The sequence below is a fragment of the Salvelinus fontinalis genome, chromosome 21 (assembly GCF_029448725.1).
Source record: "Salvelinus fontinalis isolate EN_2023a chromosome 21, ASM2944872v1, whole genome shotgun sequence".
NCBI lineage: Eukaryota > Metazoa > Chordata > Actinopteri > Salmoniformes > Salmonidae > Salvelinus > Salvelinus fontinalis.
Genome location: NC_074685.1, coordinates 50,166,540 through 50,310,718, shown reverse-complemented (window position 1 = coordinate 50,310,718; position 144,179 = coordinate 50,166,540). Strand labels below are relative to the sequence as shown.

The following is a 144,179-nucleotide window of genomic DNA, read 5'->3' as shown; positions in this document are numbered from 1 at the left end:
TTATGGATTACAGTTATTTTTTGTTGTTGTAATCCATTACTCCCCAACCCTGCAGTGTCATATGCCGAGGCAGTGAAAAGAGTAGTATAGTTTTTTTATTTTTTAAATGGACCTTTATTTAACTAGGCAAGTCAGTTAAGACGGCCTACCCCCGCCAAACCCTTACCCGGACAACGCTGGGCCAATTGTGCACCACCCTATGGGACTCCCAATCACGTCCGGTTGTGATACAGCTTGGATTTGAACCAGGGTGTCTGTAGTGATGCCTCTAGCACTGAGATGCAGTGCCTTAGACCGCTGCGCCAATTGTGAGCCCAAGAGATGAGTCCAGGGCAATGGATCCTAAGAGGCTCCCTGTAAGTAGGCCGAGGCCAATAGAGAGTGATAGAAATAATGTGTTTCAGTAAGGTTGGTTTCTTTGCGTTCATTGCCATGGTTATCAACTGTACTGCAGAAATGGAACATAAATCACAGGAAATAGATATTGTGGTGGCAGCTGGTTTTAATGGGTGTAGGGGTAGCTGGTAGAACAATTTGTCTTCCCTTTTCCCCTTACCTTTTGTGTCACAAAGTGTAATGAATTCACACCCCAGAGCAGTAGCCGGAAAAGGGGCTTGATAGGAGAATTACAGGCCTTTACACTCCATTACAGTAGGTGGCGGTCTATGCACCCTGATGTTGGTTGCGAATCGGCAACACAAATTTGAAGAAGAAGAAAACGGATCATGTTTTTTTTGTCAACGCTGCGCTAGGGAAGTAGGATTTGAAACAGTTGTTGGGGTAGTTGTTGATACAATCGAGGTAAGGTAGCTATAATATTATTTGTCAATCTAGCTTCATATAAAAGTAACTATTTGACTGCAATTAAATGTCGAAGTAGAAGAATCACTGAGCGTTCGCAGGCTAGCTTGTAGCTAGCTAACAATCAATTCCATTGACCTAGCTAGCTACAAAGGTGGAGACGTCAAGACGGCCTAGTACTAAGCTAGTTGGTGGAAATCCAGCTTTAATTGGATTGCCCATTTCCACTAGCCTACCGTATCTGCTTGATTAGCAATACAGCTCGTTTCGTTTAGTAGTTAAGCTCAAAGGAATGCCAGCAAGGAATGACGACAAGAGAGCTATCTAAGTTAGCTAAGTAACGTTAGCACTGAACGAGTTATTCAGCGTTAACTTAGTTCTCTAGCTATCTTTTTGTCATTCCTAGCTGGCAATCTCTGCTTGGTTTTGAATTACAGCAGAACATTCATGCAAAAATTCATGCAGATATCACAGACCCAGGGTGAAAGTACATGTACATCATATGGGGAACACCAGCTAACGTTAGTTGGTTATCGTCATTCCCCAGGGTATCTTTATTTTTCACAGTTCGCGCAAGTAGTCAGCAGTAGCTAGGTAGCTACCATTTACCTTAGCTGGGCCATCCTATAATGCGGTGCTTTTTCTGTCCCCAGGAAATATCAGTTCTTATTTTTGAGTGCTTTCGTAAATTCACTCTGGCTATTTACTCCGATTTCAGAGCACTCTCGTGTGAGTGTGCCAGAGCGCAGAATAATTGACGTATTTACGAACGCGCAACACCGGTTGAATATGACCATTGTCAGTAAACGTCTGCAAAAAAACGAAAGTAAATTGTTGCAGCAGCACAGTTAACAACATCAACGCTCTAGATAACATGAAAACAGCCTAGCCAGTTCTGCTAGGGCGAGTAAAATAGTCGGAGTGAGGCGTGATCTCATTTGTGTCTGGAAATATCTAGCAAACTAGTCAGTTAGCTTGAGTGCGGTTGATGTCAGAACTCTCGGATCAACAATATTGCTTCATGTGTGGGCTCTGAAAACGAATCCACAGAGATTACATTTGTGTTAATCTAGCAGATTACTGCCTTCTGAATACAGGTGGTAGACCTAATGGTCTCATTGCCCCATGTTCTACTGCCAAAAGGCTTAAGTGATGCCCTAATGTGTTTAGTGCAGTCTTCTCTTAGTGTACTAGGCTACATTTTAAAATCTCAAATTCTGACGCCCTCTGGTGGGCAGGGCTTAAAATGCGGCCGGGAATTGTGCTGATGTTTAGCTAGGCTAGGGCAAGGAGCACCCATTTCCGACTCGTCCACTGTCCCGACTGACGTTTTAAGATGGGTTTTGACTAGATGGTATACAGTTGGTCAGAACTGACTTTTTGTAGTAGGTTAGGGTAAGCTAAAATGCAACTTCAAGTCAATTTGAGATAAACGGTATCCCATCTAGGCATGACCATTAAACTGGAGCATTGGTACGTTGCCGGAAGCAACTCGTCTTTCTAGTTATTATTCTACTTGCAAATGATGTAGCCTTCTAGGTTAGCTTGTCAGAACATAATTGACAATTTGTGTATGCATTGTTATGACGTCATACTTACATTATTCTCCAAAATATAGGCTATTTGTTTAGTCTAGTTAGTTAAGCTAGGCTATTTGTTATTTGAGAAGTTATCCCGTTTCTGTTCAGTCCCCACACTCACAAAAACATTCCCCAAGGTGCACTATCATGACAATGCCCAGGTAACCTGTGATTATGTACACAATGGACATTTTTAAGTGGCATTCTATTCAACTCTTCAGAATGACTGTGTGTAATGACTAGTGAGCATGCACAATGTCAACAATGACCTGACAAAGTTGCCCCCGGTTCACTCACACTGAAACGTTACACCATCATGCTTACCCCATTAGTTTGCCTATTCAAAGTATTTAATTTCTGCAGGGATCGTCTGCCCCCTGTCCTCTTCTCTCACAACTGAACTCTTCCCCAGTTAGGTGTGAAGTCATGACAACGTTGGATGACAAGATCCTGGGGGAGAAGCTGCAGTACTACTACAGCAGCAGTGAGGATGAGGAAAGTGACAAGGAGGATGACGAGGGGGAGCACAAGACCATCCGCAACCCAGATGTACTGGAGCCTGAGCTAGAATACAGCGCCGACGGTAGTGCCGTCAACACAGGTAACACACGCCTGGGGTTTACAGTGTTGCGGTGCATACATTTATGAACACTTCTCTATTTTGCATGACCAAGATTGAGAAACATCTCTGTTCTACACAATATGTTTTCAATTTGTACATTTTGTTGAAGATGCCCCAGTCGTCTAGCAACCATGACTATGAAGAAGTGTTGTTGTAGGCGGCTGCATCTGTACATTGGCACAGTTGTACCAAAGTGATGATGATGGTACTTATGCAGGGCCCAAGGGGGTGATTAATGACTGGAGGAAGTACAAACAGCTGAAGGTGGAGCAGAAGCAGGAGCAGAAGGAGGAGATGGAGAGACTCATCAAGAAGCTGTCCATGACCTGCCGCTCCGACCTGGACGACGAAGCCGACGCCATTAAACAGAAAGAGATGCAGGACAAGATCCAGCACAAGGTGAGTGAAGAAGGGGAGAGGGATACTGAACGCTTTGCAGCATAATAGATCCGTATACCAATATGACGTGCGTTTGAGTTGAGGACGCCAACACACAAATAAAAGTTCTGAAATGGAATTGAGTTTTTCAGAAAAGTTGTTATTGAGTGTGTCCTCCGCATCCCTCAGATGACCATGCAGGAGTACAACATGCTCCAGGAAGACGAGGATGACGAGGACTTCCTCCAGCAGTACAGGATGCAGCGCATCGAGGAGATGCGCCGGAAGGTGTTACGCGGTAAGCGCTTCGAGCAGGTCTACGAGCTCAACAGTGGTGAGGAGTTCCTGGAGGCTGTGGACAAGGAGGACAAGGCCTGCCTGGTTATGATCCACATCTACGAGGGCGAGGTGCCTGCCTGCGAGGCCATGATGGGCAGCCTGTTGTGCCTGGCACAGGAATACCCCCTGGTCAAGTTCTGTAGCGTGCGTGGGTCGGTTATCGGCACCAGTGCCCAGTTCAGGGGCAGCGCCTTGCCAGCCCTGCTGGTGTACAAAGGAGGAGACCTGATTGGGAACTTTGTGCGCATCACAGACCAGCTAGGAGAGGACTTCTATGCTGTGGATGTGGAGGCGCTGCTGCAGGAGTATGGGCTGCTGCCGGACAAACCTGTCCTTGTCGCTAAGACCATCCGCAACGCCGCCATCACACAGAGCGATGACTCTGACCTTGACATAGACTAGAGAACAGACCTGCACATGTATAGAAACATAGACTAGAACCCCTATGTGTACACACACACACACACACACACACTCAACATAGACTAGAACCCCTATGTGTACGATCACACACACACAGACTAGAACCCCTGTGTGTACACAGTCGACAGACTAGAAACCCTATGCGCGTACACAGTCGACAGACTAGAACCCCTATGTACATACACACACACACGGTCGACAGACTAGAACCCCTACGTACACACACACACACACACACACGGTCGACAGACTAGAACCCCTACGTACACACACACACACGGTCGACAGACTAGAACCCCTATGCACGCACGCACACACACAGTCGACAGACTAGAACCCCTATGTACACACACACACACACGGTCGACAGACTAGAACCCCTACGTGCACACACACGGTCGACAGACTAGAACCCCTATGTACACACACACACAGTCGACAGACTAGAACCCCTACGTGCACACAGTCGACAGACTAGAACCTCTATGTACACACACACACACACACACACACACACACACACACACACACACACACACACACACACACACACACACACACACACACACACACACACACACACACACACGGTCGACAGACTAGAACCCTTACGTGCACACACACACACACACAGTCGACAGACTAGAACCCCTATGTACACACACACACAGTCGACAGACTAGAACCCCTATGTACACACACACACAGTCGACAGACTAGAACCCCTATGTACACACACACACACAGTCGACAGACTAGAACCCCTATGTACACACACACACACACAGTCGACAGACTAGAACCTCTACGTACACACACTCGACAGACTAGAACCCCTATGTACACACACACAGTTGACAGACTAGAACCCCTACGTACTCAAATACACACACGGTCGACAGACTAGAACCCCTACGTGCACACACGCACGGTCAACAGACTAGAACCCCTACGTGCACACACACACACGGTCGACAGACTAGAACCCATACGTACTCACATATTTATATAGGTGTGATTTGACCTACAACTAAGACAGACTGTTGAATGCGCTCAAATTCAATAGCGTGGTTTCCACTACCACATTATCTCTGGGCTAGTCAGTGCTTGATACCGCCAGAGTTGTTCGTAATTGAGGAACTCAACATGCGATTACTTTCCGCAAATACCTTGTTGACAAATTTGCGACTCCCTTTGACGATGGTGTGAAATTTTGCCATGGGCGTTACAGGAAGTCAATTCATGTTGTAGAGTCGCTAAGTTTTAAACGGCGATAGAGTTGTACTGGACACCATATTGGCAATATTAGAAAAATGCTAATTCAAAAAACAGTACCCTAATGCAGGGGTATTCAAATCTGAGCCTAGAGGTCCAGAGTAGTGCTGCTCTATCGGTTGACTAGATGGGATGCAGCGAATGTCAGAAGGGACTTTTTCTTGCAGGTTAGGAGAACTTACGCAGCAGGTTATAAAAATGTACGTAGCAGGTTAGGAGAAATAGGTTAAGGTTAGCTAAAAAGCAAAAATTCGCCCAGCGCCACATCGAACACGCAACTTTTGATCTCACTTTGACATTAGCTGCATCCGTTCTAGCCATGGGGAAACGCTTATCACGGCACATTGATACCGAAGTGACTTTTTCGTAGCAGGTTAGGAGACTGAGGTTAAGGTTAGCGAAAATGCTTTCCTAACCTGCTACAAAAATCACTTTGTATCAAAGTGTTGTGAAAAGACTGTGTCCCCGTAGCCATGACCTGTTCTACCTGGGAAATGAATTGCACCCACATGGTGTCCCACGTCTAAATCAGTGCCTGATTAGAGGAAAACAACGGAAAACAGCAGTGGAACTGGCTTCAAGGTCCAGATTTGAATTTGCCTGCAGCTAGTGAAGTGGGTTGATGTGATCGACAGGACCTAAAGGACCTATACATTCCCTATTTATTCACATAAGTTATATGCTTCATTTACACGTCATGTTAGTTTACCTAGTTACATGAATAAACCAAGACTGAGACCTATTACTTGTTTTACAATGATACGCAGACATTATTCTTTTTTGATGTTTAAGCTTTAACTTATTTGTTTTTAATTGTGACAATGCATTGTTTTTTTTGTTTTTTTCTGGTCCAATGTCTCTTATTTGTGCATGTTTATCAAACTAGCTCACCCTGTAGAAAATGTTCTGTCCAAAGGGACATTTTGTTAGTTTTATACCTGTTAATATTATGGAATAAAATAAACTAGCTTGATTTGACTTAGGCTGCACATGGTGTATTTTTGTTTAAGGGGTAGTATGCATTCACAAAGCATGCAGCTTCTTCTTCTGGGGTATAATAATGGCAATGATACACACTTTTTTTTCTCTTTTTTTTTAAATCTCAGAAGTTGTTCACCATTTACAATTACTCTTGATTTACTGACAGTGAAGTAGTGAACATTTGAACAACCTGGTGCAAAGGCTACCAGTACAACAATTATAGCTGTTGCTTGGTTTGTAAGTTTTATTCAGACACTTTTTTTCAGAAACATTTTTGTAAATCACTGCAGGGAGACCATGGCTACATGCTGATTCCACACCATTTCCCCAGTGTGCACATTCACTGAAGTTGTCAGGAATTCAGCAATGGTGGAAACTCTCCAGACAATGATTACACCAATCCATTGCTTTTAAAGACATGATCGGAAGTGTGCACACTTTGGGAGAAGTGTGGAGAATTGGGAAGCAGACCATATTGTGCCCAACACAACAGTGATTGCACATTATAGAAAGCTCAAAGCTATGCTAAGCTAACAATATCACATCGTTGGTCTGTTTTTAAGACAGCTGAAAAATCAAGAGGCATTCATGCATAAAACTTAACATTGCCCCACTGGTGATTTCCAAATACACTAAAAGTGCATATACATTTCACTACATATAGTTCATAGCAGACCAAACAATATATCACATTGATTAATTATAATACGATTGAAGGTCTTATTTCAAGACCAGCATTGTAAATGGTCAGTCAAATCAGCCAGCAACCCAAATACTGACGTTTCAAGAGCACCATATTATTCTTAAAGAGCGTCCTCTAATCACCAATATGTTCCTTTGCAGATTGCAAAAAGCCCTGTAGAGATTGTCCAACCAATGATGACAGCCAATTTAAACCAGTCAATGTAGCCTAAAATGCTCCCAGCAGGAGGACAGTGATACAGGGGAGCGTTATCAAAAAGAGGGGGGGGTGCACATGGAGAGGACTGGCTGAACCATGGGCGTCATGTCCACACAGAGCATGCTCCAACAGGAGATGGGTCTCTGCACTGATGCCTGCAAGAGAGAGAGAGCAACCTTGATTATTTGTACAGTGACTATGGGCTCAAATCGATCAAACCTGCGTCGTGGTATTTACACAGCTCTTTTTCCTCATGGTCAAATAAAAGCACAGACTGATCTTGGGTAATGTAAAAACCTACAACTACTACCAGGTAGACCTCCCTCACCAGTAGTTACAGTGCTCAAAAGTAACTTATTATGAATATCATGTCTTGTCATTTTGGAGTCACAAATGGGGGGGGGGGGGGAAATACATTTGCGAATACCCTCAACCGAAAGGTGACATTTGGTACTGTCGCCTCGTATTCATCATTCAATCTCAAATCCAAAATCTTGGAGTATAGAGCCAAAACTATTTTAGCTTCACTTTCCCAATACATACAGTACCAGTCAAAAGTGTGGACACACCTACCGGTACTCATTCAAGGGTTTTTCTTTATTTGTACTATTTTCTACATTATAATAATAATAATAGTGAAGACATCAAAACTATGAAATAACACATATGGAATCATGTAGTAACCAAAAAAGTGTTAAACAAATCAAAATATATTTGAGATTCTTCAAAGTAGCCACCCTTTGCCTTGATGACAGCTTTGCTCACTCTTGGCATTCTCTCAACCAGCTTCACCTGGAATGCTTTTCCAACAGTCTTGAATGAGTTCCCACATATGCTGAGCACTTGTTGGCTGCTTTTCCTTCACTCTGTGGTCCAACTCATCCCAAACCATCTCAATTCGGTTGAGTTTGGGTGATTGTGGAGACCAGGTCATCTGATGCAGCACTCCATCACTCTTTGGTCAAATAGCCCTTACACAGCCTGGAAGTGTGTTGGATCATTGTCCTGTTGAAAAACAAATGATAGTCCCACTAAGCGCAAACCATGCTGTGGTAGCCATGCTGGTTAAGTGTGCCTTGAAATCTAAATAAATCACAGACAGTGTCACCATCGCATCTCCTCCATGCTTCAAGGTGGGATCCACACATGCGGAGATCATCCGTTCACCTTCTCTGCGTCTCACAAAGACACAGCGGTTGGAACCAAAAATCTCATATTTGGACTCATCAGACCAAAGGACAGATTTCCACCGGTCTAATGTCTATTGCCTGTGTTTCTTGGCCCAAGCAAGTCTCTTCTTATTGGTGTCCTTTAGTAGTGGTTTCTTTGCAGCAATTTGACCATGAAGGCCTGATTCACATAGTCTCCTCTGAACAGTTGTAGTTGAGATGTTACTGTTACTTGAACTCTGTGAAGCATTTATTTGGGCTGCGATTTCTGAGGCTGGTAATTCTAATGAACTTATCCTCTACAGCAGGTAACTCTGGGTCTTCCTTTCCTGTGTCGGTCCTCATGAGAGCCAGTTTCATCATCGCTCTTGATGGTTTTTGCGACTGCACTCGAAGAAACTTTCAAAGTTCTTCAAATTTTCCGAATTGACTGACCTTCTTGTCATAAAGTAATGATGGACTGTCATTTCTCTTTGCTTATTTGAGCTGTTCTTGCCATAATATGGACCTGGTCTTTTACCAAATAGGGCTATCTTCTGTATTCCACTCCTACCTTGTCACAACACAAATGATTGCCTCAAATGCATTAAGGAAAGAAATTCCACAAATTAACTTTTAACAAGGCACACCTGTTAATTGAAATGCATTCCAGGTAACTACCTTGTGGAGCTGGTTGAGAAAATGCCAAGTGTGTGCAAAACTGTCATCAAGGCAAAGGGTGGGTACTTTGAAGAATCTCACATATAAAATATTTTGATTTGTTTAACACTTTTTGGATGATTCCATATGTGTTATTTCATAGTTTTCATGTCTTCTCTATTATTCTACAATGTAGAAAACAGTAAAGGTAAAGAAAAACCCTGGAATGAGTAGGTGTCCAAACTTTTGCCTAGTACTGTATATCTCTGCAAATTTAGGACTGCATTACATCAAACAAACCACTGAAATCATGGGCTTACATTTATTTTTATGGCTATCTTGTCACAAGACAATTACATTTTACAGGACTGTTGTTGTTAGGTAAAAGAGTTGATGTACAAAAAACATTTGCCTGTGGTATTGGCCCAATGGTGGTAACACCACCACTGTGACCCAGCTGCTTCATTTAGGCATATGATTCATGTGGACTAACGGTCTATGCCATCTCTTTCCCCTGTTCTTTGAATGCAGTGCCCTTGCTCTAGATCTGTTCATGTATTCACATCAGATATATGATATGGCTGGATAGCCAGTGTGCAACGGTTAGATTTGCAGAGGAGAGGGGAAAGGAGAAATCAGATTGGTTACTGACCATGTTCTGACCATTCATCCCAGAGATGCTGAATATCCACATCATGCTCATGGTTAGGGTCTGTATCCAAAACACAAAGTAATTATGCGTATTATACCAAGTTAAAATAAACCCTGGAAACAGATGTAACGTCAACCAATAACTCTAGTAACTGTGCAGTATATAGTGTGTTCAATTCCCTAATCTCTAAAATCCTACTTTGATCATCTACATGAAATTAAATTTCCCATATTTAATCATGTTCTAATGTAATGACCAGCACAAATACTTCAGAAACTCGACTTCAGTGTCGGAGAGGGTGCAAAGGAGAGAAAATACATTCTGTAACTGTCAAGAGGAGAATAGAAAAGGAGATGAACACCTGAACCAAACATGTAACATGAGGTACATAAGTACAGAGTAAGAGGAAAATAGGGATGGAACACAAAATATGAGAAAACTGAGGCAACAGGGAAGAGGTAGAGCTAGAAACGGCATCGTGTAAAGGAGAGAGCTGACCGTTGGAATGGTGCCACAGCAGCTGTTTGAGCTCTCTGAGGGCCTGAGTGAGGTTCTCCAGCTGGTCGTGGAGATGGATGTTCTCCTCGATGAGAGCATGGATGGTGTCCTGCAGCTCAAAGCCCCGGCCCTGCAGGATCAGTAGTGCCAGGGGCAGAAACAGCACTAGCCTGGGTCCCCTCATCCTCATACCGACCACAGAGTTGTTTCCCCAATACACACAAACCATTGGAGCTTCATCCTCGGCAAAAATGTAACATTCTGTAACATCCAAATCCCATAGAAGCTATGTGTCTCACTTCACCACTGAAACATCCTTTAACTTTGGATACTTTTATCTTATAGCGAGGGGAGGTGACAAAACTTTTTTTCACAAAGCCGGAGGTGGAAACTCAGCTGAACTACTTTCAAATAAATCAATCCAATGTTTCCACGCTGTTGATTAGAGCTACTGACAACAGTGCCTGAGTTTCCAACAACTGGGCTCTGCTGCTCTCCATTAGTAAATGAAACACCAAACTGCAAACAATGTTACATTTTAACCTCCTTCACATGCTACAAATCAAGTCAGAGGTCCTGTTCATGAAAAGCAAGATTTACATCATAGGAGTGTCAAAACATATTTATTTGCATGGGACTATAGGTAATCAATAGCAATACACATGGGATGGCCACAATTTGATTTTTAATTAGGTGCAACCCATTTGGTTACATGCTCTGGTGAACAGCAGCCGTTCGAGTCAAGGGACAGGACCTGGGCTGTGGGTTTGAACCAGATGGAATGAATCAGAAACACAAGCTTCTCCAGAACAGGGGATGTTGCACAGCTCCATTTAAATTAGGTCAGCCTAAACAAACCAATTACACCCACCAGATGCCAGTCTAATCAGCACCATTAGGATAAAATAAAAGTGTTTCTAGGAACCCCATCAAACACATGCTGTACAGTGTTGTTATAGCCCCAGGGGTTAAAGCAAAAAATATATGACTGAAATGTCACCCTTTACATTCATGGGTTGAAAATGGCAGATTTGGGCACTGATAAACACCTTAATTGCAACACAGTGGCTGTACAGTAATATGCTTTACATGACGTGTATCCAGAGGCATATTCCTGTAAAGCTTAGAGTGGATCTCATGTTAAATACTGTTGAAGTAAAATGGCTACAGGTTCACCTGCCTCACGCAAAGCCTATTCTTGTGGGAAGCTGCTATAGACCACCAAGTCAGTATCTGGATAATATGTATGAAATTCTTGATAATGTATGTGATATCAACAGAGGTGTATTTTCTGGGTGACCTTAATATTGACTGGCTTTCATCAAGCTGCCCACTCAAGAAAAAGCTTTTAACTATAACCAGTGCCTGGAACCTGATTTGGGTTATCAGTCAACCTACCAGGGTATTTACAAACAGCACAGGAATGAAATCATCAACATGTATTGATCACATATTTACTAATGCTGCAGAAATCTGCTTTAAAGCAGTATCCAAATCTATCAGATGTAGTGATCACAATATCGTAGCCATATCTAGGAAAACCAAAGTTCCAAAGTTTGGTTTACCTTTGTTGAGGATGCAAAGAATATTTGCTGGTCTGTGGTGTGTAATGAGGAGCAGCCAGACACTGCACTTGACACATTTATGAAATTGCTTATTCCAATTACTAATAAGCATGCACCCATTAAGAAAATAAATGTAAAAACTGTTAAATCCCTGTGGATTGATGAGGAATTGAAAAATTGTATGGTTGGGAGGGATGAGGCAAAAGGAATGGCAAATCATTCTGGCTGAACAACCGATTGGCAAACTTACTGCAAATTGAGAAATCATGTGACTAAACTGAATAAAAAGCAGAATAAACTATTCTATGAATCAAAGGTTAATTATATAAAGAATGATAGTAAAAAGCTTTGGAGCACATTAAATGAAATTTTGGGCAAAAAGGCAAACTCAGCTCCATAATTCATTGAATCAGATAGCTCATTCATCACAAAAACCACTAATATTGCCAACTACTTTAATACTTTTTTAATTGGCAAGATTAGCAAACATAGGCAATGACATGCCAGCAACAAACGCTGACACTACACATTCAAGTATAACTGATAAAATTTTGAAGGACAAGCATTGCAATTTTGAATTCCGAAAAGTGAGTGTGGAAGAGGTAAAATAAAGTATTGTTGTCTATCAATAATGACAAGCCACCTGTGTCTAACAAGTTGGATTTGAAAATGACTGAGGATTACTGTACCTCTGAACTGGTTTTGACCTTTTGCCTGTCCACGACCATTCTCTTGCCTATCCATTTTGGATTGTTAATCATCTTGGACTCTAACCATCTGCCTCCTGTGTCTGCATCTGGGTCTCACCTCAGTGTCATTAAGGGTGAAATTATCGGTGGTCATGAAGCCAATTTTAGTCTATTGTATTGAGGCCATTAATACACAGCCTACATTCCAATGTAAATGTAATTGCATGACCTGTTTATTACTTCAAACTATGTTCAAATCGAAGCCACAGCTACTGTTGCAAGTAGCAATGTCAATTTCAATGAATAGCATGCACTGCTAAACTTCATGACCCATAGTCATTTAATTGGGGCGGATGTCAGCCTTTTGAACTACCACCTTTTCGGCAAGTAATATTATTGGTGTTAGATGAAATAAACTGCTACAGTCTATTATTCATACGCTCCTACAACCTCCCAAAAGAGAAATTCCCACTACCTACAGTAGGTGGCGGCACCTCTTAAACCCTCACAGAAGAAGCCAGAAAATCAAACGTCATCAAAAGGAAGTTAGTAATCATTCCTCCCTCGAACACTGTAGAAGCTACAGAAAAATGGAGAACAGTTTCATTGTTTGTATTTATCACCACCCAACGTTTTGAAATACCAAAGTGGCACACTTTTAGTCAAAAGATAGATGGAGCAGCAATTAGCTGGTCAGGATATTGAATCATTGTTGGAGACAGACCTCGTTCTTTTTATTTATATATACATACACACACACACTGCACCAGTCAACAGTTTGGACACACCTACTCATTCAATGATTTTCCTTTATTTTCTACATTGTAGAATAATAGTAAAGACATGAAAACCATGAAATAACACATATGGAATCATGTAGTAACCAAAGAAGTGTTAACCAAATCAAGATGTATTATATATTTGAGATTCCTCAAAGTAGCTACCCTTTGCCTTGACAGCTTTGCACACTCTTTGCATATTGTCTTCACTATTATTCTATAATGTAGGAAATAGAAAAACCCTTGAATGAGTAGGTGTCCAAACGTTTGACTGGTACTGTATATATATTTCAGGTGGCAGATCAACTTTAATATTGCAGATGGATTGTAGCTTCCATCAATGTAATTGTCTGCATCATTTACAATATATATACACACAGTGGCAAGAAAAAGTATGTGAACCCTTTGGAAATACCTGTATTTCTGCATAAATCTGATCTTCATCTAGGTCACAACAAGACAAACACAGTCTGCAACTTCTTGTGGATAGGGGGCAGCATTTTCACATTTGGATGAAAAGCGTGCCCAGAGTAAACTGCCTCCTACTCAGTCCCAGATGCTAATATATGCATATTATTATTAGTATTGGATAGAAAACACTCTGAAGTTTCCAAAACTGTTTGAATCATGTCTGTGACTATAACAGAACTTATTTAGCAGGCAAAACCCCGAGGACAAACCATTCAGAATTTTTTTTTTTAGGTCACTCTCTTTTCAATGAGGTTTCATTGGGAATCCAGATTTCTAAGGGACATTCCTGCAGTTCCTATCGCTTCCATTGGATGCCAACAGTCTTTAGAAATTGGTTGAGGTTTTTCCTTTGAGAAATGAAGAAGTAGCCATGTTCAGAATGAGGCTCCAGTGAAGTGTACTGTTTGTTAGAGGCGCATGACCAGAAAGCATGAAAACAGAAAATATTGTTTTCCTCCGGTATTGAACACAAATCATCCCGTCTTCAATTTTATCGATTATTTACGTTAAAAATACCTAAAGTTGTATTACAAAAGTAGTTTGAAATGTTTGGACAAAGCTTACAGGTAACTTTTGAGATATTTTGTAGTCACGTTGTGCAAGTTGGAACCGGTGTTTTTCTGGATCAAATGCGCCAAATAAATGGACATTTTGGATATATATCGACGGAATTAATCGAACAAAAGGACCATTTGTGATGTTTATGGGACATATTGGAGTGCCAACAGAAGAAGCTCGTCAAAGGTAAGGCATGAATTATATCTTTATTTCTGCGTTTTGTGTCGCGCCGTGAGGGTTGAAATATGCTTGTCAGTGTTTGTTTACTATGGTGCTATCCTCAGATAATAGCATTGTTTGCTTTTGCCGTAAAGCATTTTTGAAATCTGACACATTGGCTGGATTCACAACAAGTGTAGCTTTAATTTGGTATATTGAATGTGTGATTTCATGAAAGTTTAATTTTTATAGTAATTTATTTGAATTTGGCGCTCTGCATTTTCACTGGATGTTGGCCAGGTGGGACGCTACCGTCCCACATATCCCAGAGAGGTTAAACTAATAACACACAAACAATTATACGTTTGTATGTCTTTATTGAACACACTGTGTAAACATTCACAGTGCGCGGTGGGAAAATTATGTGAATCCTTGGATTTAATAGCTCCTTTGGCAGCAATAACCTCAACCAAACGTTTTCGGTAGTTGTGGATCAGACCTGCACAACGGTCAGGAGGAATTTTGGACCGTTCCTCTTTACAAAACTGTTTCAGTTCAGCAATATTCTTGGGATGTCTGGTGTGAACTGCAATCTTGAGGTCATGCCACAACATCTCAATCGGGTTGAGGTCAGGACTCTGATTGGGCCACTCCAGAAGGATTACTTTCTTCTGTTGAAGCCATTCTGTTGTTGATTTACTTCTGTGTTTTGGGTTGTTGTCCAGTTGCATCACCCAACTTTTGTTGAGCTTCAATTGGCGGACGGAGAGCCGTGTATTCTATTGCAAAATGTCTTGATAAACTTGGGATTTCATTTTTACGTCGATGATAGCAAGCGGTCCAGGCCCCGAGGCAGCAAAGCAGCCCCAAACCATGATGCTCCCTTCACCATACTTTACAGTTGGGATTTTTGATGTTGGTGTGCTGTGCCCTTTTTTCCTTCACACACAGTGTTGTATGTTCCTTACAAACAACTCAACTGTAGTTTCATCTGTCCACAGAATATTTGGCCAGTAGCACTGTGGAACATCCAGGTGCACTTTTGCAAACTTCAGACGTGCAGCAATGCTTTTTTTTGGACAGCAGTGTCTTCTTCCGTGGTGTCCTCCCATGAACATCATTCTTGTTTAGTGTTTAACGTATCGTAGACTCGTCACCAGAGATGTTAGCATGTTACAGAAATTTCTGTAAGTCTTTAGCTGACACTCTAGGATTCTTCTTAACCTCATTGAGCATTCTGCACTGTGCTCTTGTAGTCATCTTTGCAGGACGGCCACTCCTAGGGAGAGTAGCAACAGTGCTGAACTTTCTCCATTTATAGACAATTTGTCTTACTGTGGACTGATGAACATCAAGGCTTTTAGAGATACTTTTGTAACACTTTCCAGCTTTATGCAAGTCAACAATTCTTAATCTTCGGTCTTCTGAGATCTCTTTTGTTCGAGGCATTGTTCACATCAGGCAATGCGTCTTGTGTATAGCGAACTCAAATTTTGTGACTGTTTTTTATAGGGCAAGGCGGCTCTAAATAACATCTCCAATCTCGTCTCATTGATTGGGCTCCAGGTTTGCTGACTCCTGACTCCAATTAGCTTTTGGAGAAGTCATTAGTCTAGGGGTTCACATACTTTTCCAACCTACACTGTGAAAGTTTAAATGATGTATTCAATATAGTGTGTGTTATTAGTTTAAGCACACTATGTTTGTCTATTGTTGTTTCTCAGATGAAGATCAGATCAAATTTGTTGACCAATTTATGCAGAAATCCAGGTAATTCCAAAGGGTTCACATACTTTTTCTTGCCACTGTATATATTATGAAGGCTACATCCTGTCTGTTGTAACGGATATTGCAGTTGCACAAGTAGGACGCTGTCCCTACACATTGCTTTGAATCAAAAACGATCCATGTTTTGTCTGATGATGTAGGCTAATCTTTAAGTTGCTGCCATATCGAAGCCACTAGCCAAAGTTGCTGAAAATGAACACTACTACTTTGACTGCCTGTCTATAGCCAATGTTTGCAATGATGATGAAAGAGAAACATTACATCGCTAACTAGACTGTGTGTCTGTGTCTGATATGTGTTTGATATGCTGCCTAGATAGCTGCAAACCTACTATGGACCTCATAACTTTTGGAGAATAAGTATTCCATTAGAAAAAGGACATGTTTGACTTTCAGAAAAACATATTGGTCAAGCTCAGGCACTAACATCCTAATAATTGTAGGCAGATTGTTCACACATGGACCATGACATATTTCCACCCTTTTAGGTGTATAATAGCTCTGTGGGTGATTGAGATTGCACTAGCATAATGGTAAACACTTGAAAAGGATTTTAACTTCTATATCAAACGTATTTACATATTTTTTATTTTATTTGATACATTTTCTCTATAATTTAGCCTAACAGGGTTGAAATGTATGAGTGAGACAGACATCATGAAACATGAAAAAATAGATAAACCAAGTTTTATATTTATTTTGCTTTGCATCATTGGAAGAGTATACGGATAAGGCGTGGAGGTCCCCGATACGTTTAGCCGAGGCCAAAGCCATGAGCAGGGAGGTTTTGTAAGAGATGATCTTCAGATCCACTGACTCCAGAGGCTCAAAGGCATGTGTGCAGCCACACACAGTGCCTCCAAAACCAGTGCCAGTACTGTGTGGGTGCAATAGGTTTAGAAACTGGTCTGAAATGGTGTACACCTTTTAAGAACCGCACAAAGAGAGCACTGAAAAGGAACCAGCCTTTTATAAAGCCCTCTCATGGAGATTCAGAGGTATACCTCTAGCCATCAGATTGGCCCTCTCAGGGGCCAGGCCCATAGGAACCAAATCTCCGGCCTCGTGTGCCAAACCTGCCCGTGCGCCTGAGACAACAGGTCCCTGCACAAATAGGCATGTGTGCAGCCACACACAGTGCCTCCAAAACCAGTGCCAGTACTGTGTGGGTGCAATAGGTTTAGAAACTGGTCTAAAATGGTGTACACCTTTTAAGAACCGCACAAAGAGAGCACTGAAAAGGAACCAGCCTTTTATAAAGCCCTCTCATGGAGATTCAGAGGTATACCTCTAGCCATCAGATTGGCCCTCTCAGGGGCCAGGCCCATAGGAACCAAATCTCCGGCCTCGTGTGCCAAACCTGCCCGTGCGCCTGAGACAACAGGTCCCTGCACAATGAAGTTGCCACTGGTCCCCGCCTAAAAGGCAAATGATTTCTGCAGACCAAGGCTGCCTGGGCCAATGAGGAGCCACAAGAATCAATGATAAGCCCTCCCTGTTCACCTCTCCAATGTTGGCTGAATCAGAACCACTGGCAGAAATGTGGGTCTGCAGCCAATGGTGCGCCAGAGCGTCCATTCCCAACGGGGCACTCGGGTCCCTCATTGAGAAAAATAGATTCGTTTTCTCGTGATGTGTAAGGAAATCTACCTCTGCAATATCTGGGCAGCCACCCAGGCGTGTAGTCTCGACTCCTGAGGAAGAGGGCCACTCTGTGACACAGTCCATACTCCCCGAATTAAGCAACCCTTGCAAAGCACGCCCCACACTTGGGGGCACACGTCTGTTGTGACCACCTTGCGGAACAACACCTGTCATCCCCGAAAACATGTCTAGGACACCTGAATCGACTGGTTTAGGTTGCGAGATGCATCCAAGCGCCTGGATAGCACCCAGCACTGGAATAGCCGCATCAATAATAGTTTCATGGGAATGACCACTATCATAGAAGCCATCATCCCCATTAGGCGTGGGAACTGGTGAAAACGTACTGTGCTCCCCAACCAAAATTGGGCCAAGTAGAGCTGGAACCCGGATATCTTCTCCGGTGATAGAAAAGCGCTGCAATTGGGTTAAACAGCTCTTTTTCTGGTTTACAATAAAACCTAGATACTGAACATGGGACACTAGCCTGGATGTGTGTAACACAGCTTGTTCCCTTGACTCTGCTGCTATCAGCCAATCGTCCAGATAGGCCAACACCCTCAGCCACTGGCCCCTCATGGGTGGCAGAACTGTCTTCACCACCTGTGAAAAGACGCAAGGCGAGAGGGACAAGCCGACTGGGAGGACCAAAAAATTATAGGCTGTCGCCTCGTAATGGAACCTCAGGGACTTTCTTTGACTGGGGCAAATGGGCACATGACAGTACGCATCCTTTAGGTTGATGGTGGTTAAACAATTGCCAGGACGCATGAAACGTAACAACCGTCTTTGTGGAGAAGAGACACTTTCATTGCACCCATGTGGCAGACGCAACCCTTTTGACACCAATGAACACTTTGTGTTGAGACAACCATGTGTATGCGCTAAGTTTTAGGCTGAAGCCCGGTCCAATCTGGGTTTGGGGGCTACGACAATCAGTGGCATACCCTGTTTGGCAGTACCCCATGGGGGTAATTCTGTCACAACGAGCCTCACCAGGTTTAGGCAGTAAGATGCATCCTGGTCACCAGCTGGCACCCAGCGCTGGACTCATGAAGTTCATCAGAAATTAAACCAATATAGAACTCATAGCTATAGGCTAGCTATTGCTAACTCCCGGCTAGCAAACGATATTACTCCAGCTACATGACCTCTTTTGCCAATTGGCCTGGACCCTTTGTCGACACGGAGCCCCGCAGATCCATCACGACTGGGCTGCCGACGTAATTCCATCCGATGTGCCCTCAACCGGCCTTTGTCGGACGTCGATGAAGACGCTTCTGCTAGCCCCGGCCTGCTAACTTTATGAACGCCGTGTCTCCCGCTTGCTAGAGTGTAACAACTTCCCTGTTCCAACTATTGATGTTCACTGGACCCTATGATCACCTGGCTACATAGCTGATGCCTGCTGGACTGTTCATTAATCACGGTACTCCATTTTGTTTATTTTTGTTTATCTGTCGGCCCCAGCCTCGAACTCAGGCCCTGTGTGTAGTTAAATGACCCTCTCTGCCCATTCATCGACATTTTACCTGTTGTTGTTGTCTTAGCTGATTAGCTGTTGTTATCTTACCCGTTGTCTTAGCTAGCTCTCCCAATCAACACCTGGGATTACTTTATGCTTTGCTTTATGTCTCTCTCTAATGTCAATATGCCTTGTATACTGTTGTTTAGGGTAGTTATCATTGTTTTATTTTACTGTGGAGTCCCTAGTCCCACGCAACATGCCTCAGATACGTCCTTTGTCCCAACTCCCACACATAGGGTGACCTCGCCTAGCATAACTAGTACCTCCAGAGATGCAACCTCTCTTATCGTCACTCAATGCCTCAGTTTACCTCGACTGTACCCACACCCCACCACACCCGTCTGTACATTATGCCCTGAATCTATTCTACCACGCCCTGAAATCTGCTCCTTTTATTTTCTGTCCCCAACGCACTAGACAACCAGTTTGGATAGACTTTAGCCGTACCCTCATCCTACTCCTCCTCTGTTCCTCGGGTGATGTAAAGGTTAACCCAGGCCCTGTGTGTCCCCAGGTGCTCTCATTTGTTGACTTCTGTCCTTTATTCCTTTCTCGAGCGTGCAGACGCCATGTCAACAGTTTGTTCGATGTTCCCGAACAGATTTAACTGGGTTTCCCAAATTAAGCACTGGGTAGCTGCAGGAACAAGGTCGGAGAGCCCATGGTATACATTGTTTGGGCGGAATATCACCTGTTGGGGCAGTGAGAGCATGCTCCTCAATCAGTGGTTGATGCGTGGAGTAAAATAGGTGTATTTATATTTATTTTTAAGGTGCTCAAATTAAGCACAGCTCCGCTATAAAACCGAAATAGCCTACAAAACGGACCGGTGGGAAAGCATGCGACCTCCATTCGCTATTCAAGTGCATACCAGATGACAACTTTTTCCAATGCCCCCGTTCCTGCTCATTAGATAATGGGCCATTCTAAATCGAAACAAATTTTTACATAGTAGTACAGATGAGATTAAATTGAGAATAGTCTGATGGGTGAAAATATGATCACTTGATTAGAGAACAGCTGTGCAGCCTGAGGCAAGGAGCAGAGTGCAAGCTCTTTTTGCTACTTTGTCAAATCATCACTAGCCTATCGTTGCACCATGAAGCCCATATATGTTTTGATTTCTAAGACATTCAAAGGTTTCTATCATTCACAACTAAAGTTGCCAAATGACTATAAATCTAGCATCAGTTTTACGCTCAACATAACCACTTCATATGCGGTCGCGCCGTAATGGGAAAAATATTACTGAGGAAGATATTGCCACTCTTATTTGCTATCTCTTCAATCTAAGTCTTCAGGGAAGTGTGTGCCCTCACACCTGGAGGGAAGCAAAAGTCATTCTGCTAACCAAGAATAGCGACGCACTCTTTACTGGCTCAAACAGCCGACCAATCAGCCTGTTACCAACCCTTAGTAAACTTTGACAAATAGAATAAAATCTAAATGAAATTTGATTTGTCACATGCGCCGAATACAGGTACAGAACTTACTTTGAAATGCTTACTGACAAGCCCTTAACCAACAATGCAGTTTAGAAAATATTTACTAAATGAACTAATGTATTTTTTTTTTTTTAAGTAACACAATAAAATAAGAATAATGAGACTATATACAGGGTGTACCGGTACACAGTCAATGTGCAAGTGGTGGTAGAAGCTGTTAAGGAGCCTTTTGGACCTAGACTTGGCGCTCCTGACCGTTTGCCGTGCGGTAGCAGAGAACAATCTATGACTTGGGTCACTGGAGTTTTTGACATTATTTTGGGCCTTCCTCTGACACCGCCTAGAATAGAGGTCATGGATGGCAGGAAGCTTGGCCCCAGTGACGTACTGGGGTGTATCTTTTCAGTCCACTGAGGGAGAAAAGGTGTTGTGGTGCTCACTTCACGACTGTCTTGGTGTGTTTGGACCATGTTAGTTTGTTGGTGATGTGGACACCAAGGAACTTGAAGCTCTCAACCTGCTCCACTACAGCCCCGTCGATGAGAATGGCGGCGGGCTCGGTCCTCTTTTTCCAGTAGTCCACAATCATCTTCTTTGTCTTCATCACGTTGAGGGAGAGGTTGTTGCCCTGGCACCACACGGCCAGGTCTCTGACCATGTCCCTATAGGCTGTCTTGTTGTTGGTGATCAGGCCTACCACTGTTGTGTCATCAGCAAATTTAGTGGTGGTGTTGGAGTCGTGCCTGGCTGTGCAGTCATGAGTGAACAGGGAGTATAGGAGGGGGCTGAGCACACACAGGTATTACAGACTGACAGGGAGAGGTTGAAAATGTCAGTGAAGACACTTGCTAGTTGGTCAGCGCATGCTCACAGTACACGTCCTGGTAATCCGTCTGGCCCTGCGGCCTGTTGAACTGTCTAAAGGTTTTACATCGGCTGCGGAGAGCATGATCAGAGTCTTCCGGTACAGCTGGTGCTCTCATGCATGTTTCAGTGTTATTTTCCTCAAATCGAGCCTAGAAGTAGTTTAGCTCATCCGGTAGGCTTGTGTCACTGGGCAGCTCACGGCTGTGCTTCCCTTAGTAGTCTAATGGTTTCTGTTCTGTAGCTTAGTATCTGCTTCATCTGACCACTTTTTTATTGATCTAGTCACTGGTGCTTCCTGCTTTAATTTTTGCTTGTTAACAGGAATTAGGAGGATGGATTTATGGTCAGATTTGCCAGCTGTATGTTGATATTGTCGTCGTTCAGCCACGACTCCATGAAGCATAAGATGTTATTTTTTAATGTCCCATTGGTAGTTTAATCTTCCCAGTAACTTGTCCATTTTATTGTCGAAAGATTGTGTTTGCTAGCAGAATTGAGGGAAGTGGGGGTTTATTCGATCTCCTCCGACTTCTCAGAAGGCAGCCCGCTCTCCGGCCTCTCTTTCTCCGCCTCCTCTTCACGCAGTTCACTGGGGTCAGGGCCCGTTCCCGAGGGAGACGTATATCCTCCGCCTCGTCAGAGTCGTGAAAGAAGAAAAAGGATTCTGCTAGTCCGTGGTGAGTAATCACAGTCCTGATGTCTTGAAGTTATTTTCGGTCATAAGAGACAGTAGCGGCAACATTGTGTACATATCATTGGCTGTGTGAAGTTGCTGGATATTGGCGGGAAATGGAACACGCTGTCGTACCTGTCGGAGCATCCCAAAACATGCTCAATGGGTGACATACAGTATCTGGTGAAGTAATACAGTATGCAGGCTAAGTAAGAACTGGGACATTTCAGCTTCCAGGAATTGTGTACGGATTCTTGCAACGTGGGGCTGTGAAACATGAGGTGATGGCGGTGGATGAATGGCACGACAACGGGCGTCAGGATATCATCACGGTATCTCTGTGCATTCAAATTGCCATCAATAAAATGCTGTTTGTTGTCCGTAGCTTATACCTGCCCATACAATAACTCCATCTCCACCATGGGTCCCTCTGTTCATAACATTGACATCAGCAGACCGCTCGTCCACACGACGCCATACACGCTGTCCTGGTACAGTTGAAACCAGGATTTATTCGTGAAGAGAACTTCTCCAGCGTGCCATTGGCCATCAAAGGTGAGCATTTGCACACTGAAGTCAGTTATGACGCTGAACTGCAGTCAGGTCAAGACCAAGATGAGGAGGGCGAGCATGCAGCTGAGCTTCCCTGAGACTGTTTATGACAGTTTGTGCAGAAATTCTTCACTGGTTCAAACCCAGTTATATCAGCTGTTCGAGTGGCTGGTCTCAGACAATCCCGCAGGTGAAGAAGCCGGATGTGGAGGTCCTGGGCTAGCGTGGTCACACGTGGTCTGCGGTTGTGAGGCCGGTTGGATGTACTGCCAAATTCTCTAAAACGACATTGGAAGCAGCTTATGGTAGAGAAATGAATTCAATTCTCTGGCAACAACAATGATGGACATTCTTGCAGTCAGCATGCCAATTGCACGCTACCTCAATACATCTGTGGTTTTGTGTTGTATGACAAAACTGGACATTTTAGAGTTGCCTTTAGTCCCCAGCACAAGTTGCACCGGTGTAATGATCACGGTTTAATCTGCTTCTTGATATGCCATACTTGCCAGGTGGATGGATTATCTTGACAAAAGAGAAATGCTAACAGGGATGTAAACCAATGTGTGCCAAAAATTTGAAATAAGCTTTTTGTGCGTATGGAACATTTCTGGTATTTTTTTTCTTTCAGCCCATGAAACATGGGACCAACCCTTTACATGTTGCGTTCATATTTTTGTTCAGTATAGAACCCTGCATGGTGCCATTTATGAATTATGGCTATCATTAAACATGTTTGCTAAGAATATAATTTAACAATTAAAGAATGGACAAAAGAATACCAGCATAGTTTAGAATGTTATATGCAAACAATTTGAAGACAATTATAATGTAGAACTCACATGCAGTTGTCAGCAGCAGCCGAAATAGAGATCTGCAACATTCTTCTAATGGCTTTATGAAATAGTCCCCTCGATTGACTCCACACTTAAACACAATTAGCTTATTGTCATTGTCAGGCTGGGTTTGCAGCTCTATTTGGTATATCCAATTATTGCCTAGCTTGTAGCGTGGCAAATTAAAGTAGCTTAGCTTTTTCTGTTTAGCTAGCCAATTTATCTAGCTTACAAACATGCTAAACACATTGCACTTTATTCTTATTAAAATATAAAACATTTAAGACATGACAGGGTAGTGTTTTCCCCCCAAAAAAGTTTTTATTTATTTGTCATAATTTTACAACTATTTATGCGGTTTTGGCAGCCTTGGAACGCCTTTTCTTTACCACCACAGGCTTCTGGCTCATCAGGATGGCGCTGGCACGACGCAGCGCAGCCTAGGAAAACAAAGCACACCACTCAAATAATGACTCAAGATGTTAGACTGAGATCGATCTTTACCTCAAGGTGTCAAACTCATTCCATGTAGGGCCTAGTGTCTGCAGGTTTTTGTTTTTTTCCTTTCAATTAAGTCCTAGACAACTTGGCGTGGGGAGTTCTTTACTAATTAGTGACCTTAATTCACCAATCAAGTACAAGGGAGGAGCGAAAATCCGCAGCCAGCCCTCCGTGGAATGAGTTTGAGACTTGTGCTTTACCTGCTTAGGGTCTAACCACTAATCCATCATACAACCTTAAGCCCTACAGGTTTATTCAAGGTCTATAGCGGCAAGGGCCAGTTTCCTGGACACTGATTAAGCCTACTGCTGGACTAAAAAAAGCTATTTCATTCGGTAACTGACATTGAACATACTTTAGTCCAGGGCCAGGATTAATCCATGCCAGAAAAAGAAAAATATTCACCGTCAGTGAGATAGATACTCAATGTCTCGGCTGTAAGCTTGGGTAGCACTACAGCAGTCTGCAATCCTAGTCCTGAATCCCACAAGGTATACAGGCTTTTGTTCCAACCCAGCGCTAACACACCCGATTCAACATATAGTGCTGGGCTGGAACAAAAGCCATCGCACCCTGTTGGTCCCAAGGACCAATATTGAAGACCAACAGAAAAACATGAGGTTTAGTAGATAGAGGGCTCACCATGCGCAGGTCGTTCCTGTAGTTGTTCTTGCGGATGATGTGCCTCAGGCTGTTCAGAGTGGCGCGGGAGTTCTTGTTGATGGTGATCTTCTCATATGAAGTGGCAGGCTTGCGCTGGCCTGAGGAATAACAAGAAACGGTATCATTAACATGACCAAGCGCCCTCAATTCTCTGAGTACGCTCTGACTTAAAGCAATGAGTCATGAGCGGTTAGATCCACATGAACGTGGATCACAGGCACAACAGCGACCTAATACCTTCACAACAACACGAAGCAGCGAGACAACTTTGCTACGGTGATTTACGACCGAGGTGGATTATCATGACATGTATCAAAGCATCACCACATACAGGTATGTGAACAGTTCTTGCATTTCCTGGTTGTTATTAGGGAGGGGTGAAAAACAAACCAAATGTTTCGGCATCACACCATCATCAGTGTAAAAAGGTCAGCACACACAGCTCGTATAACACTCTTGACTAAAGTACTGCTAGTGATACGTTGTACCGTAATGCACGCGTGGCAAACGGATCATTCATTTTCCAGAATGAATGTTCATTGGTACATCTGTGTTCGTAGTGTCTGTGCTGCTTGGAATTTGAGTTGAAACAAACAGGGTATGAAAGGTTAAATTCTCTATCACAGTAAAATAATGTTACGGTGTGTTACGGTGTCCATATGACCGATTCTGTTGGACCAAACCTCAAATAGCGAGTTGAAACCATTTGTCAGAGAGGAAGATGTGATCTCTCATCTTTGTTGTTGTGAGTGGTAGGGGGAGGGGCTTGGGAGATAGCAGTGAAGCGAGAAGTTTCACTCTCGCCAAAATCAGCCCAAAATAATCCCAATGCGTTTCTATGCACTTATTTTGAACCTAAGCTTGTTGCCTGCCCTCCCGCCTAAGGGACAACGAATGCCATTGTTAGGGCGGAGACATGAGCATCTAGTCATTATATACAGATTAGAGGTCGATCGATTAATCGGAATGGATGATTAATTAGGGCTGATTTCAAGTTTTCACAACAATCGGAAATCGGTAATTTTGGACACCGATTTTGCTGTTTTCCCCCCCACCTTTATTTACCTAGGCAAGTCAGTTAAGAACACATTCTTATTTTCAATGACGGCCTAGCAACGGTGGGTTAACTGCCTTGTTCAGGGGCAGAACGACAGATTTTTACCTTGTCAGCTCAGGGATTCAATCTTTCAACCTTACGGTTAACTAGTCCAATGCTCTAACCACCTGCCTCACGAGGAGCCCGCCTGTTACGCGAATGCAGTAAGAAGCCAAGGTAAGTTGTTAAGCTAGCATTAACTTTTTAGGGATAGGGGGCAGCATTTTCACTTTGGATGAATAGCGTGCCCATAGTGAACTGCCTCCTACTCTGTCCCAGATGCTAATATATGCATATTATTATTACTATTGGATAGAAAACACTCTGAAGTTTCTAAAACTGTTTGAATTATGTCTGTGAGTATAACATAACTCATATGGCCGGCAAACTTCCAAACAGGAAGTGGAAATTCTGAGGCTGGTTGTTTTTCAACTCATCTCCTATTCAAATCCCAGGAAGATATGGATTTGTTTGCACTTCCTACGCCTTCCACTAGATGTCAACAGTCGGTAGAATGTTGAATGAAGTTTATACTGTGTTGTGGGGCCGGATGAGAGGGGAATGAGTCAGTGGTCTGGCAGAATGCCTTTCTTAAAATCAATACACAGATGTACAAAAAATCCAGGCTAGCAGGCAATATTAACCAGGTGAAATTGTGTCACTTCTCTTTCGTTCATTGCGCGCAGAGTCAGGGTCTATGCAACAGTTTGGGCCGCCTGGCCCATTGCGAACTAATTTGGCAGAATTTTACGTAATTATGACATAACATTGAGGGTTGTGCAATGTAACAGTAATATTTAGACTTATGGATGCCACCCGTTAGATAAAATACGTAACGTTTCGTATTTCACTGAAAGAATTAGACCATATTAATGACCCAAGGCTAGTATTTCTGTTTTAATTAAGTATATGATTTGATAGAGCAGTCTGACTGAGCTATGGTAGGCACCAGCAGGCTCGTAAGCATTCATTCAAACAGCACTTTCGTGCGTTTTGCCAGCAGCTCTTCGCAATACTTCAAGCATTGCGCTGTTTATGACTTCAAGCCTATCAACTCCCGAGATTAGGCTGGTGTAACTGATGTGAAATGGCTAGCTAGTTAGCGGGATGCGCGCTAATAGCGTTTCAAACGTCACTCGCTCTGAGAGTTGGAGTAGTTGTTCCCCTTGCTCTGCATGGGTAACACTGCATCGAGGGTGGTTGTTGTCGATGTGTTCCTGGTTCGAGCCCAGGTAGCGGTGAGGAGAGGGATGGAAGCTATACTGTTACACTGGCAATACTAAAGTGCCTCTAAGAACATCCAATAGTCAAAGGTTTATGAAATACAAATCGTATAGAGAAGTAGTCCTATAATTCCTATAATAACTACAACCTACAACCTTCTTACCTGGGAATATTGAAGACTCATGTTAAAATGAACCACCAGCTTTCATATGTTCTGAGCAAGGAACTTAAACGTTAGCTTTCTTACATGGCACATATTGCACTTTTACTTTCTTCTCCAACACTTTGTTTTTGCATTATTTAAACTAAATTGAACATGTTTCATTATTTATTTGAGGCTAAATTGATTTTATTGATGTATTATATTAAGTTAAAATAAGTGTTCATTCAGTATTGTTGTAATTGCCATTATTATAAATAAAAAGATATATATATATATTTTTTATTATTGCCGATTAATCGGTATTTTTTGGCCCTCCAATAATTGGTATTGGTATTGAAAAATCATAATCGGTCGACCTCTAATACAGCTCTCTGATGTAAATGGGAAGGTGCGAATGTGACCAGACCAAAAAGTCAACATGAGAACAAGTGGACATAAATGCTCAAAAACAAAAAAGACAAAATACCTTGATTCTGCGATACAGGCATTTAGAATATTGCGCATAAACATAAATTCTAACTATTTCCAATCTGACAATGGGGTGGTAGATTCTCAGTCTGCCCTATGGCTCAGCTCACATGCCTACACCCAAACCATTAACTGACACACATGGCAAGGATAAGTCATCTGAAAGATCCAGCTTAGAGGCCCAGCCCCTGAGCTCCCATCAGCAGCAATTCATTTTAAATGGAATATGAATGTGTTCATGCAAAAACATGTAGTACATTGAATTGTACCTCATCAATTCATGCCCCCTAGTCAAACCGTATCGTTCCTCTATCATATCAGAGCACATGCATCTATACATGTTTTGAATCTTTCATGAAAGGATGCACATCTCTAATTTTCAGCAATTAAAATTGTAAAAGTTTTGTCTTTCTACACAATAGTGCAACACATTTTTCAAATCTGGGTGGGAAATTCTATAAAGTATTCAATAACTGTGTGCATTTTGGATGGAATCAAGGCATTAGAATGTACCAGAGGCCACCAAAATAGAGCTCCCCCGGCTACTTTTTCCATTTGACTGGCTACTCCATGTACTTGTGGAAAAAACTGAATAATGTAGATCATGTATTCCATTGTACTACGTAGTGACATACATCTTGCCAATTTTCTTGCTTGATCATGTGACACATCCTTGAAATAGAAGCCAGGTGTGTGTGCAAGCCATTTCACACGGATGATTGCTTGATGCCAAAACTTTTGGTTTTCATCTTTTATTTATACACTTTACTGCACTATAAAACTTTTGGCCACTATGAGGTCTAAATAAACATCTTTAGTTTTGCATTCAAGCCTCAAAGGGATAAATCCAAAACTTCAATAGGTCTCCCATTTCTTCCAGTATCTTAAATTTGACTCCTACGCACCCGAAACCATTTCGTATAAAGGACTTAAAAATATCTATCATTGGTATTTTGGACAACCATGTTTACCTGCGCGTTTCTTCAGCACAATAACCACACCCTTGCCATCAGCTGCAGGCTGAACACCAACAGTCTTTCTGTGCACTAGGCCGTTGAAACGGAAAGAGTTCTTGGACTTCAGGTTGTTGGGCTCCTGGTAAACAAATGAGAAATACATTTGACTAACAAATCTTAAATCCTCAAATCAGCAGCAAGAACAAATCCTGCAACAAGACCCTGCATGGTCAATCATGTACATTCAGACCATAGACACATTCCGAAGATATCAACACACTCAAAGAGCATGTGACTGCATACATGCTCTACTTCATGATCCACGTGCAATTGTGGGGTACTCTTACTAGGACCATCTGTCAGTTGTACTCACGGTACTGTAGGTCTGTCCGTTCCTCTTGATGAGGAAGCTGGAGCAGTTCCTAATGACCATCCACTGCAGATGAGACGACATGTTGACTAACCTGGGGCAGACAAGAAGCGTCAATAGAAGTTACATAACAGTAACCAAAGACATGTTCCCCCAAAAACTAACATCAGCTTACTCTCAGTACTTGTTCTAACGTTTGCTAAAAACCAGGCTATAAATCATAAATTTTTCAGGACCGTTTTGAGTCCCATTTCCTGTAGTTATCAAATGTACCTAACTTACCATCCACGTTGGCGAACTGAAGTAAATAGAATTTACTAAATGGCTAGCAAGTTTTTCCTAGCCACTGTGCTTCCCCATAGGTGTTATTACTACCTCTGAGGGTTTAGAGCTTGAGGTAGTCACCTCATTCAAGTACTTGCGAGTATGGCTAGACGGTGCACTGTCCTTCTCTCAGCACATATCAAAGCTGCCGATTCAAGTTAAATCTAGACTTGGTTTCCTCTATCGTAATCACTCCTCTTTCACCCCAGCTGCCAAACTAACCCTGATTCAGATGACCATCCTACCCATGCTAGATTACGGAGATATAATTTATAGATCGGCAGGTAAGGGTGCTCTAGAGCGGTTAGATGTTCCTTACCATTCGGCCCTCAGATTTGCCACCAATGCTCCTTATAGGACACCTCAATGCATTCTACACTCCTCTGTAAACTGGGCATCTCTGTATACCTGTCGCAAGACTCACTGGTTGATGCTTATTTATAAAACCCTCTTAGGCCTCACTCCCCTTTATCTGAGTTATCTACTGCAGCCCTCATCCTCCACTCGTTCTGCCAGTCACATTCTGTTAAAGGTCCCCAAAGCACACACATCCCTGGGTCGCTCCTCTTTTCAGTTCGCTGCAGCTAGCGACTGGAACGAGCTGCAACAAACACTCAAACTGGACAGTTTTATCTCAATTATGGACACCCTTACTGACAGTTGTAGCTGCTTTGCGTGACATATTGTTGTCTCTACCTTCTTGACATTTGTGCTGTTGTCTGTGCCCAATGTTTGTACCATGTTTTGTGCTACTATCATGTTGTTGCAACCATGCGGTGTTGTCATGTGTTGCTGCCTTGCTATGTTGTTGTCTCTTGTCATGATGTGCTTTTTGTCATATACACACACACACACATATATATATATATATATATACATTTTTTTATTTTATTATCCCAGCCCCCATAGGACTTTTGCCTTTGGTAGGCCGTCATTGTAAATAAGAATTTGTTCTTGACTGACTTGCCTAGATAAATAAAGGTTAAATAAATACAATTTTACATCTGCATTGTTTGCTGTTTTAGGCTGGGTTTCTGTATAGCACTTTGACGTCTGCTGATGTAAAACGGGCTTTTTAACTTAGATTAAATTGGGTAGGAAGCTACAGTAGCTAGCTATCTAGATAAATTAATTGAACATGTGGCGTGGGGACTTAACACGGTATTGTCAAACCCTTCCGATTACAGACATAAATGAATGCATTACCATGCCAACAATTGATCAAATTGACAGTAACATTAGCTAAACCAGATTACAAATGAGGACAAAGAGCGAAGACCCGGGTTCTTGCAATGGCTGAACCTTGCCAGCTAGCATAGCAGACCGAGTTAGGCCTAGCAGCAGAATGACAGATTTGAAGTATTTATATTAAACATTCGATCAAATTATCGGTACAAACAATATCATACCTATGTAATAAGAATTTAAGTTATTATGTCGTTAAACGATTAGCAACCTAAACAACAGACCGGTCAAAAATGTTACTTTTGCATACGACGACTAGCACACTAAGAGACCACGTTACCTTTCGGAGGAGGAAGAGGAAAGAAAAGGGCGGAAACCGGATTTCATGGACTATTTGTTAGATCATTGCACCAAAGACACTACACTATTAAAGATAGGCAGAAACTGAAATCCCGGATAACGCTTGTAGGCAATGTCATGGCGACGTTGGCTAGTTAAGCTCATGCGCAGTAACACATCAATGGGTCTAAAGGTAGTCTCCAGCCGTACTGCGCATGTGCAAACCGTCAAATCAAAAGCACTCCTTCGATATAAAGTTGTTTTTGACGAAAATGAAAACGTGTCAGTTTGTCACTTTCACGAGATTGGAGAAATAACATGTTCAACTACTTAAGACGTTGGCTCGAATCTAGGTTGTGTCTTTTGATTTACAGAAAAGTAACCAATAAAATAATATTTTTTCACTTCTCTCATTGACTTCTCAAACCCCAAACCCCGGCCTGGTCTACTTGGTATGCTTTTGTCTCGCAAGCTTTCTATAAGTCCCGCGATGTTGCGCCTCTAGGTTTAGAAACGTCGTCACTAGTTACCACAGTCGCAAAGTCATAAACCCGCCCATTTCTGCAATTTCTCTTTTTAAAATCTGATTTTAAACCTAACCCTAACCTCAACCATAACCACACTGCTAACTTTATGCCTAACCCTAACCTTAAATTAAGACCAAAAAGCACAATTTGGTTTTCATGATATATACTTTGTGGCTGTGATAAATAGTGGAAACCGGTTAGAAACTCTGCGCTTGCACGTTGAAATCCGTTTTTGTCGAGTGAAAATCAGAAGATGAAACAAAGTCAGAAAATTGCCAGTATTTATTCAAATGTGTTTTTATAATGATCTTAATGTTTGAATATTTAAATGAAATATTTTATTTTACACTACACTACACTGTTATTCAAATGTTTGTTGGAAGGACACTATTGGTTGAGCGCTGGAGAGAGGAAATGGTGACTGTGCTTGAATCTGAAAGAGCGGCAAGGGAAGTGTGACGGTAAATGGAAAATAGTGAAATCAAACAATGGAAAAAACACGAGCAAAAGTTGAAGTAGAAGACAAGGACTGGTCCAATAATGCATTTCTTATTGGACTGTGTTTTTGGCAAAGGAGTTATAGCTGGAATCTCATTGTATATACAGTATATACTAGACTTTTTCCAAATTTTGTCACATTACAGCCTTTTTCTAAAATGGATTACATTTTTTTTTTAAATCCTCAGCAATCTACACACAATACCACATAATGACAGTGAAAACAAGTTTTTAGAAATGTTTGCAAATTTATTTAAAAAAAGAAATGCCTTATTTACATAACTATTCAGACCCTTTGCTATTAAACTTGAAATTGAGCTCAGGTGCATCCCGTTTCCATTTATCATCCTTGAGATGCCTCTACAACTTGATTAGAGTCCACCTGTGGTAAATTCAATTGATTAGACATGATTTGGAAAAAGGCACACACCTGTCTATATAAGATCCCACAGTTGACGGTCCATGTCACAGCAAAAACCAAGCCATGAGGTCGAAGGAATTGTCCTTAGAGCTCAGAGACAGGATTGTGTCAAGGAACAGATCTGGGGAAGGGTACCAAAAAATGTGTGCAGCATTGAAGGTCCCCAAGAACACAGTGGCCTCCATCATTCTTAAATTGAAGAAGTTTGGAACCATCAAGATTCTTCCCAGAGCTGGATGCTGGGGCAAACTGAGTAATCTGTAAATTGGTAAATTGTTCCGTCACGCACTTCAGGGACTTGGCCAAGGTGGTGACCAAGAACCCAATGGTCACTCTGACAGAGCTCTACAGTTCCTCTGTGGAGATGGAAGAACCTTCCAGAAGGACAACCATCTCTGCAGCACCACCAATCAGGCCTTTATGGTAGAGTGGCCAGACGGATGTCAGGGTTCCTCCTGGCACAAGAGGGCGGCAGAGACCGCCCTAGAGATTTTTAATGGATCAGGTGTGTCTAATTATTTCATGATTAAGTCCCTGTTAAAATAGGTGTTTTCTGTGGTCCTTTGCAGAAGCTTGAATTGTTCACAGTGTCCGGTCGTTTCCTGAGTGAGGTTTGAGACATAGTGTTTTTGTTTTTTTTGTGTGTGTTTTTTCCCCCAAAATGTACTGTGATCCTGCGGCAACCGTTTCTCAGTAAATGTTTATCCTTAACCACTGATTCCTTATCGGGTCTCTTCTCTGCACCTGGGTCCATTCTTATCACGTCACAATGGAAGTCACTCCTCAGTAAAAGGCACATGACAGCCCGCTTGGAGTTTGCCAAAAGGCACCTATACACTCTCAGACCATGAGAAACAAGATTCTTTGGTCTGGTGAAACCAAGATCGAACTCTTTGGCCTGAATGCCAAGTGTCACATCTGGAAACCTAGCACCATCCCTACGGTGAAGCATGGTGGTGGCAGTATCATGCTGTGTGGTTGTTTTTCAGTGGCGGGGACTGGGAGACTAGTCAGGATCGAGGCAAAGATGAACGGAGTAAAGTACAGAGAAATCCTTGTTGAAAATTTGCTCCAGAGCGCTCAGGACCTCAGACTGGGGCGAAGGTTCACCTTCCAACAGGACAACAACCCTAAGCACACAGCCAAGACAACGCAGGAGTGGCTTTGGGACAAGTCTCTGAATGTCCTTGAGTGGACTAGCCAGAGACTGGACTTGAACCTGATCGAACATCTCTGGAGAGACCTGAAAATAGCTGTGCAGCAACGCTCCCCATCCAACCTCACAGAGCTTGAGAGGATCTGCAGAGAAGAATGGGAGAAACTGCCCAAATACAGGTGTGCAAAGCTTGTAGCGTCATACCCAAGTAGATTGGAGGCTGTAAAGCGCAGCCAAGGTGCTTCAACAAAGTACTGAGTAGAGGGTCTGTATACTTATGTAAATGTGATATTTCATTATTTTTTAAATATAAATTATAAAACATTTTAAAGACCTGTTTTTGCTTTGTCATTATGGGGTGTTGTGTGTGTAGATTGATGAGGGGGGGAAAAACGATTTAATACATTTTAGAATAAGGCTGTAACCTAACAAAATGTGGAAAAAGTTAAGCGGTCTGAATACTTTCGGAAGGCACTGTAGATGATGAGTACCTTAGTCAGAAAATCCCAGGAGTGGTCAGTGCACGTCGCCTGACCCGTATGGTAAATGGAAGGAAGGAGAAAAGTCTATCGATATTATTGTTGTTTGAGGAAACTCTGCTTGGATATGTGAGGTATGCGGTGAGAGCATTTGTGTCCAAACCATTACAGTGTGGGAATTGTCAAATATATGGTCATGTGTGACATGTTTGCAGATGGGAGAAGTATAGTGTTGAAGAGTCTGTCAAAATAATTTTGCAACTGTGGTATGGATCATACTCCAGACTTCCTTGAGTGTCCTGTTGGGGTGAAGGATGTTGAGGTGTCAAGGATCAGGGCTGTGCAGCAGATCTCCTATGTGGAGGCGGTGAAGAGAGTCAAAGAGGCAAGAGGCAACAGTGCTGAAAATATGGATACACTCATTGTGAAGAAAGTTGATTTTATAGCCACAGTGATTAATTGTAAAGCACAAGTATCTAAGAAGTCCAAGAAGCTGGACATCATTATCTGCAGCCTAGAAGTTTTTGGGGCTCCAAGACTTCACGGCAGAAGCACTGCATGGACTATTGTTGCTAGGAAATGTCCAGCCCTCACAGGAGTCTTTTGAGCTTGTGTAGGGACCTGATTAGAATTCGTTTTTTTATGGGAAAGCAGGTTTTTTGTTTAGTTAATTTCTTTCTTTTTGTATAGTTTGTATGATATTTGATTTATTTTTACCCACATTATTTCCTTTTTTGTGATACTTATTATTCACCTGCACAGTAGGTGGCGGAAGCACATCAAATTGTTACGAAAGCCATTATACCATAGAAGGGACACTATTTGACAGAGCTTTGTCATTTGTCTCTTATGTCATCGCCTCTGTTTATTTCGCATTATTGATTGAACGAACCGCACATGGATCCAATGGCTAGTAATATTTATTACATTTTAGGTTTAAACTAATATTGAAAAAGATAGCTAATAGCTAAATCTAATAAAGCAAATATTCATTCAGCCAAGTAGATATCAACGTTGTGGGAACATGTTTGACTATGACAACGGAACTGTTTTACTAGTTATTGGATCCGTGTGCGGTTTGTTCAATCAATATGCAAACTTAAACAACTAAGACGGATAATCATTTAGACTGCATGAATTCATTTTTCTTATGTCGTCCACAAGATTGAATTAATGAACAGAGACTGTGGGTGTAGAGAGGAGAGGCTGAAACAGGATACGTGTGCAAGCTGTTCTCAAAGTAAAAGCTGACGTTACGGCCCGTGTACACTACTTGTGAAACACCACTTCCCATTCATTTTCAATGGAAGGAAAGCGGTGAGAAGCGGAGAGGGCAGTGGACCTTTGGGTGGTGCGAATGTGGCATGGGAGGCGGTGAAAAAGTTCAGCATTTCCCAACTTTATGGAAACCACCAGCGGCAACCGCTGGGCAATGACCAATCATATCGAGTGGTTCCCATGACGAATTTGACACTATGCGACCCATCGCTGGTGACTTTCTTCAGCTAAGATGGATGACAAAAATACTACGATGGAAGTAAATGTAAGTAGCCGCAGGCAGAAACAGTTGAAACTGGAATAGCAGCAAGGCCGGGCGGACTGGGGACAGCAAGGTGTCAGCATGCCCGGTAGTCCTGACGTATGGTCCTAGGGCTCAGGTTCTCAGAGAGAAAGAGAGAACGAGAGAATTAGAGAGAGCATACTTAAATTCACACAGGACACTGGATAAGACAGGAGAAGTATTCCAGGTATAACCAACTGACCCTAGCCCCCCGACACATAAACTACTGCAGCATAAATACTGGAGGCTGAGACAGGAGCGGTCAGGAGACACTGTGGCCCCATCCGAAGAAACCCCCGGACAGGGCCAAACAGGAAGGATAAAACTGTCCCAACAGCAGAGTCCCAACACCTTACCACTGCTAAACCTGGCTTTCAGAGGAGACTTGTTTGGCAGCGAAACAGTTCATTCAGCCTCATTTACTGCCTTTTAAAAAAACATAGCTGATTTGGCAAACTTGCTTAAACAATTGTGGCTTCTACTGAGAATTTAGATGTACAAATTATGGCATAAGGGGACGACAAGCGGATAAGAGGCAATACCGGGGCGACACAGCCACTCTATTGAATAGCAAGCTAACATTAGTGGTTTCTTTGCGATGCTTGCAGTTAGCCACTGATTCCTTCCAAACAACTCATTGTTGAATTTGCGATTTCCAACTTGTTGTGTAATCTTTATGTACAATGTCCATTGAACACCGATATGTTTTATCTATAATTTCTCTTCAGTATTTCTCTTCATATGACAAGGACTAAAAAATATTTGCCGACTTGATGACAACTGATGATGACTGCTAGCTAAGACTTTGAAAGTAAATCCAATCAAAACTACTGTTGATATAATGTGGTTTGATGTCATTCCATCTGTGGCCAATGACCTTGAGCATTCTTTGATGGGCACATCTAATATAACGCTATGGCAGAGCCCAAGGGGTAACATTTTTTGAGCTTTAACCTTAGAATTGGGGATGACGTACTGACCCATGAGTGACAGAAAACTGAGCCAATCATGACAGAAAACTGAGCTAATCAGGCACAACGCTCTATATTTTCTGCTGGCTAGCCCCACCACCACAGAAAGCACTGAGCTAGGTTGAAACACTTCCATTTTGGAGCTGCCTTACTCAAGAAAGCAAAAAGAGACCATGTTTGTATGCGGCTTTATTAACTCAATGCCATTATATATATTTTTCATTGTTTGAAAACTGACATGTGACACGTATTAATGCCAAAGTAACAGGCAAGCCCCCCCCCCCCCCCAAAAAAAGTGTGGTGCTCAAAACAGGTGGGGCAGAGCCCTGAATGACGGGTCGCTGCTGATGTAGAGACAAACGATTATGCCTATTTTTTGTTGTTGTCATAAAGTTAACATTAGCCAGCTAGCTAGCTTGATGGGTGTTGTGACATGAGTATGAAATTGTAATTCGTGTTTAATGTTTTAGGGACTCATGAGATAACCAGCTGTCGTCTTGTGAAACAGTGGCTGTAAGGAATCAAGCTAGTTAAAGCATTTACTGCAAATTGAATGTACAATTTTGTAAGCTTGCCTTGCTGATATTTCCCATGCAATGCAGATGAAGTAATGTATCTAGCTAATTATTTTCTTGCTTATTGTGCAGTGGAGGATAAAAATACCTGTATGCCTATGGATGTGTAGCTAGCTATGTAGCCAATCTGTGTTTTGACCCTAAAACGTTTGATATAAATATTAGTTCAGAACCTAGCTATGAACCTCAGCTATCATAGCCTGTTGTATCGACATCAAAACAGTCGGAATGACATTAATGGAGCCTATGGATTGAGTGGAATATAATATAACTTTATTGTGCCAAGGATGCAAGTCCTACAGTTGTCGGAAGTTTACATACACTTAGGTTGGAGTCATTAAAACTCGTTTTTCAACCACTCCACAAATTTCTTGTTAACAAACTATAGTTTTGGCAAGTCGTTTAGGACATCTACTTTGTGCATGACACAAGTAATTTTTCCAACAATTGTTTACAGACAGATTATTTCACTTATAATTCACTGTATCTGACCCAATTCCAGTGGGTGTCACGGCCGTTGCTGGAAAAAGACAGTGGAAAAAAGGTGCAGTGTGGTGAGCGTACATTTTCCTCTTTATTTAAAATGTCGCCAACAAAACAACAAACGAAAGAAACAACCGTGAAGCTTACAGGGCATTAGTGCCACAAACAAAGTTAACTACCCACAACGAAAGGAGGGAAAAAGGGCTACCTAAGTATGGTTCCCAATCAGAGACAATGATAGACAGCTGTCCCAGATTGAGAACCATACCCGGCCAAAACATAGAACCACAAAATCATAGAATGCCCACCCCAAATCACACCCTGACCAAACCAAATAGAGACCTAAAAAGGCTTTCTAAGGTCAGGGTGTGACAGTGGGTCAGAAGTTTACATAGACTAAGTTGACTGTGCCTTTAAACAGCTTGGAAAATTCCAGAAAATGATGTCATGGCTTTAGAAGCTTCTGATAGGCTAATTGACATAATTGGAGGTGTACTTGTGGATGTATTTGAAGGCCTACCTTCAAACTCAGTGCCTCTTTGCTTGACATCATGGGAAAATCAAAAGAAATCAGCCAAGACCTAGGATAATTGTAGACCTCCACAAGTCTGGTTCATCCTTGGGAGCAATTTCCAAACGCCTGAAGGTACCACGTTCATCTGTACAAACAATAGTACGTAAGTATAAACACCATGGGACTACGCAGCCGTCATACCGCTCAGGAAGGAGACGCGTTCCGTCTCGTAGAGATGAACGTACGTTGGTGCGAAAAGTGCAAATCAATCCCAGTACAACATCAAAGGACTTTGTGAAGATGCTGGAGAAAACCGGTACAGAAGTATCTATATCCACAGTAAAACGAGTCCTATATCGACATAACCTGAAAGTCCGCTCAGCAATAAAAAAGCCAGACTACGGTTTGCAACGGCGCACAGGGACAAAGATCGTACTTTTTGGAGAAATGTCCTCTGGTCTGATGAAAGGAAAATAGAACTGTTTGGCCATAATGACCATTGTTATGTTTGGAGGAAAAAGGGGGACGCTTGCAAGCCGAAGAACACCATCCCAACCGTGAAGCACGGGGGTGGCAGCATCATGTTGTGGGGTTGCTTTGCTGCAGGAGGGACTGGTGCACTTCACAAAATAGATGGCATCATGAAGAAAGAAAATTATGTGGATATATTGAAGCAACATCTCAAGACATCAGTCAGGAAGTTAAAGCTTGGTCACAAATGGGTCTTCCAAATGGACAATGACCCCAAGCATACTTCCAAAGTTGTGGCAAAATAGCTTAAGGACAACAAAGTCAAGGTATTGGAGTGGCCATCACAAAGCCCTGACCTCAATCCAATAGAAATATTGTGGGCAGAACTGAAAAAGAGTGTGTGAGCAAGGAGGCCTACAAACCTGACTCAGTTACACCAGCTCTGTCAGGAGGAATGGGCCAAAATTCACCCAACTTATTGTGGAAAGCGTGTGGAAGGCTACCCAAAACGTTGGACCCAAGTTAAACAATTTAAATGCAATGCTACCAAATACTAATTGAGTGTAATGTAAACTTCTGACCCACTGGGAATGTGATGAAAGAAATAAAATCTGAAATAAATAATTCTCTACTATTATTCTGACATTTCACATTCTTAAAATAAAGTGGTGATCCTAACTGACTTAAGGCAGGGAACTTTTACTAGGATTAAATGTCAGGAATTGTGAAAAACCTAGTTTGAAATGTATTTGGCTAAGCTGTATGTACATTTCCGACTTCAACTGTATATACATGTAGTTATTACCAAGCATGAGATCCCCACGTGTAGCCTGTACATTGAATATATTCACTGATCATGTACTCTACCTTGGAAAATAAAGATGCGATTCAGGCATGAATGTCTGTGAGACGTTCTTTTTCAGTCATATCCAATACTAGGCGTATCAAACTCCATTCCTTGAATGATGCTGTGTCTGCATGAATGTATTACAATTATACACTTCAACAGTGTTTACCACTCCTGGTCCTGAGACATCAATGGTCACACATTGTAACTATGCAATAGTTACAATCTATCTTTATTTTTTTTAAACTTAAAAAATCTTCTGTTTTTATTTTTTCTTAATGTGTTTTCTTAACTGCATTGTTGGTTAAGGACTTGTAAGTAAGCATTTGATTTGATTTGGACCCGAAACATGATTTAAGTAGTTAAATGCTGATTTGTAATTCATATGTACAGAAACTGAATTTAAAACAGTACATAACACTTCCTATGCATCATGTAAATACTCTAAAACCGGTTCATCTCAATATCTGACCCCCTTCATCTGAATTAATCTGAGGACACAGGATAGGTGTAGTATTTCATCAAATGAGAGACTTCATTTCAACCAGTGGAGAATGTGAAACGCTTTATTGAAAAAAGTTCCTTATCCAAGTGTTATAAATACATAATACATGCATTATAAATATTACAATTGTAATATATTATAAATACAAGTTCAAGCTGCACTTTAATGCACATATAGTGTGCATCATAAAAACAGAGGAAGAAAGAGGAGGTGGGCAGAGAGATGAGTGAGTGTAAAAGACAGAAAAGGAAAGAGGTAAGAACAGAGGAGCAGGGAAGACACCATATGATTAATGAATTACTACCCTAATATTCTCTCAGTTCATCACAATTACATAATAGTGTCTCTACTGGTGTCTCCTAACAGCCTTGGGCCCCCAGTTGGCGAGGACAGGACTGGCTTCCTCTCTCACATCAAAACATACCTGCAGACGAGAGACAGATGGAAATAGAGAGAGCATGATTAAGCCTTGTTTTTTTTATTCTAACACTGTCAGTCATCATAATCATCAGGATGTGAAATGCAAAACTGACCTTGGATCATTAACTCTGGGACTACTACATCTCCGTCTGTATTTCAATATAAAGCATCTCTTTAATAATACTTCCTGTTGACCCGACCAAGTGACCTCTCACCTCTGATCATGCTGTGCCCTCTATGTGTCAGCCAGTTCAGATGCAGGAGGAGTTCACCGACACAGCTGATATAACCTAGATGATTTAGGGAGAAGAAGGAGAGGGATGAAGGGAAGGAGAGAAAATAAGGAAGTTAAAGAGACAATGTTCAACAGGAATGTGCGTATGTGGGCTCACCTGGTGTCCACACTAAATGGCTATTTTATACTGAAAAACATAAAGACACACGAGGACAAACAATATAGAGTAGTTATATAAACAGAAATAATGAAGTGTCTTACTATTCTCCATGGTTGGTCCTCTTGCCTGTTCTTTGAAGGTGGAAAGAGCCACAGTTATACACCTGAGCCTGTTTACTGCACAACACAATCCATCAATCAGATTGATACATGAGTTTTTAGGTGTGGGTTATAGGGTGTCTAATTGTTCTATTTTTGTTCAATATGGGTGGCTTACAATAGCCTGTTTTGTTTTTGTACAGACATTACACCAGGGGTGGGCAAACTTTTTGACTCGCGGGCCACAATGGGTTCTAAAATTTGACAGAGGGGCCGGGCCAGGAGCATTTGGAGGGAGTGTTTGGGCCGGATATACTAAAGCATTAAATGTAGTGTGTGCAAACCTCATAGCACAGTAAGAACACTACAACCCAATTTATTAACTGTCTTTCAAATGTGAAAAATAGCCCTTATCAGTTAATACATTTGTCTCAAGGAATATGCAAGATATGGCATTTACATACTATTTCGCAGATACCGGGATGAGGAAATGTAAATAGATTAAAATAACATACGCACTGTGATTTATCAAGATTGCGTCTGTTTTTAATAAGTTTCAATCGAAGGTGCAAAGTTAAAGAAATCAACATTTATTGAAAAATGGAATCACTTTCAACATTCAAAACATATTATTACATAACGAAATACTCAAGCTCAATAATATCTACTTGTGTTAAACTCCGCAAAATCATGGATGGATTGTCCTTACCGCGCGCTCTACAAACTCGCCACGGACGCCCTCGCCTTCACGCGCAAACAGTACACGTGTATCGTTGCCAAGCACACAGACATAGGCTGTATTAAATATCCTACCTGCAGCTGAAAATTTAAATTTAAATTAAGAGCGATGTGCGGCGTGTTAATAAAGCTACTGTACCGCTGCTGTGCGTAAATGCGCATTGCTCTTAATTAAAAGACGCACTTCCAAACTTTCCATATGCATTTTTTCATAACACAGCAGAAAAACTCACCATTTCAGTGGGAACAGTGTTGTTGGTCTCCCTTTTTTGCCAGTGCATCAAAGTCTGGAGTTAGTTTTGTTGTGGCAATTCTCAGGACAGATCTGAGGTGTTGGTCAGTTAACTTGGATCTGTGATGGGCTTTGTTGATTTTCATGACGCTAAACGTCTGCTCACACGTGGGTCGAGCCAAACAACACCAGCATGCGCCGTCCTCCGGAGGTTTGGAAACGCGGTCTCGTTAAGTGAAGCATAAAAGTCATTCAGTTTAAGAGACTTGAACTTCTCCTTTGAGACGGAGTCAGACTGAAGATCGATCAGTTCCAATTGCAGCTCCTGCGGTGCTGATTCGGGGTCTTGTGACAGGAGACAGGACACCAGTTGAAGTGACTTGTCAATTTTTTCAAAATCACAGAACCAAAGGCAAAATTCTCTGTGCAGATCGTCCAGTGATTTGCAGTATTTCTTCGCATTTCGGGCGGCCTCTTTCTGCACGGCTAGTGTGGGGAAATGTGCGAAAGATTTGTTTGACATTTGCCTGGAGAATAAAACCAGCTTGGATTTGAAGGCTCTCACATTTGTGTACATGTCGTGCGCAAACTGATCTTTCCCCTGTAGCTTCACGTTCAGCTCATTCATGTGTGAAAATATGTCCACAGCAAACGCAAAGTCACAAAGCCAGTTTGTGTCGCTCAGCTCGGGGAATTCTTCGGATTTCCCCATTAAATTAAAAAATGAGCGAATCTTGTCTTTGAGCTCCCAGACTCGTTGAAACACTTTCCCCAAACTTAACCAGCGGACGCGAGAGTGGTAAAGTAGGTCCTGGTGATCCGCATTAGTTTCTTCCAGGAACGTAATGAACTGACGATGATTCCTTGCTAGTATGAAGTTAACAAGTTTTACAACTGGATCCACAACGTGATTAAGCTGCAATACAGACTTACACAGAGACTCCTGATAAATGATGCAGTGAAGTAAAATAACATCCTGGTCAGGGTTTTCTTCTTTCACTTTATCCTGGATTCTTTTCAGCAGCCCGATGTTTTTTCCAGTTAAATTTGGCGATCCATCCGTGGTGACATTGGCAAGTTTACTCCAAGGTAGCTTCATTCTCTCGATGACAGCAGACACCTGTTCATATAAGTCCTCTCCTCGCGTTTTCCCTTTCAGTGATTCCATGCTCAAAAGCTCCTCCGTTATCTCAAAATTGTCGTTAATCCCTCGGATAAAAATTAGGAGCTGAGCAGTGTCTTTTATGTCGTTACTTTCATCCAGTGCTAGTGAATATAACTTAAAGGACTCCGCCTTTTTGTTTAACTCGCTGACTATATCTTCGTCAATCAGTTCCACGCGACGAGTCACTGTCCTGCGTGCTAAACTGATTTTTTCAAACTTGGCTTTGCTCTCCGGACACAAGAGACCTGCTGTCTCTACCATGCACTCTTTCAAAAACTCGCCTTCGGAGAAAGGCTTGCTAGCCTTTGCTAATTTGAATGCCAGCAAATAACTTGCCTTGGTACTTGACTCTTGAATTGCAGTTTGTCGGTGAAAAAAGTTCTGTTGACTCTGTAAATTAGCTGCCAACCTCTGAGCAGTAGCCGCCCGTTCTTGTGTTGACTGCTTGCTAGCATAGTTTGCATGCTTCGTGGCAAAGTGACGGCTGATATTGTACTCTTTGAAAACCGCAACAGCTTCTTGGCATATCAGACATACAGCCGTTGATCGGACTTCAGTGAAGAAGTATTTTGTTGTCCACTCCTTATTAAACACTCGGCATTCGCTGTCCACTTTCCTTCTCTTTGGTCCGCTCATTTTCACAGAAGGACTTAATGGTGACGTGAAACGAAGTGAAAATTAAAGTGAAATAAAGAGAAATACGCGCCACTCCAACAACGGTCAATGTGTTTTGAGTGCGCCATCTATTGGGGAAACGTGGGCATTGCAGGGAAAGGGGAAAAAAATGAGTTTTTACTATAATTTGGACAAATTCGGCGGGCCGGATTAAAAAGCCTAACGGGCCGTATGTGGCCCGCGGGCCGTAGTTTGCCCATGTCTGCATTACACCCTTACCTAAACAGCACCCTCACCTGAGAAGTAGAAATCAAAAAGAGTGAAACTGGGAATATAATAACTGCCATTGACATAGCTAAGTAAATGGAAGAATACTCTTATTACAATGTGCTCTTAAAAGAGCATTCGGTTGTGCATAGTGTAGTCTATGGTGTTGCCAAGGAACAGCAGCTTCTTCGAAGGGCCAGGACTGAGAACCACTGCTCCTCATTGGGAGCTCTTCATCTGCAGACAGGCTTTCACGGCTTTCTGTATCTGAGGACAGAAAACCTCACAAGAAACAGACTTCATTATACTTCATTATTATTATATATTAGACAGCACTGAATATTATGTTCTCTCTGTCCTCACTTCTAGGGACTGGAACTACACAAAAGTACCTGCCCTCTCCAGAATAGCCTACTCCCTCACTTTGACAGTTGGGGCTGCTATCCTTTCACCCTCCTCCATGGCTGTGAGCTAGCTACCTACAAATGCAAATGGAGTTGGTTTTTTACAGTGGTAAATACATCAAGATAGCTAACTAATATGAAGTTAGGTAGCTGGTAAAATGTAATTCACTTAGCTAGTTCTATTCAGTATGTAACGTAGCTAGTTAGCTAATAATACTGTACATCATTTTTTTTTAAACATTTTCTAAATGTATTAACTTACTTGAATAGGTTCTCCCAGCCATATAGACGATTGGAAACAGGTCAGCAGAGTTTGTTTGTCACCAGCGGTTTAGAGCATATTACTACACTGCTCAAAAAAATAAAGGGAACACTTAAACAACACAATGTAACTCCAAGTCAATCACACTTCTGTGAAATCAAACTGTCCACTTAGGAAGCAACACTGATTGACAATAAATTTCACATGCTGTTGTGCAAATAGACAAAAGGTGGAAATTATAGGCAATTAGCAAGACACCCCCAATAAAGGAGTGATTCTGCAGGTGGTGACCACAGACCACTTCTCAGTTCCTATGCTTCCTGGCTGATGTTTTTGTCACTTTTGAATGCTGGCGGTGCTCTCACTCTAGTGGTAGCATGAGACGGAGTCTACAACCCACACAAGTGGCTCAGGTAGTGCAGCTCATCCAGGATGGCACATCAATGCGAGCTGTGGCAAGAAGGTTTGCTGTGTCTGTCAGCGTAGTGTCCAGAGCATGGAGGCGCTACCAGGAGACAGGCCAGTACATCAGGAGACGTGGAGGAGGCCGTAGGAGGGCAACAACCCAGCAGCAGGACCGCTACCTCCGCCTTTGTGCAAGGAGGAGCACTGCCAGAGCCCTGCAAAATGACCTCCAGCAGGCCACAAATGTGCATGTGTCTGCTCAAACGGTCAGAAACAGACTCCATGAGGGTGGTATGAGGGTCCGACGTCCACAGGTGGGGGTTGTGCTTACAGCCCAACACCGTGCAGGACGTAGGCAGTCATTGCAAATAAGAATTTGTTCTTAACTGTTCTTAATTTGTTCTTAACTGCCTAGTTAAATTTAAAAAATCTGTGAATAAATTCATGAAATGGAGAATGGATTAAACTATTTACCCATTTAATAACCAGACCTTTTGTACAAACTTCTTATGCTGGATTTTCGACGCACAATCGAACGTGCTGCCATATGCTGGCAACACGCCCACAAGCGAGCCACTCTGGGTGGCCAAAGCAGCACACGGCAATTTACCACATGCTAGTGTACACAAGCCTTCATTAACAGTTGTTTTGAGCGCGGCACAAATCATGCTTCATTGACAGCATGGACAATGTTAAATGTTTATCATGTTAAGCTTGGAAAAGAGAGCCTTAATCCCAGACTTGGGACCCCACAGCCACTCCACTGAATAGCAGGCTAGTGATTGCTTTGCAATGCTTGCAGCTAGCCACTGATTCCTTCCAAACCACTCATTGATGAATTTGCGATTTCCAGCTTGTTGTGTAATGTTTATGTCCAATGGCCGATGAGCACCGATACATTTTATCTATAATTTCTATAATTATTGTCATGTATACTCCCATTAATCATTTATCTTCATATGAAAAGGATTAAAAAGGATTTGCCAGTAGATTGTCGACTTGATTCATGATGATGACTGTTGGCTAAGATTTTTAAAGTATGATGTTGACATGATCAGTCCAATCAAAGCAACTGTAGATATAATGTGATTTGACGTAATTTTATCTGTGGCCAATGACCTTGAGCCTTCTTGGATGGGCACTTCTATTGTAACTCTATGGCAGCAACCAAGAGGCTTGAATTTTTGAGCTCTACCATTACACTTGGGGGGTGACGTAGTGTCTCCATGAGTGACAGAACACTGAGCCAATCACGGCGCAACTAGAGAACATTACCAACCCCTACGCTCCGTATTTTCAGCTGGCTGCCCCACCACCACAGAAAGCACTGAGCTCGGCTGAAACACCTGCATTTTGGAGTTGCCTTACTCAAGAAATCAAAAAAGAGACCATGTTTGTATGCAGCTTTATTAACTCAAAGATTTAAAAAATGGTTACATTGTTTGCAAACTGAAATGTGACACGTATTAATGCCAAAATAACATGCAAAACAGGCAAGCCCCCAGCAAATTGTATTTATTTTTTGCTAATAACGTGGGGCTCAAAACAGGTGGGGTTCTGCACAACACTTATGCCATTCCTTGCCTTGCATGATATGGCTTTGTATATACTAGAGTCCTCAAACTACACTCTGGACCCCGAAGCCAGTTCCATTGCCTTTTTTAATTTCCCCCCTCTAATCAGGGACTGATTTAGACCTGGGACACCAGGTGGGCGCAATTATTTATGAGGTACAACAGAAAAACCACAAGGTCCGGACCTCTTAGGGTAAGAGTTGAATATCCCTGTACTAGAGTATAATAACATATTTATATCTGTTTTTCTAGAAGGACAGGGACAGTGTGTAATGTGCAATTAGCTAAATTGACTTTGTATTTGACTCTCTGTGTAGAAGCTTCATTCTCCATAGACGCTGGATGCAGAATTACAGTATCTTACAATCCCTCTTATCCTACACATGTTCAGTTGACAGCAGAACATCCATAGACATGGAGCTGCTGCAGATGAGCACACACAGACACACATGGTCATAATTTCCACATAGAAAGGCTTAAAGTCTGCACGAGAATCTGAGTTTTATTTGTGTGTGTGTGTCTGTGTGGTGTGTGATTGTGTGAGGTAAGGGGGCAGAGTGAGTGTTGCCCCGATGTGCTCTGTTAGTGGGTATGTATCTGAAGGCTCTAACCTGCATGTAGGAAGTGAGGAGGCAGACTTTGTCATACCCACTGTCCTCTCTGAAGGGGTTAATGTGTGAGAGCTCCAGCCTGCTGCTTCTGATGCTGCTCCATCTGAGACAGAACTCACCAGGATACACAATCTCAACCACCACATATGTGTCAATGTGTGCTTGCGCGCGCGCGTCAGTTGTTTAAGTCTGCCCTACTCATAAAAGTGTTTTCACTATTCTATGAAGTTGATGTGTGTTCTCAGTTGTTTGATTTAATCTCGTTCCCCGGACACTTCCGCCCAAATGTGGAGAGTCTGGCTGGGCCAGCACGTCAAACTGTGGGCAGAGGGAGCTGGGGTCCAGACAGCAGATAGTGGGAGAGGTGGAGAGGGCAGTGGACTCAGTGGAGGACACTGCTACCTCCTACCTGATGGGTAAGTACACATCACTTCTACAATCAATGAATCCAAATACATCAGCACTTTTACAGTAATCCGGCCTACACCAGGGTAACACGGGACATACAGGGCACCACTGCTCCTGCCATCTTTTTCCCTGTGTGATTTTATTTCCTTTTTAGGTGTTTATTTTTAAAATTTATTTTGCCTTTATTTAACTAGGCAAGTCAGTTAAGAACAATGTCTTATTTTCAATGACGGCCTAGGAACAGGTACCTGGCCAGCCAGCCGAGTGCAGGTGGGCATTCCCGTCAAGATGAGGCTCCAGCTGCTCCCTCCCCAAATACACACAGTTGCACACATACACAGGTACACAGACACACACACACTGCTAGGAATGTTCCCCTATTTACATGTATGTGTGTCAGAGTTTAGGGACGGTAAGCAAGTGTTTTAGAAGAGCCGTCTGGTGTGGGAGGACATGCAGATTCACTCCAAGTTCCTGGACAGAAAGGTGACATGATTAGTCTTTTCCTACACCCTACCATTACACCCTACTCTCACCTAGCTCCTTACTGTTAAACCACTAAGCCCTACTCTCACCTAGCCCCCTACTCTTAAACCACTAACCTCTAAGTTTCCAACATGACCTGACGTGTGTGTGTGTTACAGGACGAGTTGATGGCTGAGCATAGACTTCTCCCCCTTAGCGTCACTCTGACCCTTATGCGGCACCTTCAACACCTCACCTTGACGACACACACTGTGGCTGCGTCTCAATAGTTTAGTAGGTTCCTCTCACAGGCACTTCAGTGCGGACAATACTCTTCTTGTTAGCACTTGTCACTAGTATGTAGAGGCCCTCAAGATCATCAAATATGAATGCTTTTATGGATGTTTTGTATTTTATTTTGTGATATGTTTAGTGTTCTACTGTTTTTGTTTGTATGAGGTGCACTTAAACAAATTTCAATTATCAGTTGATGTGGATAAAATAATGTGTAGTTTCCAATTTACCATAGCTACTGTCCAAGCCTGAAGCGGGGTTGTTTCAGATGCATACAGTCCACATTCGAAGTTTCCAAACGGAAAAACATTCATTGAGATCCAGGGATATGGTGCAACAAAAAGGTTCATTCTTCTTATATCTAACCAAAAAATATTCTCCAATCAATTTAAAGCATAGATTACTTGACGTGAAAAATACATAGTGTGTCTATATGGTCAAAAGACTAAACCGCTACCGTGTTTAGCTAGGACTCCCCTCCCCCGAAGGCCCAACTTCCTGCATTTATCCTATCACTAACACACTTACCACAATACAATGAATGGGCGATGGGGGAGGGGGGGGGGGGGGAAACTATTTTACACTAATAACAAAGGAATATAATATATCTTTAAGGGGCGCGTACTGGCGGCAGAGAAGTCAGGCGCAGGAGAGCAAACATTGTGTTACAACAGCGCAGTTTAATAATAAAAATCACAGTAAACAGAACAATCAATACAATGGGTACAAAACCTGTCGCACACCAGAATAACGTGCACAAGCACTTACAATAAACAATTCCGGACAAGGACATGGGGGAAACAGAGGGTTAAATACACAACATGTAATGATGGAATTGAAACCAGGTGTGTGGGAACACAAGACAAAACAAATGGAAAATTAAAAGTGGATCGATGATGGCTAGAAGACCGGCGACGCCGACCGCTGAACGCCGCCCGAACAAGGAGAGGAACCAACTTCGGTGGAAGTCGTGACAATATCTCAATCAGGTAAATATAAATCATAAAGGTACGTACCTAATATTTCATCATATACATTAATATATTTACACATGTACACGGAGCTTTGTGTGTTCTGTCATTTATACAAATATGTCCAAATCGGCTCTAACATAATGTATTTCATGTCTTGTATATTTTCCCATCTTTATTTCTGTTAAGAACTTTATACTCGAGAGTGTGACACATTTGTGGTTGAATCAGAAGTATGGATTAAAGTACGCTCAGCACTTTCAACTGGCCTTTACCACTTGCCAGTGGACCAACTGGCAAGTGTCTTCACTGAAATTTTCATCCTCTCCCTGACTGAGTCTGTAATACCTGCATGTTTCAAGCAGACCACCATACATTACATTTACATTTAAGTCATTTAGCAGACGCTCTTATCCAGAGCGACTTACAAATTGGAAAGTTCATACATATTCATCCTGGTCCCCCCGTGGGAATTGAACCCACAACCCTGGCGTTGCAAGCGCCATGCTCTACCAACTGAGCCACACGGGACCGTAGTCTCTGTGACCAAGAAATCGAATGTAACCTACCTAAATGACTACAGCCCCGTAACACTCAAGTCAGTAGCCATGAAGTGCTTTGAAAGGATGGTCATGGCTCACATCAACACCATCATCCCGGAAACCCTAGACCCATTCCAATTCACATGCCACCCCAACAGATCCACAAATGACGCAATCTCAATCGCATTCCACACTGCCCTTTCCCACCTGGACAAAAGGAACACCAATATGAGAATGCTATTTATTGACTACAGCTCAACGTTCAACAGCCTAGTGCACACAAAGCTCATCACTAAGCTAATGACCGCGGGACTAAACACCTCCCTCTGCAACTGGATCCTAGACTTCCTGACAGGCCGCCGTCAGGTGGTAAGGGTATGCAACAACACATCTCCCACACTGATTCTCAACACGAGGGCTCCTCAGGGGTGCGTGCTTAGTCCCCTCCTGTACCCCCAACACCATCATTAAATTTGCTGACAACACAACAGTCTGATCACCGAAAACGATAATCAAATGGCCTCCCGGACTATTTACATTGCCCCTCCACCCACTTTGTTTTTACACTGCTGCTACTCGCTGTTTATTATCTATGCATAGACACTTTACAAATGACCTTGACTAACCTGTACCCCCGCACATTCACTCGGTACCGGAACCAAAGGGAGTGACATATATAGGGCAGGTAATCAAGAAGGTGATGGAGTCCAGGTGAGAGATGACGTGCAGGTGCGTGTAACGATGGTGACAGGTGTGCGCCATAACGAGCAGCCTGGTGACCTAGAGGCAGGAGAGGGAGTGCATGTAACAAATACAATTTGATTTGACAGCTTATAGGGAGGAGGTCAGAGACCTTGTAGTGTGGTGCCAGTAAAACATCCTCTCCCTTAATGTGAGCAAAACAAAAGAGCGGGTCGTGGACTACAAAAAAAGGCGGGCTGAATACGCCCACATTCACATCGACGGGGCTGTAGTAGAGTGGGTCGAGAGATTCAAGTCCCTTGGTGTCCACATCACCAACAAACTACCATGGTCCAAACAGAACAAGACAGTCCTGAAGAGGGCACGACAACACCTTTTCTCCCTCAGGAGACTGAAAAGATTTGGCATGGGTCCCCAGATCCTCAAAAAGTTATACAGCTGCACCATCAAGAGCATCCTGGCCGGTTGCATCACCGCCTGGTATGGCAACTGCTCGGCATCAGATGCTCGGCATTTGTTAGCTAATCCAAGTTTATCATTTTAAAAGGCTAACAGATCACTGGAAAACACTTTTATAATTATGTTAGCACAGCTGAAAACTGTTGTTCTGATTAAAGAAGCAATAAAACTGGCCTTCTTTAGACTAGTTTGTGGGTTCGATTACGGGCTAAAAATGGCCAGAAACAAAGAACTTTCTTCTGAAACTCATCAGTCTATTCTTGTTCTGAGAAATGAAGGCTATTCCATGTGAGAAATTGCCAAGAAACTGAAGATCTCGTACAATGCTGTGTACTACTCCCTTCAAAGAACAGTGCAAACTGGCTCTAACTAGAATAGAAAGAGGAGTGGGAAGCCCCGGTGCACAACTGAGTAAGAGGACAAGTACATTAGAGTGTCTAGTTTGAGAAACAGACGCCTCACAAGTTCTCAACTGGCAGCTTCATTAAATAGTACCCGCAAAACACCAGTCTCAACGTCAACAGTAAAGAGGTGACTCCGCGATGCTGGCCTTCTAGACAGAGTTGCAAAGAAAAGGTCATATCTCAGACTGGACAATAAATAGAAAATATTAAGATGGGCAAAAGAACACAGACACTGGACAGAGGAACTCTGCCTAGAAGGCCAGCATCCCGGAGTCGCCTCTTCACTGTTGACGTTGAGACTGGTGTTTTTAGAACACCTACACATTCAAGGGTTTTTCTTTATTTTTACTATTTTCTACATTGTAGAATAATTGAAGCAAAAAAGTGTCAAACAAATCAAAATATATTTTAGATTTGAGATTATTCAAATAGCCACCCTTTGCCTTGATGAAAGCTTTGCACACTCTTGGCATTCTCTCAACCAGCTTCTCCTGGAATGCTATTCCAACAGTCTTGAAGGAGTTCCCACATATACTGAGCACTTGTTGGCTGCTTTTCCTTCACTCTGCGGTCCGAGTCATCCCAAACCATCTCAATTTAGTTGAGGTCGGGGGATTGTGGAGGCTGATGCAGCACTCCATCACTCTCCTTCTTGGTCAAATAGCTCCTACACTGCCTGGAGGTGTGTTGGGTCATTGTCCTGTTGAAAAACAAATAATAGTCCCACTAAGCCGAATCCAGATGGGATGGCGTATCGTTGCATAATGCTGTGGTAGCCATGCTGGTTAAGTGTGCCTTGAATTCTAAATAAATCACAGACAGCGTCACCAGCAAAGCACCCCCACACTATAACACCTATTCCTCCATGCTTTACATTGGGAAAAACACATGCTAAAATCATCCGTTCACCCACACAGCGTCTCACAAAGACACGGCGGTTGAAACCAAAAATCTCCAATTTGGACTCCAGACCAAAGGACACGTTTCCACCGGTTTAATGGCCATTGCTCGTATTTCTTGGCCCAAGCTAGTCTCTTCTTCTTATTGGTGTCCTTTAGCAGTGGTTTCTTTGCAGCAATTCAGCCATGAAGGCCTGATTTACGCAGTCTCCTCTGAACAATTGATGTTGAGATGTGTCCGTTCCTTGAACTCTGTGAAGCATTTATTTGGGCTGCAATTTCTGAGGCTGGTAACTCTAATGAACTTATCCACTGCAGCAGAGGTAACTCTGGGTCTTCCATTCCTGTGACGGTCCTCATGAGAGACAGTTTCATCATAGCTCTTGATGGTTTTTGCAACTGCATTTGAAGAAACTTTAAAAGCTCTTGAAATGTTCCGTATTGACTGACCTTCATGTCTTAAAGTAATGATGGGCTGTCGCTTCTTTTTTGCTTAGTTGAGCTGTTCTTGCCATAATATGGACTTGGTCTTTTACCGAATACCCCCCCCCCACCCCCCGCCATTACCTTGTCATAACACAACTGATTGGCTCAAACACACTAAGAAGGAAATAAATTCCACAAATTAACTTTTAACAAGGCACACCGTTAATTGAAATGCATTCCAGGTGACTACCTCATGAAGCTGGTTGAGAGAATGCCAAGAGTGCACCAAGCTGTCATCAAGGCAAAGGGTCTCAAATATAAAATATATTTTGATGTGTTTAACACTTTTTTGATGACTACATGATTCCATATGTGTTATTTCATAGTTCTGATATCTTCACTATTATTCTACAATGTAGAAAATATTACAAATAAAGAAAAACCCTTGAATGAGTAGGTGTTCTAAAACTTTGGAGCAGTAGCGTTCATGGAAAGATCATGTCATGAATGTTGAAACAAAGTGTAAGAAGGTGGTGAATCTTATGCGCTAGGTCTCTGGTTATGAATGGGTTGCTGACAGACAATCGTTGATGGATATTTATAAAGCTCAATTGATTACGGGTGTATAGTTTATGGAACAGCGCAAAGACTTGGCTTCAGAAGCTGGACAGAATCCAGTATATAGCTTTAAGGATATGTATTGGAGCATTTAAATCAACATCTGTATGTGTCTTACAAGTGGAGGCAGGTGAGATGCCTTTGGATATACAAAAACATGGTCATTAGTTTATTGGGTTCGGTTGAAAAGCTGTGACGTTGAGCATCCCACTGCTACTGTTAGATGACTGTTGGGAATATACTAGTAGACAAGGCAGTGGTTTTGGTTGGACATTTGGAAAGCTTGCTGATGGGAGTGGTTTGAGGGAGTTAGAGGTTGGTCCTTCTGTGGTGATAGGGGATGTTCCCCCATGGTTACTCCCAGATCATGTTGTTGATCTAACCTTGGTAGAGAAAAGGAAAGATTGGTCAGAAGTCAGTGATATAGGGAAACTGGTTGACAATTACATTGGTAGAAGTTTTAATGCTTTTTTACTACTTTTCACAGATCGATTCAAGGACCCAGATAGTGGAGCACAGGAGCAGGCGTTTTAAGTTCCTGAATTTGATGTGCTGATATGTAGAAGACTAACAGATGAACTGTCAGTATACTCAGTTGAACTGTTGGCGATAATAGTTGCCTTCCAGTGTGTGGAGGACATACAACCTGTTAGAATTATAGTATGCTCAGATTCTGTCTTTATTGAATAGTTTATCATCTGGTAAATCTAATAGGAGTGACCTACTATTGGAGGTATTCATGTTATTATGAAGAATTGAGAGAATGGGTGTAGTAGTGAGATTCTGCTGGGTCCCAGCACATTCGTATGTGGAAGGGAATGAAATTGTAGACCAGTTAGCCAAAAGAGCTTTGAAACGAGATATAATTGATATTAATGTTCCAATGGGTAGAGGTGAGGCCAAATGTAAGATCAGAGCCATTTTGATAGATGTGTGGCAGAAAAGATGAGACTCTAAGCACAAGGGTCAGCATTTATATGCCCTCCAAAGAAAGGTCGTGGACCAAGATTCAAAGGTCAGATTAGGACGTGGTGTTTGCTCAATTGCGCTTAGGAAATTGTACATTGAACTCATTATTACATCTGGTTGGCAAGCATGTGAATGGTTTGTGTCTGGAGTGTATGGTCGGTGAAATGGTGGATCACGTGTTGTTATATTATATTGATAAGTATGTTGAAAAGAGGGAAAGATTGAAGTGTAGGGTCATTGAGGTTGGGGGGGGGGGGGTTGGAAGGGATTTTGAGCGATGGAGGAGGGTCTATTAGAAGTTAGTATGGCTCTTTTTATTTTCTCAGAAGTACTGAGTAGGATTTAGAAATGTTGTAAACCGTGATTGACCACACACTCCAGCACTGTAGGTGGCGGCATGCACCTTTAATGGTGGTTTGCAGACCGCCATTATATCATAGAAGAAGAAGAATCTTTGCGAATGACATAAGAAAAATAAATTAATGAATTCGAAATTATTATCAGTCTTAGTTGTTTAAGTTCGTATATTGATTGAACGAACAGTACAAGGATCCCATTGTTATCGATGTGCCTCTGAATCGTATCTGTGTCAACAAGCTAGCTAGCTAATTTAGCTATACATCATCAATTGAGTCTGTCACTGTCAGTCTGATCTAGCTCGTCGATCATAGTTGAGATGTCTTGCAGCTTTTGAAGATAGTTAGTTAGCTAGCTACCTCTGTACTTTTCGTTCGAGGTCTCAAATATGAACTTGTAAGTCGAAAAACAAATCAGACAATAGAACATGTCAGGTTAGCATTGTAAACAACAGCAGCGAATAACCAGTCAAACATCACATCATCATGGAGGATGAGGAAGATCTCGAGGTACTTGGCGAACAACTGTACGATTTAATTTACCCCAAGCACGCTGAGATCGCCGGGAAACTCACAGGTGAGTCACCCATAACGTTTTACATTTACACTCACATTCAAATGGCAAAGCATTACGCAGCTATGTAGGCATATGCATTACTACCAATATGTTATAGCTAGGTAGTAGATTACATTTTACAACATTGTTTCATGGTATATTGAGATGTAATTGTAATTGGGTCGGAGGCATGTTGCTGGAACTACCTGGGCCTGTCCTGACTCGGATTCAGCAGGATGAAGCTATGCTGACAGAGGCCCTTGAGAAAGCCCTCCGAGCTCTGCAACTACCTCAGGGCCCCAGGTAAGATTGATAATACCACATTCTTAGACGCTAGCGTTAACTACTTTAGCGCCTATTAACGATAGTATCTTCTGATCGGAGGAGTTTTGTTAAGAGACCGGAGTCTTGCTTTAATAGGCTGGACATTACATTTTTAATTGCGCTTTTTTTTCCAAATAAAAACTTGTTCATTATGTCCGCTGTGGAGCCCAATTTCATAATATTACCATCTGTCCCAACTGCTTGCCGTAGTCTTGAAGTAATCGTGAAAAAACGTTTTTTTTAGGGCATTGTTCAACCTGTTAGCACCTATTAGTTATATTGAGCCCCGTGGCACCAACTCACCTTCTGAACGTTCTATTCCCAGCTCATTGTTCAATGTCACAATGCCAAATAATAATACTTATTGTGAATTCCAGTACCTGGCTGGTTGATGAATGTGACAGTGTATTAACTAGGAAAATGCCCTATTTGTATTTTATTTATTCACATTGATTTAACTAGGCAAGTCAGTTAAGAACAAATTCTTATTTACAATGACGGCCTACCAAAAGACAAAAGGCCTCCTGCGGGGACGGGGGCTGGGATTAAAAATGTGAAAATAAATATAGGATAAAACACACATCACAACAAGAGAGACAACACTACATAAAGAGAGACCTAAGACAACAACATGGCAAAGCAGCAACATATGACAACATAGCATGGAAGCAACACAACATAACAACAACATGGTAGCAACACAAAACATGGTGCAAACATTATTGGGCACAGACAACCGCACAAAGGGCAAGAAGGTAGAGACAACAATACATCACACAAAGCAGCTACAACTGTCAGTAAGAGTGTCCATGATTGAGTCTTTGAATGAAGAGATTGAGATAAAACTGTCCAGTTTGAGTGATTGTTGCAGCTCGTTCCAGTCACTAGCTGCAGCAAACTGAAAAGAGGAGCGGCGTATGGGCTTTGGGGACCTTTAACAGAATGTGACTGGCAGAACGGGTGTTGTATGTGGAGGATGAGGGCCGCAGTAGATTATTTAGATAGGGGGGGATTGAGGCCTAAGAGGGTTTTATAAATAAGCATCAACCAGTGAGTCTTGCGACAGGTATACAGAGATGACCAGTTTACAGAGGAGTATAGAGTGCAGTGATGTGTTCTATAAATAGCATTGGTGGAAAATCTGATGGCCGAATGGTAAAGAACATCTAGCCGCTCAAGAGCACCCTTACCTGCCGAACTATAAATTATGTCTCTGTAATCTAGCATGGTTAGGATAGTCATCTGAATCAGAGTTAGTTTGGCAGCTGGGTTGAAAAAGGAGCGATTACGATAGAGGAAACCAAGTCTAGATTTAACATCTCAGGCTTTGAGATGTGCTGAGAGAAGGACAGTGCACCGTCTAGCCATACTCCCAAATACTTGTATGAGGTATACTTGTATGAGGTGACTACCTCAAGCTCTAAACTCTCAGAGGTAGTAATACCACCTGTGGGAAGAGGGGCATTCTTCTTATCAAACCACATTACCTTTGTTTTGGAGGTGTTCAGAACAAGGTTAAGGGTAGATCAAGCTTGTTGGACACTAAGAAAGCTTTGTTGTAGAGCATTTAACACTAAATCCGGGGAGGGACCAGCTGAGTATAAAACTGTATATAAATGGATGAGATGGCTTCATAATGCCTGAGCTATATTCTTGATGTAAATTGAGAAGAGCGTGGGGCCTAGGATTGAGCCTTGGGGTACTCCCTTGGTGACAGGCAGTGGCTGAGATAGCAGATTCTCTGACTTTATTCACTGCACTCTTTGAGAGAAGTAGTTAGCAAACCATGCCAAAGACCCCTCAGAGACACCATTACTCCTTAGCTGGGCCACAAGAACAGAATGATCTACCGTATCAAAAGCTTTGGCCAAGTCAATAAAAATAGCAGCACAATATTGCTTAGAATCAAGGGCAATGGTAACATCATTGTTGTCTTAGGTCTCTCTTTATGTAGTGTTGTGTTGTCTCTCTTGTTGTGATGTGTGTTTTGTTCTATATTTATTTTCACATTTTTAATCCCAGTCCCCGTCCCCGCAGGAGGCCTTTTGTCTTTTGGTAGGCCGTCATTGTAAATAAGAATTTGTTCTTAACTGACTTGCCTAGTTAAATAAATGTAAATAAATTAAATAAAAATAGGGCATTAGGCCTTATATCCAAACAGATTACAGAACCATTCTGGAGAGTTCTTGGAAAGAAAGAACATTTCCTCAGTGTTGTGTTGTCTCTCTTGTTGTAATGTGTGTTTTGTCCTATATTTATATATATATTTTTTTTAAAGCCCAGGCCCCTGTCCTCGCAGGAGGCCTTTTGTCTTTTGGTAGGTCGTCATTGTAAATAAGAATTTGTTCTTAGCTGACTTGCCTAGTAAAATATAAAAAATAATTTGCCCCCTTTTTTGCATGTTCTGCAGACAGGGTGACCATCTTCGATTAAGTTCCCCTCAGCACTCTTGTAAAACCCAAAATAATTTGCCCCCTTTTTTGCATGTTCTGCAGACAGGGTGACCATCTTCGATTAAGTTCCCCTCAGCACTCTTGTAAAACCCAAAATTCAACCACACTTTTTGGTCCAGATTTGGTCCTCTTAGAAGGCTGAACAATCTCCCGAGCGCTGTCACTGCCTTCCGCCATGTTTTCACACTAAACAAAACCCACGTTGCATGCTGCGCCTGCATCAGACGGTTGCTAACTTTGGTTGATGCTGGACAGTATTTACCGTGAGATTTTCAAACTGTGGTAAGCAAACACGGTTTTAATGATAATTCATATTTGAAACGGTAATACTAATTGTCAGGGAGTTTTATCGTGAAACCAGTAACCATTTCACCCCTGACCTATTTATGCTGTTTAATATGACATGTAGCCTATTTGAAATTATGTGCAAGTCTTACATTCACCTTTTTCATGTTTATTCAAATTATATGGTTTGGTTTCAATACTTCAAAACTAAATGGTAGGTCCAGGTGGTCACAAAAATAGATGGGTGTTAAATTGTGATTTTAATGAATTAAGCATATTTGGAGCTGCAGCTTTTTTCCTGTGAGTACAGAGTGGTTTTTAGCTAAGTGATTGGAAAAAGACCGGAGTGGTTGGATTTCTAACCACTCAACTCTGCTCACATACCCTGATCTGTAGACACCTCCGCCACACCTTCATTTATTTGATCTCCACCCCAAACAAATAGCGTTTTTAAAGGCAGTAAATGAGGCTGAAAAGTTCATAAAAAGGGAATTGCGCTCCATTTACACATGCTTAACTCGGGTTGAACTCCGCCCCATGTGAGTTTCTGTGTCACAATTTGGTTGAGTTTGATCTTAACTAACCTCCAGAGCCCAGGCTTCTCGTAGTCTAGTCAATGAGACGGATTTGGAAGGATGGCCATGTTAGACTAGACCTCAACTAACTATGATCTCTCCATGACTTCTGTCTTGGCAGCAATACAAGGATGTCAAAGGAGGAAGATGAAGCATCTGCCTCTTCTGACTCGCTTGGGGAACAGCTGTTTGAGCTAGTGGACATCTACAACACTGGACACACACAGAAAATCACTGGTAATCAACCTACTGATCAGTAAGCCAATCATCTCTCCTCCCTCCAAACGTATGATTTATTTTATTTACTTAACCCTTATTTGACCAGATTAGTCTCATTGAGAGAAGAAATCTTGCCAAAAAAGCAACACACAAAGTTTGACACTTTTCTGCTTGACCAAAAAGGTCGACAACCTGAGTTAGGCTCTGCATAAATTAATTCCTTAAATCTCCTCCAATGGCAAACAACTGGTTGTGAGACACTCACTCCCTGCGTGTATTTCAGGGGGAGTTGGGATATGCAAGAAATACATTTCCATTACACCCTTCTACAAGTGCTTAACCGGACAAATATAGGCACCCCCCAAATTATTATTATTATTAGGTGTTAACAAATACCAGGTGTAGGCAACTAGATTCAGCTGCGGGACGATTTTTGTTGGACCTGATTTTTGCTGAATTCCTGGTGATTTTAGTATTTTTTGACCCAAAACTAAAATTCTGTTTTATTTAAAACATTCAATTTTTATTACAAAAATATGTTTGGGACCAAGAAAATCACTTGCTGGCCACCTGTTGCTGACCCCTGCCCTATACAATGCGAATCCACACAGTGCAAGCGCAGGCTGATCCTTTATGAACCAACAGCTTATAATGCTTCCCTAACATGTACCACTCCAGGCATGCTACTGGAGCAGCATAAAGAAGCGGTGCTGCATCTTCTCTCAGAACCCTCACTACTGGAGGAGCAGGTGAACCTGGCCTTGAAGACACTGCAGGAGTGAGTGTGGAGCTGGACATCATTGTGGGGAAGAAAGATATTATGAAGGACTTTGTTTGTATATCCAGACACAACGCTGATGAACCTCTGAATGGATGGAAACTAGACTGATGAGGCTACTTTCTGTTAATGGCCGTCATTCATTTTAGATCTGTCAGTCAAGCAGACTGAGGCCCTGTCCAAATACATCCCATATTACCCTAGAGTTGGGTAGGTATATGTTAGTAGCCACTGATTAACTAATTATATTTTTCCGCCATATTGGTTACACCTACAGTATCCACACTCAGATCTACCTAAAAGCCTTGAGGATACAGGACTAGGGGTTGTTTCTGAATGGGCCATTGGTCTCGAAAGGAGAGCCTAGAAACCTGACACAGAAGGCTAAGACGGCGTTCCTCACTTATACAGTAATATAACATTATCCATCCATTTTATGGTGTCATTATTGTACATCCAATAGTAAACACATGGTGATACCAGAATAATATCTAACACCTCTCTAGTCGCAGGCCATAACGTGTGGGATACTTAGCCTATAATGTGCAGTTTTTTTAACGATATTCATGGCGTGTTATGTTCCCCCTACCCCGTTTTGCTGTAGGCTGGGTGTGGAAGAGACAGACGCGAGTGACTCATCAGATGCCGATGACACCGAGAGGCTGGAAGAGAGGTTGTTTCTACTGGTGAAGGAGATGAACGCAGTGCACTCAAATGACATTACAGGTTAGCCCTGCCACTAGCCAGTCCCAATTTGATCCCCACTCACCCTTTGGCCCTTCAATATTTGCAGATCTGTAAGGCGGAAAAGCAATATGGTGGCAGCTTTACCACTAAACTGTTTAAACATACGTCTCTAGAACGAAATGTCTCATTGAGTGAACTGTAATATCACAGATACTGCTAATGCCGTCTATCATAAACCATTTTAGTGGTCTGTGATGGTTAGAATTGAGAAGGACTCTGTCTCGTAGGCATGCTTTTGGAGATGGACCCTGCCGCTCTCAGACAGATGCTGAGCGACCGCGCCGTGTTGGAGGAAGCCGTTCAAAAAGCACAAGCAGCGCTGGTAACCTTCAACCGAAACTACCCACGTCAACATATTGATTGATTGTTTGGTCCACTAATTAGTGCCCCGCTCATATGGACACTATTTCATCAAGTATGTGTCCACAGAGCACAAAACAAAAAACTACATTTAACCTTATCCCCAGGCTATTGCGCACAGCACATATTATAAGCCTGGGATATCAACGATTCAAAATTGGCCTTAGTGGGAGTGACCTTACTGAGTAAATTATTTGGAGGCAAGACACTTATGGGGGAGGGTAGCCTCAGCACTGTCATAAAACAACCATATGCTCCGGTTTTCAAGGGAAATTGAAGAGAGAGCCTGTGACTCCCGCTTTCAGACGTTAACAAGGCGACACTCCATTTTACTGGATTGGTTGAACACTGCAGAAAAGAACATCGACAGTTTTGTTACTCTCGTCAACAAGAGCAGAATGTGTGGGGGGGGGGGGGGGGGGGGGGGATCTAGTTCCAGGCATTTGTATTACACCTGCCAAGTTTGGTTAGGAGGAAGGTGCTGTGGGAGATAATTGGTTGGTAGATTAAGCCGATTTAAAATAATGCTGATGCGGAGGTAGTTTATCCCAGCCTTTCTATTGTGCAATGTCAAAAACTCCCATATACACATGAATTACAATCTTGCTTTGTTAGCCTATAGATTCTAACTACATTTATTTGGGGATTTTTACAGGAAAGCCTTTGGATCCAAGAGGACAAAGAAATCACCAAATCCAAATGAAGTTGGCCCAAATACTGTGACATTTCAGCTGAAGAAAACTACTTTATGAACACATGAACATTTATGTGCCACTAACCCACAGAATCATAGCTGCCATAAAGGGGTGTATGTATGTACTGCATTCTAAGTGGCGATTCCTGATATTTTTCTCACTCTAACTCCCAACACTTGTCAGTGACTTGTTTCGGAGTGCAATGCACTTTAGTTAAGGCCACACTCATGATTGGACAGGAAGGGGAAAATGAGCCAGTGAAGTGTGCTGCGTTGCCCTCACACACTTGCTAAAAAATAAAACCAGGCACCCTACACTCCTTGAAATATACATGCAAATGCTCCTTTAGACTGCAGACTTCAGGAGTGGAGAATGGAACAGGCCTATAGTCTTTATTTTTGTTGCTTCCAATGCTATAGGAGAATTTGACCACTGTCTGAGTTGATTGGATTTTTCTACTTGCCAGAGTTGTCAATGAGGGATAGGTAGTGCTGGTCCAAAATACTTTCATCCTGCAGAGAGTAACTACATCTGTAGTGCCACAGTGATGCCAACAGACTTGATATTGCACACATTTTAGGCCCACTGGTAGTTTTATGGATATTTGTTTGTACTTCACTCAATAATAAAAATGAATTCAGTAACATTACACACAGATTATAATATTCCATATTCAGACACTGTTGGGATGTACTGCAATAACGTGTGAATAGGAAATGTATTTTGATATGTAGATGAAACACGACACTCCATGATGATCCCTGGATACTAATTAGAATAGAATGCACTAGACATAAAACAAAATTAAACATTCTTTCAAAGTGCTAAAGAGCGCAAAGATATCTTTATTACCATTTTACAGGGTTGAATTCTAAAACAGGAAAAATCAACAGCTTTTCTCAGACAAAAAGGGGACCTTTGGGAAAAAATAATTGGGTGTTCAACACAGAAACAAAGTCAAGAACACAAAGGGGAAGCAAGGAATTTTGGATAACAAAATTGACAAAAGCAACAGCAAAAAAGAAAAGGAAAATGGCAGTTTTGAGTCAAATTTGCTCTCCTTTCACAGATGTATTTAATGATGGGCTAGTTAATCTGCTGAAGCAGCCGATACAAACGTGAATCCAGGTATTATATCATCTATTAATGACATTTCAAAGCTAAATCAGCGAAAACAATAGTTGCTCTCCACACTTTTGCTCATGACTACAGCTCATAAATACAATCGATCAGATAAATATTTGGATAGATTAATGACATTTCAAAATTGTAGTCAAATGACACCATGACTATTCCCTATAAAGTGCACTACTTTTGACCTGAGCCACTTAGTTGTGCACTATATAGGAAATAGGGTGTCATCTGAGACTTGACCGATATAGTCCTGGGGCCTCATTTATAACTGTTCACACATTTCCGCATGAGACACATTTCAGAAAATTCAGCGGGAGTACAAAAATATTTAGATTCATACATTTGGTGCACACCCTATATATGCATGATTGTTTCCTGTTTATAAATCGGACTGGTTGTAAAACTGCACGCATTAAAACTCTGCTTGGAAAACACCCCAATAACACCCTTTAGTTGCTGTATAATTTTGAATTAGGCCATGGCAGTATCTAAAATGGGCAATTTTGTTCACATTTCTGTGGGCAGAATGTTTTGCAGTTATTCAAACTAAACATGCATGCTGCCTATAGCGAGTGCCTGATGTCTGCAAGGTTGATTGTAGCCCATATTTTGAAAACACTTTAAAAGTAGGCTAAATGCTACAGCCCACACTAAAGTGCAAAATAGAAAATTGTTCAATATTTTGTTTATCAATAGATAGAAACAATGTCGTGCCTTAGTATAGGCTCGGATTAAATTGGCAATGTTGTGCTTCTATCTCACAGCAATACAATAGCTTACCCTTACTCAAATATTTTACATAAACTACTGTGTTGGCAGAATGTTCCAATACAGTTTATGAAAGAGAAAACAAATGGCAAATTGTGGACCTGTCAGCAGAACTTTTAAATTCAATGTTTTGCATCGACTTTTCACCTAAATATGATGGGACTGGCCGTGAATTCTGAAAAATGGTCTAAGGAAGGCTACCAACTTTAAAAAAAAATTACAGTAGCATACATAGGCCTACTTCAATGTAAAAGAAACTGTTCCCCTTTTAAATTTGACTGTAGGCTATATTATTAACCGCACTGCCTATGGGATTGCACAACTTAATACATAGCCTATCTATTTACTAGGCTCCTAGGTCCAATTAAATAAGATGCACATGCTAATTTGATGTATGGCTACTTCGGGAATATGAACCTATTACGGCTAGAAAAGGTGAGAAATTTATTCTGCAACGGTTATGAAAATAGAAAGATTCAAATGTTTATTTTAGATTAAAGAATTTTGCTCTTCTCACTAATGGCAAATGGCTGCATTTGTGTTAATGTTGTCCTGTTTTTAGTTTATTTATGAATAAGCCTTTCATCATATCCCCCATTTGCACAAAATACTTACTTGCCAGCTTGCAATACAATATTTCAGCCACTAGTAGATGTGCTTACGCATGGTCTAAACGGGGAGCTGAGCACATTCTCACATCACGTTACATTTTTATAAATGCCAACTTGATCGTGAAAACTGCCGCATGCACATTTTGGGGTATATTGTATGCACGCACGGTTTATAAATGAGGCCCCTGAATCCCAGCTCACTCCTTGTTCCTCTAAAGGCCTGCTTCTAAACTCAGTTGGGAGAGAGGAAGCCTAGTTGAGACTTAAGACCTTTGTGCATGATAATGAGGTGTTGGTAGGCAGCAACATTTTATAAATATCTAAAGAACATTCCAACACTCAAACTTCTAAACTCCTAGGGTAGCGAGGCGTGACAGTCACTCCTATTGCCTCTGCTGGACCCCACATCACACCTGCGCACATCTGAATGAGGGAGAGTGAACACAGCAGGCATTGCACTACTGATACTCCACACACATCAGCGCTACAGTACCTTCAGTATCTGTACGGGAACACCGAGGAGCCATATACACTAGCATAAACAAGTGAGCTGAGCTCCCGAAGTGCTACGCTCTTTTACACACTAACACACTTACGTAAGGGGCCAAAGACACACGTAATAGATACAAATAGGACCAGAACAGTCCTATGTCTCAGCATGTGTGTAGAGGGAATGTTGTCTAAGAGCTGAACACACTAGCATGTCTGTCTCCACAGTAGGTTGTCACATACAGTATAATCAAGCTAAGTATGTGCATTAAGATCCATTGTACCAACTAACTCAGTTTGGACACATGAAAAAAGCCCTTTATGACAATCTTGCCTGCAAATAATTAACAAATATTCATATATGTTTTTTAATTAGTGAAAGAGTGGTATAGTCGTTTGACGATGATGGTACTGGTGGTAGTGTTCGTCTGGGGTGTAAGGGGGGGTCCATCAGAGGGGGAGTTGAGATGTCTATGCGCTTCCCAGGGGGTGGTTAAACCCATAAAGTCTGTTTTAGGATGAACTAGGCTGGATATCTACTTCAGCACTGGGTATGCCCTCTGACCGCCCAACCTCCCAGACAGAAGCCGTCCCGATGGAGTACTCGCCTGGGGAGAAGGAGAGAGGGATACAAGGGTTGATTTGACAGTGTTAACATAGCTACTGGTGTGTCCTAGCACCTCAATGGTGGAACAAGCCTTACTTATTTTCTTACTAGCACTGATTTCACAGCTTTATTGAGTCAAGTTTTACTTGCAATGACTGATGTGGTTGTACCTTTCGGCTAAATTACCTTAAATGTAAATGGTGTCATCACAACTTCACTTGAGATCCTCGATTTTTTCCCACTGATGTCAACGTACACATTTACATAAGTGTCAAGTCTTATTGGGAACCCTGGCCTAACCGTTTTCAACGAACCTACCTGTGCAAACTGGGCGGGGTTATAGAACGTCACGCCTCCAGAGGGTGGAGCTCCCTGGGGAGGAGGCTGTGGAGTCAGGGGCACCTGGAAGGCATAGATGCAGGAGTTACCATGGTAACCAGGCAGTGAGGCAAGGCAATAATCCCCTTTCCTCCATGGCTACAGAGAGGACAATCTGTGACCACAGGGTCATGTTCATTAGGGCACACAATGGAAAAGTTTTGCAATGAAAAGCGAAAATGAGCATTTTTTGTTGGACAAGTACAGGTAATGTTTGGTACCTAATGAACATGACTCAGCTTTCCTCTTCTGGGTTAATGATCTAACTATGGGAACAGGCCAGGAGAGGAGCAAGTCTCCAGCATGCCTCGAGTTTGTAATCAAAGGTATTTTATCCGTTTTTGTATTATCGTATTTGTGATATGCACTGAACAAAAATATAAACGTAACATTTTCAAAGATGTACTGAGCTACACTTCATATAAGGAAATCAGTCAATTGTAATACATAAATTAGGCCCTAATTTATGGATTTCACATGACTGGGAACACAGATATGCATCTGTTGGTCACAGATACCTTTAAAAAAAAGTAGGGGCGTGGCTCAGATAAAGTCAGTATCTGGGGTGACCACCATTTGCCTCGTGCAGCGCAGCACATCTCCTTCGCGTAGAGTTGATCAGGCTGCTGATTGTGGCCTGTGGAATGTTTTCGCACTCTCCAATGGCTGTGTGAAGTTGCTGCATATTGGCGGAGGCTGGAAAACACTGTCGTATGTGTCAATCTAGAGCATCCCAAACATGCTCAATTTGTGACATGTCTGGTGTTTACGTAGGCCACGGAAGAACGGACATTTTTCAGCTTCCAGGTATTTTGTACAGATCCTTGCGACATGGGGCCGTGCATTATCATGCTGAAATATGAGGTGATTGCGGCAGATGAATGGCACAACAATGGGCCTCAGGATCTTATCACGGTATCTCTGCGTTCAAAATTAGCATCGATAAAATGCAATTGTGTTCGTTGTCTGTTGCTTATGCCTGCCCTTACCAAAACCTCACCATGGGGCCCTCTGTTCACAACGTTGACATCAGCAAACCGCTCGCCCACAAGACGCCATACGCCGTCTGCCATCTGCCCAGTACAGTTGAAACTGGTATTCATCTATGAAGAGCACATGTCTCCAGCTTGCCAGTGGCTATTGAAGGTGACCATTTGCCCTCTGAAGTCAGTTACAATGCAGAACTGCAGTCAGGTTAAGACCCTGGTGAGGACGACGAGCACGCAGATGAGCTTCCCTGAGAGGGTTTCTGACAGTTTGTGCTGAAATTCTTCGGTTGTGCAAACCCACAGTTTTATCAGCTGTCCGAGTGGCTGGTCTCAGACGATCGTGAAGAAGCCGGAGGTGGAAGTCCTGGGCTGGCGCGGTTACACGTGGTCTGCAGTTGTGAGGCCGGTTGGACGTACTACCAAATTCTCTAAAACGACATTGAGGCGGCATATGGTAGAGAAATTAACATTCAATTATCTGGCAACAGCTCTGGTGGGCATTCCTGCAGTCAGCATGCCAATTGCACGCTCCCTTTGCTGTGTGACAAAACTGCACATTTTAAAGTGGCCTTTTATTGTCCCCAGCACAAGGTGCACCTGTGTAATTATCATGCTGTTTAATCAGCTTCTTGATAACCCACACCTGTTAGGTGGATGGATTATCTTGGCAAACGAGAAATGCTCACTAACAGGGATGTGCACACCTTTTGAGAGAAATAAGCTTTTTGTGCATATGGAACATTTCTGGGATCCTTCAGCTCATAAAACCAACACTTTACATGTTGCGTTTATATTTTTGTTCAGTGTAGTATCTTAACATTTCAAAATTGAGTCAGAGACACCATCAGAACAGCTCTAATTGGCCGCATTCTCCTCCAATCTGAGGGATGTTGAGGGATACCTCCAATCGGTTGAGAGAGTTCAGTGTGTCAAATCGGAGGGCATGTTGTCCGGACCTCTGTCAGTCTCTATGGGGATACCACAGGGTTCAATTCTCGAGCCGTCTCTTTTCTCTGTATATATCAATGATGTCGCTCTTGCTGCGGGCGATTCCCTGATCCACCTCCACGCAGATAAACACCATTCTATATACTTCTGACCCTTCCTTGGACACTGTGCTAACTAACCGCCAAACGAGCTTCAATGCCATAAAACACTCCTAACATGGCCTCCAACTGCTCTTAAACGCTAGTAAAACCAAATGCATGCTTTTCAACCGTTCGCTGCCCGCACCCGCCCGACTAGCATCATCACCCTGGACGGTTCTGACCTAGAATATGTGGACAACTATAAATACCTAGGTGTCTGGCTAGACTGTAAACTCTCCTTCCAGACTCATATTAAACATGTCCAATCCAAAATCAAATCTAGAATCGGCTTTCTATTTCGCAACAAAGTCTCCTTCACTCACGCCGCCAAACTTACCCTAGTAAAACTGACTATCCTGCCGATCCTCGACTTCGGCGATGTCACCACAAAATAGCTTCCAATACACTACTCAGTAAACTGGATGCAGTCTATCACAGTGCCATTCGGTTTGTTACCAAATTACCTTATACCACCCACCTGTATGCTCTAGTCGGCTGGCCCTCGCTACATATTCGTCGCCAGACCCACTGGCTCCAGGTCATCTATAAGTCTATGCTAGGTAAAGCTCCACCTTATCTCAGTTCCTTGGTCACAATAACAACACCCACCCGTAGCACATGTTCCACATGTTCCACATGTTCCAGCACTGATCATCCACAAAGCCAACACCTCATTTGGCCGCCTTTCCTTCCAGTTCTCTGCTGCCAGTGACTGGAACGAATGATAAAAATCACTGAAGCTGGCGACTTATTTCCCTCACCAACTTTAAACATCAGCTATCTGAGCAGCTAACCGATCGCTGTACATAGTCCCTCTGTAAATAGCACACCCAATCTACCTAACCCATCCCCATACTGTTTTTATTTACTTTTCTGCTCTTTTGCACACCAGTATCTCTTGCACATCATCATCTGCTCATTTCACTCCAGTGTTAATCTGCTAAATTGTAATTCTTCACTACTATGGCCTATTTATTGCCTACCTCATGCCTTTTGCACACACTGTATATAGACTTTCTTTTTTTTCCCATTGACTTGTTTGTGTTATTGGCTTGTTTATTGTTTACTCCATGTGTAACTCTGTGTTGTCTGTGTGTCACACTGCTTTGCTTTATCTTGGCCAGGTCGCAGTTGTAAATGAGAACTCGTTCTCAACTAGCCTACCTGGTTAAATAAAGGTGAAGTAAAACATTTGAAAATGTGAGTCTTTTACATGTCGTCCTGCCCAGGTGTTTGGTCATTTGTTTCAATGGGGGGGGCATGAGGGTTTATGATAGAGTAGCAGGGGTGTACTACAGTCCTCTAGGAGGATCGAGGTGCTTCTACCTCTCCTGGCGGGGACCCAGCGGCAATAGGAGGCCCCACTGGACTGGGCGGTAACAATGTTGGGTTGAACATCTGGACAGATCAAACATCTTAATTCAGTCTAATCTGATGGTCAGTTGGTGTGAAATCTAGTATATACACAACTATAACCATCACTGGGAGTGTAATACGGTACCTGTGGCACAGCACTGGGGTTAGGGTCGCTCTGTTCCTGGTTCCCTCCTGTCTCTGGGACGTTACCCTCCATGGGCTGCTGTTCCTCTGGAGCCAGACAGGAGAGAACACATTAGAATACAAATACAGTACACTCACACACCGGTATCAAAACAAACACGCAAACAAACTAATATTCCCAACCCAGTCACACTCATAAAGACCTATGATGACCATCGCTAGAGTACATTGATATATTTATTCAAAAGGTTAGCATACCTGCTCCGGGCACAAACAGGTTGGCTGGCATGGGCATGGGAGCCAACGGGGCAAAGAAGTCTGACGGGGCAGGTGCCGATCCACCGGGCTTGGCACGGGGTCCACCTGGGTTCAGGACATCCACGTAGCGGCTCTTTGTACCTGGGATGGGTGAGAACATACTTTTTTTGATCTGCTAAAAAAAATCCCCCAGAAAATCGGACGTGCCAAAATGACACGCACTATTAGTGTGGTTCCTAGAGGTTTGTAGCGGTTTCAAGTGCAATGTGACATGTCTCATTATTTTCCTTCACATTCCCGAAAGCCAGGAACATGCACCTGCCTCTATTTCCCTCTACAATGCTCACAATTCATGCAGGACTTGCTAGAACTGGGAGTGTGACAAACACACCTGGCTAATTCAAAGCATACTCCCTTCAGACAATATCCTGGTTGCCAAGTGTGAGCAGGGAGTGATGCGCTCCCATAGTAGTCAATGAAACCTGATACACTGGTCATCTGAGCAGCGGCACAAGTGAAATGTAGCCGTAAGAGTTTTGCAGCACTGCATTGAATCTAAAACCTGTATCAGCTAAAAACCCACAATGAGGGGCTGCTTACGTTATGCCAACACGTGTAAATCTCACCTGCTCTCCTGGAGAACATGTTGACAGGCGGCCCACCAGTAGGGGGACCTCCAGGACCCCCTTGTCCCGGTATGGGTCCCAGCATCTTAGGGAAGCCCGAGGGAGGAGGAGGAGGGGGCTTGTACTGGTTACACAGACAAAAACACACATCAATACTTTATTATTAGGATCAAAGATATCTCTGTGTTAGTATGATAAACCAAAATACTGTATAAATACAGATGGTCATACACGTGCTAGGACACTGATATAAACCTCTTATTATGAGGACTAGGAATGCACATTTTGGGAAATGTTGCTGCCGACTAACCGACCCTCATTAAACGGTCAACAAACGGTTACATTTTTCCCAAACAGTGATTTGATGTGATCAACGGGAAATACTACGCATGCAAGGAACGGACGTTTTTCATTAAGAGCATAATGGAAGCATGCAACAATAGCACGCCTATCGTCTTCCAGTCAAAAGGCTATATAGCCTATTATTCAACATGCAACTCCTATAATGAAGCAGCTAATAAAACATAATTTCAAACATTTACCAAAATGCAATTTGTGGGAAAACACTGTTCTAAACAGAGCACCTAATGCCAGCGGTTCCGTATGTGACAGAGATGAAAACACTGTTCTAAACAGAGCACCTAATGCCAGCGGTTCCGTATGTGACAGAGATGACAACACTGTTCTAAACAGAGCACCTAATGCCAGCGGTTCCGTATGTGACAGAGATGACAACACTGTTCTAAACAGAGCACCTAATGCCAGCGGTTCCGTATGTGACAGAGATGAAAACACTGTTCTAAACAGAGCACCTAATGCGAGCGGTTCCGTATGTGACAGAGATGAAAACACTGTTCTAAACAGAGCACCTAATGCGAGCGGTTCCGTATGTGACAGAGATGACAACACTGTTCTAAACAGAGCACCTAATGCGAGCGGTTCCGTATGTGACAGAGATGACAACACTGTTCTAAACAGAGCACCTAATGCGAGCGGTTCCGTATGTGACAGAGATGAAAACACTGTTCTAAACAGAGCACCTAATGCGAGCGGTTCCGTATGTGACAGAGATGACAACACTGTTCTAAACAGAGCACCTAATGCGAGCGGTTCCGTATGTGACAGAGATGACAACACTGTTCTAAACAGAGCACCTAATGCCAGCGGTTCCGTATGTGACAGAGATGAAAATCTGTTAGAAACTTAGAAAGAGCGGGAATCTAAAGATGCAATAACTAGGTCGAGTTGCTAATATGACCAGGATTGTGCCATTGGCATGTAGAAGTCTTTATAACTTTTTGATGGATGGATTTTGGCTAGGCTACTTTGAAGCAAGGTAAGACATACTTCATTATTTGAAGTGAAGTAAAATAGGTTGCAAACAATTATACTGCCTCACACTCACATTGCAAAGTTTAACATGTGATTGCATTTCAAATTGTTATTTGTTGCGCAGTGGCTGGGCTTATAAAAGCATACATTTCACTCCAGTACCAGCTTTTTGAGGAGCTGCTGTTGCGCTGTCTGACAGGAGATAGGCTCTTCTGCTCTTCAAACTAGGCTCTGTAGCTGTCCGCGTATGATAAATAAGATACATGAAGACTAACAGAAAATACACGCTGCAATTTAAACCACTAAATTATGCATATTAACCTATAGACCGATAAGCATGACCGGTCAAATTAAGTTTCGCCAGCTACCGATGAACAGATAACCGTTAACATCCCTAATGAGGACTAATAAAAACAACAATACATATAGACATGCTAATCATAATGGCTGGAACGCACGCACACAAAAAACTAACCTCCTCCTCTGGCTCATCCAAGTTGACCCATTTCTGTTTCTTCTCGTCCCAGACAATCTGACAGAACAGACCAGTCAACTGAAACCACTCATCAGCTCCAATACACACACACATACATACTGACCACACTGCCATGTATAAACTGTGAGCTTTTACAGACAGGACTCAGTATAGTAAGGAAGAGTATGTACAAAAATGACTGGAAAACAAGGAGTGTTGAAGAGTTGACTTACAGATTTGTTCTTGTCATCCGGAAGGTGGGCTTCATTCTTCCCCTTCCTATAGAGCCAGTTGAGCCAACCGCCACCGCCACCCCCTCCTCCCTGAGAGAGAGAAAAATAAAATCAGAAATGGTTACAGAAATAAAGAGCATTTATATATATGTGTGTGCGTGTAAGAGTTGCTGATCTTGCTGATATCAATAATTACTATAATTAGCCTTTATAAAAAAACAAAAAGAGCTATTCTGGGCGATTGCTAACGGGACAATTGATAGCTACAAAATTCAAAGTAGTAGTAGTTTTAAGTAAGTAAGTAGCCTTGCACGAGACTTGGCTTATACCAGCCGGAACGACACAGACTCCTGCCCTATCTCGTGATTCTGTAGCGCGAGGCAGCTTGATGTACAAGTACACCCCCTGGACAGGACGCTAGTCTAACACAGGGCCTTACCCACAATCCATCTCCTTAATGCTGAACTCACAACATTCCAATCTCAGGATGGCCACTAACCACAAGGCCATTGGGGTAATAATAAAAAGTAACTGTGGCGTGTGTGGGATTGCGTGTGAAAGGGACACAATACGTAGTGTGTGTCCGCATAACCTTTTTAGGTGAGTCCTTCTTGGCCTGCTCAGGGATGGAGGGTGGAGGAGGAGAGGACTGCTTGGCTGCCGAGTTGCTCCTCTCTCGTCCTCCGGAGTGTGTGGAAGATTCCGACATGGTGCGGGAGCGGCGACCTGGAGGCTGCTGCAGACAAAACAGAGCCAGTCAGACAAACACACACACTGCCAATGGTAACAGTGACCTGACACACACGCATGCACACACCCTACCATTTGCATTGAGGACTGTGAAGTAGTCCTGGATCTTCTTCCTGGGCCCTGTGCAAACAAGACAAGAGTTAGTGACATCAGCATATCTCCTCAAACTATTCAAACAAGGCTGAATGCACGTAACACACACACACCATGTGAGCCATTTGGTCATAGAAGTCCATCTGAGGCGTGAAGGTGTTCCTCTGTGGCGAGGTGGACATGGGAGGAGGCTGTAGTTCCGGTGGACCCGTCAGCGGATAATCGTCAGAGGGCATCTTTTGTGGCTGCTGCATTTGTGGGGGCATCATCTGTTGCTGATGCTGTGGTGGGGGCATCATCTGTTGCTGATGCTGTGGTGGGGGCATCATCTGTTGCTGATGCTGTGGTGGCGCCATCTGCTGGTGCTGGGCTCCAGGAAACATGTCATTTTTGTCCGGTTGGGGCTGCTGGGGTTGGTAAGGTTGTACAAAGCCAGAGCCTTGGGGAGGGAACCCTGATAAAGGGATCTGGCCAGGTGGTCCAGGGAGACTGGGGGGTACTGGGTAAAACTGGACCCCCTCGTTGGGGTGTGGTGGCTGGGAGACCATTCCGTCCTGGAGGATAGTTGGGGGAGCTAGATGGGAGGTGAAAGTTTCTGTGTTTAGTGGTGGCTGGTTAGATTTGTGAATTGCTTTGGGAAAGTGGTCATTGCATTGATTAGGAGTCAACAAGATCTAAAACATACATGAACAAACACACACCTATCGTGTTACAAGGTGGGCTTGTTGCTCACCTGGAGGCATCAGCTGCACCCCTTGCTGAGGCGGTCCGGGCATGAGTGATGTCATCAGAGGGTTGTCAGAGGTGTGGCCAACCATGTCCAGAGGCTGGGCATATGGCTCAGGCGGGCTGGTCTGGTCTAACTCAGAATTGGGGGTGCTGCAGTCATACTGCTGAGGAGTATCCCTGTCTGCATTGTATGCAATCACTCCAGTCTATGGGGGAAACAAGAACAGCCCAGTCAGTTACAGACACACCTACAGCAACATGAATAGGCTTCTCATACACATTAATAAAACACACACACCCTCATCTGCCCATCCAGCTGTCTCAGATCAATCAGCCACTCTGGCTCGTTGAAAAGTTCCTGATCTGCCTTCTCCTTCAGTTGTGGATCGAAGAATCGCATCTTCTCAGACATCTATAATTAACAGCAGACCAGACATTCAAAATTCTCACACATAGTAACAATCAACACCTAAGAGATAGGTGTGTGTGAGAGTGAGTGAGTGAGTGTGAGAGAGTGTGAGAGAGACTCTGCGTGTATGAATGAGGGTGTTTGTGTGTGTGTGTGTGCGCGCGCGCGCGCGCGCGCGCTTGTATTTGTGTGCAAGTATGAGTGAGTAAGTACATGTGTGTTGACATTGCGCTTGTGTGCGTGTTTTGAGAGCGATTGTATGTGGGTGTGTGTGCGCGCACGTGTGCGTCTACCTGTATCAGCTGACTGGTGAACACAGGAGAGTGGTAGGACGGCTGCATGAGCACGCTCCTGGAGATAACCTCACAGTAATGGAAGGCCTGAGCACACAGGCCGGCCTCGGCCAGGCGACACGCATAGATCAGCTTGAACACCTAGAGGGAGACAGGAGGAAGAAAGGGCAAGAAAGGGCAAAGGTCATGATAGCTGATTTCATCGCAGAGGCCGGGCACATTCACTTTACATTAGGAGTGAAGAGGAAATTCAGCATCTCTTGGAGGGTGGTGGAAGTTGATCAAAATGCTTCTTTAATGATAAAACCAATGTGTTTCAGCCCTTCACATCAGGGTTTTACTTAAGTTCAGAGAACAGGGATCAGACGGCACTACTCATAGAAATAGAATGACTAGAAGACATTTCTATGCAGCTACTGCCATGCTATACAGCATCTCTAGATGACCATTCAGTCCATTTCTGTAAGATCAAAGGGGGAAAGCTTCAGGAGGTATGTCTATGGTGTGTGCTCAAGTTCAGATGTTTGATATGTGTGTGTACTCACCTGGAAGTTGGGCAGGGAGCAGGGCTGGGAGCCCAGAGACTGGGCATACTCATAGGCCTCCGTCCTCTGGATCGCTTCGTTAGACGCAAACTGGAAGAACGACAGACTAGCAAGAAAGAGGTCATTAAAGCCTTTGTATGCCATATGCATGAAAGTTCATATTTCTATGTAAGATTATATGCCTGTGAGTTTGTTCCACAGTGTGGCAGCGAAAGCAGAGCAGAGGTGTGTGTGTGAGAGAGAGTGAGAAAACTGACTGTCCGTGTCCAAATATCCATACCTGCATTCTAAATAATAGGCATTTTGGGTATGTGAGAAAAGATTGTTTTACATTGTGAAATTTCAAAAAATGTGTATGTGTTAAATGCCAGGATGTCATACTCATTTCAGCTATTCATCTAGTAGAATTCGCTGTACACCATTGAGGAAGAGAATAGTCTTTCGAGCCTCAAATGTGTTTGACAACAGCTGATAATCAGCTGAGGGGACGCGCTATTCCCAAATTAACGAATGGCGGGAATTAACGCAATATGTAGTATGTAGTCTGATTACTACACAGTAAGCAGTTTAAGTAGTAGGCAAGACATTTCCACAACGGCCAACAAGTGAGGAAGGGACAGAGAGAGCAGCAGATGTCTAACCTGTGGTTTGAGCCGATTAGAACCATCTTGGTGCTCTTTTTGGTGAACACCCCCAAACCAACCTGGGCCATCAGGTAACAGAAGTGGGCCGCATCGGTTAGCCCCTTGGAAGCTGTAACACACGTCAATGGACTGTTGAAAAGAGCCTGACTCTACCTCAAATTCAACTCAATTTATGAATAACGCAGAACTATGTTCTGACTGTTTTCGGTCAGGATTGCAGCAGGTAGTTATATTGCATTTATTATCATAATATATAGTTTGTCATCAACATCATAACCATTAGTGATGGGTGGGGTAAAAAAACGATAGTTACAAATCGCAATATTACTTTGACCAATATCATATAGATACTTTGACTCCAAGTATTGATTTGTAAAAAAGGTAGCGTTAGCTAGCGCGGATGTACCTGCGTCAATATGCTGGTATTTTTCATCCTATAGCTTGTTTTCAGCACTTTTTATTTTCGTGACTTATCAAAACTTGTTTATTATGGCTCTTGTCTCTGTAGCAGACATATAGTGAGCAAAATGTTTGGAACATCAAATCACAAAATCAAATGGCAACAATGGAGGCTCCTCAGAAGAGGAAGGAGAGGACCATCCTACTCAGTGAATTTAAGATAAATAAAAAGTGAAACATTAAAAGTTATTAAATTCACTACACTACCAAAAGTACCAAAAGACAGCTGCTCATCGAACATCTCATTCAAAAAAATCACGGTGTCGGTCGCTCATTTGCTGCTATAACAGCCTCCCACTCTTTTGTGAAGGCTTTCCACTAGATGTTAGAACATTGCTGCGGGGACTTGCTTCCATTCAGCTACAAGATCATTAGTGAGGTCGGGCACTGATGTTGGCCGATTAGGCCTGGCTTGCAGTCAGCGTTCCAAATCATACCAAAGGTGTTCGATGGGGTTAGACATCGCTTTGTGCACAGGGGCATTATCATGATGAAACAGGAAGGGGCCTTCCCCAAACTGTTGCCACGAAGTCCAGAATATCATTGTATGCTGTAGTGTTAGGATTTCCCTTCACTGGAACTAAAGGGCCTAGCCCGAACCATAAAAAACAGCCCCAGAACATGATTCCTCCTCCTTTACAGTTGGCACTACGTTTTGGGCAGGTAGTGTTCTCCTAGCATCCACAAAACCCAGATTCGTCTGTCAGACTGCCAGATGAAGTGTGATTCCTCACTCCCGAGAACGCATTTCCACTGCTCAAGTGCCCAATGACGGCGAGCTTTACACCACTCCAGCAGACGCTTGGCATTGCACGTAGCGATCTTATGCTTGTGTGCGGCTGCTCGGCCATGTAAACCCATTGTTTGAAGCTCCCGACGAACAGTTCTTGTGCTGACGTTGCTTCCAGAGACAGTTTGGAACTCGGTTGTGAATGTTGCAAAAGAGGACAGGCGATCTTTACGCGTTATGCGCTTCAGCACTCGGCGGTCCCGGTCTTTGAGCTTGTCTGGCCTACCACTTCGCGGCTGAGCTGTTGTTGCTCCTAGACATTTCCACCTCACAATAACAGCACTTACGGTTGACCGGAGCAGCTCTAGCAGGGCAGACATTTGACGAACTGACTTGTTGGAAAGGTGGCATCCTATGGTGGTACCACATTGAAAGTCACTTCAGTAAAGCCATTCTACTGCCAATGTTTGTCTATGGAGATTGCATGGCGGTGTACTCGATTTTCTAAAATAGCCGAATCCACTAATTCGTCCACATACTTTTGTATATATTAGTGTATATTCACGTCACCAAATAACTGATTAAAACACACTGTTTTTGCAATGAAGGTCTACAGTAGCCTCAACAGCACCCTCTATGGTAGCACCATGGTGTAGCCATAGAATAGCTATTTTCAGTTCTCTGGGTACATTGATATCAATACAAAACCTAGGAGGCTCATGGTTCTCACCCCCTTCCATAGATACACAGAAATTATGACGTCTTCTGGAGCATTTCATCCCCATACAGTTTATTGCAACACGTAGACATTTGTTTCATGTTTAATAGGCATACGATATATTTTCATTTAGCCAACCATTTATTAGCCTGCTATGAGTGGACACAATGTTTATAGTGCACATGAATGTTAGCAAGACTCATGAGGTAGAAGTTCTGTTCATTTGATTCAATGTATGGTTTCCTTTGTTCATATTTCCTGTGTTATGTCAGAGTTCCTCTTGTCTGTGTCCTACAGTGCATTCGGAAAGTATTCAGATGCTTTCACTTTTTCCAGTATTATTCTAAAATGTATTAAATCATTTTTTCCCTTCAATCTACACACAATACCCCATAACGACAGAGCAAAAACAGTTATTTTTTTTTTTTTGCTAATTGAAATATCATATTTACATATGTATTCAGCTCTTTTACTCAGTACTTTGTTGAAGCATTTTTTGCAGTCATTACAGCCTTGAGTCTTCTTGGGTATGACGCTACAAGCTTGGCATACCTGTATTTGGGGAGTTTCTCCCCAAATGACAAGTAATTTTGACAAGTAATTTTTCCAACAATTGTTTACAGACAGATTATTTCACTTATAATTCACTGTATCGCAATTCCAGTGGGTGGATCAGAAGTTTACATACACTAAGTTGACTGTGCCTTTAAACAGCTTGGAAAATTCCAGAAAATGATGTAATGGCTTTAGAAGCTTCTGATAGGCTAATTGACATCGTTTGAGTCAATTGGAGATGTACCTGTGGATGTATTTCAAGGCCTACCTTCAAACTCAGTGCTTCCTTGCTTGACATCATGGGAAAATCAAAAGAAATCAGCCAAGACCTCAGAAAAATAATTGTAGACCTCCACAAGTCTGATTCAGGCAATTTTCAAACACCTGAAGGTACCACGTTCATCTGCACAAACAATAGTATGCAAGTATAAACACCATGGGACCACCCAGCCGTCATACCGCTCAGGAAGGAGATGCGTTCTGTCTCCTAGAGATTAACGTACTGTGGAGCGAAAAGTGCAAATCAATCCCAGAACAGCTAAGGACCTTGTGAATATGCTGGAGGAAACAGGTACAAAAGTATCTATATCCACAGTAAAACGAGTCCTATATAGCGACATAACCTGAAAGGCCGCTCAGCAAGGAAGAAGCCACTGCTTCAAAACCGCCACAAAAAAGCCAGACTACGGTTTGCAACTGCACATGGGGACAGATTGTACTTTTTGGAGAAATATCCTCTGGCCTGATGAAACAAAAATAGAACTGTTTCGCCATCATGACCATCATTATGTTTTGAGGAAAAAGGGGGATGCTTGCAAGCCGAAGAACATCATCCCAACCGTGAAGCACGGGGGTGGCAGCATCATGTTGTGGTGGGGGGGTGGGGGGGGGGTGCTTTGCTGCAGGAGGGACTGGTACACTTCACAAAATAGATGGCATCATGAGGAAAGAAAATTATGTAGATATATTGAAGCAACATCAAGACATCAGTCAGGGAGTTAAAGCTTGGCCACAAATGGGTCTTCCAAATGGACAATGACCCCAAGCATACTTCCAAAGTTGTGGCAAAATGGCTTAAGGATAACAAAGTCAAGGTATTGGAGTGGCCATCACAAAGCCCTGACCTCAAGCCTACAGCAAAATGTTGGGCAGAACTGAGAAAACGTGTGCGAGCAAGGAGGCCTACAAACCTGACTCAGTTACACCAGCCCTGTCAGGAGGAATAGGCCAAAATTCACCAAACTTGTGGGAAGCTTGTGGAAGGCTACCCGAAACATTTGACCCAAGTTAAACAATTTAAAGGCAATGCTACCAAATACTAATTGAGTGTATGTAAACTTCTGACCCACTGGGAATGTGATGAAAGAAATAAAAGCTGAAATAAATCATTCTCTCTACTATTATTCTGACATTTCACATTCTTAAAATAAAGTGGTGGTCCTAACTAACCTAAGACAGGGAATTTTTACTAGGATTAGATGTCAGGAATTGTGAAAAACTGAGTTTAAATGTATTTGGCTCAGGTGTATGTAAACTTCCGACTTCAACTGTGTTTTTTAAATTTATTTAACTAGGCAAGTCAGTTAAGAACACATTTTCATTTACAATGACAGCCTACTGGGGGAACAGTGAGTTAACTGCTTTGTTCAGGGGCAGAACGACATATTTTTACTTTTCAGCTCAGCGATTCGATCCAGCAACCTTTCGTTTACTGGCCTGCCGCCCCAAAATAAGGTATCCGTTTTTTATTTTTAATACATTTGCAAAAATGTCTAAAAAACTGTTTTGCTTTGTCATTATGGGGTATTGTGTGTAGATTGATGAGGGAAAACATTTAATACATTTTAGAGTAAGGCTGTAACGTAACAAAATGTTGAAAAAGTGAAGGGGCCTGAAAAATTTCCGAATGCACTGTATGTTTCTATAATTTTTGTTGTGCGTAATAGGAGGACGTGCTACCCAGTGCGCATAGAAATAGGCTTCGTGGCCTACACTCCACACTATAATAGAAAAGTATTGTTCCATGTATGCATGGTGTTGAAATATCAATAATCATCATCACGTCTGATTAAGACGAATGTACCAATGTAACAATGGATGTCGAAACTGCCTTTTACATTGTAGAACCAGTTTATTGGTTGCAATTGCCAAATTGGGTAATTGTATGGTCCTGGGGTCCAAGTGCTTATGTTATTGTAGGCCTACCTCTTTGAGCTCCTGTTAGACAGATTCGATTTGGTTTCTCAAGGGGAGTCTGTACATTCTAGCCCTCTACCGGTGTCCATTCAGATAGGATAGGTTAAGCCTGATACAGAGGCTATTTATTTTGGGCTATTGCCCGTGTATATTTGGTAAATCTACTTGTATATTTTGTATGGTTTGGTGCTTTCACCATTGGATCACCAATACTACATGTCAACCTGCCTTACCTTCTGCTGATTTCAGGCCATTACGACTGCTACAAGGTCCCCATTTTACAATTACATAGGTTAATCAAAATGTGTTGTAGACAAAATAATGAAAATGGCTGTCTGGTAGCCTCAATAAATAGACAAAGATTTATAGTTGAACAAGCATGTATAGATTAGTTTTTTAGACTCAACTTGAAAACTTGACTCAACTTGATTGGCTCTTAGAATGGGTGACTTGGACTTGACTCCAGTCTTGACCTGTTCTACTTGGGACTCGACTTGAGACTCGGACCTTGTGACTTGAGTCTTGCTTGTGACTCAAATAATAGTGAGTGACTTGGTCCCACCTCTTTCTGCCGGTGTAACTGCTAGCTGTACAGTGTACTGCGTGATAGTAAACCCACAATCCAATCGGTGTACAAATGCGTTAGTTCCAGTTTGTTGACTATAACGTTGAAATGGTGACAGTATAGGCTGTGTAGCGGTTAGCGGCTATGGTTTGAAGAGGTTTTTGTGCCTGATCACAAACAGCTGTTTTGTTGTGCACTGAAGTCCACAAGCGAAGGGAAAAGTTGAGGAGGAAAGCCCATAGATGCAAGGAATTATACACTAGCAAAGTGGTAATGCTGTGGCTGCAATGAAAGTGAACTGTGTGTGCGGATGATCAGCGGTGTATTAATTTAGCCGATTCTGTTGCAAAACGTTTTGCAAACGGAAGCAAACGGAATGAAACGGGGAGAGATCTACTTGAATTTGTCCAATAGAAACTATCGTTTTAGTTGGAAAACTGAGTGTTTTTGCAACTGTTTGGACTAATGATTACACCCTAGGTCACCTAGATGCAGGCAAGAGTGTGCAAGGCGATATTGAATGTGTCACTGTCTGTCACCTTGATTAGTTCAATGTCTCTCAAATCAAATATTTTTTGTCACATGCACAGAATACAACAGTGAAATGCTTAATTACAAGCCCTTAACCAACAATGCAGTTCAAGAAATAAAGTTAAGAAAATAATTAATAAATAAAATAAAAAGTAACAATAAAATAACAATAATGAGGCTATATACAGGGGGTACAGGTACAGAGTCAATGTGTGGGGGTACAGGTTAGTCGAGGAAATTTGTACAACTTCTGGGATGCCTACAAGGCCCTCCCCCGCCCTCCCTTCGACAAATCTGATCACAAATTTATTTTGCTCCTCCCTTCCTAGAGGCAGAAATTCAAAACAGGAAGTACCCGTGCTAAGGACAATTCAACGCCGGTCTGACCAATTGGAATCAACTTTTCAATATTGTTTTGATCACACGGACTGGGATATGTTCCGGGTAGCCTCCGAGAATAACATTGACGAATACATATATACGGTGACTGAGTTTATCAGGAAGTGTATAGGAGATGTTGTACCCACTGTGCCTATTAAAACCTACCCTAACCAGAAACCGTGGATAGTTGGCAGCAATTGTGCAAAACTGAAAGTGCGAACCATTGCATTTAAACATGGCAAGGTGACTGGGAATATGGCTGAATACAAACAGTGTAGTTATTCCCTACGTAAGGCAATCAAACAGGCAAAACGTCAGTATAGAGACAAAGTGGAGTCGCAATTCACCAGCTCAGAAACAAGACATTTGTTGCAGGGTCTACAGATAATCACGGACTACAAAAGGAAAACCAGTCACGTCGCGGACACGAACGTCTTGCTTCCGGACAAGCTAAACACCTTTTTCGCTCGCTTTGAGGATAACACAGTGCGCCACTAACGCGGCCTGCTACCAAGGACTGTGGGCTCTCCGTCTCCATGGCCGACCTGAGTAAGCCATTTAAAAGCGTGTTAACCCTCACAAGGCTGCAGGCCCAGACGGCATCCCTAGCCGCGTCCTCAGAGCATGCGCAGACCAGCTGGCTGGAGTGTTTACGGACATATTCAATCTCTCCCTATCCCAGTCTGCTGTCCCCACATGCTTCAAGATGGCCAACATTGTTCCTGTACCCAAGAAAGCAAAGGTAACTGAACTAAATGACTATCGCCCTGTAGCACTCACTTCTGTCATCATGAAGTGCTTTGAGAGTCTAGTCAAGGATCATATCACCTCTACCTTACCTGACACCCTAGATCCACTTCAATTTGCTTACCGCCCCAATAGATCCACAAACGATGCAATCGCACTGCACACTGCCCTATTCATAGGCTAGGTTGTAGCAACCTCCTGATGGGTATAGCGAAAATTAGAGTATCATGTAGAAACCTAAATCTATTGATGTTACATTAGGCTGGGTGAATGGAATAAGAATGACAGTCATCCAAATTATGCTGTAATAGAAATAAGTCCATGCTTATAAAATGAATAAATAATCGCCCTGCCTAAGCTTAAAAACAGCACTGACCACCACTGAATCGCAATACATATAGTACCATGAGGTTCACCATACATATTGTACCGGCACCTAAGTATTGTGATCATATCCTAAGGTCCTTAGCAATTCCCAGCCCTAATAACCATCATAATTCTCATGATGATGATGGTCATGGTTGATGACAAACTATTATATACTATGATGATAAATCTTCATCTTATATTCATGATAGGGAACATTTAGATTACATTTTCACTTGTCAGCGTACACGAGTTCAGCAACAAACATCCTCCTTACATCCTATGCATTTAATGTGATTAAGGACCAGAGTTTCTCCTGACCACATGTGACCTAACCAAGAAAACTATGGTCAGGTTACGTGGTCAGGAAAAACTTCTGGCCCATAAACGTGTCCTTTGATGTCTCACCCAGAGTGTCTCCCATGGTGGTGATGGTACGCGTGTCCAGGTCCAAAGTGTGGGTCAGGTTGGACAGCACCATGGCCAGATGGGGGCGCCAGTCGCCCCACTTCTCATCTCCACAGCACTGCAGAGACACTTATGTAACTTTTGCAGTATAGTGCTAACCCCAAATTTACTTTTTTGATCCGTTCTTCAATAAGTGCAGTTCAGTATTGAACAGCCAACTTTATTTTCGCATTGCTTAAAGATCACTTTTTTATGACTTGAAAATGTTCATTAAGCTACAAGAACAATTTAATTTTAAACATTTAATGTTAAAGGTCAAATGCAGCCGTTTTAATCTAATATCATATAATACCTGGGTAACAATTAAGTAACTTACTATGATTGTTTTCAAATGAAATGGTCAAAAAGAAACAAAAATAGGTTAGCAAAGAGCAATTTCTTATGCAAGAATTTTGCTAGGACTGAGTGGGGAAGGGAAAACTGAAATCTAACAGAGGTTTGGAATTCTCTCTTATTATTGGTCTATTAACTAATTTACCACCTGGTGATGTCACCAGGAAAGCCAAAACTCCATCCCACCAAAACAGAATGAACTTCCAGGCAACCTTTTCAAAAAGCTATTACACTAAAAGGGCATTGTCATAATTTCCCCAATTTCACAGTATTATTCCAACCTTATAGTGTGGAAATATATATTAAACACAAGACAGTCTCATTTTTGAGATTGGGCCTTTAAATCTAAATCCCTGTTAAATTAATAACGAATTTAATTTAAATTTTTAAAAAATCCTCCCTTTTGTTTCTCAAAATTGTAATTTCTAAAACAAGAGAGAAGTGTGGTTCTGTTATCAAATTAGAAAAGGTATCACAGGGTCATACTCACAGTGGCTGAGGCGGGCATCCTCCCAGACATCAGTTGGTACACTGTCTGCAGAGGATCGTTGATGGGCAGACTGTTCGCAAACCTGACCACCCCAAGAAAAAAGGATCACAAGTTTCATATTTTTCGGTCAATACATTCACCTCTTTTTTTGGATAGCTAACGTCTTCTGGCCTCCTGACTAATTCTGCCATTTTGTGTGTTTTTTCCTACGTTGAGCAACTTTTTTGTACATACAATGCCTTCAGAGAGTATTCCTACCCCTTGACTTATTCCACAATTTGCTGTGTTACAACCTGAATTCAAAATGGATTGAATATATTTTCTTCTCCCCCATCTACACACAATATCCCATAACGACAAAGAGAAAAATGTTTAGAAATTAGCACATTTATTGAAAACGAAATACAAAAATAAACTAAATGACCAAAAGCTTGTGGACACCTGCTCGTCCAACATCTCATTCCAAAATCATGGGCATTAATATGGAGTTGGTCCCCCCTTTGCTGCTATAAAGCCTCCACCCTTCTGGGGAGGACCTTCCACTAGATGTTGGAACATTGTTGTGGGGACCTGCTCCTATTCAGCCACAAGAGCATTAGTGAGGTCGGGCACTAGCTCGCAGTCGGTGTTCCAATTTATCCTAAAAGGTGTTCGAAGGGGTGGAGGTCAGGGCTCTGTGCAGGCCAGTCAAGTTCTTCCACACCGATCCCGACAAACCATTTCTGTATGGACCTCGCTTTGTGCACGGGGGCATTGTCATGCTGAAACAGGAAAGGGCCTTCCAAACTGATGCCACAAAGTTGGAAGCACAGAATCCTTTAGAATGTCATTGTATACTGTAGCGTTAAGATTTCCCTTCACTGGAACTAAGGGGCCTAGTCCGAACCATGAAAAACAACAGCCCCAGACCATTATTACTCCTCCATCAAACTTTACAGTTGGCACTATGCATTGGGCAGGTAGCGTTCTCCTGGCATCCGCCAAACCCATATTCATCTGCCGGACTGCCAGATGCTGAAGCGTGATTCATCACTCCCGAGAATGTGTTTCCACTGCTCCTGAGTCCAATGGCGGCGAGCTTTACACCACTCTAGCCGAAGCTTGGCATTGCGCATGGCGATCTTAGGCTTGTGTGCGGCTGCTCGGCTATGGAAACCCATTTCATGAAGTTCCCGACGAACAGTTAATGTGCTGACGTTGCTTCCAGAGGTAGTTTGGAACTCGGTTGTGAATGTTGCAACTGAGGAAAGACAATTTTTACACGCTTTGTGCTTTAGCACTCAGCGGTCCTGTTCTGTGAGCTTGTGTGACCTACCACTTGACAGCTGAGCCGTTGGTGCTCCTAGACGTTTTCACTCCACAATAACAGCACTTACAGTTGACTGGGGCAGCTATAGCAGGGCAGATATTTGACGAACTGATTTGTTAGAAAGGTGGCATCCTATGATGGTGCCTCGTTGAAGGTCACTGAGCTTTCCATTAAGGTCAAGCTACTGTCAATGTTTGTCTTAAATAGTACCCGCAAAACACCAGTCTCAACGTCAACAGTGAAGAGGCAACTCCGGGATGTTGGCCTTCTTGGCAGAGTTGCAAAGAAAAAACATTCTCTGTCCACTGTTTGTTCTTTTGCCCATCTTAATCTTCTCTTTTTATTGGCCAGTCTGAGATATGGCTTTTTCTTTGCAACTCTACCTAGAAGGCCAGCATCCTGGAGTCGCGTCTTCACCGTTGACATTGAGACTGGTGTTTTGGGGGTACTATTTAATGAAGTTGCCAGTTGAGAACTTGTGAGGCGTCTGTTTCTCAAACTAGACACTCTAATCTACTTGTCCTCTTGCTCAGTTGTGTACTGGGGCCTCCCACTCTTTCTATTCTGATTAGAGCCAGTTTGCGCTGTTCTGTGAAGGGAGTAGTACACACCATTGTACGAGATCTTCAGTTTCTTGGCAATTTCTCGCATGGAATAGCCTTCATTTCTCAGAACAAGAATATACTGAAGAAAGTGATTTGAGTCGGGCCATTTTGAGCCTGTAAACGAACCCACAAAATGCTGATGCTCCAGATACTCAACTAGTCTAAAGGCCAGTTTTATTGCTTCTTTAAATCAGAACAGTTTTCAGCGGTGCTAACAATTGCAAAAGGGTTTTCTAATGATCAATTAGACTTTTAAATGATAAACTTGGATTAGCTAACACAACGTGCCATTGGAACACAGGAGTGATGGTTGCTGATAATGGGCCTCTGTACACCTATGTAGATATTCCATAAAAGATTTGCCGTGTTCCAGCTACAATAGTCATTTACAACAATGTCTACACTGTATTTCTGATCAATTTGATTATTATTTTAATGGACATTTTTTTTTGCTTTTCTTTCAAAAACAAGGACATTTCTAATTGACCCCAAACCTTTGAACAGTAGTGAATATTTTCAAGGAAGCATGGATCATAATTATTTTAACCGTATAGGTCAACAAGCCATATCTGTTTATGGTCCAATAACATATTTAAAATCATCCTTCTACCTTCAGGATATGTTTGCACATTTGATAAAAATGTATGTTAATTAATATCACCCCCTTTGCCCATGGTGGTTGAATCGGTACAGAGATGAGGTAGTCATTCAAAAATCATTCTAAACACTATTATTGCACACAAAGTGAGTCAATGCATCTTATTATGTGACTTGTTAAGCAAATGTTTACTCCTGAACTTATTTAGGCTTGCCATTGTTGGATTCGGGGCAAACTTTGAATATTGTTATTAGAGGTCGACCGATTAATCGGAATGGCCGATTAATTATGGCCGATTTCAAGTTTTCATAACAAATCGGAAATCGGTATTTTTGGACACCTATTTTTTTATTTTTTACACCTTTATTTAACTAGGCAAGTCAGTTAAGAACACATTCATATTTTCAATGACGGCCTAGGAACGGTGAGTTAAATGCCTTGTTCAGGGGCAGAATGACAGATTTTTACCTTGTCAGCTCGGGGATTCGTTTTTGCAACCTTCCGGTTACTAGTCCAACGCTCTAACCACCTGCCTTACATTGCACTCCACGAGGAGCCTGCGTGGCAGGCTGACTACCTGTTACGCGAGGGCAGCAAGAAGCCAAGGAAAGTTGCTAGCTAGCATTAAACTTACAAAAAACAATCAATCTTCACATAATCACTAGTTAACTACACATGGTTGATGATATTACTAGTTTATCTAGCGTGTCCTGCGTTGCATATAATCGATGCGGTGCCTGTTAATTTCTCAACGAATCACAGCCTACTTCGCCAAACGGCGATGATTTAGCACTGTCATTGCACCAAACCTAATCATAAAGATCAATGCCTTCCTTTAAAATCAATACACAAGTATATATTTTTAAACCTGCATATTTAGTTAATATTGCCTGCTAACATGAATTTCTTATAATTAGGGAAATTGTGTCACTTCTCTTGCGTTCCGTGCAAGCAGTCAGGGTATAATGCAGCAGTTCGGGCCGCCTGGCTCGTTGCGAACTGTGTTTAGCACATTTATTCCTAACAAAGACCGTAATTAAATTGCCAGAATTGTACATATTTATGACATAACATTGAAGGTTGTACAATGTAACAGCAATATTTAGACTTAGGGATGCCACCCGTTAGATAAAATACGGAACCGTTCCGTATTTCACTGAATAAACGTTTTGTTTCCGGATTCGACCTTATTAATGACCAAAGGCTCGTATTTCTGTGTGTTATTATGTTATAATTAAGTCTATGATTTGATATTTGATAGAGCAGTCTGACTGAGCGATGGTAGGCAGCAGCAGGCTTGTACGCATTCATTCAAACAGCACTTTCGTGCGTTTTGCCAGCAGCTCTTCGCAATGCTTCAAGCATTGAGCTGTTTATGACTTCAAGCCTATCAACTCCCAAGATTAGGCTGGTGTAACCGATGTGAAATGGCTAGCTAGTTAGCGGGGTGCGCGCTAATAGCGTTTCAAATTGGTGACGCCACTCGCTCTGAGACTTGGAGTAGTTGTTCCCCTTGCTCTGCAAGGGCCGCGGCTTTTGTGGAGCTATGCTTCGAGGGTGGCTGTTGTCGATGTGTTCCTGGTTCGAGCCCAGGTAGGGGCGAGGAGAGGGACGGAAGCTATACTGTTACACTGGCAATACTATATAGTGCCTATAAGAACATCCAAGAGTCAAAGGTATATGAAATACAAAAGGTATAGAGAGAAATAGTACTATAATTCCTATAATAACTACAACCTAAAACTTCTTTCCTGGGAACATTGAAGACTCATGTTAAAAGGAACCACCAGCTTTCATTTGTTCCCATGTTCTGAGCAAGGAACTTAAACATTAGCTTTCTTACATGGCACATATTGCACTTTTACTTTCTTCCCCAACACTTTGTTTTTGCATTATTTAAACCAAATTGAACATGTTTCATTATTTATTTGAGGCTAAATTCATTTTATTGATGTATTATATTAAGTTCAAATAAGTGTTCATTCAGTATTGTTGTAATTGTCATTATAACAACAAAAATCTTCCCCAAAAACTTTATTTTATTTTTTATAAATAATTATAAAAAAATAAAAAAAATCGTCCGATTAATCGGCATCAGCTTTTTTTGGTCCTCCAATAATCGGGAAAAACCATAATCGGTCGAACTCTAATTGTTATACGCATAAGCATAATACAGTATATCAAAAAAGTGGAAGAGACTGGTTTTTATGTCAGAGGTTAATGGTTCTCTGTAGAAAGACCGATGGCTTCGGAATGTGTTGGGTGGACGGGAGGAAGTAACAGGATTGCTATAGGGGAAGCGGATGGACATCTGTGGATTAGGCGAAGGAGGGGTTGAGGTCAGGTCAAATCCCCTGAAGGGAGAAAGTATGGTTTATTATCCTATTACCCTCTTCCTGTCAAACCATAAAATGTAAGGATTGGAGAGAAGGAGGAGTGCCTAAAGTGGAAAATGGGGGATGTTGAGCCATGACCAGCCTTTCATAGCTACAGATTTGAGTGCTACGGGGCGATAGTCATTTAGACAGGTTACTTTGCGTTCTTGGGCGCAGGGCCTATAGTGGTCTGCTTGAAACATGCAGGTATTACAGACTGGGTCAGGAAGAGGTTGAAAATGGCAGTGAAGACATTTGCCAGCTGGTCAGCACATGCTCTGAGTAAGCATCCTGGTAATTCGTCTGGCCCTGGAGCCTTGTGATTGTTAATCTGTTTAAAAGGTCTTATTCACATTGGCTACATTGGCTATGGAGAGAGTGATCACACAGTTGTCCGGAACAGCTGGTGCTTTCACGCATGGTTCAGTGCTACTTGCCTCGAAGCGGGGATAGAAGGTATTTTTCTAGTCGGGTAGGCTCGCGTTACTGGGCAGCTCGTAGCTGGGATTCCCTTTGTAATCCGTGATAGTTTGCAAGCCGTGCCACATCCGACGAGTGTCAGAGACGGTGTAGTAGATTGGATCTCAGTCGTAGAGATGCTTTGCCTGTTTGATGGTTCGTCGAAGGATTTCTTTTAAGAGTCCAGATTAGTGTCCCGCTCCTTGAAAGCGGCAACTTTAGCCAAATAGTAAAAAATTTATAAATAGCTATTTGGTAATTTCACCTTTATTTAACCAGGTAAGCCAGTTGAGAACAAGTTCTCATTCACAACTGTGACCTGGCCAAGATAAAGTAAAGCAGTGCGACAAACACAGAGTTACACATGGAATTAAGAAACGTACAGCCAATAACACAATAGAAAAGTCTATATACAGTGTATGCAAATGAAATAAGATTAGGGAGGTAAGGCAATAAATAGGCCGTAGTGGCGAAATAATTACAATTTCGCAAATAAACACTGGAGTGATAGATGTGTAGAAGATGAATGTGCAAGTAGAGATACTGGGTTGCAAAGGCGCAAAAAATAAAAAATAAATAAAATAACAATATGGGGATGAGGTAGTTGGATGGGCTATTTACAGATGGGCTATGTACAGGTGCAATGATCTGTAAGCTGTTCTGATAGCTGATGCTTAAAGTTAGTTAGGGAGATATGAGTCTCCAGCTTCAGTGATTTTTGCAATTCGTTCCAGTCATTGGCAGCAGAGAACTGGAAGGAAAGGCGGCCAAAATATGAATTGGCTTTGGGGGCGACCAGTGAAATATACCTGCTGGAGCGCGTGCTACGGGTGGGTGCTGCTATGGTGAGCTGAGATCAGGCAGGGCTTTACCGAGCAACGACTTACAGATGACCTGGAGCCAGTGGGTTTGGCGACGAATATGAAGCGAGGGCCAGCCAACGAGAGCATACAGGTCGCAGTGGTGGGTAGTATATGGGGCTTTGGTGACGAAACGGATGGCACTGTGATAGACTGCATCCAATTTGCTGAGTAGAGTGTTGGAGGCTATTTTGTAAATGACATCGCCGAAGTTGAGGATCGGTAGGATAGTCAGTTTTACGAGGGTGTTTGGCAGCATGAGTGAAGGATGCTTTGTTGCGAATTAGGAAGCCGATTCTCGATTTAATTTTGGATTGGAGATGCTTAATATGAGTCTGTAAGGAGAGTTTCCAGTCTAGCCAGACACCTAGGTATTTGTAGTTGTCCACATATTTTAAGTCAGAACCATACAGAGTAGTGATGCTAGCCGGGCGGGCAGGTGAGGGCAGCGATCGGTTGAAGAGCATGCATTTAGTTTTACTTGCATTTAAGAGCAGTTGGAGGCCACGGAAGGAGAGTTGTACAGTGTCCAAAGAAGGGCCAGAAGAATACAGAATGTTGTCGTCTGCGTAGAGGTGGCTCAGAGAATCACCAGCCGCAAGAGCGACATCATTGATGTATACAGAGAAAAGAGTCGGGGACCAAGAATTGAACCCTGTGGCACCCCCATAGAGACTGCTAGAGGTCCGGATAACAGGCCCTCCGATTTGACATACTGAACTCTGTCTGAGAAGTAGTTGGTGAACCAGGCGAGGCAGTCATTTGAGAAACTAAGGCTGTTGAGTCTGCCGATAAGAATAGGGTGATTGACAGAGTCGAAAGCCTTGGCCAGGTCTATGAATACAGCTGCACAGTACTGTCTTTTGTCGATGGAGATTATGATATCGTTTAGGACCTTGAGTGTGGCTGAGGTGCACCCATGACCAGCTCGGAAACCAGATTGCATAGCGGAGAAGGTACGGTGGGATTCGAAATGGTCGGTGATCTGTTTGTTAACTTGGCTTTCGAAGACCTTAGACCTATATCTATCCTACCCTGCCTTTCTAACAGTTTGGGTCTAGAGTGTCTCGCCCTTTGAAGAGGGGGATGACCGCGGCAGCTTTCCAATATTTGGGGATCTCAAACGATACGAAAGAGGTTGAACAGGCTAGTAATAGGGGTTGCAACAATTGCGGCGGATCATTTTAGAAAGAGGGTCTAGATTGTCTAGCCCAGCTGATTTGTACGGGTCCAGATTTTGCAGCTCTTTCAGAACATCAACTATCTGGATTTGGGTGAAGGAGAAATGGAGAGGCTTGGGCAAGTTGTGGGGTGCGCAAAGCTGTCGACCGGGGTAGGGGTAGCCAGGAGGAAAGCATGGCCAGCCGTAGAAAATTGCTTATTGAAATTCTCAATAATCTTAGATTTATCAGTGGTGACAGTGTTTCCTAGCCTCAGTGCAGTGGGCAGCTGGGAGGAGGTGCTCTTATTCTCCATGGACTTTACAGTGTCCTAGAACTTTTTTGAGTTTGTGCTACAGGATGCAAATGTCTGCTTGAAAAAGCTAGCCTTTGCTTTCCTAACTTCCCTGAAAAGTTGCATATCGCGGGGGCTATTCGATGCTAATGCAGTAATGCCACAGGATGTTTTTGTGCTGGTCAAGGGCAGTCAGGTCTGGAGTGAACCAAGGGCTATATCTGTTCCTGGTTCTAAATTTTTTGAATGGGGCATGCTTATTTAAGATGGTGAGGAAAGCACTTTTAAAGAATAGCCAGGTATCCTCTACTGACGGAATGAGGTCAATATCTTTCCAGGATACCCGGGCCAGGTCGATTAGAAAGGCCTGATCACTGAAGTGTTTTAGGGAGCGTTTGACTGTGTTGAGGGGTGGTCGTTTGATCGCGGACCCATTACGGATGCAAGCAATGAGGCAGTGATCGCTGAGATCCTGGTTGAACACAGCAGAGGTGTATTTAGAGGGCAGGTTGGTCAGGATGATATCTATGAGGGTGCCCGAGTTTACGGATTTGGGGTTGTACCTGGTAGGTTCCATGATAATTTGGGTGAGATTGAGGGCATCTAGCTTAGATTGTAGGATGGCCGGGGTGTTAAGCATATCCCAATTTAGGTCACCTAACAGTACAAACTCTGAAGATAAATGGGGGAAGATTAATTCACATATGGTGTCCAGGGCACAGCTGGGGGCTGGGGGGGGGGGGGGGGGGGGGACCTGTAACAAGCGGCAACAGTTAGACTTATTTCTGGAAAGGTGGATTTTAAAAGTAGAAGCTCGAACTGTTTGGGCACAGACCTGGATAGCATGACAGAACTCTGCAGGCTGTCTCTGCAGTAGATTGTAGATTGGCAGTTCTATCTTGGAGGAAAATGTTATAGATGGGGGTGGAAATTTCTGAATTTTTGGTGGCCTTCCTAAGCCAGGACTCAGACACGGCTAGGACATCAGGTTTGGCGGAGTGTGCTAAAGCAGTGAATAAAACATACTTAGAGAGGAGGCTTCTGATGTTAACATGCATGAAACCAAGGCTTTGACTTTTACAGAAGTCAACATATGAGAGCACCTGGGGAATAGGAGTGGAGCTAGGCACTGCAGGTCCTGTATTAACCTCTACATCCCCAGAGGAGGAGTAAGATAAGGGTACGGCTAAAGGCTATAAGAACCGGTCGTCTAGTCCGTTGGGGACAGAATAAAAAGGAGCAGATTTCTGGGTGTGGTAGAATAGATTCAAGGCATAATGTACAGACACGGGTATGGTAGGATGTGAGTACAGTGGAGGTAAACCTATGCGTTGCGTGATGAGAGGTTTAGTCTCTGGAGTTATCAATTAACAAAGGTGAGGTCTCCACGTGTGTGTGTGGGGCGGGGGGGGACGAAAGAGCTATCTAAGGCAATTTGAGTGGGACTCAGGGCTCTACAGTGAAATAAAGCCATAAAAACTAGCCAAGACAGCAGTACACAAGCAGTAGACATATTGACAGAGAGAGGCATAAAGCAATCACAGGTATGGATCAGGAGAGCTAAGTCAACAACGTGTAAATGGCGAAGAAAGGGCAGAGCGGGTCAGTTAGATACATACAGGACCTAAGTTTGAGACTGGGGCCGACACGTAAACAAAATGAGGTACCGTGTTATTGAAACAGTCCAGGGGGCATCAGCTGTGTAGCCGAGTGATCATAGGGTCAAAGGAAGCAATAGGTGAGACAGGGTGCTATACGATATTCACTACTACACTGGGCGAGCAGGGGACACAGCATTCAGAAAAAGCTAACAGGCCGGGGCTAGTAGATGGTTTTGTGGCGATATCGTAACAGAATAGATGTTGTTGTTGAGACCACATCGGGCGATCACGTCGGCAGTCCAGTCGTGATGGATCGGCGGGGCTCCGTGCCGACAATAAAGGGTTCAGGCCAATTGGCAAAGGAGGTAATTGTAGCCCTAGAATTAGTTGGTATATGGCCTCGCTCGAGGCTAGCTGGTGCATGTTTTGGGACAGAGGCGTTAGCTGCAAACAGTAGCCACTTGTTTGCAGCTAGCTAGGAGTAATGATCCAGTGTAATGATCCAGGGCGGCAAGAATCCGGTGATATGGTAGAGAGACGCAGTCCGATGTGATCTGGGTTGATACCGCGCTGTGCAGACTGGCAGGTGATTGTCCGAGCTAAGGCTGGCTGATTCCGGGGAAAAAAGGCGAGGACCGCTAGCCGTGACTAACAAAGACTAGTAGCTAGTTAGCTGGCTAGCTCCTGATGGAAGTTCCAGTTATAAGGAATGAAGCAGATCCGTACCACATTGGGTGAGGCGGGTTGCAGGAAAGCATATTTAGTTCGTAGACAGAAGTGAGATTAAGATATATACAAAATGACAGGCTATTTACAAGCAATAAGACAAAGACAGACATACACGTCCTACTGCCCTGCCATCTTGGTTTACCCTGACTATCTGTAGTAACCTCTTTGCACTCACTTTTGGCTCATCACATATGCTGCTGCTCCTGTTAATTATCTATCCTGTTGTCATGACGTGGCCCTTTCTGGGTGTAGATCCCAGCTGTCAGGTTTACATTTAAATATTGTGAAAAGTATGTGATTAAACATGAAACTATTGGTGAAAAGATATGTGATATTAACTTTCTAAATGAGAGTATGGATTTTCATATAAAGATTAACTAGTCAGTGGCCACACCCCCGTGAGCCCAGACATCACATTAGGCGTCATGGATCGCCCTTTTCTATTGCAATGTATAAAACCCACTCCTGATGAAATTCAGACCAGACCACGCAAACCATGTTGTAAACTAAGGTTGCAAATGGTTGTATTTCTAAGACCAAAATATGCCGGGTGACGCTGGCGTGTGAAGTGGTTTATACTACAACTCTACCAAAAGGACAAGACTATACCAAGTGGAGCATTGGCTACACGGCTGGAAATGGTTAAACTCTGAGACTATCGATCCCTACAGAATAAGAGAAAATCTTAGACACGAATTACTAGTCTGCAGCTAGAAATTACATAAACCTGGAACGAGAATACAGACAACCGCCGAAACATCTATTCTATGAAAACATTTTTGAACGTACTCTGAAATATCCATTCTAACCACCTACAACCACGAAAGACAGACTGACTTTTCCTTTGTATCATTGTTAGTAACCAATATCTACTTTTTGTTATATATTTCTGTGATTATTTAGTTAGTAAATAAATAATTAAGCCAATTTGTATATTGCTGATTCATAATTTATGCTAGGGTTCGTACAGATAACCAAGAATTTTATGACGTTTGGAATGAGACTAACAAGGCAATTAATAATCATTAATGGAAGACTGTAATTGATAAGATATTAAAATACCTGGAGTTATTAGTTATCGGTTATCGGAAAATTATTACTCTAAACATTTTCCCGTGGTGCACCGACTTCCTAGTTAATTAATGATTACAGGATTAGTTTAATCGCGTAATAATTAAACCTAGAGAACTGATTTGATAAAATAACAGTCTTCACATTTAATGATAGTAAAGACACGACACTGTTGCCTAGTCACTTATCCCCTACCTAAATGTACATATCTACCTCAATTACCTCATACGACTCTGTACTCGTACCCCGTGCATACACTGCATTTGGAAAGAATTCAGACCCCTTGGGGAAGGATCACTATCCATCCACCTTCGTAACATGGATGAAGCTAACTGAAGCTGGCTAGCTTTAGAAAACGCTGCGTAGATCTAGCTAGATTCCTAGTATAACCCTCTGGTCCCAGATCTGTTGCTGTATAGCCAACTCCTATGATCGTTATCATGCCATGTTTGGCAGATCTGGGACCAGGCTAGCAGCACAGATCTGTGTTTAGAATCTTCTTTTTTTTGCTGAAGCCCCTGACTAAAGCCATTCGATGTGCATGGGTTGCATGCGTTCTCTTCACCCACCTGGTCATGACGCGAGCGTGTGTCCGGCTGTCCATCTTACTGGCCAGCAGCAGGGCGTGGCCCCACAGAGCTCCCTTCATGGCTGCCTCCAGGGCATCCTACACAAGCACAGGTAGTAAAAAGGATAACACACATATAGCTATAGTACATGTAATCACACCACAGTCAAAATGTCTGAATATGCACTAAGTGGGTTAACTAAGTTCCCATACAATCTCATTCTGCAATTTTATCCTGCTTGCATTGCATTTTAGAAGTAATGAAAGTTCTCATACGATTCTGTTACAATGTCGCAAAGCATGTTTTTCACATTGTCTCCTAAAAAGATGAATTTCCTCCTACTCTCGCACTTAGCATAAACCAGTAAATTTAAGGTAGATTCATACCTTTTTGCGACCAAATAGCAGCAGTTCCCTGAAGCGCTCCGTTTCCTTGCCTACGTTCTCGGGGACAGTCATGAAGGTGTCTGATAGGAGGGACAGTGGTCCCGTCCCAGGCTCCTCCTCGGCCCGCGCCAGTGGCTCGTTGTTGAAGTCAATCAGGTTGGCCTCGTTAGGTGACTTGCCAGGCAACCACACTGAGCGATGCTCCTTCAGCAACAGATCAGCTATGTCAGTCCCAACCACGGTCTGGGAGAAAAGGGAAGATCGAGGAAGAGGGAGAAAGAGGATTGTTTAGATATATGCCTACACCACAGTCATGACCAAAATTATTGGCACCCTTGATAAAGATGAGCAAAAATTACTATAAAAATATAGAACACTGAGCTATATTGCATGCAACAAAAAATTAACATTAGAATTATTTTATACTAATACAAATTGCTGGAGGCTGAATTCAGGAGGCTGAATCTTGGTCGCAAGTTGATCTTCCAGCAAGACAATTACCCCAAGCTACGGCTGGGCTATATGGCCTAAAAACCATATCTTGATTCTTTCAAACTTATCGGTGGGTCACGATATACATCTACATTTGTTTCCTTTTTTCCCCTTAAACTTTGTTGCACAATTAAAGGTCAATATACTACATTTCTAACAGTCAGGAATAATCTAATGCTATGCGCGTCAGAAACTGAGCATACATTTTCCACAACATGTTCATTGATACTCTCGTTTTATTAAGGTCTGCTTTGTTCTACATTTTGAGTTGTGACATCAAAAGGGTATCGTTAGAAAGGTTAAGTTCTCATCTATTACAGGAAAATAATGTCTAAGCAATTCAGTGTCCATATGACGACTCAGTTGGACCAAACCTCAAATGCAAATGGCGAGTTTAAACTGCTTGTCAGAGAGTAAAAAGTGTCTGTGTGCGAGTGGGAAAGTGCACAGCACAGAAGGAGCGAAGGAGACGAGTCCAACAAGACATAGAACGCTCATAAAAACAAGAAACTTGATTCTTGCAATAAAGGCATTTGGGACATTGCGCTAAAACATGAATTCAAATTAATTCTATATAAAATCACCCAGCCCTACCCCAAGCACACATCAAAATCCACAAAGAAATGGTTAATTGACCACAAAATCAACATTTTGCAATGGCCATCTCAGTCTCCGGACTTGAACCACATTGAAGACCTGTGGATTGAATTAAAGAGGGCAGTCCATAAGCGCAAATAAAGAATATCAACAGTCTGGAAAGATTCTGTATGGAGGAATGGTCTAAAATCCCTCCTAATATGTTCTCCAATCTCATAGAACATTTTAGAAAAAGGCTCAGTGCCATTATCCTCACAAGTACAGGGTGTAGGAGTCTTGAAAGAAAAGGTACCAATCATTTTGACCACTATCTTTGAGAAAAAAAAGATTACTTGTTAAACAAAATGTATTTCTCTGAGCATTTGTATAAAATAACAAACTACCAATTTTTTGGGGCATACAAAATAGCTCAGTATTTGTATTATACAGTCTTTTTTTGCTCATCTTTTTCAAAATAGTGCAAATAATTTCAGTCATGACTGTGCAAACCAAGACATACTGTCAGTCACACACTATCCCCACTGCTTGATAGACTAGACCTCAAGAGAAGTAGACTTTTGCCATAGACACACAAATGAAAACACATACACTCTCACCCTCATAAAGAACCATACTGACTAACAAACACAGTCACCACACAAAAACACCAAAGAGTATGTGGTCTTCACAATCGTCTGATGTCTATGTCTGATGCAACGGTCTGTGTTTGATTTGATTTATTAGGATCCCAATTAGAGACTGCTTGTCTTACTGGGGTCTGACACATAACAAAAATACATAAGACCAGACTTTACAATTGACATACATTTAAAAACATGAACATGTAGTGTTACACATACAGAGCCTTCGGAAAGTATTCAGACCCCTTGACTTACTCCACATTTTGTCACGCAGCAGCATTATTCTAAAATTGATTAAATCATTTCCCCCCTCCTCAATCTACAGACAATACCCCATGACAAAGCAATTTATTTATATATTTTTGAAATATGGAAATATCACATTTACATAAGAATTTAGACCCTTTACTCAGCACTTTTGGCAGCGATTACAGCCTTGAGATATTTTTTATTCTTTTTTTATTTTATTTAACCTTTATTTAACCAGGTAGGCTAGTTGAGAACAAGTTCTCATTTACAACTGCGACCTGGCCAAGATAAAGCAAAGCGACAGATTGAATAAACAAGCGTACAGTCAATAACACAATAGGAAAAAAAGTCTATATACAGTGTGCGCAAATGACATGACGAGGTAAGGCAATAAATAGGCCATAGTAGCAAAGTAATTACAATTTAGCACTGGAGTGATAGATGAGCAAATGATGATAAGCAGATGATGGTGTGTAAGTAGTGATACTGGTGTGCAAAAGAGCAGCAAAGTAAATAAAAACAATATGGGGATGAGGTAGGTAGATTGGGTGGGCTATTTACAGATAGACTATGTACAGCTGCAGCGATCGGTTAGCTGCTCAGATAGCTGATGTTTAAAGTTACTGAGGGAAATGTAAGTCTCCAGCTTGAGTCCTCTTGGGTATGACACTACAAGCTTGGCACACCTGTATTTTGGGAGTTTCTCCCATTCTTCACTGCAGATCCTCTCAAGCTCTGTCAGGTAGAATGGGGAGAGTCGCTACACAGCTATTTTCAGGTCTCTCCAGAGATGTTCGATCAGGTTCAAGTCCGGGCTCTGGCTGGGCCACTCAAGAACATTCAGAGACTTGTTCCGAAGCCACTCCTGCATTGTCTTGGCTGTGTGATTAGGGTCGTTGTGCTGCTGGAAGGTGTCCTGAGGTCCTGAGTGTTCTGGAGCAGGTTTTCATCAAGGATCTCTGTACTTTGCTACGTTCATCTTTCCCTTGATTCTGGCTAATCTCCCAGTCCCTGCCGCTGAAAATCAAGTCTCCCAGTCTCCCATTTCTAAAAACATGTTTTCGCTTTGTCATTATGGGGTATTGTGTGTAGATTGATGAGGAAAACATTTTATTTCATCAATTTTAAAATAACGTAACAAAATGTGAATACTTTCTGAATGGCCTGTACACACAACAAGTATGTCTGATGCAACGGTCTATAACAGGGGTATTTAAATACGACCCTGAAGGGTCCAGTGTACTGCTGGCTTTCTGTTTTGCCTGAAAAATGGCACCCACCTGGTGTCCCAGGTCTAAATCAGTCACTTATTAGAAGGGAAGAATGAAAAAAAGCAGTGAAACTGGCTTCAAGGTCCAAATTTGAATTTGAGGGGGTCTACACCATGTTTATATTTTTGTTGTCTTTTAATGCATCTGTGATACAGACAATGAAACTTAAAATAACATAAGAGTCTTGTCCCACCTCCGACCACCAGTCTTACCCCGTTCTGCCTACACAGCAGCACGATGAAGTCCCAGAGGAGGGCAGCCGAGTCCTTGTCCAGGAGGTCGTTGTTGCGGGCACACTCCAGGCCTTTGTTCTGGGAGAACTTTATCACGTCGACCTTGTGAGTCTCCTCCCTTTGAGAAGTAACACACAGCTTGTTTGAGGGAACCAGTTTGAGCAAGGCGAAGCACAGAATTGCTAATTTTTATCACAGAATTTGGGATACAAGGGGATTTGTAGTTCAATCCTTCTGCATAGTCCGCCTGCAATGTAGTCAATCTCACACAGACAGACAAGCAGGTAGCACACGTAGCTAAGCAGTTGGGTATGAAAATAGCTAGGATGTAGCCTAATCTTTATCTCATTCTAGGAGACTAGGCATCAGGGGTTAAGGTCAAAACGCTCTTACTTCAAAAGCGGTCCGGGGAAGGAGCGCAGCTCGGATTGGTCTGGTGTGTCCTGTAGCATCGTCTGTAGGAAAACCATAGATGGTCAAGAAATACACTTCAAAAGGCCATTTAATGGTCATCATTTCACAATCTATTCAAATTGTTTTTTCCTATGGTGTATAATAAAACAATGACTTTGTTTAGCATTTCTATTGCCTAATTTATAAAAGCCTAGTTTATTAGCTATGCAAAATGGGCGTCACAAATATACACACAAGTGTGCAGGTCAAAATCTGTAACATGATGCAACTACGGAAGAAAGCAATTTTGCTAAGCGTACTTACGTTGGGTATAAAACATGCTTTATACAGAAACCAGCTGTGGTAAACCCTTCATGCATGTTCAGTTCTGTATCGGTCTGATGATACATGAGCTGCAAGTGAACTGCCATCTCCTCTAGTGATTGCCAATCTCAATCCATTCGCTTCCTTACACCCATGTGCTAAAATGCTGATCATAACTCACACCTTCTCACAACAATCAATGACAGACCCCCAGTTAAGGATGTCTTACACAGACTAGCTAACTCATCAACACCACCGAAGCAGACGGTGAAACACCAGGGTCATGTTCAGCACCTAGCTGACGTAAAACAAGAGCCCATAGCGCAACTACCTAGAGTACTGCTGGTTTTCTGTTTTACCCGATAATTAATTGCACCCACTTGGTGTTCCAGGTCTAAAGTCCCTGATTTGAGGGGAAGAATGAAACTCAGCAGTGGAGCTGGCTTCAAGTTCCAGATTTGAATTTGCCTGAACTGCGACATTCTTCTCAGCAGAATTATGCTATATTGGAGATATCAACCTCATGATGGCTAACACACTTCACAAGCTACTTGGTGAACATCCCATCACCTCCCTGTGTATTTAAAGGTTGACATCACATGGATATTACCATGGGATATTATTGACACAAAGCCACACCCATACTTCAAATATTTGAATCCCAATCAACCACAGTATAGATTGATTATTTCTAGTGCTCTTTGAAACGCTATCGATGACAACTGAATTCCGGCCTTAGCCGATTAGAAGGCTGGGTTGTGGGTTGGGTTCTCAGGGTTACCTCCATGTTGTGGATCTCCACTAGAGCAGGCTGGCCGGCCGAGGGGAGGTTGGGAAGGACCTGGATCAGCTGACCGCCTGGCCCGAAGCGGGCACAGCGGTGGGATACCGAGTACTTCTCTGGAGTAATGGGACGTGGAGGAGCTGAGGGGGGGAGAGGGAGAACTCTATAAACAATCCAAAATCTGAACAGACTGAAAATTCTGTCCCAATTTCCACAAGGACATTTCAAGAATCAGATAAGGTCAGCAATCAGGAAAACCCCCAGATCAGTCAGAATAACTCATGGGACTCAACAACTTCTGGTTCTTTCTTCTGTTCTGCAAACCAGAAAGGACAAATGAATGTTACCAGTAACAATGTTCTTACGCTGCTCAGCGACGACCCAGGTGCTGTCGTCTGCCTGGTACCCCGAGGTGTAGGGGTACTGGCTGAAGCTCTGTCCGGGATCCGTCTGCTCTGGGTATTGCCCATAGGAGTAATCCACAGGCAGGGTAGAAACAGCGGGGTCGTAAACCGCTGTCAGGTCAGGCTGAGACCTGTACACCTCACTCTACAGGGCAGAAGGGGGGGGGTACATAAGTTCATATTTTGGATGGTTTGAAGAAACTACAACACCCAAGTTATTCAGACACTGACGTGATGATCCATACTAAAAACAAAAATAAAAAAAGTACCAACGCTGGAAGGAAATTAAGACAGTCTTTCGCAAATCCATATAGACACACACCTGTTGTGAGCGGGAGCTAAAGCTGCTGCGACGGCTGCGATGGCTTTGGGAGCTGTGCAGACTGTGGGCCGACTGTTCGCTGTGGACGCTCCGTCGGTCAAAATCGTCCCTGTACTGGTCCCTCTGGCGCCGGTAGTCATCGTCAAAACTGGCATCGTAACCAGGATAGTAGCGCCACTTGTCGTCATAGCCCGGTGGCCTACACACAGAAACTCCATTAGAACTGGACTTGGCCATGTTAGGCGTCGCAACACTGACATCAAACTGGGGGGGGGTGATTACTAACACTGAGATTGGAATGCAGAACAATCATTTCAGGGCTCGTCTCTCATTAAAGGGGTAGTTCACCCCAAAAGTTAGGTGGTGGCAGTGGCTATGTAAACAAACCTAATCCATGGATTGCACCATGTCCTTGTCCATAAATTGCTTATAAGGCAAAGAAACAAATATGTAATTTTGTAATTGGAGTGAACCATCCCTTCAACATAAATATATGACATGCATCAAAGTCAAGCTTGATGGACGCTACAAGTTTGTTGTAGATGAGGCGAGTTTAGCAAAATAGAACATGTTAACCACTATGACTGAGTATCTGGAAGTGCTAATGAAGCCATAGTCTGGTTTAGTGGTAGCACTCCTAACTCTGGACCACACATTGCCCCTTGCGGCATGGGTTCAAACCCTGCACCTTCATTCTGTATTTCTCTACCCATCTGTCTTTCCCTATCATTAGTGACATATCTCAATGAAAAACAATCAAGGCTGTATAAGCGAATACCTGGCGGTAGCGGCAGGGTACTGCTGGGTGGGCTGCTGGTTGTAGTAGGCTGCCTCCCTGCCCCGGTAGGCCTCAGGGTTGTAGTTGTACCAGTAGTTCTGGTCGTAGTAGTCTCTGTAGCGGGGGTCATATGTGCCTGCTGAAGCATTGTAGCCCTCCCACCTGCTCCGGTCTGAACAAACACAGACAGGTGGAGACCATCAGGATTACGTCAACGTTAGCTAACACTACATTAGAGTTTTAATTAGTTATTATATCATTGTTCTTGCAATTAATCCTGATGTTTACTGTATTTATATTGTCAAATCTGTATGTACATTTTTTATGTTGACTTTGTGTCTGTATTCTGTTTGTACATTGCCTACTGCTGGCAGCACCTATTCACTAAGCGCCCGATTCAGACTTAAGAAATGTACGCCTTTCCTACGCACTTCGCAGTTGGTATTCAGGTGCATAACGGGCTTTGCAGGCGTGGTTCCCTAGTGTGTGCTAAATACATTTAACTAAACCGCTAAAAACCCTGCCACTTCCTGGAAAACAGACTTTCTCATGGAGTTTTCATTGAATAGGGTTTTCAGTCCATTTATTTAAAGCCATCCCTTTAAATTTGGTGTACCTTTAACTAGAATGTTCAACAGACTCACTAGAATATGGAGAGAATGGTTAGGGATCAATTAAAGAAAGCGATGCAAATACACATTTTCTCCTTTTCAGCACCAATTGGTACATTTTAAAATACTCTGATCTTGTATATTATTTAGGAAAGTATTGATGCAAATAAAACAACGGTTGGAGAGCCTTTACATATTAAATATATTTGTGCATAAAAAAAACTGGTTTGATTCATCCTGAAAGTTGCCATATTGAAATTGTTCAATCTATGAAATAGGTTTAAAAAGTATAAAATAGGGGTTGAACTGTAGTCCTATAAATGGAATTGTGATGACAACGCTCCAGTCGTCGTGAACCCTGCGCCAGGCTTAAAACTGCTACATATGGTCTGCGTTCCATAATGATTCAAATAGGTTTACATGTCCCAAATTATTGCACAACTTGTAATGGCCTACGTTAGCCTAATATGACCCACTTTTGCTAGCGATCCTCAGGAAGAACCACACAAACGTGACAGAGGAAAGAAAGGTAAACTAACAATGTGATGTAATGGAAAAGAAAAGACTGGCCAATAAAAATAAAAAAGTAAGATGGGCAAAAGAACAGACACTGGACAGATTGGAAGGAGGAAGATTGGAAAAAAGTGTTACGGACAGACGAATCTAAGTTCAAACACCTCGAACACAAAGAAGAACATTCATGAGATGCAGAAAAAATTAGGATGCTGACCATTTTTTTGTTATTTTGGTTCTGTACTCTAGCACTTTGAGTTTGAAAGGATACAATGACAATGAGGGTGAAGTGCAGACTATCAGCTTTAATTTGAGGGTATTTTCATACATATGATGATTATAGATGATCATATGTATGAGCGGTAGCAGAGAAAACAGTTTATAACTTGGGCTTTCCTCTGACACGATCTATAATGTAGGTCCTAGATGGCAGGAAGCTTAGCCCCAGCGATGTATGGGCCGTATGCACTACCCTCTGTAGTGCCTTGTGGTTGGAGGCCGAGCAGTTGCCATACCAGGCAGTGATGCAACCTGTCAGGACGCTCTCGATCGTGCAGCTGTATAACTTTGAGGACCTGAGGACCATTGCCAAATCTTTTCAATCTCCTGAGGGGGAATAGGTTTTGTCGTGCCCTCTTCACAACTTGTCTTGGTGTGTTTGGACCATAATAGTTCGTTGGTGATGTGGACACCAAGGAACTTAAAACTCTCGACCCGCTCAACTACAGCCCCGTCAATGTTAATGGTGGCCTGTTCGGCCCGATTTCTCTTGTAGCCCACGACCAGCTCCTTTGTCTTGCTCACATCGAGGGAGCGGTTGTAGTCCTGGCACCACACTGCCAGTTCTCTGACCTCCTCCCTATATGCCGTCTCATCATTGTCTGTGATAAGCCCTACCACTGTTGTGTTGTCAGCAAACTTAATGATGGTGTTGGAGTAAGTAAGCATTTCACAGTAACGTCTATACCTGTTGTATTCGGCGCACGTGACAAATAAACTTTGATTTGAGTCGTGCTTGGCCACGCAGTCGTGGGTGAACAGGGAGTACACGAGGAGACTAAGTACACACCCGAGGGGCCAGTGTTGAGGATCAGCATGGCAGACGTGTTGTTGCCTACCCTTACTACCTGGGGGCGGCCCGTCAAGAAGTCCAGGATCCAGTTGCAGAGGGAGGTGTTAAGTCCAAGTGTCCTTAGCTTAGTGATGAGCTTCATGGGCACTATGATGTTGAACACTGAGCTGTAGTCAACGAACAGCATTCTCACATAGGTGTTCCTTTTGTCCAGGTGGGAAAGGGCAGTGTGGAGTGCGACTGAGATTGCGTCATCTGTGGATCTGTTGCGGCGGTGTGCGGATTGGATTGGCCCTAGTGTATCCTGGAGGATGCTGTTGATGTGAGCCATGACCAGCCTTTCAAAGCACTTCATGGATACCGATGTGAGTGCTACGGGGCAGTAAGAGAGGAGGTGAGGGCCCTGGGAATGTGGTACCAGGAAAATAACCTCTCACTCAATGTCGACAAAACAAAAGGATCGTGGACTTCAGGAAACAGCAGAAGAAGCACGCCCCTATCCACATCCGCAGTGAAGCAGGTGGAAAGACTCAAGTTACTCAGCATTCACATCACTGGCGATCTGAAATGGTCCACCCACACAGACAGCATGGTGAAGAAGCAACAGTGCCTCTTCAACCTCAGGAGGTTGAACCTCAGGAGGTTGAAGAAATTTGGCTTGGCAAATAAAACCCTCAAACTTTTACAGATGCACAATTGAGAGCAACCTGTCGGGCTGTATCACCGACTGGTACGGCAACTGCAGCGCCCGCAACCGCAAACCTCTCCAGAGGGTGGTGCGGTCTCCCCAACGCATCATCGGGGGCAAACTACCTGCCCTCCAGGACACCTACAGCACCCGATGTCACAGGAAGGTCAAAAAGATCATCAAGGGCAAAACCACCCAAGCCACTGCCTGTTCACCCCGCTATCATCCAGGGGTCAGTACAGGTGCATCAAAGCTGGGACCAAGAGACTGAAAAACATCTATCTCAAGGCCATCAGACTTAAAAAGCCATCACTAGGCGGCTTCAACCCAGTTACGTAACCCTGCACCTTAGAGCCTGCTGCCACATATACATAGACTTGAAATCACTGGCCACTTCAATAATGAAACACTAGAAGGGTAGGTAACAACACATCCGCGACGCTTATCCTCAACATAGGGGCCCCTCAGGGGTGCGTGCTCAGACCCCTCCTGTACTCCCTGTTCACTCATGACTGCACGGCCAGGCACAGCTCCAACACCAGTGGTAGGCCTGATCACCGACAACAGTGAGACAACCTATAGGGAGGAGGTCAGAGACCTGACTGTGTGGTGCCAGGACCACAACCTCTCCCTCAACATGATCAAGAACAAAGGAGATGATCCTGGACTAAAGGAAAAGGAGGACCGAGCATATCCCCATTCTCATCGACAGGCTGTAGTGCAGCAGGTTGAGAGCTTCAAGTTCATTGGCGTCCACATCACCAACAAACAAACATGGTCAAAGCACACCAAGACAGTCGTGAAAGATGGCATGACAAAACCTATTCCCCCTCAGGAGACTGAAAAGATTTAGCATGGGTCCTCAGATCCTCAAAAGGTTCTACAGCTGCACCATCGAGAGCATCCTGACAGGTTGCATCACTGGCTGGTATGGCAACTGCTTGGCCTCCGACCGCAAGGCACTACAGAGTAGAGGTTGACCGATTAATCGGAATTAATCGACCGATTAATGAGGGCCGATTTAAAGTTTTCATAACAATCGGTAATCCGCATTTTTGGTCGCCGATTATGGCCGATTACATTGCAATCCACGAGGAAATGGCGTGCCAGGCTGACCACCTGTTACGCGAGTGCAGCAAGGAGCCAAGTTAAGTTGCTAGCTTGCACTAATCTTCTTATTTTTATTTTTTACATTCGATCAAAAACAATCACTAGTTAACTACACATCGTTGATGACATTACTAGTTTAACTAGCTTGTCCTGCGTTGCATGTAATCAATGCGAATCACAGCCTACTTCGCCAAACGGGTGATGATTTAACAAAGTGCATTTCGCGTCAGCAGTTCGGGCCGCCTGGCTCGTTGCGAACTGTGTGAAGACCATTTCTTCCTAACAAAGACCGTAATTAATTTGCCAGAATCTTACATAATTATGACATGACATTGAAGGTTGTGCAATGTAACCGCAAAATTTAGACTTAGGGTTGCGACCGGTTTGATAAAATACGTAACGGTTCCGTATTTCACTGAATAAACGTTTTGTTTTCTAAATGATAGCTTCCGGATTCGACCATATTAATGAACTAAGGCTTGTATTTCTGAGTGTTTATTATATTATAATTAAGTCTATTATTTGACATAGCAGTCTGACTGAGCGGTGACAGGCAGCAGCAGGCTCGTAAGCATTCATTCAAACAGCACTTTCCTGCATTTGCCAGCAGCTCTTCGAAGTGCTTCAAGCATTGCGCTGTTTATGATTTCAAGCCCATCAACTCCCGAGATTAGGCTGGCAATACTATATAGTGCTTATAAGAACATCCAATAGTCAAAGATATATGAAATACAAATGGCATAGAGAGAAATAGTCCTATAATAACTACAACCTAAAACTTCTTTCCTGGGAACATTGAAGACTCATGTTAAAAGGAACCACCAGCTTTCATATGTTCTCATGTTCTGAACAAGGAACTTAAACATTAGCTTTTTTACATGGCACATACTGCACTTTTACTTTCTCCAACACTGTGTTTTGCATTATTTAAACCAAATTGAACAGGTTTCATTATTTATTTGAAACTAAATAGATTTTTTAAATATATTATATTAAGTTTTTAAAAAAGTGTTAATTCAGTATTGTTGTAATTGTCATTATTACACATATATGTTTAGCAGACGTGGCGAAATGCTTGTGTTTCTCATATTCACTGCTCAAAAAAATAAAGGGAACACTAAAACAACACATCCTAGATCTGAATGAATTAAATATTCTTATTAAAAACTTTTTTCTTTACATAGTTGAATGTGCTGACAACAAAATCACACAAAAATTATCAATGGAAATCAAATTTATCAACCCATGGAGGTCTGGATTTGGAGTCACACTCAAAAGAATTAAAGTGGAAAACCACACTACAGGCTGATCCAACTTTGATGTAATGTCCTTAAAACAAGTCAAAATGAGGCTCAGTAGTGTGTGTGGCCTCCACGTGCCTGTATGACCTCCTTACAACGCCTGGGCATGTTCTTGATGAGGTGGCGGATGGTCTCCTGAGGGATCTCCTCCCAGACCTGGACTAAAGCATCCGCCAACTCCTGGACAGTCTGTGGTGCAACGTGGCGTTGGTGGATGGAGCGAGACATGATGTCCCAGATGTGCTCAATTGGATTCAGGTCTGGGGAACGGGCGGGCCAGTCCATAGCATCAATGCCTTCCTCTTGCAGGAACTGCTGACACACTCCAGCCACATGAGGTCTAGCATTGTCTTGCATTAGGAGGAACCCAGGGCCAACCGCACCAGCATATGGTCTCACAAGGGGTCTGAGGATCTCATCTCGGTACCTAATGGCAGTCAGGCTACCTCTGGCGAGCACATGGAGGGCTGTGCGGCCCCCCAAAGAAATGCCACCCCACACCATGACTGACCCACCGCCAAACCGGTCATGCTGGAGGATGTTGCAGGCAGCAGAACGTTCTCCATGGTGTCTCCAGACTCTGTCACGTCTGTCACATGTGTGTGTGTGAACCTGCTTTCATCTGTGAAGAGCACAGGGCGCCAGTGGCGAATTTGCCAATCTTTCTTGGTGTTCTCTGGCAAATGCCAAACGTCCTGCACGGTGTTGGGCTGTAAGCACAACCCCCACCTGTGGACGTCAGGCCCTCATACCACCCTCATGGAGTCTGTTTCTGACCGTTTGAGCAGACACATGCACATTTGTGGCCTGCTGGAGGTCATTTTGCAGGGCTCTGGCAGTGCTCCTCCTTGCACAAAGGCGGAGGTAGCGGTCCTGCTGCTGGGTTGTTGCCCTCCTACGGCCTCCTCCACGTCTCCTGATGTACTGGCCTGTCTCCTGGTAGCGCCTCCATGCTCTGGACACTACGCTGACAGACATAGCAAACCTTCTTGCCACAGCTCGCATTGATGTGCCATCCTGGATGAGCTGCACTACCTGAGCCACTTGTGTGGTTTGTAGACTCCGTCTCATGCTACCACTAGAGTGAAAGCACCGCCAGCATTCAAAAGTGACCAAAACATCAGCCAGGAAGCATAGGAACTGAGAAGTGGTCTGTGGTCACCACCTGCAGAACCACTCCTTTATTGGGGGTGTCTTGCTAATTGCCTATAATTTCCACCTTTTGTCTATTCCATTTGCACAATAGCATGTGAAATTTATTGTCAATCAGTGTTGCTTCCTAAGTGGACAGTTTGATTTCACAGAAGTGTGATTGACTTGGAGTTACAATGTGTTGTTTAAGTGTTCCCTTAATTTTTTTGAGCAGTGTATATATATATATATATATATTATTTTTTTAAACGTCCGGTTAATCGGTATCGGCTTTATTTGGTCCTCCAATAAAATCGGTATTGGTATTGAAAGAAAATCATAAAATCGGTCGACCTCTACTACAGAGGGTAATGCGTACGGCCCCAGTACATCACCGGGGCCAAGCTTCCTTCCATCCAGGACCTCTATACCAGGCGGTGTCAGAGGAAGACCCTAAAAATGTACTTAAATAATGTTCACATATTTTTGCTTTACTTATCTCACATGTATATATTGTATACTATTCATATTGAATAGTATAGGAGTGGCATAGACTATTCGTATTTAGTCTATGCCACTCTGACATTGCTCATCCTAATATTTATATATTCCTTAATTCCATTCTTTTAGTTTTAGGTTGTGTGTATTGTTGTGAATTGTTGGAGCTAGAAACACAAGCATTTCGCCACATCCACAATAACATCTGCTAAACATGTACATTGGGGCAAAAAAGTATTTAGTCAGCCACCAATTGTGCAAGTTCTCCCACTTAAAAATATGAGAGGCCTGTAATTTTCATCATAGGTACACTTCAACTAAGACAGACAAAATGAGGAAAAGAAATCCAGAAAATCACATTGTAGGATTTTTTTATGAATTTATTTGCAAATTATGGTGGAAAATAAGTATTTGGTCACCTACAAACAAGCAAGATTTCTGGCTCTCACAGACCTGTAACTTTTTCTTTAAGAGGCTCCTCTGTCCTCCACTCGTTACCTGTATTAATGGCACCTGTTTGAACTTGTTATCAGTATAAAAGACACCTGTCCACAACCTCAAACAGTCACACTCCAAACTCCATTATGGCCAAGACCAAAGAGCTGTCAAAGGACCCTAGAAACAAAATTGTAGACCTGCACCAGGCTGGGAAGACTGAATCTGCAATAGGTAAGCAGCTTGGTTTGAAGAAATCAACTGTGGGAGCAATTATTAGGAAATGGAAGACATACAAGACCACTGATAATCTCCCTCGATCTGGGGCTCCACGCAAGATCTCACCCCGTGGGGTCAAAATGATCACAAGAACGGTGAGCAAAAATCCCAGAAATACACGGGGGGACCTAGTGAATGACCTGCAGAGAGCTGGGACCAAAGTAACAAAGCCTACCATCAGCAAGGGCATTGAAGATGAAACGTGGCTGGGTCTTTCAGCATGACAATGATCCCAAACACACCGCCCGGGCAACGAAGGAGTGGCTTCTTAAGAAGCATTTCAAGGTCCTGGAGTGGCTTAGCCAGTCTCCAGATCTCAACCGCATAGAAAATCTTTGGAGGGAGTTGAAAGTCCGTGTTGCCCAGCAACAGCCCCAAAACATCACTGCTCTAGAGGAGATCTGCATGGAGGACTGGGCCAAAATACCAGCAACAGTGTGTGAAAACCTTGTGAAGACTTACAGAAAACGTTTGACCTCTGTCATTGCCAACAAAGGGTATATAACAAAGTATTGAGATAAACTTTTGTTATTGGCCAAATACTTGTTTTCCACCATAATTTGCAAATAAATTCATAAAAAATCCTACAATGTGATTTTCTGTTTTTTCCCCCCTCATATTGTCTGTCATAGTTGAAGTGTACCTATGATGAATATTACAGGCCTCTCTCATCTTTTTAAGTGGGAGAACTTGCACAATTGGTGGCTGACTAAATACTTTTTTGCCCCATTGTATGTGACAAATAAAATTTGATTTGGACCAAGACCTGATGGACAATCTGACAGAGCTCCAGAGTTCATCAGAGGAGATGGGAGAACCTTCAAAAAGGACAAACATCTCTGCAGCACTCCACCAATCAGGCCTTTATGGTAGAGTGGTCAGACAGAAGCCACTCAGAAAAAGGCACATGACAGCCTGCTTGGAGTTTGCCAAAAGGCACCTGAAGGACTCTCAGGGCATGAGAAACAAGATTCTCTGGTCTAATTGATTGAACTCCTTGGCCTGAATGCCAAGCGTCACGTCTGGAGGAAACCTGGCACCATCTCTACGGTTAAGCATGGTGGTAGAAGCATTATGCTGTGGGGATATTTTTCAGCTGCAGAGACTGGCAGACTAGTCAGGATCGAGGGAAAGATGAACAGAGCAAAGTACAGAGAGATCCTTGATGAAAACCTGCTCTAAATCGCTCAGGACCTCAGACTGGGGCGAAGGTTCACCTTCCAACAGGACAACAACTCTAAGCACCCACGCCAGGACAACGCAGGAATGGTTTCGGGAGTCTCTGAATGTCCTTGAGTGGCCCAGACAGAGCCCGAACTTCAAACATCTCTGGAGACCTGAAAATAGCTGTGCAGCGACGCTTTCCCTCCAACCTGACAGAGCTTGAGAAGAATGGGAGAAACTCCCCCAATACAGGTGTGCCAAGCTTGTAGCGTCATACCCAAGAAGACTCTCGAGGCTCTAATCGCTGCAAAAGGTGCTTCAACAAAGTACTAAGTAAAGGGTTTGAATACATATGTAAATGTAATATTTCATGGGCTCCCAAGTGGCGCGGTGATCTAAGGCACTGCATCACAGTGCTAGCTGTGCAACTAGAGATTCTGGTTCGAGTCCAGGCTCTGTCGCAGCCGGCCGCGACCGGGAGACCCATGGGGCGGCACACAGTTGGCCCAGCTTCGTCCGGGTTAGGGGAGGGTTTGGCCGGGCAGCGATGTTCTTGTCCCATCGCGCACTAGTGACTCCTGTGGAGGGCCGGGCGCAATGCACGCTGACACGGTCGCCATGTGTACGGTGTTTCCTCCGACACATTGGTGCGGCTGGCTTCCGGGTTAAGCGGACATTGTGTCAAGAAGCAGTGCGGCTCGGTTGGCTTGTGTTTCGGAGGAGGTTGTAACTACCAACTGGATACCACGAAATTGGGGGGAAAAAAGGGGGACAAGTATAAACATTATTTTTTTAAAGAAAGTTCATTAAAGCTTTTTATTTTATTTGATACATTTGCAAAAAACAACCTGTTTTTGCTTCATAATAATGGGGTATTGTGTGTGGATTGATGAGGGGGGGAAAAAACAATTTAATACATTTTAGAATAAGGCTGTAACGTAACAAAATGTGGAAAAAGTCAAGAGGTTAGAATACTTCCCAAATGCACTCTAGGTCCATGCCCCGACGAATTGAGGCTGTTCTGAGGGCAGCAGGGTGGAGTGGAACTCAATATTCAGAAGGTGTTTTTAAGGTTTTGTACACTCAGTGTAAGTTAGGAATAACCCAATGTGCATTACTTTGTATTGTAATAATTGTAGGTTTTGTAAGTTTTACCTAACATTCTACCATAGTTATCGCAATGTAACTAAGTCATTGGTGGTTGGTACTGTGGCTCTTACCCCCGTACTGGTTTTTGTAATACTCTGCATAGTAGTCATCATAAGCACTTCGGTTAGCTCTCTGATAGTCTTCGGGGGGGAAACCTTGCCTGGAATAAGCAGAAAACAGGGAGGATTGAGTGTCCACAAGCTCACGGAGGGATGGTCAAAAAGGTTAGGCCCTAAAGCAACTACACACACAAACACATCAGACAAAGGCTTTTCCAGTCCCAAACTGTCAATGGAGGCGTGGGAATTTTGACCATCCAACCCACCCACGTAAACAGTACAGCTGTAACACGCACACAATGCACACACTTACTTCTCCACAGTTTGCACTGGTAATAGGGTACTGTTACTGGTACTAGTGTAACTCTCCGCTGACCTGGAGGAGGGTCTGTCTGAGTACTGGCTGGTTCTGGAGCTGGGTCTCTCTGGCGGGGGCTCTCTGTATGGGGGGTAGGCCGGGTTGGCTCCTTCATATCTGCCGTAGCGAGGGTCCGCTATCATGTATGGGTCATCCTGAGGGACAAAAAACATGGTCAAATTGGAATGTGGAAGGACATGCACAAGGGAGCATGGCTGTCTTGTTTTTACCAAGCACCTGTGTGAGAAATACAGGATCTGGGTACGCTGATGTGACAGTGCCCAGCTCTATCTCAAATTCATTTGAATGTACAGTACCAATCACAAGTTTAGACACACCTACTCATTCCATTTTTTTTATTTTATTTTCTACATTGTAGAATAATAGTGAAGACATCAAAACTATGAAAAAACACATATGGAATCATGTAGTAACAAAAGAAAGTGTTAAACAAATCAAAATATATTTTAAATTTGAGATTCTTCCAAGTATCCACCCTTTGCCTTGATGACAGCGTCACACACTCCTGGCATTTTCTCAACCAGCTTCATGAGGTAGTCACCTGGAATGCATTTCAATTAACAGGTGTGCCTTGTTAAAAGTTCATTTGTGGAATTTCTTTCCTCCTTAATGCATTTGAGCCAATCAGTTGGTTTGTGACAAGTTAGGGTTGGTATACAAGGTAGGGGTGGTACTGTGTACAGAAGATCGCCCTATTTGGTAAAAGACCAAGTCCATATTATGGCAAGAAAAAGCTCAAATAAGCAAAGAGAAACTACAGTAAATCATTAATCATTAAGACACGAAGGTCAGTCAACACGGAAAATGAATAACTTTGAAAGTTTCTTAAAGTGCAGTCGCAAAAACCATCAAGTGACACAGTGGTTCCTCCTTTAAAAGTTGTGTCATACTGTGGCACACCTTGCGGGCTGCTGCAGCATTCTTTGGCACATTATCTATTTGACAGCCATTTTTTCTGTTAATGCAAGTTATTGCTAGTTTGACCACCAGATGACATCTCTGAGAAGCATTTGATAGTCTTCCGTATTGGCATTAACAGAGAATTTAAAACCTTTTTTTGTAATAACATAGTATATGGGATTGATTAAGAAATTTGTATAACGGAAGGAAGGAGTAGGCTGTCCTTGTAAATAAGAAATTGTTCTTAACTGATTTACCTAGTTAAATAAAGGTTACACTAAGAGCATAACATTTCTGCACCCTAATTTTCTAAATCTTGTCTAACCAATACCCAACAAGAAATTAAGTGAAAATAAAAATATCATTGATTTATCAAGACCAGTCCCCATGCTTGCCTCAGAGCAGTGCGAAACGGTGCTAAAATAAAAGCTTTTGCTTCTAACTTCAATATGATCTATAAATAAATAAGACCTATACCATTTTGAACAGCACATTACTCAACACTAGTGAGACTCCTTTCGCCTATGGTAGGCCTACAGTATATCGAAAACAATTACATTTAGAGGATTGGAGGCCTCTAAATAAATATCTAAGGTTCATTTTCCGTTAGATATTCTCACAGATCCTAAGGGGCTTTTATATCATTCTAAATTAATTAATGATAATAAATTACTTTGTTTAAAAAAGTTACAATATTTGAGATTTCGTTTTCATTTAGCCTAGAGTGAGTGAGAAAAAGGCAATTCTTGAACATGGGGTGAGACATTCTCACTAATTTGTAAATAAAGCCAGTTTATTATTTAGAATTGTTTATTTATGAAGAAACCTAACTTGATTATTTAGCAGATATCACTTGCTTATATTCATGAAGATGAGCAATCGGCCAAGGCAATCTGTAATCTGCTGACATCACATCAACATCGCTCTAATTACAGTCAGAAGACAGTTGAAGAAACTTGCGTGGACTTATGGAAAGGCCCGGTAAGAAATGTTTATACATAAATATATTTTTTTAAATGATCAGAACATTAACCATATGTGTTCGCTTATTTTGTACTGTTCTGTAGTTTTGACCCAATGATTCGTCTGACAGACAAAGGACTTTGCGTCCTGCAGGCACAGGCATGGATCAAAGCTGGCGAGACATTCAATGATGTCATCTTCACAGACGAATCAACCATGGCCCTTGAGCAATTTGCTCAAAATTGCTACAGAAAAAAAGGAAGACGGTCAAGCAAGCCGAGTCCCAAGCATCCCCTCAAATTCCATGGGTGGGGGGCAATTTCTCGCCAGGGACCAGGCACATATTTGATTTTTGATGGTAAGTTGGCTATTTACAAAGCAAAAGGTACAGAAAATATTGTAGCCTACACCCCACAGAATGTTATGTGTTGCACAATAATTCACTCTTGCCTCCTTTTTCAGGTATCATGGCACGAGATCTCTTTGAGGAAGAAATCATCAAGAGATATGCTGGACCCAACATTTCTTTCAAGGTAGAATTATAGCAAGATTTTGTTACGTTTAGGCCTATTTACATGTATATTTCTATTATTGTACCTAATTTTGTCTGTTTGGATAAATGTATTTTCTTTCTTCTCCAAATGCAGACAATGACCCAAAACACATTGCTGCCCAGGTTTGCATTGCAAATGAGGACTTAAACTGGTCAAGACACCAGCAGAGTAAGTAGACCTTTATGTAGTAAAATAAAGGTTAAATAAAAGTAAATAACACCTACAACACCTTCGGTAGGCCTACACTATATATATATTTTTTAATCCAAAAATCTCTAAATCAAATTTTATTGGTCACATACACATGGTTAGCAGATGTTAATGCGAGTGTAGCGAAATGCTTGTGCTTCTAGTTCCGACCATGCAGTAATATCTAGCAATTTCACAACAACTACCTTATACACACAAGTGTAAAGGAATGAATAAGAATATGTACATATAAATATATGGATGAGCGATGGCCGAACGGCATAGGCAAGATGCAGTAGATGGTATAGAGTACAGTTTATATATACCCTACTTTACACCCTGCTTTACATACTTTGTATATACTATATATAAAGTGGCATTGTTTAAAGTGACTAGTGATACATTTATTGCATCCAATTTTTAATTGTTAAAGTGGCTAGAGATTTGAATCAGTATGTTGGCAGCAGACACTCAATGTTAGTGATGGCTGTTTAACAGTCTTGAGATAGAAGCTGTTTTTCAGTCTCTCGGTCCCAGCTTTGATGCACCTGTACTGACCTCGCCTTCTGGATGATAGCGGGGTGAACAGGCAGTGGCTCGGGTGGTTGTGGTCCTTGATTATCTTTATGGCCTTCCTGTGACATCGGGTGGTGTAGGTGTCCTGGAGGGCAGGTAGTTTGCCCCCGGTGATGCGTTGTGCAGACCTCACTACCCTCTGGAGAGCCTTACGGTTATGGGCGGAGCAGTTGCCGTACCAGGCGGTGATACAGCTCGACAGGATGCTCTTGATTGTGCATCTGTAAAAGTTTGTGAGTGTTTTTGGTGACAAGCCAGCGCTGTCTGTGTGGGTGGACCAATTCAGTTTGTCCGTGATGTGTACACCGAGGAACTTAAAACTTTCCACCCTCTCCACTACTGTCCCGTCGATGTGGATAGGGGGCTGCTCCCTCTGCTGTTTCCTGAAGTCCACGATCATCTACTTTGATTTGTTGACGTTGAGCATTAGGCTATTTTCCTGACACCACACTCCGAGGGCCCTCACCTCCTCCCTGTAGGCCGTCTCGTCGTTGTTGGTAATCAAGCCTACCACTGTTGTGTCGTTTGCAAACGTGATGATTGAGTTGGAGGCGTGCTTGGCCACGCAGTCATGTGTGAACAGGGAGTACAGGAGAGGGCTGAGAACGCACCCTTGTGGGGCCCCGGTGTTGAGGATCAGCGGGGTGGAGATGTTTCCTACCCTCACCACCTGGGGGTGTCCCGTCAGAAAGTCCAGGACCCAGTTGCACAGGGCGGGGTCGAGAACCAGGGTCTTGAGCTTAATGACGAGTTTGGAGGGTACTGTGGTGTTAAATGCTGAGCTGTAGTCGATCAACAGCATTCTTACGTAGGTATTCCTCTTGTCCAGATGGGTTATGGCAGTGTGCAGTGTGATTGCGATTGCGTCTTCTGTGGACCTATTGGGGCGGTAAGCAAATTGGAGTAGGTCTAGGGTGTCAGGTAGGGTGGAGGTGAGATCATCCTTGAATAGTCTCTCAAAGCACTTCATGATGACAGAAGTGAGTACTACGGGGCAATAGTCATTTAGTTCAGTTCAGTTACAACTTTGAATTATTGGGAAAAGGAACAATGGTGGCTCTCTTGAAGCATGTGGAAACAGCAGACTGGGACAGGGATTGATTGAATATGTCCGTAAACACACCAGCCAGCTGGTCTGCGCATGCTCTGAGGACGCGGCTAGGGATGCCGTCTGGACCGGCAGCCTTGCGAGGGTTAACACGTTTAAATGTTTTACTCACGTTGGCTGCGGTGAAGGACAGCCCGCAGGTTTTGGTAGCAGGCCATGTCGGTGGCACTGTATTGTCCTCAAAGCGAGCAAAGAAGTTGTTAAGTTTGTCTTGCTCCCAGACATCGGGTTCCGCGACGGGGCTGGTTTTCTTTTTGTAGTCCGTGATTGTAGACCCTGCCACATAAGTCTTGTGTCTGAGCCGTTGAATTGCACCTCTACTTTGTCTCTATACTGACGCATGGAGTTTGGAGTTTGATACACCTGGTATTGGATATGACTGAACCCCCAAAAAATTGCTCATTACCCATTTTCGTAAATTAACTTGATGACAACAAAATATGCACAATCGTTTGTCTCTAACATAATCCTTTCAACTGTAAATGTTTTTCTTGACTCGTTATGACGTTATAATTACTTAAATTAGCGTTCACCATAATGTTTTGTCAGCCATCTTCGCTGAAGAAAGTCACCAGGGACAGGTGGCTCGCGTCAAATTCGTCATTGGAACCACTCGATATGATTGGTTATATTAAAACCTTGGGACCCAAATGCATAATGAGTGCTCTAACTCCCCCTTGTGGTGGTCTGGAGCAATGAAGCCCTGATGCTGGGTACCTCTAAATCCCGCGGTGTAAGCTCGCAAGGTTTAAAGGAGGAACCACTGTATGATGAAACTGGCTCTCATGAGGCCCAACACAGGAATGGAAGACCCAGAGTTACCTGTGCTGCAGAGGATGAGAATTAACTGCACCTCAGATTGCAGCCCAAATAAATGCTTCACAGAGTTCAAGTAACAGACACATCTCAACATCAACTATTCAGAGGAGACTATGTGAATCAGGCCTTAATGATTGAATTTCTGCAAAGAAACCATTACTAAAGGACACCAATAAGAAGAAGAGACTTGCTTTGGCAAAGAAACAAAAGCAATGGACATTAGACCGGTGGAAATCTGTCTTTTGGCCTGATGAGTCCAAATGTGATATTTTTCTTGTCTTTATGAGACGCAGAGTAGGTGAACGGATGATCTCCACATCTGTGGTCCCCACAGTGAAGCATGGAGGGGGTGTGATGGGAGTGGGGTTGAAATTTTTTCAGCCTGTGATTGTCAAGCAAATAACTGCCAGTCTCACAATAATTGATCGTTAATTAACATAAACACATTCTGCATCTCCTGGCTTCCACACTTTCCTACAAGCCACTGATGCAGACCTCTGGGCGGGGGTGTATGCCTTATGATTAACGAGACGTGGTGTGATCTTAACAACATTAATGAACTCAAGTCATTCTGTTCACCTGATCTAGAAATCCTCACAATCAAATGTTGACCGCATTATCTACCAAGGGAATTCTCTTCGATTATAATCACAGCCGTATATATTCCCCCCCAAGCAGACACATCGATGGCCCTGAACAAACTTTATCTGACTCTTTGTAAACTGGAAACCACACACCCTGAGGCTGCATTCATCGTAGCTGGGGATTTTAACAAGGCGAATCTGAAAACAAAACTCCCTAAATTCTATCAGCATATCGATTGTGCTACTAGGGCTGGTAAAACCTTGGATCATTGTAAGACTAACTACCCGCGACGCATATAAGGCCCTCCCCCGCCCTCCTTTCGGAAAAGCTGAACACGACTCCATTTTGTTGCTTCCAGCCTACAAACAGAAACTAAAACAACAAGCTCCCTCGCTCAGGTCTGTTCAACGCTGGTCCGACCAATCTGATTCCACGCTTCAAGACTGCTTCGATCACGTGTATTGGGATATGTTCCGCATTGCATCCAACAACAATATTGACGAATACGCTGATTCGGTGAGCGAGTTCATTAGAAAGTGCATTGACGATGTCGTACCCACAGCAACGATTAAAACATTCCCAAACCAGAAACCGTGGATTGATGGCAGCATTCGCGTAAAACTGAAAGCGCGAACCACTGCTTTTAACCAGGGCAAGGTGACCGGAAACATGACCGAATACAAACAGTGTAGCTATTCTCTCCGCAAGGCAATCAAACAAGCTAAGTCCCAGTATAGAGACAAAGTAGAGTCGCAATTCAACAGCTCAGACACAATAGGTATGTGGCAGGGTCTACAGTCAATCACGGATTACAAAAAGAAAACCAGCCCCGTCGCGGACCAGGATGTCTTGCTCCCAGACAGGCTAAATAACTTTTTTGCTCGCTTTGAGGACAATACAGTGCCACTGACACGGCCCGCTACCAAAACCTGCGGGCTCTCCTTCACTGCAGCCGAGGTGAGTAAAACATTTAAACGTGTTAACCCTCGCAAGGCTGCATGCCCAGACGGCATTCCCAGCCGCGTCCTCAGAGCATGCGCAGACCAGCTGGCTGGTATGTTTAAGGACATATTCAATCAATCCTTATCCCAGTCTGCTGTTCCCACATGCTTCAAGAGGGCCACCATTGTTCCTTTTCCCAAGAAAGCTAAGGTAACTGAGCTAAACGACTAACGCCCCGTAGCACTCACTTCTGTCATCATGAAGTGCTTTGAGAGACTAGTCAAGGACCATATCACCTCCACCCTACCTGACACCCTAGACCCACTCCGATTTGCTTACCGACCCAATAGGTCCACAGACAACGCAATCGCAACCACACTGCACACTGCCCAAACCCATCTGGACAAGAGGAATTCCTACGTGAGAATGCTGTTCATCGACTACAGCTCCGCATTTAACACCATAGTACCCTCCAAACTCTTCATCAAGCTCGAGATCCTGGGTCTCGACCCCGCCCTGTGCAACTGGGTCCTGGACTTCCTGACGGGCCGTCCCCAGGTGGTGAGGGTAGGTAACAACATCTCCACCCCGCTGATCCTCAACACCGGGGCCCCACAAGGGTGCGTTCTCAGCCCTCTCCTGTACTCCCTGTTCACCCACGACTGCGTGGCCATGCACGCCTCCAACTCAATCATCAAGTTTGCGGACGACACTACAGTGGTAGGCTTGATTACCAACAACGACGAGACGGCCTACAGGGAGGAGGTGAGGGCCCTCGGAGTGTGGTGTCAGGAAAATAACCTCACACTCAACGTCAACAAATCAAAGTAGATGATCGTGGACTTCAGGAAACAGCAGAGGGAGCAGCCCCCTATCCACATCGACGGGACAGTAGTGGAGAAGGTGGAAAGTTTTAAGTTCCTCGGTGTACACATCACGGACAAACTGAATTGGTCCACCCACACAGACAGTGTTGTGAAGAAGGCGCAGCAGCGCCTCTTCAACCTCAGGAGGCTGAAGAAATTCGGCTTGTCACCAAAAGCACTCAAACTTCTACAGATGCACAATCGAGAGCATCCTGTCGGGCTGTATCACCGCCTGGTACGGCAACTGCTCCGCCCACAACCGTAAGGCTCTCCAGAGGGTAGTGAGGTCTGCACAACGCATCACCGGGGGCAAACTACCTGCCCTCCAGGACACCTTCACCACCCGATGTCACAGGAAGGCCATAAAGATCATCAAGGACAACAACCACCCAAGCCACTGCCTGTTCACCCCGCTATCATCCAGAAGGCAAGGTCAGTACAGGTGCATCAAAGCAGGGACCGAGAGACTGAAAAACAGCTTCTTTCTCAAGGCCATCAGACTGTTAAACAGCCACCACTAACATTTAGTGGCCGCTGCCAACATACTGACTCAACTCCAGCCACTTTATTAATGGGAATTGATGGAAAATATGTAAAAATGTACCACTAGCCACTTTAAACAATGCCACTTAATATAATGTTTACATACCCTACATTACTCATCTCATATGTATATGTATATACTGTACTCTATATCATCTACTGCATCTTGCCATCTTTATGTAATACATGTATCACTAGCCACTTTAAACTATGCCACTTTATGTTTACATACCCTACATTACTCATCTCATATGTATAGACTGTACTCTATACCATCTACTGCATCTTGCCTATGCCGTTCTGTACCATCACTCATTCATATATCTTTATGTACATATTCTTTATCCCTTTACATTTGTGTATAAGGTAGTAGTTGTGGAATTGTTAAGTTAGAATACTTGTTGGTTATTACTGCATTGTCGGAACTAGAAGCACAAGCATTTCGCTACACTCGCATTAACATCTGCTAACCATGTGTATGTGACAAATAAAATTTGATTTGGAACATCTACATTCTAAAAAGTCTAATAAAACCATGCAATATAGCCTACACCATCACAATAAATCTATAATTTATTTTAGATAGGTCTGAAGAAACATGATATGAAGAAAATGTAGTCTATTTCAGAAGAACAGAATAGCATACTCTGCGTTGTCCTTATATTAGGCCCTGATATGGCTATGCCATATGGCTGTGGGTTACACTAGTTCATTTAGCAGACAAGATTTGCTTAGAATTCCATGGCATTATTTTATACTATTTTTTAATATGAAGAATATAATTGAACCCAGCTGAATAAAATAGAAAGGGTATTTTCTCCAAACGTTTTGAGGGAGTGCGGACAAGTGGCTATTCTGTGTTGAGCGGTTAACAAAGAAACAGTTACTCTTATTTGCTTAATTTGGAGTTATTTAACTGTAGTTATGATACAAATGTTGGGCTATATGTTTCGATTTTTAATACATTCTAAGGTTACATGATGCGACTAATGAGGATTCGAAAAATTCACATGAAAGGCATGAGCTCTGCTTAGTTTTTTTGCGCAGGCTGTACACACTTCAGTCTCTCATTCACAATTGACAAGCACTTGATAATGGCTCAAATTTCTAAGCTGCATCCCCTTTGTGTGGCCATAATCCCCCTAAAAAATCCATGCATTTTGCGGTTGTGCCCTTGGGCTGCATATAATAATTATAATTCCCTTCTCCCCGCTGCATGCCAAAGCACCTCTCACTCACAAGGTTCTCAGTCACGTGATCCGGTCTTTCTCACAGGCTACAAGTTAAGACACATCAGGGACGCAACTAAGCGTGTCCTAATCCAATTCCGAGGCGCATACTGAAGATATTGGAAGAACTGTTCACATTTACTTTTTTGTATTGATAGCTAGCTAGCCTAACAAACAGCAAAAGCACGAGCCTATGTCAACCTAATATCCCCCATTGTCAACTTTTGTACTTTCTATTCTGTGCAAGATTTTTTTTTTTTCTTCAAACATAGTCCGGGACATTCTCAAAAGTGACCACAAATGTGAATATGCATGTAATGCTTTTATAATAAAAAAGGTGCATTTTGGTGAAAATGATCTTCCCAAAACGTTAAACTCACGTGCTGCGTATGTATGCCAGCTAGGCTTTACAAACATTGTAAAGCGATTAACGTGCTTCATTTTAAGAAGTCATGTCCACTTTAGTGTTTAATGCAAACCTTATCAAAACATATAGGCCTATGGGCTAGGCTACATGGGGTGTGCAACTATGATTTGAAAAAGTCGCAAAAAAAGGCATGCCTTATTGGCACCATTCACTAGGCATCACTGGGTATCATTCACAAGTCATAGGCTTATATTGTCACCTATCACACTATTCTTGATTTAATCTTATCACATAATATATGTGTGTGAAATTTGTTTTGATTTAGAATGGACCATTATCCTTCACCTGTCTCGAAACAGGGGGGGAAAATATATGTAATCCTATATAATATATGTAATAGCGAATGGAGTACGCTTTTCCCATAGTTCATTTTCATGCCAGCCAGGTAGGCTGTAATCCTGTTGTAAAGAGAAGAAATGTGCTTAATATTAGGAAAGTTGAGAAATTAATATCATAGGCCTAGCCTATAGAAAGCTGATGGAATACTCCTCTTTTTCATTGGGGCCATCACTCTTTTTTCTTGCACAATTGCATAGCCTATAGAAATGTTGCACAACATGAGCTCATGGGCTCTCATGAAGTGTTTGATTCGATTTTCAATTACATTTGCATTGATGTCAGACTGATTAGAGGGATAATAGTGCGTGGTACCAGTGCGTGGTACCAGGCAGTTAGCAAGTTTGGAAGGCTACTAATGACCATCAGCAACATCAGAGCTTGGAGAAGCCTAATTACCGTGACTAAATGGTCACGTGGAATTTGACTGCCATCATGACTCGTGACAGTGGGTGTGACGGTAATTCGGTCACCGTTACAGCCCTAGTCCTGACTACAGCTCTGTCTTCTGTGGCAAAAGCAGTCTCGGCTGGTTGAAGCGGAGTGGGAAGGATCATTTTTAGTGTTTCAGTTTTCCATGAAGCATCATAATCCATACAAAAGAGTTTACAGTTAAAATGCCAAAATAGCTAAATGTGCAAACATTATCGTCTCAACTGTATCAAAAAGTAGTTTCCATTGCTAGCTATTGTTAGCTAGCTAGCCAGTTGCAAACAGGTAACGTTATAGCCAGTTAGCTAGATGAGCTAGCTAGCTGAGCTGGTCAGTTGCATTCTGCTGTTAATGTTGATTGCTGATGTGCTAAACCATTCATGATGATAATCTTTTTCATGTTTGTCAGTTTGTCATGACTAACTAGCTAGCTACTGAAAATTGCCACTGTGGTGCGAATGCTAATCAAACTCCATGTTTTCAGGTATAGGGACACATGCTAAGTTGGCTAGGCAGCCATGATGAAATATTAGCTAAATAGCTAGCTAGCTATTGGATTATAGATTGAGGTCGTTTTTTTTGCACGTTCAACTAGCTGGCTAGCTAGCTGAATACCATTTACATCTAGCCAGCTAGTAAATATGAAGCTAAATATATACTGAACAAAAATATAAAAACGCATCATGTAGTGTTGGTTCCATGTTTCATGAGCTGAAATAAAAGGATCCAGAAATGTTCCATACGCACAAAAAGCTCTCAAATAGTGCACAAACTTGTTAACATCCCTGTTAGTGCGCATTTCTCCTTTGCCAAGATAATCCATCCACCTGACAGGTTTGGCATATCGAGAAGCTGATTAAACAGTATGATCATTACACAGATGCATATTGTGCTGCGGACAATAAAAAGCCACTCTAAATTGTGCAGTTTTGTCACACAACGCCACAGATTGGCATGCTGACCGCAGGAATGTCCACCAGAGCGTTGCCAGATAATTGAATGTTAATTTCTCTACAATAAGCCGCCTCTAACATTGTTTTAGAGAATTTGGCAGTACGTTCAACCGGCCTCACAACCGCAGACCACATGTAACAACGCCAGCCCAGGACCTCCACATCTGGACAGCTAATGTAATTGAGGAGAATTTATATCTGTAAAAAAGCCCTTTTGTGGGGAAAAACTCATTCTGATTGGCTGGGCCTGGTTCCGGCTTCCAAATGGGTGGGCCTGGCTCCCAGGTGGGTGGGCCTATCCCCTCCCAAGCCCACTCATGGCTGCGCCCCATAGATTCGGGCCTAATTTATTTATTTAAATTGACTGATTTCCTTATATGAACTGTAACTCAGTAAAATCTTTGCAATTGTTGCGTTTATATTTTTGTTCAGTATAGATAGTTATCTTGTGTCTGTATTGTTTGGTTGGAAGCAGGTTGAGTGTGTACCAGAGAGGACGGACTCAATGAATTGTCAGGAATGGGAAAAAAATGGAACGTTATCAAACACATGGAAACCACGTTTTTCCTGTTCCATTCCAGACGTTAGAATGAGCCCTTCCTCGTATAGCGCCTCATACTAACCTACACTGGTGTGTAAAGGGCATTTTAGTACAGCTGTAGCAGTCAACAGGCAACAACAAGCTATAGAGGATTAATTAATTCATGTTTTAACCTATTCTTCTGGAATTTGTCTTTCAGCATAAACCTGCTGTCACCACAAGTAGGAGATGAGCGAGGGAGAACAAGAAAAAAAATACAGGTATTTTGTCTTTGTACTTTTAGCATATTCCTTGAAATTGGGGGTCAATAAATGTTATTTTGTCATGCTAAGTTTCAATATTTGGTCTATTTTTGTTTGATTTCATCCTTTACAGCTTCTATTGTCTGTAGCCTGCTGGATATTGGTGGGAACTGGAATGCGCTGTTGAGCCACAGCATCCCAAACCTGCTCAATGGGTGACGTCTGGTGAGTATGCAGGCCATGGAAGAACTGGACATTTTCAGCTTCCAGGATTTGTGTAAAGATCCTTGAGACATGGGGCCATGCATTATCATGCTGAAACATGAGGTTATGGAGGCGGATAAATGGCATGACAATGGGCCTCAGGATCTCGTCACGGTGTGCACTCTGTGCATTCAAATGGAGATCGATAAAATGCAATTGTGTACATTGTCCATAGGTTATGCCTGCCCATACCATAACCCCACAGCCACCATGGGCACTCTGTTCAAAGCGTTGACATCAGCAAACCGCTGGACAACAACACCTGCAATCTGTCCAGTACAGTTGAAACCGGGAAGAGCACACTTCTCTAGCATGCCAGCGGCCATCGAAGGTGCGCATTTGCCCACTGAAGTCAGTTATGACGCCGAACTGAAGTCAGGTTAAGACCCTGGTGAGGAAAATGAGCATGCAGATGAGCTTCCCTGAGACAATTCCTGACAGTTTGTGCAGAAATTCTTCGGTTGTTCAAACCTACAGATTTATCAGCTTCCTGGTATGACATGGCGCCGGTTGAGATGGCTGCCGTTTTACATACTTCTAACCAACTGTGCTATTGTGTGTGTTTTTTTCGCATTATTTGTAACTTATTTTGTACATAATGTTTCTGCCACAGTCTCTTATGACCGAAAAGTGCTTCTGGATATCAGGGCAGCGATTACTCACCTCATACTGGACAAATATTTTTTCTTTAACAAGTCGGATGCGAAAGATTTACTTCAGACATTCGACAAGGCCCAAATCCCCATCATTCGCATGAGAAAGAGACATATCAGGGACGTAGTTCGGGGTGCCTTGTAAGGATCCGACGGCGAGTGGGTAATCTGCCTCTACCATCAGTCCTATTAGCCAACGTACAATCATTGGATAACAAAATAGATGAGTTACGTCCACGAATATCCTACCAATGGGACATTAAAAACTGTAATATCTTGTGTTTCATCGAGTTGTGGCTGAACGATGACATGGATAACATACAGGTGGCGAGGTTTACGCTGCATCAGCAAGATAGAACAGTTGCCTCCGGTAAGACAGGGGGTGGTCTGTGCACAAAATCTAATATTAAGGAAGTCTCGAGGTTTTACTCACCTGAGGTAGAGTATCTCATGATAAGCTGTAGACCACACTATTTACCCAGACAGTTTTTATCTATATTTTTCGTAGCTGTCTATTTACCACCATATACTGATGCTGGCACTAAGACCGCACTCAATGAGCTGCATAAGACCATAAGCAAACAGGAAAACACTCATCCAGAGGTGGCGATCCTAGTGGCTGGGGACTTTAATGCAGGGAAACTTTAATCCATTTTACCTAATTTCTACCAGCATGTTAAATGTGCAACCAGAGGGAAAACAACTCTAAACCACCTTTATGCCACATTCAGAGACGCATACAAAGCTCTCCCTCGCCCTCCATTTGGCAAATCTGACCATAATTCTATCCTCCTGATTCCCACTTAGAAGCAAAAACTAAAGCAGGAAGCACAAGTGACTCACTCAATAAGGAAGTGGTCAGATGAAGCAGATGCTAAGCTACAGGACTGTTTTGCTACCACAGACTGGAATATGTTCCGGGATTCCTCCAATGGCATTGAGGAGTACACCACATCAGTCACTGGCTTCATCAATAAGTGCATTGATAACGTTGTTCCCACAGTGACCATACGTACATACCCCAACCAACTGGATTACAGGCAACATCCACACTGAGGTAAAGGGTACAGCTGCCTCTTTCAAGGAGCGGGACTCTAACCCAGAAGCTTATAAGAAATCCGGCTACACCCTCCAACAAACAGGCAAAGCATCAATACAGGACTAAGATTAAATTGTACTACACCGGCACCGACTGCAAACTATTACAGACTACAAAAGGGAAGCACAGTCGCGAGCTGCCCAGTGACACGAGCCAACCAGACGAGCTAAATTACTTCTATGCTCGCTTCGAGGCAAGCAAAACTGAAGCATGCATGGGAGGATTGTCTTGGCAAAGGAGAAATGCTAACTAACAAGGATGTAAACAAATTTGTGCACATCATTTGAGAGAAATAAGCTTTTGGTATATATGGAACATTTCTGGGATCTTTTCTTTCAGCTCATGAAACGTGAGATCAAACCATTTACTGTTGTGTTGATACAGTGCATTCAAAAAGTATCCAGACCCCTTGACTTTTTCCATATTTTGTTACGCTACAGCCTTATACTAAAATGTATTTTAAAAATCCTCATTAATCTACACATAATACCCCAAAAGGACAAAGAAAAAACAGGTTTTTAGAATTTTTTGTAAATGTATTAAACAATAAAAACAGAAATAACTTATTTATATAAGTATTCAGACCCTTTGCAATGACACTTGAAATTGAGTTCAGGTGCATCCTTTTCCCATTGATCATCCTTGATGTTTCTACAACTTGATTGGAGTCCACCTGTGGTAAATTTAATTGAATGGACATGATTTGGAAAGGCGCACACCTGTGTGTGTGTGTGTGTGTGTGTGTGTGTGTGTGTGTGTGTGTGTGTGTGTGTGTGTGTGTGTGTGTGTGTGTGTGTGTGTGTGTGTGTGATATATATATATATATATATATCCCACAGTTGACAGTGCATGTCAGAGCAAAAACCAGGCCATGAGTTCGAAGGAATTGTCTGTAAAGATTCGAGACAGGATTGTGTCGAGGCACAGCTCTGGGGAAGGGCACCAAAACATTTATTCAGTATAGAAGGCCCCCCAAGAACACAGTGGCCTCCATCATTCTTAAATTGAAGAAGCTTGGAAACACCAAAACTCTTCCAAGTGCTGGCTGCCCGGCCAAACTGAGCAATTGGGGGAGAAGGGCCTCGGTCAGGGAGGTGACCAAGAACCCAATGGTCACTCTGACAGAGCTCTAAAGTTACTCTGTGGAAATGGGAGAACCTTCCAGAAGGACAAACATCTCTGCAGAACTCCACCAATCAGGCTTTTATGGTAAAGTGGCCAGACGAAAACCACTCCTCAGTAAAAGGCACATAACAGCCCACTTGGAGTTTGCCAAAAGGCACTTGAAGGACTCTCAGACCATGAGAAAAAATATTTTCTGGTCTGATGAAAATAAGATTTAACTCCTTGGCCTGACTGCCAAGTGTCACGAATGGAGGAACCCTGGCACCATCCCTACGCTGAAGCGTGGTGGTGACAGCATCATGATGTGGGGATGTTTTCAGCGACAGGGACTGGGAGAGTAGTCAGGATCGAGGGAAAGATGAACGGAGCAAAGGAAAGATAGATCCTTGATAAAAACCTGCTCCTTAGCGCTCAGGACCTCAAACTGGGGCGAAGGTTCACCTACCAACAGGACAACGACCTTAAGCACACAGCCAAGACAATGCAGGAGTGGCTTCGGGACAAGTCTCAATGTCCCAGCCAGAGCCCGGACTCCATCGAACATCTATGGGGAGACCTGAAAAAAGCTCTGCAGCGACGCTCCCCAGCCAACCTGACAGCGCTTGAGAGGATATGCAGATAATGGGTAACTCCCCAAATACAGGTGTGCCAAGCTTGTAGCGTCATACCCAAGAAGACTCGAGGCTATAATCGCTGCCCAAGGTGCTTCAACAAAGTACTGTGTAAAGGGTCTGATTAATTATGTAAATGTTTTTTCAAGTTAATTTTTTATTCATTTGCAAACATTTTTAAAAACCTGTTTTTGCTTTGTCATTATGGGGTATTGGGTGTAGATTAATTAGGAAAAACATGATTTAATCAATTTTAGAATAAGGCTGCAATGTAACAAATTGTGTTAAAAGTACTGAGTACTTTCCAAATGCACTGTATTTTTGTTCAGTATATTTTTGAGAAGATCAGGGCTTTTGCAATGAAAAGGCCATGGACAGTACATGTCCTGCTCTAAAGGGCTGGACAGAAATATGTTCTCAGGCTAGATTCCTTTGTTCATATCATCACCTGAACCAAAGTCACTCAAATAATCTTATGATACAGACCTAGGTAGTGTTTTTACCTAAGCGTTTGTTTTTAAAGTTTTTCCTAATTGTAAGCTACTACCTTTAGTTAATAAAGTATTTTAATGTTGAAATATTTTCTTTGTTTTTTAAGTACTTACAATGTGAATTCTTTAAGAGAATGTAGTCTAAGGCTTTAGACTACAGGGTATGAACGACGCTAAATGGGTGTACACAAAGAGCAGCACTGTAGCTGTTCAATGTGAAAGGTTATCTTTATTATACAATAGGCAATGTAATACTGTTAATGGTTTGCCTAATGGAGGAACTTGGTGAGCTAATGTTCAGAAAATCCAATTTGGCAAAAGTATTCCTTTTGTAAATATTAGTGCTAAGCGATTAGTGCTTTTTGAGGTTGGTTCGGTTTCGGTTCGACACATTTCAATTTCGATAAAACTTAACATTAAATGCACTATGCATTATGTGGGTTGAATGCTGTAACAGAATAAAACAATGAATAAAAGTCTGATTACCACTTATCACTTATTTACCCTAATTAATTCACATTACTTTAATAAAATAATTCAGTTGTGTACATTTCATTTGATGACTATTACTTTATTCCAAGTCATCATCTCATCTCTATAGAGCTACTGCATATGATATCTGTTACATCCGAGAAGTTAGCATTATTAGTGAATGTGCATGGTTCTGGTTAAACTTGTAACAGAACGTTTGAAAGACATAAGTGATTAAACTATTTCGATAAAATAACATAATGATTAGTGGGTCTCAATGTTGTGGTAGGCTTATATTTAGCCTAGGTATAATTTCACAAGCCCAGAATTCATTAGATTACTCCTGACTGTTTGAAATGCAGTGTACTTAACGTTTATTTGTGCAAGAAATCTTATTTAGAGAAAACATAAAAATTCCGATAAATATTGTGAATCGCTCACAAGTTTGAAAAAAAGATAGATATGATTTTTAGGCCATATCACCCAGACCTACAGAGTAGCTCCCACCCTAAACTCCATTACATCCCACAGGCAAATTAAACCGTACAAATACTGTAGCTTCACTCCACAATAGTTTATTGTGAAATATACGGTCTCAAGAGAACCAGATACCTTAGACCTGTGATTCAACATATAACCTGCTGCAAGCAACACTAATTGCCTAGTGAGTATGTGTACCTGATAATACTGCTGTGCTCTGGGGTCCACAGGTGCGGGTGGGTACTGAGCAGGAAGATATGATCCTCTGCCATCTGGGTACTCCGGGTAGGAACCTCCGTAGTATCCCCCATACACCTGCCCTGGAGGAGGTGGGCCGTACCCCAGCTGGCTTCCCAGAGACGAGGGAGGTCGCTGTGGGTCTGTAGGGGCTGGCTGGGCTGGCTGGGCTGGAGGAACCCCGGTTCCTGGTGGAGGGGGGTTGGCTAGAGGCACATGTCCCCGAGGTCCAGGGTAAGCCGCAGAGGGGGTGGGTGCATTCCCCGTGGCAGGACCCTGCACTGGGGGTGGGTACTGCCCTTGCGGTGGTGGTGCTCCACTGAGAGGGGCTGCAGGGTCATCTCCTTGGCCTTGGTGACCAGGCTGGGGCACAATGGGTGGATCAGAGGGTGGTTGTTGGGTGTTTGGGGCCACTGGGAATTTATATCTGTAAAAAAGCCCTTTTGTGGGGAAAAACTCATTCTGATTGGCTGGGCCTGGTTCCGGCTTCCAAATGGGTGGGCCTGGCTCCCAGGTGGGTGGGCCTATCCCCTCCCAAGCCCACTCATGGCTGCGCCCCATAGATTCGGGCCTAATTTATTTATTTAAATTGACTGATTTCCTTATATGAACTGTAACTCAGTAAAATCTTTGCAATTGTTGCGTTTATATTTTTGTTCAGTATAGATAGTTATCTTGTGTCTGTATTGTTTGGTTGGAAGCAGGTTGAGTGTGTACCAGAGAGGACGGACTCAATGAATTGTCAGGAATGGGAAAAAAATGGAACGTTATCAAACACATGGAAACCACGTTTTTCCTGTTCCATTCCAGACGTTAGAATGAGCCCTTCCTCGTATAGCGCCTCATACTAACCTACACTGGTGTGTAAAGGGCATTTTAGTACAGCTGTAGCAGTCAACAGGCAACAACAAGCTATAGAGGATTAATTAATTCATGTTTTAACCTATTCTTCTGGAATTTGTCTTTCAGCATAAACCTGCTGTCACCACAAGTAGGAGATGAGCGAGGGAGAACAAGAAAAAAAATACAGGTATTTTGTCTTTGTACTTTTAGCATATTCCTTGAAATTGGGGGTCAATAAATGTTATTTTGTCATGCTAAGTTTCAATATTTGGTCTATTTTTGTTTGATTTCATCCTTTACAGCTTCTATTGTCTGTAGCCTGCTGGATATTGGTGGGAACTGGAATGCGCTGTTGAGCCACAGCATCCCAAACCTGCTCAATGGGTGACGTCTGGTGAGTATGCAGGCCATGGAAGAACTGGACATTTTCAGCTTCCAGGATTTGTGTAAAGATCCTTGAGACATGGGGCCATGCATTATCATGCTGAAACATGAGGTTATGGAGGCGGATAAATGGCATGACAATGGGCCTCAGGATCTCGTCACGGTGTGCACTCTGTGCATTCAAATGGAGATCGATAAAATGCAATTGTGTACATTGTCCATAGGTTATGCCTGCCCATACCATAACCCCACAGCCACCATGGGCACTCTGTTCAAAGCGTTGACATCAGCAAACCGCTGGACAACAACACCTGCAATCTGTCCAGTACAGTTGAAACCGGGAAGAGCACACTTCTCTAGCATGCCAGCGGCCATCGAAGGTGCGCATTTGCCCACTGAAGTCAGTTATGACGCCGAACTGAAGTCAGGTTAAGACCCTGGTGAGGAAAATGAGCATGCAGATGAGCTTCCCTGAGACAATTCCTGACAGTTTGTGCAGAAATTCTTCGGTTGTTCAAACCTACAGATTTATCAGCTTCCTGGTATGACATGGCGCCGGTTGAGATGGCTGCCGTTTTACATACTTCTAACCAACTGTGCTATTGTGTGTGTTTTTTTCGCATTATTTGTAACTTATTTTGTACATAATGTTTCTGCCACAGTCTCTTATGACCGAAAAGTGCTTCTGGATATCAGGGCAGCGATTACTCACCTCATACTGGACAAATATTTTTTCTTTAACAAGTCGGATGCGAAAGATTTACTTCAGACATTCGACAAGGCCCAAATCCCCATCATTCGCATGAGAAAGAGACATATCAGGGACGTAGTTCGGGGTGCCTTGTAAGGATCCGACGGCGAGTGGGTAATCTGCCTCTACCATCAGTCCTATTAGCCAACGTACAATCATTGGATAACAAAATAGATGAGTTACGTCCACGAATATCCTACCAATGGGACATTAAAAACTGTAATATCTTGTGTTTCATCGAGTTGTGGCTGAACGATGACATGGATAACATACAGGTGGCGAGGTTTACGCTGCATCAGCAAGATAGAACAGTTGCCTCCGGTAAGACAGGGGGTGGTCTGTGCACAAAATCTAATATTAAGGAAGTCTCGAGGTTTTACTCACCTGAGGTAGAGTATCTCATGATAAGCTGTAGACCACACTATTTACCCAGACAGTTTTTATCTATATTTTTCGTAGCTGTCTATTTACCACCATATACTGATGCTGGCACTAAGACCGCACTCAATGAGCTGCATAAGACCATAAGCAAACAGGAAAACACTCATCCAGAGGTGGCGATCCTAGTGGCTGGGGACTTTAATGCAGGGAAACTTTAATCCATTTTACCTAATTTCTACCAGCATGTTAAATGTGCAACCAGAGGGAAAACAACTCTAAACCACCTTTATGCCACATTCAGAGACGCATACAAAGCTCTCCCTCGCCCTCCATTTGGCAAATCTGACCATAATTCTATCCTCCTGATTCCCACTTAGAAGCAAAAACTAAAGCAGGAAGCACAAGTGACTCACTCAATAAGGAAGTGGTCAGATGAAGCAGATGCTAAGCTACAGGACTGTTTTGCTACCACAGACTGGAATATGTTCCGGGATTCCTCCAATGGCATTGAGGAGTACACCACATCAGTCACTGGCTTCATCAATAAGTGCATTGATAACGTTGTTCCCACAGTGACCATACGTACATACCCCAACCAACTGGATTACAGGCAACATCCACACTGAGGTAAAGGGTACAGCTGCCTCTTTCAAGGAGCGGGACTCTAACCCAGAAGCTTATAAGAAATCCGGCTACACCCTCCAACAAACAGGCAAAGCATCAATACAGGACTAAGATTAAATTGTACTACACCGGCACCGACTGCAAACTATTACAGACTACAAAAGGGAAGCACAGTCGCGAGCTGCCCAGTGACACGAGCCAACCAGACGAGCTAAATTACTTCTATGCTCGCTTCGAGGCAAGCAAAACTGAAGCATGCATGGGAGGATTGTCTTGGCAAAGGAGAAATGCTAACTAACAAGGATGTAAACAAATTTGTGCACATCATTTGAGAGAAATAAGCTTTTGGTATATATGGAACATTTCTGGGATCTTTTCTTTCAGCTCATGAAACGTGAGATCAAACCATTTACTGTTGTGTTGATACAGTGCATTCAAAAAGTATCCAGACCCCTTGACTTTTTCCATATTTTGTTACGCTACAGCCTTATACTAAAATGTATTTTAAAAATCCTCATTAATCTACACATAATACCCCAAAAGGACAAAGAAAAAACAGGTTTTTAGAATTTTTTGTAAATGTATTAAACAATAAAAACAGAAATAACTTATTTATATAAGTATTCAGACCCTTTGCAATGACACTTGAAATTGAGTTCAGGTGCATCCTTTTCCCATTGATCATCCTTGATGTTTCTACAACTTGATTGGAGTCCACCTGTGGTAAATTTAATTGAATGGACATGATTTGGAAAGGCGCACACCTGTGTGTGTGTGTGTGTGTGTGTGTGTGTGTGTGTGTGTGTGTGTGTGTGTGTGTGTGTGTGTGTGTGTGTGTGTGTGTGTGTGTGTGTGTGTGTGTGTGTGTGTGTGTGTGTGTGTGTGTGTGTGTGTGTGTGTGTGTGTGTGTGTGTGTGTGTGTGTGTGTGTGTGTGTGTGTGTGTGTGTGTGTGTGTGTGTGTGTGTGTGTGTGTGTGTGTGTGTGTGTGTGTGTGTGTGATATATATATATATATATATCCCACAGTTGACAGTGCATGTCAGAGCAAAAACCAGGCCATGAGTTCGAAGGAATTGTCTGTAAAGATTCGAGACAGGATTGTGTCGAGGCACAGCTCTGGGGAAGGGCACCAAAACATTTATTCAGTATAGAAGGCCCCCCAAGAACACAGTGGCCTCCATCATTCTTAAATTGAAGAAGCTTGGAAACACCAAAACTCTTCCAAGTGCTGGCTGCCCGGCCAAACTGAGCAATTGGGGGAGAAGGGCCTCGGTCAGGGAGGTGACCAAGAACCCAATGGTCACTCTGACAGAGCTCTAAAGTTACTCTGTGGAAATGGGAGAACCTTCCAGAAGGACAAACATCTCTGCAGAACTCCACCAATCAGGCTTTTATGGTAAAGTGGCCAGACGAAAACCACTCCTCAGTAAAAGGCACATAACAGCCCACTTGGAGTTTGCCAAAAGGCACTTGAAGGACTCTCAGACCATGAGAAAAAATATTTTCTGGTCTGATGAAAATAAGATTTAACTCCTTGGCCTGACTGCCAAGTGTCACGAATGGAGGAACCCTGGAACCATCCCTACGCTGAAGCGTGGTGGTGACAGCATCATGATGTGGGGATGTTTTCAGCGACAGGGACTGGGAGAGTAGTCAGGATCGAGGGAAAGATGAACGGAGCAAAGGAAAGATAGATCCTTGATAAAAACCTGCTCCTTAGCGCTCAGGACCTCAAACTGGGGCGAAGGTTCACCTACCAACAGGACAACGACCTTAAGCACACAGCCAAGACAATGCAGGAGTGGCTTCGGGACAAGTCTCAATGTCCCAGCCAGAGCCCGGACTCCATCGAACATCTATGGGGAGACCTGAAAAAAGCTCTGCAGCGACGCTCCCCAGCCAACCTGACAGCGCTTGAGAGGATATGCAGATAATGGGTAACTCCCCAAATACAGGTGTGCCAAGCTTGTAGCGTCATACCCAAGAAGACTCGAGGCTATAATCGCTGCCCAAGGTGCTTCAACAAAGTACTGTGTAAAGGGTCTGATTAATTATGTAAATGTTTTTTCAAGTTAATTTTTTATTCATTTGCAAACATTTTTAAAAACCTGTTTTTGCTTTGTCATTATGGGGTATTGGGTGTAGATTAATTAGGAAAAACATGATTTAATCAATTTTAGAATAAGGCTGCAATGTAACAAATTGTGTTAAAAGTACTGAGTACTTTCCAAATGCACTGTATTTTTGTTCAGTATATTTTTGAGAAGATCAGGGCTTTTGCAATGAAAAGGCCATGGACAGTACATGTCCTGCTCTAAAGGGCTGGACAGAAATATGTTCTCAGGCTAGATTCCTTTGTTCATATCATCACCTGAACCAAAGTCACTCAAATAATCTTATGATACAGACCTAGGTAGTGTTTTTACCTAAGCGTTTGTTTTTAAAGTTTTTCCTAATTGTAAGCTACTACCTTTAGTTAATAAAGTATTTTAATGTTGAAATATTTTCTTTGTTTTTTAAGTACTTACAATGTGAATTCTTTAAGAGAATGTAGTCTAAGGCTTTAGACTACAGGGTATGAACGACGCTAAATGGGTGTACACAAAGAGCAGCACTGTAGCTGTTCAATGTGAAAGGTTATCTTTATTATACAATAGGCAATGTAATACTGTTAATGGTTTGCCTAATGGAGGAACTTGGTGAGCTAATGTTCAGAAAATCCAATTTGGCAAAAGTATTCCTTTTGTAAATATTAGTGCTAAGCGATTAGTGCTTTTTGAGGTTGGTTCGGTTTCGGTTCGACACATTTCAATTTCGATAAAACTTAACATTAAATGCACTATGCATTATGTGGGTTGAATGCTGTAACAGAATAAAACAATGAATAAAAGTCTGATTACCGCTTATCACTTATTTACCATAATTAATTCACATTACTTTAATAAAATAATTCAGTTGTGTACATTTCATTTGATGACTATTACTTTATTCCAAGTCATCATCTCATCTCTATAGAGCTACTGCATATGATATCTGTTACATCCGAGAAGTTAGCATTATTAGTGAATGTGCATGGTTCTGGTTAAACTTGTAACAGAACGTTTGAAAGACATAAGTGATTAAACTATTTCGATAAAATAACATAATGATTAGTGGGTCTCAATGTTGTGGTAGGCTTATATTTAGCCTAGGTATAATTTCACAAGCCCAGAATTCATTAGATTACTCCTGACTGTTTGAAATGCAGTGTACTTAACGTTTATTTGTGCAAGAAATCTTATTTAGAGAAAACATAAAAATTCCGATAAATATTGTGAATCGCTCACAAGTTTGAAAAAAAGATAGATATGATTTTTAGGCCATATCACCCAGACCTACAGAGTAGCTCCCACCCTAAACTCCATTACATCCCACAGGCAAATTAAACCGTACAAATACTGTAGCTTCACTCCACAATAGTTTATTGTGAAATATACGGTCTCAAGAGAACCAGATACCTTAGACCTGTGATTCAACATATAACCTGCTGCAAGCAACACTAATTGCCTAGTGAGTATGTGTACCTGATAATACTGCTGTGCTCTGGGGTCCACAGGTGCGGGTGGGTACTGAGCAGGAAGATATGATCCTCTGCCATCTGGGTACTCCGGGTAGGAACCTCCGTAGTATCCCCCATACACCTGCCCTGGAGGAGGTGGGCCGTACCCCAGCTGGCTTCCCAGAGACGAGGGAGGTCGCTGTGGGTCTGTAGGGGCTGGCTGGGCTGGCTGGGCTGGAGGAACCCCGGTTCCTGGTGGAGGGGGGTTGGCTAGAGGCACATGTCCCCGAGGTCCAGGGTAAGCCGCAGAGGGGGTGGGTGCATTCCCCGTGGCAGGACCCTGCACTGGGGGTGGGTACTGCCCTTGCGGTGGTGGTGCTCCACTGAGAGGGGCTGCAGGGTCATCTCCTTGGCCTTGGTGACCAGGCTGGGGCACAATGGGTGGATCAGAGGGTGGTTGTTGGGTGTTTGGGGCCACTGGGAGGGACATGGGTTCGGCAGGTATCTGTGTTGTGGAGGCGTCCTCGTTGCCTCTACCCACCTGCTGAGCATCTTTGGTGACCTGCAGGTAAAACCCAGGAGCGTTACCCGCCAGGGGCAGGCCCTGCTGGAGGGAGAGAGGTGGCAGCCCTGCGGCTTGGTTTGGGATCTGAGATTGGTGCATAGAAAAATCAAGCAGCTCGTAATTTGAAAGCTGATTATAATTGGCGGCACCAGGAGCAGCAGGAAGAGGAGCCTGCAAATTAACAGGTAGAGAAGAATGGTTGTTTCCGCACATTGATTGGACCTTTGAGAGAGGGGACCGAGCAGGCTGGGACAGGGATGGTGGGGGCGTGATCTCTGGTTTAACCCCTTCCCTGTCATCCCGAACAAGATTGAGGGGGCTCTGGCTAGAGGCGGCGCTGAAGCTCATTGGTGTAGGGGTAAATAATGGGTTCTGATTGGAGCGCAAGGGAGGACCGGGCTGTGCGGCACTGGCCCCTTGAGCCTGCGAGGGCGGCCTCACAGGTACTGTGGCCTCCCTGGGGCTGATCTGATTGGCTGCGAATGCAGGGTTACTGGGAGGAATCACACTGTAATTGGAGGTGGGTGGGGCAATCAACACGGGCTGGTGGAGCGATTCAGACACCAGGAGAGAGGCATAGCCCAGATTGGGCTGCGAGTCAGACGTGTCCCCCTCACTCACCTTAGGAGGGTTCTCCAGGTTCTCCGAGGGGTGCTGGGAGGGCAGAGGGGCGCATTGAGGGGGCTGAAGGTCCAGGGAGCCATCCTCGGGGGGCTGGATGACCTCGGCACTGGGCTCTCGCAGTGGGGCAAGGACCGGAGGGGCAGCGGGGACCAGCAGGATGTTGGTTCCCAGGCTAGCGGGGTCATGTTGGGCCCACAGGGTGGTGGCAGGGCTCTCACAGGGCCGGTGGGCCACATGAGCCCGGGACGAGGGCCTGGAGTGGGAGTGACTCAGAGGGTATGCAAGAGGAGGTGCTCCAGCTCCATCCCCAGCTTGAGTGTGCCCTGTAGCTGCTCCGTAGACATTCTCAAGGTTGTCTGGAGGCTGCTCCAGGTTCCCAGGCAGAGAGTCAGAGCCCCTCTCCGCCACCATCCGGGCACGGTCCACCTCCGCCGGGCGCACTGCGACACTGTGTGAGCGCACAGGCTCAAAGGAGGAGTTGGCACTAGCCTGGAAAATGCCGGTGGGTTTGGGAGGACTGGGCGTAGGGGGTTGGCTGTGGCACATTCTCTCCGGGATGCTCTGGTAAGCAGCGGCCATATTCCCGGCCGGAGAGGTGTCAATCTGCTCAAAGTAGCCTCCGGCAGCGGCTGAGGAGAATGCGTCCTCTGAGGGACGAGGGCTCTCCTGCTGGATGAAGGTGCCCACCACTCCTTGGTGCCGGCGTGGAACTGTACCAGTGCCGCTGCCGTGGCTCAAGTTGCTGTAGCTCGAGGACACGCTGGCAGAACGTATGGGCCGGGGGACAGAGTCGGGGGTCTCCAGATTGGGGCCTGCCTCGTAGCAATCTCCCCCGTGGGCGGCTGCTGCAGCAGGGCTGTTCTGGTGCTCGCTGGGTAGGACCTCCTGGTTGGGCACACACTCCAGGTTCTCCACATGGTCAAACTGGGCCTCAGCAGGTTTCTGCTGGATGGGTTTGCCAGCTCCAGGAAAGTTACCATCGTTCATGTAGGTTAATGATTGGCCAGCTTGTGGGGGGGGCCCACGGTAACTGTGTGTGGCCTCTGCACCTGCCACCGGGTTGGGTTGGGGTTGAGGGGATGACATCTGCTGGTGATTATGGGAGGGCTGGAAGTCCTGGAGACCATTCACTGCTCCGGCTCCCTCTCCGGCGAGGGTCTCCTCGTTCTCCACGTCGTTTCCTTTGAAAAACATGGAGATGGTGCCGTCTGGGATGAAGGGGACCGGCGCTGGGCCAGGGGTTGATGCATGGTAAGTTCCATAGTGGGATCCATGGTGAGACCCGGCCGAGTCGTGCCGATAGTGAGATCTGGCTGAGTCGGGCCGAGCCAGGCCAGGGCCAGCACCCATCTGGTGGTAGACCAGGTCCTGGGGGTGCTGGTTGAACCAGGAGTCCAGGGTGGCTGAGCTCTGGCTGAAGTAGGTCTGAGCCTGAAAATGGGCGTTGTGTTGCTGGGGTGTGTTCGCACCTGCCAGGTCAGGCCACTGGGAGCTAGTAGGCCTGTCTGGGTGCTGAGGAGGTGGTTGAGGCTGGTGTTGCTGCTGGGGGTGTGTTGGAGGGGTGCTGTGGGGCAAGGGTGTGTGTGGAGATATCTGGGACTGGGGAGCGGCATTACAAACCTGGGGTAGAGGATCACTAGTGGGTTGGAAATAGTTCTGAACCGACGGGGGGCGGCTCCCATGATCGGGCACCCACTGAGACAAAACGGGAGGCACAGGCTTAAAGAGCATCGCCTGAGGGTGATGGTCTCCTCCGTGGTCCTGGCCATAAGGCGCTTGGCCAGACATAGGGGCTGAGGCCATGGGAAGGTGTCCTGGGGTCATCGAGGGTGCTGGCTCCCTAGAGTTAAAATAGCCCTGCTCTGCACTTGGTGGTGCATGGCCTGGCGGGCCAGGTAGCTGTCCAGGAAAAAGGACAGGGGACGCAGTACCGTGAGGGGTTAAGATGCTTACCCCTGGGGTAGAGGGCGGTGGTGGGCCAAGGGGCACAGCCCCAGCCTGTGCACTATCCAGTGGTTGTGGCTGGTGCAGCCCCTGACCCATGCCAGCCTGGTGGTACATACTGGGAGGCGGGGCTTGCATAGGCAGAGGGCTGCTATTGGGTGGCGGCGGGTGACCACCTGTAGCCATAGGAGGAGGGGCTTGCCTGCCAAATGCGAAGGGGTCTGTCATGGGCTGGGCAGGTAGTCCCGCAATGGCCGCTGCTCCTGTATGCTTGTGGGGCCTTGTCCTCCGGAAGGCATTGGGCCCAAGGCTGGCAGGAGGGGGGCCGGATGCACCAGGGGGGCCGGTCCGAGGAGGGGGCTGCATGGCTGCAGTTCTGACAGGTCCAAGGACCAGGCCACTCGATAGTGACGTCACTGAAGAGGTTGAGCTCAGACTTGGCTGTAGGGAGAAGAGAGAAAACAGTAGGGTTATTACTGTGCTTTTGTTGGACTGACCCACCACACCCATATTTGCTCCAAGCTATGTACCTAACCATCTTGTACAGCGTGGCAGTTCTAATGTAAGCCTGATAACAGGCTAAAGATTCTAGAAGATTGTGGAACTCCAGAACAAAAGCATTGAATTCCAGAACACAAGCACCCCACTTTCCTTGACCAACAGGATTGCATTTGTTACATCCGATTCTCTGCAGCACCCTGAAGTCCATTCTAGCAATTTGGCCATATTTCTGCTAGTGTACAGGAAATGCAGAAATTCCTGAGTAGCTTAAGGATTTAAGGAGGATAAACCTTTTACACCCGCTTATCCACACAAACAGACCAAGATATTTATTTGTGTATAGGTGAAGTTGTGTATGTGTGGTATCTCACTGTACCGTGTAGCTCAGTTGTTGGAGCATGGCGCTTGCCATTCCAGGGTTGTGAGTTCAATTCCCCAGTGCAAAAAAGTAATGAAAATGTATTCACTCACTATTGTATGTCGCTGTGGATAAGAGCGTGTGCTAAATGACAAAAATGTATCTCCAACAACCGCTTGACTTCATCAAGGCAAACTGAGCATATTTAAAAGGCTTTTGTGGTGAGTGTGCTACATCCTAAAAGCAAATTGTGTGGCAGCGATAAAGACTGCCAATCTCGCATTGAACTTTGGAGTTATGGTCATTTTCACAACAGGAAAATAAAGCATTTTACAACATCCAGAGCCATGTTAGCTATGCATTTGAGCAAATAATACCTAATTAATGAGATTTTCCACAGACCTATACTGAGGGAATTTCAGAACACTCATGAATCCTTATATTCCAAACATTACTGAGAGGGGAGCATGTTGCGTTGGGATATCTACTACCACTATATGTCTGTTTGTCATAATATGACACTTGCCACTGAGGGAGCATGGCGAGGGGTTTGCTGACATAAGCAGCTAAAATGTCAGTATGCAAGAGGATTAGCGAGCGGAACTCTGATCGGCCAGATCTAGCTAGCTTTTGTTGGACGACCACTTTGCGCCATGTATGCGCCACTGCTGTCACGACCTAGAAGGCAATCGTAGCTATATAGCTTGTTCCAGTCGCTGGGTTTCATCATGAAAGCTAGGTAGGATCCTAGCTTGCTCGCTTCCATGGATTAAACATTAAGGACAACAGACGGCACATTTCAATTTGGAGACATCGTAGATAAATATTGCATAACGACGTTAGCAATAGGTTATGAAAGCGGAAAAGGACCCTAGAGCTTTTGTGCTAAGCGTCAGTGCTATCCGGAATCCTTGGGACGTCCCTATCAATTTTAAATGTCAACTTCAATGGGATAGGGACGTCCCAAGGATCCCGGTTAGCACGGACCGTGTGCTAAGTGTCAACGTCAAACTGAGCTGCATTCTAGCTAGCCAACTAGGCTACCACTATGAAATAGATAGCAACAAGCTAACTGCAATAAAATATAGTTAGCTAGCTAAAGTACTGTCCTATCCTTGACAAACCACCAGGTTACATCCTTCGGACAACGTGTCCAATGTTAGTTAGCTATTTAACAACACAACTTCGTGAGTGAATAATTTTGAGAGTCCGTACAGCTACCGGACATTGGCGTCTACAGAAGCTAGCTACCTACCTAACGTTAGCTATCCAATTTAGCTAACGTTAGTTAACTGATTTATTGCAGCCAACATTTGTTGACAGATTGAGAGAGCAGCACATCAAATGGATGACACAAAACGTGTTGATTAACTTAGATAACATACAGCATATTACAGGATTGGATGTGTAGCATCAATACGCTGTTATTACAAGACTTAGCTACAAATCCGGTATCAGGAACTTCGGATATAGCTAGCTATAGCCTTTTCACGATTTACTTGATGACTGACAGGTAAGTTATAGCTAGCCAACATGTACTTAAATAGCGAATTATTTCTACAATACTCTGAATACCAAAATACTGACCATTAGTCCTTACGAACAACACATTATCTTACCTCTTTACGATAAAATAAAAGATGAAATTAAGGATTAAATAGGAAGTTCTTACAAATGTACAGGACAGTGAGGCTGAAACACAGCCGCCATATTCGATAAACACATCCTACTAGGCTACGTGTATGCTACCAGCAACGTCACTCTTGTGCCACGTTCAAAACAACTAGGAATTAAAAAATCTCCGACTTCAGTGCGTTCAAAACAACTAGGAACGCTGAAAGAAAACGAGTCCGTCTGGGAAAATTCGATTTGAACGGTCATCCAAGTAATAATTCCAACTCGGGAACTCGAGCCTCTTTCTAGAGCTCCGACCTCAAGATCGCTGATGTCATGATTTGACCTTGTATTTTTCGGAGTTCCAGTTGTTTTGAATGCGGCATAATAACAAACACAGTTGCCTCAAGGGGGCAGGGTTCCGGTCTAGAATCACGGTTTTGACTGATCCTACAGTCTTGCTTCGTTACTGCAGTTTAACTGAAGCCCGGCCCAGAAAGACAATAGAGCCCCACAGTGGAGGTGTCATAATACTCATGAAAACCTAGTGGTCAAGCGAAAATGGTTCCAAACGTTTTTCCACCATTAATTTTCCCGTATGGGGTTTTAGAAACACTTAAAATAAGGGCTGTGTTTCGTGTAAGCTTCCCCTGGAGTGACGATTTGATAGCAAAGTAAATCTCTTTCGGACAAGGTGACTTTTATCAATATATTCAGCTCTATTTGCTCAAAGATTAGAAAATGAAAATTATCATCAAAATAGAAATCATGCAAAACTACAAATCCCTGCAAGCTCCTGCACATAATCTCTAGCTGACACCTTTGCAAACAGGTATTGTGTCAATTTAAAACCAGCAGAAGACAGTTCACAGAATTGTCCATTTTAAGAAATGTAGCCAATTTATTCATTACTACATTTACCTAACATTAGATAGTTAATCCAGAGATTCTTAGCCTTGCCTCGATTCAGCAGTCTAGTCCAGATCATCATTGCATTGGTAGTTCTTTATGATAGCCACATTAGCAGTGATTTAGCATTTCATTTTTGGGGGGTAAATAGAGGCAAATATATTGCTATATATTCCCGTATGGGAAATATGAATGGTGGAAAAACGAGTGGAACCATTTCCCTGTTTGACCACTAGGTTTTATGGGTATTAACTCATACTATGGCACTCTATTTTCATAGATAGCCACATCACCCGATTAGTATACAAACAGGGATGGGCAAAAATGTAAAAATACAATGAGAAA

At 43.1% G+C, this 144,179-nt stretch overlaps 4 protein-coding genes across 9 annotated transcripts; 2 read left to right on the top strand and 2 right to left on the bottom strand.

Annotated features, from left to right (window-relative positions):
* The first annotated feature begins 691 nt into the window (after nt 1-691).
* On the top strand, nt 692-6,396 carry pdcl (phosducin-like). Of its 2 annotated transcripts, none has more exons than XM_055875626.1 (4): nt 692-801; nt 2,794-2,982; nt 3,221-3,402; nt 3,571-6,396. In XM_055875626.1, the coding sequence occupies exons 2-4, from the start codon at nt 2,808-2,810 to the stop codon at nt 4,120-4,122; spliced, it is 909 nt and encodes a 302-aa protein (XP_055731601.1). In that variant the 5' UTR covers nt 692-801; nt 2,794-2,807; the 3' UTR covers nt 4,123-6,396. The 2 variants fall into 2 exon arrangements, with proteins under 2 accessions (XP_055731601.1, XP_055731602.1); XM_055875627.1 differs by having other exon boundaries at nt 694-801; nt 2,798-2,982.
* A 17,714-nt stretch (nt 6,397-24,110) lies between these two features.
* Nucleotides 24,111-31,201, bottom strand: LOC129819079 (60S ribosomal protein L28-like). The gene is made up of 5 exons (XM_055875623.1): nt 31,102-31,201; nt 29,256-29,346; nt 28,898-29,021; nt 24,955-25,073; nt 24,111-24,251 (listed from the first exon to the last, which is right to left on the bottom strand). The coding sequence occupies exons 1-5, from the start codon at nt 31,146-31,148 to the stop codon at nt 24,162-24,164; spliced, it is 471 nt and encodes a 156-aa protein (XP_055731598.1). The 5' UTR covers nt 31,149-31,201; the 3' UTR covers nt 24,111-24,161.
* Nucleotides 31,202-54,864: 23,663 nt separating this feature from the next.
* LOC129819078 (uncharacterized) lies at nt 54,865-62,448 on the top strand. 2 transcript variants are annotated; one of them, XM_055875620.1, is made up of 7 exons: nt 54,865-55,384; nt 55,552-55,666; nt 59,122-59,237; nt 59,898-59,997; nt 60,602-60,723; nt 60,972-61,066; nt 61,760-62,448. In XM_055875620.1, exons 1-7 carry the CDS (start codon nt 55,294-55,296, stop codon nt 61,805-61,807), a joined length of 687 nt encoding a protein of 228 aa, XP_055731595.1. In that variant the 5' UTR covers nt 54,865-55,293; the 3' UTR covers nt 61,808-62,448. The 2 variants fall into 2 exon arrangements, with proteins under 2 accessions (XP_055731595.1, XP_055731596.1); XM_055875621.1 differs by lacking the exon at nt 60,972-61,066.
* A 176-nt stretch (nt 62,449-62,624) lies between these two features.
* sec16a (SEC16 homolog A, endoplasmic reticulum export factor) lies at nt 62,625-143,177 on the bottom strand. Of its 4 annotated transcripts, XM_055875619.1 has the most exons (32): nt 142,931-143,175; nt 138,506-140,893; nt 137,345-137,881; nt 130,760-131,161; nt 113,160-113,296; nt 112,796-112,884; nt 102,774-102,945; nt 101,996-102,194; nt 101,635-101,818; nt 101,267-101,409; nt 100,162-100,223; nt 99,748-99,886; nt 96,307-96,549; nt 95,921-96,018; nt 84,290-84,371; nt 83,407-83,524; nt 75,748-75,859; nt 75,107-75,212; nt 74,562-74,702; nt 74,158-74,271; nt 73,864-74,065; nt 73,244-73,704; nt 73,110-73,157; nt 72,880-73,023; nt 72,288-72,377; nt 72,055-72,111; nt 70,248-70,371; nt 69,622-69,762; nt 69,365-69,450; nt 69,190-69,261; nt 65,727-65,810; nt 62,625-65,409 (listed from the first exon to the last, which is right to left on the bottom strand). In XM_055875619.1, exons 2-32 carry the CDS (start codon nt 140,816-140,818, stop codon nt 65,338-65,340), a joined length of 6,972 nt encoding a protein of 2,323 aa, XP_055731594.1. In that variant the 5' UTR covers nt 140,819-140,893; nt 142,931-143,175; the 3' UTR covers nt 62,625-65,337. The 4 variants fall into 4 exon arrangements, with proteins under 4 accessions (XP_055731594.1, XP_055731591.1, XP_055731592.1 ...); XM_055875616.1 differs by having other exon boundaries at nt 137,345-140,893; nt 142,931-143,177; XM_055875617.1 differs by having other exon boundaries at nt 137,345-140,893; nt 142,984-143,177.
* Between the last annotated feature and the right edge of the window lie 1,002 nt (nt 143,178-144,179).

What these genes read in the sequence shown, in the direction of transcription:
- LOC129819079 (XM_055875623.1), bottom strand. Translation starts at nt 31,148, where the DNA reads ATGAAATCCGGTTTCCGCCCTTTTCTTTCCTCTTCCTCCTCCGAAAG. An exon ending in TCCTCTTCCTCCTCCGAAAG is followed by an intron (nt 29,347 to 31,101) that starts GTAACGTGGTCT and finishes TGTCTGCCCCAG; the next exon opens with GTTAGTCAACATGTCGTCTC. An exon ending in ACGGACAGACCTACAGTACC is followed by an intron (nt 29,022 to 29,255) that starts GTGAGTACAACT and finishes TTTGTTTACCAG; the next exon opens with GAGCCCAACAACCTGAAGTC.
- sec16a (XM_055875616.1), bottom strand. Translation starts at nt 140,818, where the DNA reads ATGCAGCCCCCTCCTCGGACCGGCCCCCCTGGTGCATCCGGCCCCCCT. An exon ending in TTACAAAAACCAGTACGGGG is followed by an intron (nt 102,946 to 112,795) that starts GTAAGAGCCACA and finishes GTGTTTGTTCAG; the next exon opens with ACCGGAGCAGGTGGGAGGGC. An exon ending in GCTCCCTGCCCAACTTCCAG is followed by an intron (nt 74,703 to 75,106) that starts GTGAGTACACAC and finishes GTCTCCCTCTAG; the next exon opens with GTGTTCAAGCTGATCTATGC.
- pdcl (XM_055875626.1), top strand. Translation starts at nt 2,808, where the DNA reads ATGACAACGTTGGATGACAAGATCCTGGGGGAGAAGCTGCAGTACTAC. An exon ending in CGGTAGTGCCGTCAACACAG is followed by an intron (nt 2,983 to 3,220) that starts GTAACACACGCC and finishes GTACTTATGCAG; the next exon opens with GGCCCAAGGGGGTGATTAAT. An exon ending in AGGACAAGATCCAGCACAAG is followed by an intron (nt 3,403 to 3,570) that starts GTGAGTGAAGAA and finishes CGCATCCCTCAG; the next exon opens with ATGACCATGCAGGAGTACAA.
- LOC129819078 (XM_055875620.1), top strand. Translation starts at nt 55,294, where the DNA reads ATGGAGGATGAGGAAGATCTCGAGGTACTTGGCGAACAACTGTACGAT. An exon ending in GATCGCCGGGAAACTCACAG is followed by an intron (nt 55,385 to 55,551) that starts GTGAGTCACCCA and finishes ATTGGGTCGGAG; the next exon opens with GCATGTTGCTGGAACTACCT. An exon ending in GCCTTGAAGACACTGCAGGA is followed by an intron (nt 59,998 to 60,601) that starts GTGAGTGTGGAG and finishes GTTTTGCTGTAG; the next exon opens with GCTGGGTGTGGAAGAGACAG.